The sequence below is a fragment of the Amphibalanus amphitrite genome, unplaced genomic scaffold, assembly GCF_019059575.1.
Source record: "Amphibalanus amphitrite isolate SeventyFive unplaced genomic scaffold, NRLGWU_Aamphi_draft 000407F_arrow, whole genome shotgun sequence".
NCBI classification, from domain to species: Eukaryota; Metazoa; Arthropoda; class Thecostraca; order Balanomorpha; family Balanidae; genus Amphibalanus; species Amphibalanus amphitrite.
Window position 1 is genome coordinate 126,336 of NW_024881901.1, and position 121,896 is coordinate 248,231.

General features: G+C 49.5%; 6 protein-coding genes and 1 pseudogene across 11 annotated transcripts; 3 read left to right on the top strand and 4 right to left on the bottom strand.

Annotated features, from left to right (window-relative positions):
- The first annotated feature begins 23,426 nt into the window (after nt 1-23,426).
- On the top strand, nt 23,427-41,053 carry LOC122390757. Its single transcript, XM_043384011.1, has 4 exons — nt 23,427-23,510; nt 33,519-38,411; nt 38,673-38,733; nt 40,212-41,053. The coding sequence occupies exons 2-3, from the start codon at nt 33,601-33,603 to the stop codon at nt 38,713-38,715; spliced, it is 4,854 nt and encodes a 1,617-aa protein (XP_043239946.1). The 5' UTR covers nt 23,427-23,510; nt 33,519-33,600; the 3' UTR covers nt 38,716-38,733; nt 40,212-41,053.
- Nucleotides 41,054-43,314: 2,261 nt separating this feature from the next.
- On the top strand, nt 43,315-45,189 carry LOC122390758. Its single transcript, XM_043384012.1, has 2 exons — nt 43,315-43,439; nt 44,364-45,189. Exon 2 carries the CDS (start codon nt 44,375-44,377, stop codon nt 44,843-44,845), a length of 471 nt encoding a protein of 156 aa, XP_043239947.1. The 5' UTR covers nt 43,315-43,439; nt 44,364-44,374; the 3' UTR covers nt 44,846-45,189.
- A 13,153-nt stretch (nt 45,190-58,342) lies between these two features.
- LOC122390755 lies at nt 58,343-75,217 on the bottom strand (annotated as a pseudogene).
- Nucleotides 75,218-76,122: 905 nt separating this feature from the next.
- LOC122390760 (max-like protein X) lies at nt 76,123-84,087 on the bottom strand. 4 transcript variants are annotated; one of them, XM_043384016.1, is made up of 2 exons: nt 83,944-84,087; nt 76,123-78,241 (listed from the first exon to the last, which is right to left on the bottom strand). In XM_043384016.1, exon 2 carries the CDS (start codon nt 78,225-78,227, stop codon nt 77,511-77,513), a length of 717 nt encoding a protein of 238 aa, XP_043239951.1. In that variant the 5' UTR covers nt 78,228-78,241; nt 83,944-84,087; the 3' UTR covers nt 76,123-77,510. The 4 variants fall into 4 exon arrangements, with proteins under 4 accessions (XP_043239951.1, XP_043239950.1, XP_043239949.1 ...); XM_043384015.1 differs by having other exon boundaries at nt 83,916-84,078; XM_043384014.1 differs by lacking the exon at nt 83,944-84,087 and adding an exon at nt 80,255-80,359.
- Nucleotides 84,088-84,756: 669 nt separating this feature from the next.
- On the bottom strand, nt 84,757-101,157 carry LOC122390731. 2 transcript variants are annotated; one of them, XM_043383947.1, is made up of 9 exons: nt 100,386-101,157; nt 99,876-100,062; nt 97,986-98,125; nt 97,543-97,731; nt 90,004-90,102; nt 86,842-86,943; nt 86,194-86,373; nt 85,668-85,850; nt 84,757-85,547 (listed from the first exon to the last, which is right to left on the bottom strand). In XM_043383947.1, the coding sequence occupies exons 1-9, from the start codon at nt 100,575-100,577 to the stop codon at nt 85,212-85,214; spliced, it is 1,608 nt and encodes a 535-aa protein (XP_043239882.1). In that variant the 5' UTR covers nt 100,578-101,157; the 3' UTR covers nt 84,757-85,211. The 2 variants fall into 2 exon arrangements, with proteins under 2 accessions (XP_043239882.1, XP_043239883.1); XM_043383948.1 differs by lacking the exon at nt 97,986-98,125 and having other exon boundaries at nt 84,758-85,547; nt 97,543-97,703.
- Nucleotides 100,640-105,562, top strand: LOC122390762 (protein RFT1 homolog). Its single transcript, XM_043384017.1, has 7 exons — nt 100,640-100,650; nt 102,515-102,692; nt 102,988-103,215; nt 103,577-103,816; nt 104,274-104,524; nt 104,764-104,892; nt 105,331-105,562. The coding sequence occupies exons 1-7, from the start codon at nt 100,640-100,642 to the stop codon at nt 105,419-105,421; spliced, it is 1,128 nt and encodes a 375-aa protein (XP_043239952.1). The 3' UTR covers nt 105,422-105,562.
- Nucleotides 105,563-112,324: 6,762 nt separating this feature from the next.
- Nucleotides 112,325-117,559, bottom strand: LOC122390734 (pantothenate kinase 3-like). Of its 2 annotated transcripts, none has more exons than XM_043383953.1 (2): nt 117,287-117,559; nt 112,325-115,350 (listed from the first exon to the last, which is right to left on the bottom strand). In XM_043383953.1, exon 2 carries the CDS (start codon nt 115,314-115,316, stop codon nt 113,817-113,819), a length of 1,500 nt encoding a protein of 499 aa, XP_043239888.1. In that variant the 5' UTR covers nt 115,317-115,350; nt 117,287-117,559; the 3' UTR covers nt 112,325-113,816. The 2 variants fall into 2 exon arrangements, with proteins under 2 accessions (XP_043239888.1, XP_043239887.1); XM_043383952.1 differs by lacking the exon at nt 117,287-117,559 and adding an exon at nt 117,144-117,269.
- Between the last annotated feature and the right edge of the window lie 4,337 nt (nt 117,560-121,896).

Here is a 121,896-nt window from a genome sequence, read left to right on the forward strand (position 1 = left end):
GTCATAAGCGGGCCCTCGTGACAAGCCGTTAACTTGTCTGGTATCAGGGTGGCTTAGCCTTCGTAAAATGGCCCCGAGCCACCGCAGAATGTCTGTCGATTTGCGACAAAGGTTTTAGCACGCGTCCAGCCCATACTTGCAAAAGACTAATGCACTTGGCACCTTGCAGAGCTGACCACCACGCGGACGGCTAGGCGCCAGAGGACGAGACTAAAAGCCTCCGAACATCTGACGAACATATGACAAGAATGGCCAAATTGGCTCTGCCGGGAGTCGGGCCTGCCAAAAAGCCGTTCGACTTGCAAATGTGCGACCACGCTCATTCTATGTGCAGCTGTGCGCCAGTCTCCAGGCGAGCTTTGGTTTCGAAGGGTCGTCGCCGAGTTTCCATATAAGAAAAGGGTGACGAACATTGGTTGAGGCGTCAGCAGCGCAATTTATATGCATGACCTGACGCACATACATCAGGTATCATAGGCGAATAGCTTGTAACTTATACGAAACTCGCCTCTTGAAACAAAGTGTTATGAAATAAAGACGATTGCTGCCCCTCAAATTGCAAATAACCTATCATTTTCTCGTGATTACTGAAGCAATAATAAAAATAAACATAATTTATAATCGAAATCGGAATAAAGCTCTACCAGATGAACAGAGGCTCAGACAGGCATCATCATTTAGATAAACATCACTTGTCCGGCTCGAGACACGTCGCTTTATGATCTTCGGCGTCTGTCACCCATGCACATCATCGATCAGACATCAGTGGTCGGCGGTCTAATGCCAGTGGTAACCGGCCTCATCTTGCTGCATCAGCAGGACTAAGCGGCGCGCGGCGGCTCGCGCGGCCGCCCAGGCCTCCGTCAGAGCGGCGCGAGCCATGTGCACCGCTGACCCGCGCGTCCGCGCGGCTCGCCCGGCCGGTAGCCGCCAGCGGTCTCCACTCATAAGCGCCGTGCAATTATCCTGTCGAACTAATCGCGCCGGTCGGTGATCAGACTGATCTGCACACGGCCATAAGGACCCGACCACTCAGGTATCCGCGGTGTGGTGAAACGGCAATCCGCCGAGCCGCTTACCGCCCGGCGCTATTAAAATCCATCGCAGAAATAATAAATAGCCGGGGTTTTCTGAAAGGCTATAAATTGCGTTTTTCTCTTTTGCGGAGTGAACGATAAAAATGATCTGACATTGCGATAAATCAATTTTAGATTGCTGTCAATCAAAACCTGTTCCGAGTTCTTATTGACTGATACGCTAAAACGGTTGACAATTTGTAGTTCAACGTAATTTAATGCATGCAACCAAAATTTGCCTTTACTAATAACTTTACAAAATTTGTTGCTTTTTACCTGTATTTTGACACTCATGTAATGCGACCATATTCGCTGCACGAGACTCTGGCGAGGGCCTATTACCTATAAGAAATCTTATAATTTGGTGAAGCCCCGTCTGACCCCGCGGACTCGGTCTAGCCATCAGGCAGCTCTTATCCTCGCAAGACTCCAGCTGATTTTAACCAGCTCCAGCTGGCTCCAGCTGGCTCCAGCTGGCTGGTCGGCTGACTTCGTTCAATGCCACCCGACTTCAGCAAACTCTCAGGTATATGAGATCCACCGAACGCATTTTAACTATAATTCCGTCAGTTTCGACTGAGTTCAGTTGACCAACTCTAGCCGATTCTGGCTTAACCCGCATAAACCGTTTGACTTCAGCCAACTCTGACCGAGTTAAACTGACTCTGACCAGTTGGTAACTACTCTGACCAACTACAACTAAATTTGGCCGATTCCAACTGACTTTGGCTGGCTCCATCTGACTCCAACCGACCCCCAACTGACTCCAGCTGTATCCATCGGACTCCATCTGACTCCACCTGACTCTGACTATCGGGTGACGTGCCGCTATCAGCCCTGACGTCCGTGACCGGCCGCCAGCGTCAGCGACACCTACGCACTGCCGACGTCCCGCTGCGGCAGCCGCTCGCCGCTCCGACGGCCTCTATCGAACACGGCATCAGATCGGCCCACGCCGCCAGAACCCAACGGAGGGACACCGGGCGTGGGACCGGACGGCCGAGCATGGGAGCATGGGGTATGGGGTAATGGGGTATGGGGGTATGGGACATGGGGTATGGGACATGGGGCATGACACATTGGCATCGGGACAATAATCATATAGTCATGGGATATGCAATTGGAACACATGAATGGAGTAAGAAAACGGGATACGGCAAAGAAAAGTAACTGTTTTATGAGCCTCATTAATAACAGGAATAAGAGGAAACAGAGGATTGGTCCTGATATCGGAACATCGTAGTTAACACGCACGCAAATCAGAACAGACACGCAGACATAGCATACGAGCATACGCGGACTGTCCAACCGGACAGTCAGACAGCCAGACGGATATGGGAACAAGAAGCGCAGGGGCGGACCGGTCTGACCGATAGTCCCGGACCGAGCTCAGGTGTCGCCGGCGCCGATTCCGGCCACGGCCGGCGCGCCCTGTCAGCCGGTCAGGCTGTGTCTCCGTGTAGAGGGCAGCACGGCCAGTCTGACCGCCTGTCTTCCGCCTCTCCGGACTCCGTGCCGTGCCAACCAGAAGCTTCAGTGAGGCGAGTTTGCTCTCTGCAGTGTACACAGTGTCGATGTGGGCTGGGCCCACCGCGCCGGTCGCGACAGCCGCTCCGCTCGCCGACTGCGGTGTCGGGTGTGCAGTTCGGTGCCGACTCGGTAAAACGGCCGCGCCCGACTCCGACGAGCGCCGTGGACGCTCTCCAAACAGTCGGCCGCGCTGCCGGCGGCACGCGGGCCGCGGGTCAATTATACGGTCTCACGCCAGCCGGCCGTCTCGGCGCGCGGGTCGCCGGGTTGAGAGGTTGGAAGTTAAGCTCTGCCGGCGGCGCTCTGCACGGTGTGAGCGGGGCCTTATCGGCAGCTGTGTGGAGACCGACAGCATCGCCGCCGCGGCTGCAGAGCTGCACGCGTCAGAGAGCTGCTGGTGAGAGCGGGACTGGAGCGTCACCGGGTGGAGACTGAGAAAGACACAGAGACTGAGAGAGACGAGACTGAGAGCGAGACTGAGAGCGTCACTGGGTGGACACTGAGCGAGACTGAGAGACTGAGAGAGACGAGAGTGAGAGCGTCACTGGGTGGAACCATCCCAGCCGACCGAGAGGGTCGCCGATATTCCTACAAGCGTTCCTTAGAATCCAGATCGTCCACTCGCATCATCCTTCGGCGACCGACTTCGGGGGACCCCGACGGGAGGCTTTAGCCTCAGAGGCATCCCCAGGTGTCAGCAGTGCCGTGTCGCTCCGGGCACCCAGCAATATCGACACCTGGCGCCCGCCAGCTGACCCGACCGGGCCCCGGAGAGACGACGCATCACCGGCGGCGCAGGGGGGCGCCGATAGCATCTCTTCATTGATTGTTACCCAGCGTGGCCAGTCAGTAGTGTTACACCCTGAATTTATCAGCGCCTATCAGCCTTTCATTAAATGGTCTATTACATGGAGACAATGGCTACGGGCGAGACGACAGAGAGGGATTGTTGGAGACGGAGGGTGGGAGATGGCGGATATGGTAGCTGCGGAGGAGGAGGAGGAGGAGGAGGAGGAGGAGGAGGAGGAGGAGGAGGAGGAGGAGGAGGAGGAGGAGGAGGAGGAGGAGGAGGAGGAGGAGGAGGAGGAGGAGGAGGAGGAGGAGGAGGAGGAGGAGGAGGAGGAGGAGGAGGAGGAGGAGGGGAGAGGAAGAGTAGGAAGAGGAAAACAAGAAGGAGCAAGAGCACTGAAGACAAGGATGATGGGAAGGGGGAGGTAGAGATAAGAGAAAACATATACAGGGTGACACAAAAAAGCGGTCATCACCAAAATTCGAATAACTTCGGAAGTTTTAATCAAATCATCACCAAACTTCGGCCACTTTAGGTCACACCTATGTAGCAGACATCCACCAAGTTTCAAGTCTTCACTACGAATACTTTTAGTACAGTGTGTGTTTTACGGACGCTCCACAGTGTGCTCCAGGTGAGCGCCCCGGCGCTGCAGGGCGTAGGCATACCTGCATCCGGCGGGCAAAGTTGCCGATAACAAGTGGCCGAAGTTTGGTGATGATCTGAATAAAACTTCCGAAGTTATTCGAAATTTGGTGATGACCGTTTTTTTTTGTGTCACCCTGTACGTAAGTGGATACAGATAAGAGACGCTAAAAAGGAAAGTCAGACCTGCAGACGATGGCCCGTCCACGGAGACAGAGTCGCTCCGTACCCCGTCACCCTGCGGTCGTCCGTCCACCAGGCGGCGCCACCGACCGGCCCGCTCTGTCACCCTGCACTTGAGTCACAGGAGCGGCCCCACGGCCGGTCACCCCGTATGTCTCTGCTGGGTGACCGGGAGCAGACTGAGCAGAGCGAGCAGCGCAAATCTGGGTCAGGGGAGGTGCGGGGGTGGTGAGGTATATCCAATCGAGCAGCACCTCTGTGGCCACCGCTCCTAGCCGCCGCTCGCCGCGGCTCTCCGCTCACATGCCGACTGCACTCGGCCGCGTGCCGTGTGCTCAACGATCGGACATTAATTTGGAGCCGCGGAGATCGCACTAACCTTTGGCCCCATGACCGAGCGGCATGAAAGTCGGCGCGTGCGGCGGGCGTGCCGACGCCGTCCGAGCGGCACCTGCCGGTCACGACGCGCGGTTCTCGCCTGAGGAGGCATTCACGGCGCACTGCGGCGCGCACCGATGGCCACCAGACCACGAGTAATGACCTAAAGTGGATGCATCGGAGCCGGGATAATGAACACTCCCTCACGTGTTATCCTCTTCTGAAAACGCCGTAAAGCCCGCAACGATTTGGCCCAAGACGATGCCGGCCCGGCGGTGCTGCTGAGACCCAATATCGGTGCATAGCGGCGCGTACGGGCCCGGTTTTTAGCGGGCCCAGCGGCGGGGGAGCGCCCCAGGTCGAGCCGGGGTGCCACCGGCCAAAAACGCCCTCCTCTCAATGGCACGGCGGCGCGCAGCGCCGGCACACGTCGATGCGAGAGTCGATAGCGAAATTAAACGTGGCAAGAGATGACAAACACTGGCGGGGTGCTGCGTGCTGCCGAGAGGCCGAGCTGCGAGCGGGCTCGGAGAAGGCTGTGAGAGGGCTGGGGAGGATGGGAGGATGAGAGAGGCTGGCTGCTGGTCGGGTAGGCACGTCGCTGTAGAGCTGCGGGGTCTCGCGGGCCTGCCGGCGGCTGTCGGACCCCCTACCTCCGTCACGACCGGCCCCTGTCTTCCACTGCTGCATATCCCAACAGCTTGACCTCCGAACGGTGACTCGAGGCTGTCAGGTCAGTATCTGCCAGAAGATCACCAGTGTGTCAGTGCAAATGCCAGTCTGTAACGGTCACGGACAGCAGCTGGGACGCTGCGCTGCGGTTCTTCCACCGACTGCGGCGCCCGGATGGCGACGGACCTCCGAGGCTGAGCGTGCTATTCGCAGCGCTCCGGTCGCACCCACTGGCGGCTGCGGTTTTCGCTGGCACGACACCTGACGTCAATCGCTATTCGGGCCCAGCGACAATATTTGGCCGTAAGTAACACTCCTTTGACGACGGACTGGCGGCAGCGGAGGCGAGGTCAGGTGAGGTTATCCCCTCCCGGCGATTTCCAGCCAAGGTCTGGTGCCGCTCGGCCGAGCTGGTTTCAACCGTCTGTGAGACTCGCGAGGAACGGAACACGACAGTTAACGTCATCGGGGGTGGTTGCCGCGACTGGTTTTTGTCCATCCTTACGATACAATTTAAGATCATTGCTAATTATGCTCAGTTCCCTGTCGATGCATGCTAGGTGTGAGGAACATGGTGCTTTTTATAACGAGTGGATCATAACAGATCGGTTTTGCATGGTTCGCAGCTCTAATTATGATCGTAATTACTATCCGTCTGTCCGAAGCCGTGTGCGGACAACACTGATTACGCGTGTACAGGTGTTAGGGATCATGTTCTATGCCCAGCTACATGCATTTTTGCCTGCTCCGAAGCCTGACTGGTTTGGTGGCGGTGGACGACGCGAGACGCGCGCGCATCGCCCTGCCGGCGCCGGCGCGGCCCGGAGCCGCTCCTCGCGTGGTCCGAGAGCCGCGATTTTTGAGCGCCGCGCCGCCGCGCCGCGTATCAGATGGAATGCACGCGGGCGTGGGGCGATGGGCAGAGGCGGGCCGAAAAATGGCCACGCCACCGGTGGCCGGCCGCGGACCAGTAGCCCCAGCAATGATGTCACCCTGTCTACAGTGTCAAATATATTCCGCGTATTCGGCAAAAATGACCGGACAATTGACAGGCGACAGTCGATTGCGGGCCGATTTACCCGTTTGCAGCCGGTTTTTGACGGCTGCTGACGAGTGGCCGTCAGAGCAGCCGACAGCCGGCATTCGGTCACCGGTCGGCGGCGGCGGTGGGGAGACGCGCCGCGACATGGCAGCGGCCCACACACCGGCCTCTCCGCCGCGCACGCTCTGCGAGACGATGTCAGGGGACGACGTTTCGTGCGCAACCGTGGCATCAGACAAATGGTCCACTTCAAAAAATATGGCTCACTTCCAGGGCTTGCCCAGACTTACTCGACAAGTACCTAGCGGCAGCGTTTTTAAATTAGACCAAAATTTTGATTTTTGATTTTTGTACACTTTGTTTCTCAAAAATCATGTAAGAGACCCATGGTTTGGTGGGTAAATATTCGTTTTATGGTTCGTTCTACACATAATTAGTTCACAACGAGCTAGATAACTCTACCACATTAACCTCCTTATCCATAAACATATCTTAATCTAAATATGCTTATCCGAGTGTATAGCTGCATGCATCCATTCGAGGGATATACATTCAATATACAGCCTGCTCAGTTGCCTCAGGCATCTGAGATCGCCCAGCAATGACGCCCCGATCCCACAACAGTAATCCCTAATGCTCCAGCTGCGTGCCGCGCCATTTCCGATGACACGGCGCTCGTCTGGCCATGTTCTGCCGGTCCGCACCACTCGAGATGACCCCGGGAGCCCGGCTAAGCAGGACGGACGATCGGGCGCACCCCGTCCACATAGCTCACACGCCGACAACAAACCCGCTCCGAATGCTCAGTGGCGGATCTACGTTGGGGCAAAATGGGCAATTGCCCCCCCTAAACGGAAAACCTCTGGGCAAACATATCTTTTTGCCCCCCCTAAAAAAAACTACAACTTGAATACTAAAAATATGGTGTTTAAAAAGAAAATGTGAAATAAATGGAGGTCTAGAAGGTTGTCATATTCGTGATATTAAGTTGTGAGCTGATAAAAAGTCCTCCGCCCCATGAATGTCACTTGTCAGTCCATCATCCATCAGCAGTGCTACTAGTGCTACTGCTACCAAAAAAAAAAAAAAATAACGCGATTTATTGAAACCTTGAACCAAGTAAACAAACCGTCAACAGCAGACCCAAGGCTATAGAACTCAGCAGACCGCCAGACGCCAGTGGGGTCAGGGGTCACCACACTGGTGAGCGGTTGGACAGTGGTGGGTTTGCATGGGTATATAAGAAGTGTTTGCATAATATTTTATTGCTAGATAGCATGGGTGTAGGAGCTGAAAAAATATTGGTGGGTCTAAATATCCATTAGTACCTAGCATTTCCACTGTGGCTACATTAGTGTAGCTGGTGGTAGCTGTAACATGGCAGGCGAGATAGAACTGGTTGAGTGAACGATATGGTTGAGCTACTGCCGCTGTGTCACTCAGTGATGGCCAGAAAGAACGGTGTACTGCGTGCCTTTGAGAACAAGTGCGAGATAGGTTTCTGAGAGGAATAACGTAAAGAAGATTACCAATCGCGGCTTTTTCATGAGCCATACCGTTATCTAACGGGGACAAATACAGGAAGGCTCAGTCAGAGCTTTTGGTTTGCGAGGTGTTGGAGAAGCTCAGTATGTTGTGGGAACTTAACGCTGTTCAGTGTGATTCCGTTGGCTGTTGCGCTGTGGTCTGGTCCTATGTAGTCTGTAGAAGCATCGTTTATCTCCTCTCGAAAGTCGAAAGTAACACTTATTGTATAATTTTGCTAGCTCGCGAACTTTAGTCCCAAAGTTAAGGAATGTTCATTGTAATTGCATCAATAAATGCAGGACCGAAAACAAATGCGCTGTTCTTCGTCTATTTCTTGTTGGGATTCTTAATCGACTGATCTCATTTTCTATTACCGGAAACAACTGTTAATACGTTTAACTACGTGGCAACCCTGACTGCGTAATGCGTATAGTATCGCAGGCATGGGCGTCGAAACCGGGGGGGGGACGGGGGGACGCGTCCCCCCAGTCGAGGAATCCAGGGGACCAGGGGGGACGTCCCCCACAAAAATATCCCCATGAATGATTTAAAAAGTGACCTACGACATTGGTGTATTGTCGTTTTGGGATGAAATTGCGGATACCTACTCGTATACAAATTGAATCTGCGAATTGCTGACACTGTACCCTTGCTTACAGGGCTGCGGAGTAGATGATTTTGGTAACTCCGACTCCGGCTTTAAAAAAAACGCTCGGAGTCCCCACTCCATCTCCGACCACGGCATCCCTCGGCCCGCATCGGAGTGAAAAAACATGTGATGTGATGTTTTTGTCTCTTTGAACGTTTCTTGGCACATTAAAAGATAACATTGCCTACGAGGTGCAGCTCTGGACTGTCCGTCCCAGGTCCTCGATAGGGAGCCAAAGCTCCAGTTGTAGGGGCGACCATATCCAACAAGGGCTGAAGATCTGTCCCAAAGTCTCAGAGTGCAGTAGGACAACAGCTTGCAGAGACCATGCATTTTACATAGGATATTCGTAATAGTCAAGACCTTCAGCTCACTCTCAAACGGCCCTCTTCCCGTTCGAGGCCATCCGATAGCAGAAGGTCTCACCATGGCCTTTGAACGCTTGATGCTTGAGGGTGAGAGGACCTCGTCCTGGTCTGAGAGAGCCCAGGAGGACGTAATGCTCAGTATGCCCCTACCTTGGTCTTACCATGACCCCTACAATCACCACAGCCAACAGAATCTCCAGCTCTTATTCGACCCATCCTCGGGGATGACGTTGACTCTGACTTCAGAGTTGACGTCTGTTACGATTTTGGTGACTCCAACTCCGTATCCGACCAAAACCGTCGACTACGACCGAAGTCGACTTCGACCCCGCAGTCTTGCAGCTACACTGCACAGAAGTTGGAAAAAGCTGTAATGGTTGACAGCAGTTTACAGAGGACCACACGATTTTTTAGAGGCAGGGCTGCTGGACTTGGTGACCAGACCCTAACTGTCCTGGTATCAAACTTATTACGCGGGATGCAAAATTTATGCGTTTTGGGACTGTTTTGCCAAGAGTTTTTGTGAATTTTCGCGGCGCTTCGCGCCGCCAATTCATGCACAGGTAGAAAAGAGTGTGACTAATAACGCCTCCACGCGAGAACATGAGAACATGTGTATTGTGTATGCATTACAAGTACCTAGTGCATAGGCCTGAAATTGTACGGTAAACTAACTAACTTTTGGGTTTTTAGTCAGCCAATCCGTCCCCCCCCCCCCCCAGTCAAAAATCCGTGGCGACGCCCCTGAATTCGCAGGTACGCTGATGTGGCCTTTGGTCGTGGGCATTTACACATGAACCTGCTGCTGCGACCCTTATCGGTCTCCGGATACAGAAGCCCTTGAGAACCGGCGCGGGCGGACCTTTCGGACGAGGTCTTGCCGAGGTGATGCGGGAGGTAGAGGACGGACCGTCCATAGCGCCGGTGAGCTATTCTCTAACTATCTCCCGGAGTCAGGGTGGCTGCAATTTTTTTGCGCTGCCCTGGCTTGGCCGGACTGACAAAAATGTAAAAAATCAAAAAAAAAATTCCCAAAATCCGAGGAGAAAAATAGGGGTAGCTCGTTTTTTTTTTTTTTGCTCCTTAGACTGGACGTTTGAAATTCTCGCCGACTTGCCTGGCGGCGCAATGTTTGCCCCCCCTAAACTCAAATCCTAGATCCGCCACTGCGAATGCTTGTAAGTTATTGTGGTCCGAGCGCGGTGTGAGTGGCGCCGACGCTGCGCCGATAATAGCTGCCGGTCGCCATAAACGTCGATGGCCCGCCGGGTTATTTGCCGCTGTTGATTACCGGACAGAGTGGTGGTGTCAGCCGGTGATGCGGCGCTCCGTGTCGCTCAGCAACGCTACACGAGCAGAGACGAAGTGCTGCCATCGTCACCAGAGTCTGTGCCGGCGGCTCGGCCGCTAATCCCCCACCCGGGCCGTGTAGCACCTCTATAAAGGCGCAACGAGCCGCAGTCGTCGAGGGCCGTAAACGCGAGGGGACATGGTGTCGGTGGCTGGTCCGCCCGCGCCCGGATTGAGAGCTCTCAGTCTCCGGGCAGCCGTCAGCAGCGGCGTCCGTCCGTCTGTCTGCCGGCCCGGCGCCCCCGCCGTAAATTACCGTCTTCATAAAGCCTCGGCCGCCGCTGGTCCCCACATGCTGTAAAGCGGACCCGTTTGTATATATCACTGTGGTTAGTGGTCGTTGGGCCCGTGCCCGATGGCCGAGCCGGGCAGGAGGCCGCCGCCGTGGGGCCGCCCGCGACCGAAAGTGTGAGCGCTGCTGTCCCGCCTGCTGAGAATGGTGCCCTAACGATGGTGTTTGTGGTACACCCCTAATTCATGCCGCAATAGTCAACTATAAACATGTCCTAAATTTGTACTGTGTAGAGATGTAGCAATAAAAACCTGCAAACAAACAAAATTGAATTCCTGAACTATGGACTCATCCACGGGTTAACCCGCGCCGTGCTGGGGGGGGGGGCGTTTTTACGCCCCCCCCCTCAGGTTTTTCGCGAATATCTCAAAAACGGCGGCGCGCAGCGCCGCCGTTTTTGGTACACGTGTTCCTACATCATTTCCGCACATGTTGTAAAAATTTCAGACCTAGGCCGTTCAAGGTCAGGTCACCAGGTCACGTCAAGTGACCTTACCTCAGAAAAAGTTCAAAGGCTCGCTATAGCTACACCGACTGAACGATCACTTTGAAACTTTCAGCGATTGATATGAGTAACAGTATGTATAAAATGTATATCTCGGATTTTTGATATCTGTGACCTAAGGTCAGGTCAATTTTGCGACCTCTCCATTATAAGTCAATGGGAGAAAATTGAAATGCGCCTCTTTTGGACGAATATCGTTCAAAACGCTCTCAAACATCGGTTCATAGGTAAACATGACACACTGAATAGGAAAAATGCACCTGTGACCCCTCTGTGTGCCCCTGAGGTCATCTCAGGTCATGAACGGTCGCCAGCAGTTTTTTGGCTATAACTTTTGATAGAGACGTGCTAGAGCGGTGAAAACACGTCAGATGTGTTCAGCTCGACGATACGGATCGACTGATATGCAACATGACCCTTTTCGGTCAGGTCATGACCTTGACCTGAGGTCAAATTTTCAAAATGACCTTTCAAGGTCAACAAATAGTTCATTCGACGCGTCTCGACGAGAGGAACACGATGCTGGCAAAAGTAATGTCATGGCGCTTATGAGTCAAAAGTTATTGACGAAAAAACGTTTTTCGTAAAAACGGCTATTTTTGGAGTTTTTGCCCTCTGGAGGCTAAACCGTTGACCTGAGGTCAAATCTGAGAACATTTTCCAGAAAGGTCTGTAAAAGGGCTATCGAATGCGCTTTTCCGCGGCGCTGTAGCTCTATCGGTTCCCGAGATAGCCGTTGGCAGTTTCCAAAATGTTGAAATAGTCAACATTTTACCTTTGGTGACCTCTGGTGACCTGACCTTTGACCTGACCCAAAAAATGACCGAAGTGTTTTCGTCCTTATTTTTGACACTCTTTCGATTGCCGCTTACCGCGTGTCGCTACGTGGCCCAGGAGCCGAGTTAGACGGGGGGGGCGTGAAAACGCCCCCCCCCCCCAGCACTCGGCGGAAAGTTCAGGCCACCAGCACGGCGCGGGTTAAGTGTGTGATGATCTGGAGCCAATATTCGCTGCTAGTTTTTCCTTATGTTGATACATATTTCAATTAAATTCATTTGTTAAGGTTTATTTGATTAACCCTCGCACGACCAGGCCATTTCTCATAACACGAACGACCAGGGGGGTTGTTGTTACGACCCCCTGGCGTTTCGAAACGGAAGGTCGTAGAGCTTAGCGGAAAAAACCAACGGATTGCTCTCAACGAGATCTCGCGATTGGTGGTATATTTTTTGGTCCTAGGTCAACATTTGACCTACTTATGACCGGTCAAAGGTCAAATTTTCCGAAAAAAAAAATCAAACTTTTTCAACTTTGCGCAACGATTGCGGCAAAACGGTGAGAGATATTAACCCGCGCACCGACGGGGGTCTGCGCCAACTTCGCACCGACGGGGGGGGGCGGATGACCGCCCCCCCCCCCTGAGATCTCGAGAACGAAGCAAGATAGCGACAAGCGGTAAACGGCATCGGATACGCACGGCCAAGATCTACAATTTTTACAAAGGTCATTTTCAGGTCAGGTCAAAGATGACGTCACAGGGGTCGAAAAAGTCAAAATGGCGGCGCTAGATATGGAGAGAGTTTTTTCTCGAATAACTTTCGAACTAGTCAAGATAGGAACAAACTAAGGGCATCATCGTGATCCTCTCGTCAATCCGCATCGAATGATATATATGTTGACCTCGAAAGGTCAAGGTCAAAGGTTGACCTCAGGTCACGTGACCTCGAGGTCAGCATGTATATCATTCGATGCGTCTTGACGAGCTGAACACAATGAGACCATCCACGCGTCTGTATCTTATTCCTGTACGGAGTTATTGGCCAAAAACCTTTGATGACCTTTGATGACGTCACATGACCTCACAGCTGCCCAACAGCAAAACAGACCTCAAGGTAGTGAAGGTTGATCGTATATGAAGTCATGTATGGTATATGGGGCCATTCCGACCCGTTTTAGTGGTAAAAACAGGGAGTTGATTTTTCCCCCATTGACTTATAATGGGGAGGTCGCGAAATTGACCTGACCTTAGGTCACCGATATCAAAATTCCGAGATATACAAATTGTAGCTACTAATGACCTAATAATATCCTGCGACTTTCAAAGGCCTCCGACATCTACTGTAGCTCTGGCACGGTGACAAAGTTGCAAAAAAGTGACTTGAGGTTGGGTCATTCAAAGTGACCTGGTGACCTGACCTTAAAAGGTAGGAGGTTCAAACTTGCACACCATGTGTAAAATTGATGAGGTTATAGTCATACCAAATTTCGCGGCGCTACGCGCCGCGGTTTTCCCGCTATTCGCGAAAAACCTCAGGGGGGCGGATATCCGCCCCCCCCGTCGGTGCGCGGGTTAACTTCAAACCTTCACAACGTATTCCCCACTCAATTCTGCATCATATATGGTGTTTTTGGTGTATTTACCCTATAAAAGTAAGAGGCCTATTGCTGATGAGTGATATGGTGTCACATCACCCTCCGGTGTTTGTCCCGATTCGTCGGATGTTGACCACTGCTCCGCTATAAATACTGTAGGTAACGACTCAGAAAAGTGTATTTCCAACTTCCAACAATCAATTCACAGCAAACGATGTATCAGATAGCATCAGCAGAAAACCTCGGGACTCGGTACACACTTCGTGAAAATCCGGCCGGAGGCTGTACCTCTTATGACGTCATAACTCCGTGACCTGACCTGACCCGGTCAATTTTCTTGCACCACACGATAGCCAATGCTTGCCCCAACATGCATGGGAAGTTTCATCATGATCCACCAAACAATGTGGGTATCACCGGCAGAAAACCTAGGGATTCGGCGCACACGTTTGGTAACTGTCGGCCGGAGGCTGTACCTCTTATGACGTCATAACTCCGTGACCTGACATGACCCGATCAATTTTTTTCGGCAAAAGATGCGCAAAGGTTGCCCCAGAGGGTATTGAAAATTTCAGCCCGCTACGACAAGCCGTTTAGCGTGCACTTCGAAAAAACCTCAGGGGGGGTTGATACAACGCCCCCCCCCCCAGGCGTTCTAGGGTTAAGTAACATTTTAAGTTCATGAAAGTTGTGCTAGATAACTTACTGCAACACTAAATCAGAATTCAAAATACCAGAAGAAAACTCGCTTAGACTTTTTTCAATTGCCACTTAATCTAAATTCGACAAGATATATATTTGAATAAGCATGTGATACCTTCTAGGCTATTGATAGTAATCAGCTATATGTGCCATGTATCTTCATGAAATTATCTCTGAAAAAAAAAATCAGCCCTCACTTCCTTCATATCTAGTCAAGAGACAAGCACCATTTTACGTCTATTACCTGTTAGTTAACTATACCTCTCGGTTGAAATAAAGACCACGTTAGGCCAAACCATTTGGGACTTTTTTATCAATGATCTTAAATTGCATAGGTACCGTTTTCTTCAAAACGACTCAACTAATAATGAGACATAACTGACAAACTGTATTCGCCGCAGAGGAAACGAAGTGTAGTTGAAGTTATTCCTCACTGCCCAGTAATAACATTTTGAAGTTCACTTCAGTGCATCTCTGCGTGAATTATTGATATGCCGATCGATGCTAGCACCTGATAAATGATGATCAGCACGATAGCTAGCAAAGCCACTGTGATCACTGCTCTAAATTTGACGATTAAATACAGCGTCTGACATTTACGAATAGGAATAGTGTCATTTAAACGCGTGAAATCCTTTCCAAGTGTGACATTTATTTCAAACGCGACCTGCGTTAAATAATTTTATCAGTCCTTAGCTGCGGTGGAGCGATAATATATCTGAGCAGACAAATTTGATCTACGTATATTCTTATTCGAACATATTTCCATACGGACATCAGCTACCTGACAGAGAGCATGAAGATGAAAATCAAATGTGTCGTAAAAGAAGAGAAATGGCATAATGGTCGAAAACAATCGCGTTTGATAATGCCGTAGAGCCGTAATACCGCTGGACAGTGATGTCTTATTCAAATACGATCATCTTCAGAAGCTGTATGTCAAAGTTATATACGAGGTAGAGCTCCTTGTGTCCTCTCCAGTAGTGCAAGACAAGGCAGAGCAAATTGACTTATTATTAATGCAGAACAACAAATCAAGATTATATGAAGATGTCTGACTTTTATGTGTCTTCCGTACTAGCATTGGCCTGGTTCCATTTGATTCATGTCGCACCCATGACACACGTGGTTTGTTACGTCACCGGAAGACAAAGTTGGTAAGCTGAAACAAAGTGCGCAGAACGCAGCTTCCAGGAATTGAGCGTGTGTTATTGGGCTTATTATTAGTTAATCTAATAGCTCTTGCTAGTGCTCAGTGCATGAGTATGACCTGAGCATATACTGAACACCTAATCATCGAGTTATATACTGTATTGCAAACCTTGCATAAAAACATACAATCCAATGTATTTCATTTCTTTCGACAAACATGGCAAGGACAACGTGCTGCTGAAAAAAAAAAACAGGCTGAAAAAACAATAATTTAGTGGAAAATAAGAACAACAGTATGCACGCAACGAATATGTGACGTAACCTCACCCTTTGACCAGCTTCTTAAATTGATTGCCATTGACTTGGCCTTGACTTGAACTCGACAAAAAGAAGATGACCTTTTAATTTTTATACAGACAAAATTTTCATTCTACGAAGCTGATCATAACAAAAGTGACGTTAAAAGGGTCCTGCTCTGCAACCACTTTTGTCTATGGCTGCGTACCCGAAACCGGAACCCTGGTTTTCGGGTGATTGACCTGACCTCATACATCAACGGTTGACCTTGGGGTCTGACACCGAGTTAGTATTCGCTGCATTTTGCGACGGCTAGCAAGTTTCTTTTCTGCGAAGCTCTAGCCCAACAAGAGGCAGAACGGCGACTGGCGAGGGGCGTCATATTCAGGACATTCCCTCCCATCTTTTACTGATGAAAAAAACACAGAAAGATGAATCACTGCGCTAAGACCTGAAAGCAGGACACGAAATCAAGGAAAACGGTGTACCTATGACCACTTTTCGACATGTTTTTAGGCAAAGCAGCGTGCAAGTGTTTTGAACGAACTTAAAAAAATATTTAGCATATAAAACTTAATCATTTCATTCAATGCCCTCAAATAACACATCTTCAATCCAGTGCCTATATATTTATTGTTACGACCAATACCAGCAAGTCCGCTCCATGCATGAGTCAACTTGCAGCGATGCGGCCTTACGCGCCGCCTGCTTTGGCTGCAGCGCCAGTGCAGGGTATGTTTGGCCAGAGCGGCGGCCGGGTCGTTACTGCAGAGTCAGTCACCGGTCAGCAGCCCATTCAATACCGGCCGAGTCGGAGTCGGAGTACGCTCGCCGAGTCATACATAGTCATGCCCGGCCGCCGGCCATTGATGCGCTAATTTCATTCCGGCGGCATGGAAGCTGTGTTTGAGACGGACTGCGGCTGACTGCGCGGCCGGCTCGGCCGTGGCTCTGACGACCCCTCGGAATACCAAACAGTGGCTGTGCGGCGCGCACGATGCAGTGCCGCGCCCTCGGCCGCCGGCCGAAACCACTGAATGGAGACGACGTTCATTCATAAACGTTGGCGGCGTCGCGAACGGTGCCGGCTTTTGTCCAACACCGCACATTTGTCGCTGCGTCCGGAGCAGGACATGATTGGTTACGGCGTGCAATGAGATGTATCAGGTCAGAGCATCTCGCGGAGATCTCTCTGCTGTGTATATCACCGTCCGTTGGAGCGGAGTCGGCCCCAGCCGGTACGAGTGACGGCCGTTGGAGGTTCGCTAATGCTATCAACAGCTCGGCATTCTGGAGCAGTCTCTGCGTGTCGGCTTTTTACCACTGCGCTCTGTGGCGCTCTCAGCAGCTCTCGCGGGGGCATTCTTTGTACGCAGAGCGCTGGAGTCGCGGAGACACGCCGGTTGATTTAACTGCAGACGGGCCAGCGCAGCTCACCGTGCAGAGGCACCGCGTGCAGAGCGGACCCGGCGCCGACAGGGTGCTCATAACGAGCATCGCTCACCACACTGCGCTCCGACTGTCCCATAATTATCGTCTGATTATTACGGAGGGGACAGCTGCCGGTAATCAGGTAATTAGTGACGCGTTGACAACAATCGAATCAGATGTCGGTGGCGTCGGGCCGCGCCACTGTCGGAGGTCAGACGACATGAATATGCAGCGGCGGCGGGACCGGGCAGAGGGGCAGGGGGCAGAGCGCCGCGCGGAGGAGGCAGCCGCGGCTCAGCTCAGCGCCGCACGCCGCACGTCCGCCGCTCAAGGCCTATGATATCATGTGGCGGGCTCGGCCGGCGCCGGCGGAACCGGCCACTTCTCGCCACCTGAATGAAAACGGCCAATATTTGAGCTGCCATGGCGCTGTCCACCGCCGGAAGTGACGCCGGCACGTGCAGCCGGCGCCAACATGGAGCCGGGCGGCCGGCCGGCCCGAGCGGCGCCAGCACCGTGCAGCAAACGCGACAAACGCGCTGAAAACGTTCGGCGACAGGGCATCCCATTAGCCGAGCGGCCAGGCGCTGTTAAACAGGTTCCGGGCCTATTACCGGCGAGAGATCACATAACTCACCCATTGCCACGTGAGCACTAAAAGAGTTTCGTGTTCTGGGGGTGGTTGACCAGATCTCTGGCGGCGACTGGCGCGGTCGTTATTTATTGAAACATCGTCTCGGATCCGATACCGGCTCATCTGCTTAGCAATGTACATCAGCCAATCAACGTCCCTTGTCCCGACCGACGCCGGCCGGCACTAGGGGAGGGAAGGAGACATTCAGTGACACGTGCCACGGCTCTGCAGTGTGCCCTGTCGCCTCTTTTGGCTCTCACCAGGTCCTAAACAGCCCACGATTTAGCTAAATTATATCCGGCTGGGTGATCGTTTAAGTTAATTTCCCATCCTAACTAGCCTTATCACAATACATGCACATCCGACGGCCGGTCGCCGATTTATGCAGCACTCAAACACGAATAATGAAGTGACAGCATTGCCAAATAGCCGTTCGTTTTGCCGCCATCCTACGCAAGTGAAATTAGTATTGAACGTATCAGCATAAATTTACGATAATAGGCACCACAAATGAGTTATCGCGACGAAACAGCGGCGACTCCGCCCGTGTAATGGATCGTTCTGCAGCATCTCCACAGCCATGGCCGAACTCTGCACTGTAATACGTCCGAGCCGCTTCACTAAGCACTGAACGAATGGGCCATAACAAAGGCAAATAGTTAAAAGTAGGCACTCGGCCCTGGAATGGTGACTTTAGAAAGTCATACACTGCACACTCACAGTACATAGTGCACAACATTTACAATCGAATCGGAGCGTACCGCACATCTAGAGCCAACTTAACTTAACCCTCGCATGTGTGCGGCGTTTTCCAGCTTCTAATGTGTAGGGGGGGGGGGTCGGTTGGACCCCCCCTTGCCGTTTGGCCCCTGATCGAGCTAGAGCTTCGCGGAAAAAAAACGAGCGTGTTGCCCGTGACAAGAGGAAGCCGATGATACCCAATTTTAAGGTCCTAGGTCATTGGTTGACCTTCCAGGTCAGGTCAATGACCCAAAGTCGGGAAAATCGGGACCTATTAGAAAGTCGTAAAGTGTTGCTGCTAATGGGTTTTTCGGGGTGCTGATCACGAATATCGTGTTAGTTTTGATCACAGATGATGTCTTTAAGCATTTAGACCAGGTCGGGTCAGGTCAGGTCAGGTCAATCAGTAGGCGTCGTGACGGGTATTCGTAGTACGTGTCAACCGCCTCTGACAGCTTCGTAACATGTTACGAAGGCACCAAAACTACTTCGTAAATGTTCAAATGGTTGCTAAATTCGAATTCAGCTCCAAAAACTAGCCTAGAAACATGTAAAACTCGAAAAAGTGAACCGAGGTCACCCGAGGTCACCAAAGGTCAATGACCTGACCTGACCTTCAGGTGACCTTGACACCCACCCTAATGCATGGGAGCAACATCAAATCACATGTTTGAACGTTTGAAACTACGAAAAGCTTGCAAACGCGCGGCTAATGCGAGCCGACGTACGCCGAATCGCGATTCCGGCCAAACATGGTCTCGGAAAAGAGGTCACAGGTCAAAGGTCATTTGGGTCAGGGTCATGAAATTTTCAGGGTAGGTGTCAAATTGATCAATGCGAGGGGGGTACTGAAAGTTTCGTCGCGATCGGCCGCTTTTTACGCGAGTTATTCGCGAAAAACCATGGGAGGGGTCCATCCGACCCCCCCCCCCCTACACATGCGAGGGTTAATAAAAGGTTATTTATATATTTAGAAGTTAAACATTTATTAGCACAACTGAACATGTTCAGATTTCATCAGCAAGTGGAAGCTAAGCGAGAAAAAATGGATAACGATAATGGGATGAAGTCACCACCTTAATGTATGTTTTCTCTGCGGATTGTGTCGGCTTACGCATGTTGTTTCAGCTTACTGAAGGCGATCTCATACTTGTGCTCCTTTTTAGTGTCTGATCTCCAGTTATATCTCATTGGTAAAAGTGACAGATTATGCTGAATGAGTCGATAGCGCTTGTACCCGCTTCGAGCGAACCATCAAACAAAATTATCTGACAGACTGACGCCTTTTAGCATCGAAATGATGACGTAACGTCATAATGATTCGTATCACTCGGATAACAAGGTAAAATGCTCATCCCGGACGTGTTACTGTTTATAAGATTCATTTAAGGTAGGTGCGAACAGGATACGAGCCTTCCCTCCAGGCCTCATGCGGGAGTTTTGGCATTAAAACACAGAAACAAAGCTAAACACTCCTACACCAACTCCATCAAAAACACTAATCACGCTTAGCACGTTATGTGACAAGGCTTTTAGGTCGGGTTCGGCAGGCTACCGTCAATTATCTGCAATCTACCACCACCGCCACAGCTTTCTCACCAGCACTGACCAACCACTACTCTCTGCGCACGGGTCTGATCACTGCGTCTTGTGTCTCCCAGCCCTGTCAGTTTCCTGAGCGGCGCGGCGCGGGAGGGAGGGGGGGGGGGTAAAAACGCCGGTCGTCGTGACGCCGCTGGCCGCTGCTGTCGATAGCGTCACCTCGTCAGAGCGCGCGCTGACACGCGTCGCGCAGCCAGCGATCAGGCGATACTGGGCGCTTGTTTAGCCAGCAGCGTTATCGCCCGCGTCAACACAGACATCATCAATCACCAGTTTCTCAATAAGCGTCGCCGAGTGGTGACAGGGAACGTCGCGACGGCCCCGTCACCTGCCGTCACCTCTACAGGTCGACGTTGGCTAGCTACCCGGCTCGACGCTAGTTAGCTGGACTTTACTTAAATTGTCGCTCTGTCCCAACGTTTGCTAGCTACCTGGTCCGGCGTTGGTTTCCTCGTCCGCTGGACTCCATTAAGCTCGCCGGTTCGACGCCAATCCGACGCCGTCACCCTACCTAGTCTGCCGTCGGTCAGCCGCTGCGATAATAGTGCAATCTTTTATGTATAAGTTTATCTTTTTTTGAAGTTATTTGTGACGGTAGTGCTCGTAATCACATTCAGCTTCTAAAAGCACAATAATTGTGGCGATAAGTGAAGGTGGCAAATGTTGCATGACTTCATGACGTAAGTCATCTTGCAAGATCATTCGATTCGCCTAAATGCATATCCTCGCCGCCAGGAACAGAACATTTTTGAGCCGCCTGGCACACAAAAGACACCCGCAGCTCATGTTTGATGTTACAACGAGCTGGAGTCCCGTAACCAAACTACTCGCCGCGATTCAAAGGAGCTTTTTACCGCCGAGCATTCCACCGGTCTATTTTGAATGTAACAACAGGCCCACGTGCGACATAGAGAACATCTGATTAAGTAATGCGCCTCAGGTACACCGTCGAGACCTGATTTTACATTTATCAAAATGTTGCCTGGATTTATTATCTTTTTTACTTCTCCTCACACGAACTTTGAGGCCGTGGATTCCGACACCTCTATTTTCAAAACGTGTGCTGCACGGATGGTGCAATTCTGTGCACGTGCACACTTGCGAGCGCCACTCCTGCCGTGCACAGGAAACAATATCTTACCGTCTGTCAGTGGCGATTAACAGAGCTGTCTCCCAACTGGCCCGCTCCCGGACGCTGGCAAAAGATAGACGCATTGACATGCCGTCCATGTTACGAATCGACAGACTCCGGTAGTCTCTGCTGTCAGTTTTGTGTAAAGAGCCGAGTGTCACACTTCTGCGACGCGCACACATCTGAAAAATTATGTCTGATAGTTCGCACCATTCTGTAGACCCTTGCTATTACAACTGATGAACAGGCCAAAGGCAGGCGCGCAAAAGCGTTAACCCTCGCCCGCACATGCCATTTTCCCATCCTAGAACGCACATGGGGGGGGTGGTTGCCACCCCCCCCCGCGCCATTTCGTTCCTGTTGGAGATAGAGCTTAGCAGTAAAGACCAAAAAGATTCTTTGGGAAGAGACGAATCCAATGATACCCAGTTTTACCTTCTCAGGTCAGTCATTGACCTTCCAGGTCAGGTCAAACTAAAAAATGTTGCTGTTTTGGGTCACCGTTGGATATCAAGTGCGCTGCTAATCAAATACCGATGACGATGCTGGATTCTGGTGCCAAGCCAGCTAGAACCTCTTTGTCACACTATCCGACCAGAATTTTGCTGCTGAGGTCATTTCAGGTCAAGTTAGGTCAAGGTCAATTATATGTGTTTGTATGTCTGTGTGTGTCTGTGTGTATACTGATGTGTGCACCGATCGTTTTTGGGTCCATATCACATGAAATCATGATCTGAGAAGCTTTTACCAAGAATGCAGTCAAAAAACTTCACAAAAAGTAAATTCAGCTTGCCTAAAACGCAATTATCTTAGGTGACCTAGGTTGACCTTGACCCTGACCTTGACCCCTGTACATCGTCGAACAACATGTTCCATGATAGGTGGGAGGTAAGACTGGCAAAAAAGGCCGAAATCAGGGTGTCAAAAGCTCACAAGGCCCATGGCAAACGCAAGATGTTGAGAATTGGCCATTTGGGTCATGACATGACCTGAAAAACAAGGTCATATCTCCGAAACCAAAAATCACAGAGACTTGAAATTTTCAGTGGACATCAAGAAAGGATAGACGAGCAGCTATACGAAAAATCAACCTTCTAGCTCTAAAAATGTTGAGTGCAGAGCAGAAAGACTGCCTGGGGGGGTGGCAACCCCCCCCCCCCATGTGCGGGCGAGGGTTAAGCGTAGCGGGCGTAGCCAACGAGTAGACAGACAGCATGAGCAAGTAAAAGGTGAACAGGCGCCAGGCGGGAAACTTTGGGTGAGCAAAAGGTGGGCAAACAGAGTAGGAGTCGACATGTGGTCAGCAGATAGAGGTGACCAGTGTAGTTGATCGACCCAATATCACTGTGGCCGGCTGTGGTGCAGAATGCGGACCGTGGGATGCGCGGCAGCGGGGTGCGGGGCAGCGGGGTGCGGGGGCAGCGGGGTGCGGGGGCCCGCTCAGCAGATGATGCTCGGCTGGGTGCGGGGCAGCGGGGTATGGGGGCAGCGGGGTGCGGGAGCCCGCTCAGCAGATGCTCGGCTGAGTGACAGTGTGCGGATGCCAATCACCCGACCCCAAGCAGCGGCGCCGTCAGGCGACCCCAACACCACCTGCTATCAGGGCGGAGCGCACCGCCACATGCTAATAGCACACAGACGGAGAGTATTGGCCGTGTCCACCGACTATATGTGGACGAATGTAATGGCTGTCATACATATGAAAGGACCCGGCTTTACCACGGGTAATCACTAATGGCTTACTCGGTATATGGCATTAGAAGATGCGACATGTGTTCCGGCGTCCAGGCTGATATCAAAGGCTTACCGTGTGACATGAGTTCTATGAAAATCAATTCATGAGACTCATTGCGCACAATGAACGTAGAAACAGGGAGCGCTACGTAGGTAAAGCAATTCGGAGGAATTGCTTAGTAGGTAATCATAGGATAACGCTAACCAGCTGTGCTTATGTAAAGTCTGTCAAAACCGCGCAAAGTAACGGTGTATCCATCAAGCCTAACCAAGGAAGGGCCTGCTATAATTTAAAAGTCACCGAACCAATTGACCTGGGGAATGGACGAGGATGTCAATTGCTTCGGTGACTCAAATTTAGCAGGCCCTTCCTCGGTCAGGCTTGATGGATCCACTGTTACTTGGCGCGGTACTTTTAGGACAGACTGTATACTAGATAAAATCAATTTATGAAACATGATACCAAAGCTGATGCTGAAAAAGCGCAGTCCTCTGCCGGTCGGTCCAAGGGCTGCCGCTGCGGCAGTGGCGTCCGAGCGCTCTGATTGGCTGAGCGGCCGACATCAGCTGGGCCGGGCCCCGAGGCGGTTCCAGCGGCCGGGGTCAGACGTCAGCTGACCCGCCCCGCCCAGTTGGAGCTCAGGCGCGAGTGAAGGGCGGCAGCGCTGCGGTGTTTTAGAGGTTGAGGAGGAATCATTTTAGCTGGTGAGTAGATTTGTATCGATTATATGTGGTTGTTTAACAAAACATGTTTGTAAAATACAGCTAAGTGCAAAATTGAAAGGACAGCGTTAGCTTTGTAACCAAAGGTAGCTCAATATTTAAAATACTTTTCGTAAAATGTTTATAAAAAGTGGTCATTTTTATAGGGATGCGGCATACGAGAAAAGCCTATACGGTTCAATATCCGATTGTTTTGATTATGTGATTTTGCTTTTTGTTTTTATGCATTAGGGCATGTTGCGCATTCCTATCGGTAAAAAAGCACCGATTTTATTTCATTATATCTATTTTCATTCATTTCTGGCTATAAAGGTATCGACAATGTATGCATATATAAAATACCAACCAGGCACTGGAAAGAGGTCAGATGACTCTCCCTCTTTCTTTTGAATTTTTACTCTGATGATTCATTAAAAAAAAAAAAACACTGACGAGCAGCCCTGCCATATTTAATGGACATTAATTTTGCATATGTACCGAAAATTATAACTCCATGCCTGAAAAATGTGCGTTCTTCCCATGAACTCCGTAGGTCAAACGACGGATATCGCCTTTCGATATATTTGGTAAGATCCTCGAGTTGCAGCGTTGTTTGAATGCCTACAGTGTTTTGCTTAAATATATTCGTGGATTTTCAGCTAATGCATTTATATGCTGCCCACATTCCGAAGAAAGCCTACTGCCCAGTGCTCATGTCCAGTGCCCAGTGTCCACTGCTCTGTGCCTAGTGCCCAGTGTCCAAAACGCCCATGTTCCGTGACGGCACAAGGGGTCCGTGCATCCTAGCGTTCGTCACATAATTCAGACAGAGTCGCCCGGATAAGACGACTATTCTTAGTCCAATCAACTGGTAACATCTTAAGTCAGGTCAGTGGCAAACAACGTTTGACTTTCGATTTTCGTCTAATTATTTCTGAGAAAACGTCAGTAGAACAAAAAAGAGAATGAAAGCAACCGTTTGCATTATAAAATGTGTCGACAGATGCACTTATTGCTTGAATAAGGAAGGATGGTAGCTGACTTTGAGTGACCTCTGATGCTCTTAGATGATCTTGATAATATCTTTTCAGAACCATACGCTAAAAGGCAGGAAACCTCCCCCAGATCGCAAGAAAACTATTTCCATGGCCAGACATGTGTCGTAATAGCTCAATGACATCAACTAATAAAAAATTAAAATTGTATGGTTAGCTGTTTGAAGGGTGGGTGCAAAGATAAATCAAATTTTTGTCTTAATGTGCTAACTTTTTATTAAAGTGCTTGTGGAAAATGTTAAATGTTGCATCAATTGCCCCTCAACCTCTGTGCCGATGATGTCTGGAAGGTAGATATTTAGTGTACACTGTACCGGCATATAATTATTATTGGCGCCATTCGTCTGAGAAGTGTAGAATTACAGTGTATTGAACTCCTAATTCCAAAACAACGAAGTACCCTGGGAATCATAATCACAGGCAGTCTATAATACTCGATGCGCCGCACGTATAACTCATATGCCTCATGCCTTCAGTGATTTCACAAAGAAAGCGCCTATGTATCTGACTCGCGCAACATGAGCGCAAAAATACTTTCAAAGAGACTGATCGTTGTTGCATCCATTTAGAGGCCTAATAAAGGCCGCCAAATGGCCGGTTGATGCTCCAGGGTGGCGTATTCAACACGAGCTCCGGATGACCTACCGCCGCGTGGGACGAATAAAGCGTGGACCCCGCCCCGGCGCCCCTGTCGAGGCTTTGTCGGCGCCGCCAAGTGTCTGTCGGCCACCCCTGAGCGGACGCCTCTGCCATCCTAACCGATGATTTCAGATCATAAATCGACACCGACGCCGCCGCGGCCCGTACCGTCCGAGCTGCGGTGTCAGATTCGAGCGGATCGCTCGTAAAGCGGTGTTCATAGCGAGTGACTGAGCAGGAGCGGAGGGCAGCGCGCGGAGCATCTGGGGTGGGCTGGATTGTGCGACATTGTATGAGACGGTACATGGAAAATTGATAAGTCCCACTTAAAAAAGATAAATGATTTAATCAAATAGAATACATATTCACGTTTTTTAAGGCCTTTCAACCATACGACATAAGCAAAGGCTTGTAATATTTATAATCTTATTTCAAGTACAATATTCAGGACAGCATTTCAACAAATCAGCCCGGAGGCTGCTTGATCGGTCACTGAAAGTGTAGAGCTCATAAATCTCACCACAATGGAACTCCATCCCTCATTGCTTAAATCCCCACCCATCGCTGCAACAAAAGACAAAACTCTGTATTTTTGCAAATATAAACTTTTCACCATTGCTGACAAACCGTTAAACATATTTATTCAATGATGGGCTCAATTTTAAGCTGGAGCATCGTGCGCCTGACATGATTTCCCCGACTGAGCGGTAATATGGCCCTCGAGTTGCCCTCGATCTACCACACAGCATGGTAGCATGGGCGAGGACTGTTCATGTACAGACATTTCATTTATTGTATTTCATTCATGTTAAAGTGAATACAGTTGTAAAGGAGTGCGGTGCAGACAGGCTTGCTCAGCAGTGAGCACGCTATTCTGCAAGAAAACATTTCTATCGTGTTGGGGTAGCTGCGAGGACAATTGCTCTGGTTTATCAACCACGTCCGGTCTATTTTTTCTAGACTGATCCACTAGTGTTATGGATTATGTTATTCAACAAGGAACATGCAATGGGATTTGCATATATAAGCGACTTACTGTCGGAAAATCTATGATATTAAACTGCATTAAATGTGAAACAGTCACATGCAACAATGCCTCTAGTGTAGCCACAATGGTCTCCCGGTCTTTTGTTTGTATGAATGGCCCACGGACCCAAGGCTTAGCAGCGTACAAACAATGAAATCACTATAACTAAAATGTCCGTACAACGACAGTGCTACTTGCAATGCTCTCACATCGCACAGTCCACCAAATAAGACGAAATACATGCAAAGTCTCAGTAGACTGCATCTATCCCCTAAACAGGTTGCGCTGCCGCACTGAGGCTAACTCAGCTGCGTGCTAACCCTCTCTGTCCGACGGCGTTATCGTTTAGTGCCACTAGCTCTCGATTTTCTATCATTAAATGCAGGGCGGCGGAGTTGATGGATTTTCGGCGACTCCAACTCCGACTCCGTATTTCAAAAACCGACTCCGACTCCGGGTAGAATTATCGACTCCGAACAAATCCAATTCCGACTTCGACTACGCAGACCTGGCAGGGCTGCGGAGTTTATGAATTTTCGGTGATTTCGACTCCGACTCCAGCTCCTAACGAAATCGCGGGGCACGGTCTGTCATATGAATTTACGCTAATGTATTGATAACATACGGCGGTCTTTCCCAATCAAAGTAGCATTGGAGCATGAGTGGAGCATGAGTAGCAAGTAGCATTGGAGCATGCATCGTCGATAAACGAAGCCTTTCTCGGAATTCACCACTACATATTTATGTAAATCGTATGGCATTTTAAAGCGTTGATGCATCCTTTATTTACACTTGAAAGAATCAAATTTATACCACCTGACTAAATATCGTGAATAATGATAACTTTTTAGCCAACGACTTGCTCAAGGAAGGGAGTTAAACGTTCTTAATTTATCGTTAATTTATCTCGGCAACGGTGCAATTAATTAAATGTGTCTGTGAAAAGTAATCAATGATTTCAGCCCTCGCCGGCCGAGAAGGGCGGATGTCACCCCTGACTGTTTTTTTTTTTCGCACTTTCTCAGAACACGCTAGTGATAGAGAGCTGGAAGCTGGCACGCCTGAACTTAAATTCAAGGAAAATCTTGTGATACCAACAGCAGTTTATAAAGGCATAAGCAAAGCTTCTCACGGTACTAAAATGTAGCAGCTTCGCAACCTCCTCAGTGCTAAAAGGGCCTTCGCAAAAAGATGAAATTTACAGGACGTAGCAGCCTCCCAGCCGGTCCTGAACACTTGAAAATCTCGAATGTTTACTAGTCACCTGAGGTCAGGTCACTCACGTTACCTCATCATAATAAGTCAATAGGGAAAATATGAAAACTGTTATTTTGGCCCAAGAAACGATTTAAGGCTATTTGAAGCACAATTATCGTAAGTCCATACACTCCTTGCAAGGTTCAGTGTTTAAGTTATGCATAGATGACCTTGCTTGAGGTCATTTGTGACGTTCCTAAGGTCGTAGGAATTTTTCGTCAATAACTCCCGATTAAATTGAGCTAGCGATTTGAAAAAGTCACCGTTGGATTCGGGAGACCTACTGATTCACATGATATGCAATGTGACCTCCTTCGACCAAATTCGTGACCTGAGGGGACTGACATGACCTTTACCTGAGGTCAAAATACTAAGTTAATTTCACCAAAACAAAAAGTATATTATTTGACGCGTCTGAGCATGATTCAACTCACAAGGTGGTGTCAATCGCGGCTCTGTGGCCATTTGAAGCGAAGCTATTCACACAAAAAAAAACGATCTACTACCTCGGGGCATTTGACCTGACCTCTGAGGTCAACGGTTGACCTGAGATCTTAAAATCATGTATCAGTCGTTGCGTTTCATAACGATGCACACACTCGTTTATCTTATGTTCTTATATTTTTATAATACATGAGGCTCTAGCTCAATTAGGGGCGAAACTGTGAGGGGCTACCTTCCTCATTCCCCTCTCGGCACCGGCGCATGTAGAAGACCGATAAGTCTGGCGATGTTTAATCGCATTACGTGATCTAGATATTGAAGATTTATTGATGCCATTTCTACATTTTCATTATTGCCTTGAGGTTTCATTTTTTTTTTTTGCATCATGCGTCCCACTTCAATCCGCGCCTTACTAGGGGGAGGTTGCGTTTTAATGCCTCCCCCTCAGGTTTTTCGTGAATATGCGCCGCCCGTTTTGATACACCTGTTCATACAACTTTTCCACACAAATTGTGGCAATTCCAGACCTGGGTCGTTCAAGATCAGGTCACCAGGTACCGTCAAGTGACCTTACCTCAGAAAAAGTTCAAAGGCCCGCTATAGCTACACCGACTGAACGATCACTTTAAAACATTCAGCGATTGATAAGAATAACAATATGTATAAAATGTATACTTTTGCATATACTTTTGGTATCTGTGACCTAAGGTCTGGTCAATTTGCGACCTCTCCATTATAAGTCAATGGGATAAAATTGAAATGCACCTCTTTTGGACGAGCGTCATTCAAAACCCTCTCAAACATCGGTTCTTAGGTAAAAATGACACAATGAATCGTAAAATGCACCTGTGACCCCTCTGTGTGCCACTGAAGTCATCGCTAACGTCATGAAAAGTCACCAGCAGTTTTTTTTTTTGCTCTTACTTTTGATAAAGACGTGCTAGAGCGGTGAAACCATGTCAGATGTGTTCAGCTTGACGATGCGGATCGACTGATACGCAACATGACCCTTTCCGGTCAGGTCATGACCTTGACCTGAGGTCAAATTTTCCAAATGACCTTTCAAGGTCAACGTATAGTTCATTCGACGCGTCTCGAAAAGAGGAACACGATGCTGGCAAAAGTAATGTCGTGGCTCTCTTGAGTCAAGTTATTACCGAAAACATTTTTCGTGAAAACGGCTAGTTTTAGTTTTTGCCCTCTGGAGGCTAAACCGTTGACCTGAGGTCAAATCTGAGAACAATATCAAGAAAGGTCAGTAAAAGGGCTATCGAAACCGCTTTTTCGTGGCGCTGCAGCTCTATTGGTTTCCGAGTTAGACGCTGGCAGTTTCCAAAATTGTTGAAATGGACTACATTTGACCTTTGATGACCTCTGGCGACCTGATCTTTGACCTGACCTAATAAATGACCGAACTGTTTCCATCATTATTTTTGACGCTCTTTCGATTGCCGTTTACTACGTGTCGCTACGTGGCCCAGAAGCCGAGTAAGATGGGGGCGTAATAGCGCCCTCCACCCCTCCCCCAGCACGAAACGGAAAACACAGGCCACCAGCACGGCGCGGATTTATCATCGGCTAGGGCGTTTAGCAGCGCAGCATAGATCCGGGCGGCAAAGTACCCCAGCAAAGACAGGGCTATGATTGTTCCTGTTAAGACTTCTATGAAATAAATGCGTTAAAGCACAACACCCTATTACGACCTGAAAGTTGCGTACTTTAAGCTCCTTGACGGATGAATATTGTTATCTATATGTAATTTCATGATGAATTAAATTTCCTCGTTAACGCATTTAATATAATTTTTAGCAATCACATTCCTCTTAGTTTCTTACGGTGAAAGAAAAAAGAGATCAGCGGTAACAAACATGTTTCCTACCATAATTTTAACTTGGTCGGATCGTAAAATAGCATAGCCGCTCCAACGGCATTTAATTAAGCATATGACTATATAGATAGGGAGAGCGGGGTCAAATGTAACACGGGGCAATTGTAACAGTGTTAATAATTCATAAACTTACCAATAGAATGAGCTGATATTCAGACCGAAAATGCGTAATTCTATATTACCTTTCCCAAATGAGTTTGAAGCGAAAGTGCCGGGTATGTCGATGGCTGTGCACAGTAATGTGTTTTTGAGAGCATTTTGTAAATTTTTATACCGTTATATTTGAGTAGCTCATTCCCACCATTGAAAAGATATCGACTTCAGACTTTGTGTAAGCGTTGGCAGGCTTGTTGTCGATAAATTGAAAGCATTAGATGCTGTACATGCAACATCCTTTTGCGCAAGTTTCGTCTAAAATATGTCAAGGCGCGACGGGAACAATTGTAACATTTTTGCAGGGGTCAAATGTAACAGGTTATAGGTCAGTGGCCAGTATGTCAAAGTCTTCAAATTTTCAAGGGAGATGAAACATTGCTAGAATTAAGAGAACTAAGTTTTGTCGCAATCGGCAGCTTTTTACGCGATTTATTTGCGAAAAACCAAGGGAGAGGAGGTCCATCCAACCCCTGTATAAGTGCGAGGTTTTAGGCCTTTTTTCCTGAGAAGAACCGTCCCTACCAAGTCTGAAAAGATGAACAAGTCTTCAATACTTTTGTTAAATCAAAGTTTTGGAAAAAACTGTGTTGCTGTAGCCTGTAAATTAACATGTTACAATTGTCCCCGGGTGGTGTTACTTTTGACCCCGTATCTGGGGTAAATTGTAACAGCTGAATTGACTTTTTCGAACAACAATTTTGACCCGAAAAAGAAGTTATTTCGGAAATGTTTTAACTGCATTTTAAAGACAAAACATCATAGTGTCTGAAAATAAAAGAAAGAGCTTTATAACTGCAAACGTGTTTGCACCAGATGATAAAATGCAAAAAAATGTTACAATTGACCCCGTTCTCCCCTACGTGAAACTTTTTTACTATAAAAGTACTGAATTATAGAAATCCCTCGCAAATGCGTTTCGAACTTTGTGTTCGTTAGTGCTAGCTTTCCATATTACAAAATCAAAAATCTTTTTGATTTTGTATCAAAAATATTCTTGCGTGTATCTTTCCATAATACAAAATCAAAAATCTTTTTGATTTCATATCAAAAAGATCTGTTTGCGTGTAGCATAAAACAAAATCAAAAATCTTTTTGATTTTGTATCAAAAATCTCTTTGCTTTTGTATTATGGAAAGCTAGCACTGACGAAGACGAAGTTCGAAACGCGTTTGCGAAGGCTTTCTAAGGGTTGACTATTGAATAATGGAAGCAGGGTATATAGAACAACGGGTACACCAACGACGCGGAAAGCGCCCATTTTACCTGGATGAGTTACATGGTAGGCGATATATTTTTTGAATATGGAAAAAATAGAATATTATATTCTGACGAGTAAAGCCAAATTCATAAAGCAGTTATTTTTAAATTATATGTAACAGAAATAACATACTGACCATAGTTTAAAACTTAGTCCAAAGTTAGTTGAAAAGCGTATAGTTGATACTAAGATGGAAGGAATCAATGGAAGGCGGAAATGACGCAGCTGTTTCATTCTTAAAATGTGTTCGTAAGCAGGATTGACGTGATACTAGCGACATCTATCAATGTAATCGGGGACGCTGATTGGCTGACCGACTCCGTGAGCAGTATCACTAATGTACGCCAGTACAGGGTTGAGGCAATGTGCGCATGCGCAGGAACTTGTGCTCTCATGGAGGGGCTTTTGGTACCTTGGGCAGCGCCCAATGCTTTTTGGACCTGTTATGGCCTCCGCATCGAAAAACGCTAGATAAAAAGGTTGTAGAGGAAGCTTGAGGCTACCTTTCCCCACAATAATATTAGCACTTTATTCTTTAGCTTACGTGTGAGGCTCGCTTGAAAAAGGTCGATTTAACATGGAAACCCTATGGGGTAGTAGTTTTTGAGCGCCCATTTGGCCTAATGCTACCAACTGTTACTGGCTACCCCTGAATGGAAGTGCCCTTAGCAATGATAGGTTTTTGCACGTGAATGCATTTCTTTAGTGCCAACACGTGCGTCGATGTTTTTTCTTTCCACTGGTGAAGACCAGATGTCTTTAGCTATATTCTGCTCTGAGCTATCGCCGTTTTCCAAAGGGACCACCTAAACCTGTGGCGCACCATAAAAGAGGAGCCGGGCAATGGCTAAAATGGCGCGCCATCGCCAGGTTTTCAGAACTCAGCAGCCTTGTTATGTCTCACAGGCTCATAGCTCATTGTCATAATATCGCGTATGCCTAAGCGCCTACCGCCAACGATCATTTTCCCCCACTTGGTCTCGCGCATGCGCCATATGCACTCTCTTAGGTGCAGTGGCGCGGGAACTTCTTCCAGACTGGGGGGGCTGAACCATCATAGAGATCAACCTAGGGTACCCCCAAATCTAGCTTTCTCATCGGTTTTAGGCCACTTATTTTTCAGGCCTTGGCCTTTTCAACGAAAAAAAGAAGAAAATATTTGCAAAAAAGTGAGGTATTCCGTCTCAGCTGAGTGAAGAAACTACCATTTGGCAGCCTGGAATAAAGGTTTTAAGCTGCCAAATGGGTTGCCGAGTCAGTAAAATAGGTAGATTTTTCACTCACATGCTTTCTTCCTTTGTGACTCACAACCCCTAATTTGGGGAGGACAAGCTGCCCCAACGGTTCCTGGACTCATGAAAAGTTGTGAGGCACCGCCCCCACGGCCCCAGAGTTGTGAGGGCAAGCTTCCCCCACTGCCCTCTCCCCCGGTTCCCGCGCCTATGTATGAATCTATGAAATTGTGTTGGTAGATTTCCGATTTCGATTCCTCCAGCTGGGGGGGGGCTCAAATACATTACGAGCCCCCCCAGCCGAAAAGTTGGAGGGGCTCAGCCCCCCCTTGCCCCCCCGGTTCCCGCGCCACTGCTTAGGTGTTCCCGCACGCTGCCTGTCCGCGATGTCGGCACCCCTCCCCTTTTGAAATCGGTGGCACCACCGACATATTGTCTGTAGAGAGGCTACAGTCACTCCATACACTTCCAAAATAAATGTCCTATCTCGGCAGAACTTATTCCTACCACAAACTGACCTCTGAGGACCTCGCTCCGCGCTGGCACGCGCTTTTCTCCATTTCCAGGCTCCTTTTTTTATGGTGCGCCACAGGTTTAGGTGGTCTCTTGGGAAAACGGTGATAGCTCAGAGCAGAATAAAGCTAGACATCGGGTCTTCACCATCGTAAAGAAAAAACATCTGTGTATGTGATGACATGAAACAAATGCGTGCACGTGTAAAAACCTGTCATTGCTAATGCTAGGGGCACTTCCATTATTTGATAGTCAACCCTTACAAGAACTTCATATTTTTTTGAAGTTTCACTTATCTAGTCATACTGGTCACAATGAACGTTCAACATAATTCAGCATATCACTTATTGTCGTGAATGAGTGGGCTATGTTATTAAGCGTTTTGGCATGATGTCAATAACAAGTAGAGATTGTTAAGTTGTGCGTGTATAGTGTAGTATTTTTTAAATGTATATTTGGTTTCATCGACGTTAATCCACCATTGTCCCCGTCGAATCGAGCATCTCCCCATCGTTTCGCTCAGACGCCTTCCTCTTTCACAGATTGACTGTGGGCAGCGCGGAGCCCTCCCAGTCTCGACGTGCGGAGCCCTCTCAGTCACGACCTACGGCCGACGGCAGCGGGATGGGTCTCACGCCGACGCCGCCCCCGTCGTCCCAGGGCGGGCGGCCCGAGCGGCAGGCACTGGTGGTGTTCGTCCCTGCGGAGAACCTGCGCCGCGTCTGCGTCGTGCCACTGGAGCTGCTGGCGGCCATGCTGCTGCTGCTGGGGATCGCGGTGCGCCCGCGGCCAATCGAGTCGCCCTCTGCTGGACAGGAGCAGCGGCGAACGGCAGCCTCCAGGGCTGCCGGTCATCGGTCAGAGAGCAGTCCAAGCAGGTCAGCGCAGAGCTCTCCAGCAGAATCTGCTGATCTCCAAGCTGTGGAGCGTCAACCAGAACTGGGAGCAAGAGACGAGAACTTCTCTGCAGCCACATTAGACACCACAGATATCAGTCTACACCAAAAGAACGACTCAGATTCTTCACATCGGAGCTCCGTAGCTGGATGTAGCGCTGGAATCACGGATGAAAAAGACTCCAGTGTCCCAGATGAGCGTGAGAATCAGGATCAAAGAGATGCAGCTTGCAGTCCACCACACACCCCAGACGGCTCAGAAACCGAAAAGGACAACTCTGATTGCAACGACGATGCCTCGAATGCGGAGGAGACACCCATCGAGTACGGTCCCTTCTGGCCTTGCTCCGTTCACCCACCGGACCAGCCGCTGCGCTTCTGTGACCTGACAGAGGAGGAGCAGGAGGAGATCATGGATGCCGACCTCGAGGCGTACCGGAAGGCCTGGAGACCAGGCGACATGAAATACGTCCGCTGGAACCCCGACCCTGACGTCGCAGACGAGGACCAAGGCAAGGAGGCCTTCCATGACGAGAACTACGAGTTCTTCTGGTGGACTCCGACGGCGTACCGCGCTACTGGGGCCAGGTTCGTGTTCTTCCCCGGAAACGTCACCAAGTATCCGGTCCATACCGCCGTGTACTGCCCTGCCTGCGACAGACATGTCTGGGAAGCACTTCCGAAGCGGTGGGAACGTCTGAGCTCGAAACTGCAGCCTGGTGCAGGACAAACTTCCCTTCGAGAGGCCGACGACCAGAGTACAACTGCTTCAGAGAGCTCGGCTGCTCTTTCTCCTCAGAGTAGGGATGCTGGCCAACAAAGCTGGAACGCTCAGTTCGTTGAGTCACCAGTCTCCTCTCTACCGGAAAAGCAGGGTATCGCCGAGGAAGGTCACCCCTCTGAACTGTCGGGGCAGGATGATTCGTTGCCGATCCTCCTGAAAACAAAGCACAAGGAGCGGCCAGCTATGTCGGGCTATGAGTTCCTGTACTACCCAAACACCAGTGATCATGGGGTGACACCGATTTTCAGGACCAGAGAAGTAGATCATAGCCAAACTGATCTCCACGGTGACCAAGATGTAGTCAGCGGACCCGTGTGTGGTGGTATATCGGCCACCCACGCTCGGGTGGTAGGATGCCTCGCGGATAAGGCCATGCAAACGGATCCTGACGAGAGTGGGGTTATCGAGTGTCAAAACGCAGTGGTCCAGCAGGTGACTGAAGCCCGAGAAACCTGTGATTTGGAGACTGTGGGGGCCGACGACATTCGTGTTAAGTCCGAGTCCTTGCGCGTGGCGAAAATGAGACCATGTGGGCCTTCAGAGATCGGTGAGGAGTTTGAGGAGCGTTCTGTGGATGCCGACTGCCTTGAGCACAGGCTACTGGAATTGCTCAAAAATGCCGGCGATGTAGAATCTTTCATCGGATTTGGTCAACAGGCGCCAATCGATGAATCGTCACACACCAACACGGATAGCGTGACGGCGCACTATGCTGGCCAAGAAAAGAATGTCTGTTCAGAGCAGCATTTCGATGACTTTGCAGTGGACATCAAAGATGGACAGGTAGAGTGGAGCAACGAAGCCGGAAGCAAGTCAAAGTTGTGCCAAGGTGACTTGCAGCCAGCGCTATGTGCGAATCCCAGCGCTGGAAATGCTGACTCAAGTGCTGGCATCTCAAGTCTGGCAAGTCACCAGGATGCTCAACAGGCAAAGAAATCTCAGAGTCAGAAAGGTTCATCACGGAAACGCAAAAACCGGAAGGCCCGGAGACTCAATCAGGCGAGACAGGATGCTCTTGTTAAATTGGATTCTGGACCAGGTCGGAATTGTGGGTGCAAGTGCATCTCTTGTAAAGGCTGTTCAAAAGACGAGCAACGAGGACCTGCTGGCGCTTCCCAGCAAACAGTGCCAGGCGAAGTCGCTGCCACTGTCGAACAACAGCCTTCAGTTTCCGTACCCCAGCCCTCTTCATATGATAACAAGACGTGTGACGCAACAGTAGATCCTGGAGAAGAGCTGCCGCGCTTCAGTAACCCGCAAGGTGTTGCAGCAGAAGCTGAAGGGGAAGAGACTCAAAATGCTTCCTACTCTGGTCCTAAAAGAGACTACATCGACATTTCTTTCGGTGCTTGTCAGCCCACCAGGGTATCCAGACAGATGCAAGTGGAGACACCTCTATCGAATCGACTTTCGTACGAGCCCCAGGAGAGGGTGAACATCATGGGCATGGACTTCATCCTTAGTGATGGCTGCATTGATCGCCTGGTCGCTAGTGGACTGACTTTTGACGACTTCGTCATCCCTGTAAAAGCTGGAAAACGCACTAAAAATCTGTTCGTGTGGCCGGGATCACCTACGAAGCCTTGTGTTGACCTTGTCCATAATCAGAGTCATCAGAACAGTTCGGGCATTGTTACGGCAGCAAACCCGGAAACGATTCGCGTGGCCGTAGATGACCAAATAACGAAGTCGAACAGAACTGAGGTCACTGTAGAAGAAAAAGGGCAGTCACCAAACGCGTCACAAGCGGTAATCAGTGGAGGATATTATGAGAGATCTGACAGTGTGGATTGTGAGAGTCTGAGAGGAGGGATGGAAGAGCTTGGCAACGGTCTCACCAAAACTGGAAAACGAAACCTTTCCGAAGATTCTAAGGCCGAAAATCACTATCCAAGAAAGGAATCGCAAGAAGAAACAACGGACATTGAACCCAATTCGACTGACTCAGCTGAAGAAAGGGGTAGACTCAGAAACAAGTCAAAGAAAAGACTTAGGGTGGCAAAAAAGATCCGGAAGAAGGAACTATCAAGTGACCCTTCGTCGCCCTTCTCTACCCTGGAGTCGGGATCGTTCAGCTCCGATGAAGACCAGGAGCGAGAACTTCACTTGATCGAGGCAGAGAGTCGTTGTTTGGCCACAAACGAACAGCAGGCAGCCACAGAAAGTGACAAAAATCAGCGAAAAGCATGCAACCCAGATAACATGCAGACACTCGCAAATGACGACGAAACAGGACATGTCGAACATCAGGCTCCAGTCCTTGATGTTCTGTCTCCAGAAGACCAGCTCATTCACAAAGCCAGAATAATGGAAACCCGGCGCCGTTTGAGGGAAGTGCGGCGGGCAAAAAGGACTGCTCAGCTTTTGCGTCAGGTGAGATGCAACTACCTGCACAAAGGTAAAGCAATGAGGGCGAGAGGAGTGCTGCGGCCATCCAGCACAAGCAGGATCCTGCGGGTAAATGGCATACGTAGAGCGTTTTCTACCAGCACAGAGCATCAGGATGTGCCAAAGGACGCCGTTACTACGTCCAGAGTGCGCTGTTCCTCTCAGCTGTCGAGCAGCTCCACGTTTGGCTCAACATTGGCGTCGGCCTCACCAGAACACCCCACGAGCTCTGCGTGCGATATGGAGAAGCACCACGCTAAGGTGCCAGTCAACAATGGGAACATCATAGAGGTGTACAACACCATGGCGCGCATCGCTGAGGACACCCTCGTCCGAGAAGTAGAAATAGAGCTGCATCCAAAAGCATCTCCTGCAACAGTTTCCCACGATGTCTGTGAAACAGAGACCTCTTGCGGACAGAGGACTGTTGGACGAAGAGAAGGAGCAAATCCTGAAACCAAGACAGCTCACCACGCCGCTAGCCGTGAAGAAGTCTTCAAAGACGTTCCACTGAGTCCTCATAGTAAGTCTGATGGTCTTTGGAATGGGCGTTGTCAAGGAGACACTTCAGAGCTGAGTGATTCGAGCGTGGACCTTGAGCCCTACGATCTCGTTGAAGCCACTGGTGAGCAGCACGACACGGCAAAACGTGTCGCATGTGAAAACTCTGGTATCTCAGATAGCCTATCCATTCAAAGTATATTGGAAGAGGAAGATTTCTCCCGCGAGTTCGAGAAGTCTGCCCTCGGCGAACTCATCAATCTGGGCGAGGAGTTAGAGGAGCTTGAACAAGAAGCCTCAGAAAATGTTCATTTGCAAACGCCTGAACTCGCTCATGTTTGTGTGGATCAGCATCAAAATACTGCCTCAACGTGTAATGTTCCCAATGCTCCGTCTGGCAAGGAAATTGAGTGCCGGTTGTCACCGCTAGTGACAAATCGGTCTCTGGAGGCCCTGGAATGGGATCCCATGTGGATGCGCCCGCCGCCTCTCTCCCCACGCAGTCGCCTGTACGTCATTTTCAGCAAGGCCCCCGGAGGTAAAGATTCTCCCGAGGCACAACCCGATCTGCTCCCTGGAGCTTCCGAGAATCCTCCCGCCGAGTGTCTACACGAGCACCGGGACTCCACCTCTCCTTCGTCGATTGGGTTCTTGCGCCCGAACGAGGGAAGACTGTCTCAGCTGGCGGGCCTGAACCCGAACCAGCTCATCACGTCAGCGTACCTGCAGCCCGAGGATGACCAGCTGGCACACGGTGACCCGGCGCGGCCCTGGGTGCGTCGTCACTCCAGCGTCGAGATCAAAACGCTGGCCGACGCCATCAAGATCCGTCGGATGCGACAGATGCCGGGCATCAGAGGCGTCAGGTGAGTCGGCCTGAACGGGATGCAAGTGATTTCGGGGTAGGCTCATTATGGCCAGGTTTGGCCGACTGACTGTCCTAAAATTAATATTTCTTTTCAACCTCTTATATCTGCTAAGTTCTAAGTGTTTCAGTCAGAGCATATTAAAGTCTCTGTATAAGAATATAAGAAATCATGTATAAGAATCGCAATGACTTAGACGTATGCAGAGTGATCGAGACTGTGGAGCTGACTATTTTAAGCACATGTTGTTTTGTGTTTCAGGCCACCGCTACCGCCTTTCACGCATGCCTCATACTCCATTTGACAGATCGGCGTGGACATGGTAAGTGGAAAGAAGTTTAAAGTTCGTAAATATAATTAGTTTGGGGGGGGGACAAAAGTCTAATTTTACGTACGGCAAAACTAAGCCACAGACTGCATAAATATTACCATGTTCCCATGTTTCCAGATAAGTATAGGATAAAATGATAAATATAGATAAACAAAGATGAACATTAACCCGCGCCCGACTGGGGGTCCTGGATTTCCACGCCCTGCTGGGGGGGGGGGGGTGTTTGAACACACCCCCCCCCCCTTGTAACTCGGCTCCTGGGCCACGTAGCGATACGCGGAAGGCGGCGTTCGAAAGAGCGTCAAAAATAATGACGAAATCACTTCGGTCAATTTTTTGGTCAGGTCAAAGGTCAGGTCACCAGAGGTCATTGAAGGCAAAATTTCGCCGATTTCCAGGTCGAATGACGAAAATTTCCAAGAAGCCAGCGCATAACTCGAGAACCAATAGAGCTACAGCGCCGCGGAAAAGCGCATTCGATAGCCCTATTAAAGTCCTTTCTGAGTAATTCTCTCAGATTTAACCTAACGTCAACGGTTTTGCCTGCAGGGGGCAAAAACTGCCAAAATAGCCGATTTTTTCGAAAACAGTTTTTCTGCAATAACTTTTGACCCAAGCCTTGTACGAGCTTACTTTTACCGGCATTGTGTTCCTCTTGTCAAGACGCATCGAATGAACTATAAGTTGACCTTGAAAGGTCAACTTGAAAATTTGACCTCAGGTCAAGGTCATGACCTGACCGGAAAGGGTCATGTTGCATATCAGTCGATCCGTATCGTCGAGCTGAACACATCTAAGGCGTTTTCATCGCTCTAGCATGCCTCTATCAAAAGTTATTTGCGAAAAACTGTTAGATACCATTCGTGACCTAAGATGACCTCAGGGCATAATTAAGGGTCACGGACACCATTTTCATGTTCAGTGTGTCTAAACCACTTGTAATGCGGTGTTTGGGAGTGTTTATAATGTCTTTTGTTCAAAAGAGGCGCATTTCAATTTTCTCCCATTGACTTATAATGGGGAGGTCGCAAAATTGACCTGACCTTAGGTCATCGATATCAAAATTCTGAGATATACATTTTGTACATGCTATTGCTCTTAGCAATCGCTGAAAGTTTCAAAGCGATCGGTCACTCGGTGTAGCTATGACAGACATTGAAACTTTTTATGAGGTGAGGTCACTTCAAGTGACCTGGTGACCTGACCTTTAATGACCTTGGTCTGAAATTTTCACAACATGTGTAGAATTGATGTATGATAAGGTATACGAAAAACGGCGGCGCTTTGCGCCGCCGTTTTTGAGATATTCGCGAAAAACCACAAGGGGGGGTGTTCAAACACCCCCCCCCCCAGCAGGGCGCGGGTTAATTACAAATAATAAATGTTTTTTTTCGAACTCACTGGTTGCTGAAAAAACACATTTATATATTTCCGTAAATAATTGTTACCCTCATTCATTGCGCTTACAGGGCCGATACATCAGCATCCAGACATCATCGAAGAGGCGGCAGCATCCGCACCACGTCAAAGGTTCAGATGATCGGCAATCGCAGTCTATGTAGCTGAAGCCGAGGCCAACTCTGTGGCTGCACCACAAACCTGCATGAGAGCTGCTCGCTGCCCAGCTGCGGATGTGAATACTGAATCCAGACACCTAACGCAGGAAGCAGACCATCTCTGCTGTCCACCGGATACACTCAGTGTCGCACATATAGTAGCTTGAACTGTGGAATTAGTGATTGTTCGAGGACTGTCATAGGTGCTGTCAGCTGCCAGCTGCCCGACAGCGTCGGTCCCCTGGTATCTCGACAATTGTCATGATAAAAAACTGACCGAAGACGACACCGACCGGAGAGCTGTTTTGCAAAGTTCGTGCATCAGGTGCAGAGTTTCGTAGAAGGAATCGACAGTTCCGAGTCTGTTCAAAAGAGGTACAAGCGCGGGTGAATGAGCTTTGTGCTATGATTGTGATAATGTTTTTCTGACCGACTTTTACCGCAAAACGAGAAAAGACAGGCGTTTCAGCGAATTCAGCTCAATACGTCTTTTACAAGACTTTTACACTCTGTCTTTTTCTAAAATGTTCTTAGTCTTTGTGATAACGCGTGTCATTTTGATAATGCGTGCATGTTGACTAGAACTAGCCGTGTCTTTTATTGCGCTTACTGGAAGCGCCATTTGTCCTGGCGTAGGTATAAACGAACTTGGCTGACATCTGTTTCGCACTCGATATGTGTAAAATCGAATGGCACGCTTCAATTTAGTCAGTCTTTAGTCCGGATCATTCAGACAATACATGCATTGATCTATACGCTGGTGACCTCGTGTTTGCTTGTATGTTGTTGAAAGGTGATGAACAAGAACAATTGAAACTCTGCAAAGGAGCACTAAACGTCATAATTTATACTTCGTAGACGCAAACAATTTTATTATGTACCTAGCCCACGCAAAACTGAGGCATATTCCATACCACCACTGACGGGGGGGGGGGGGGTCCACAAGCTCCCTACCATCTCCTAAGCTACTGGTCATAAATTCAAAATTCAGTGTTTGAACATTTAGGAATTTTCACTTTGGGCTCAGGCCCCAGCTTGGCCTACGAGCTTGGGGCTCCTGGATTTTCACGCCCTACTAAGGGGAGGGGTGTTTGACCCCCCCCCCCCCAAATCGGCTCCTGGGCCACGTAGTGACACGCAGTAAGCGGCGTTCAGAAGAGCGTCAGAAATAATTACTTTACACAGGTTATTTGTACGACACAGACAGCTCGGACCCGGCACTCCAGACTTACCTATGCCAACCTAAGGGTTCTTATGGATTCAGAAAATAATGCAGATCTGGCCAACTATTGTCGCCTCGTACTTGAGCAGACGCATGCTCTTAATGCTAATAGAGGAAGGTAGTTTTAGGAAGGTAGTTGTGTGTTTTTATATTGTCTTGTGTTTTAGACTTTGCGTGTCTGGCTTCGAATTTAACTAGACATTTAGTGCACGTGTATGTTACTTTTAATGGACACTGATTTACGTGCATTTTAAGGTTTGTGTTTTATCCGCGTTTATTTCTATTTAAAGTTACATCATTTGTACATGCACCTGGTGTCAATAAACTCTACTACTACTTCTACTACTACGTCTGGTTTAAGAGGCTAGCAGAAGTCATCAAAGGTAAAATTTCGCCTTCTACAGTAATTTTCGACAAGCTGGCGCACTACTCAGAAATAAATAGAGATAGAGCGCCGCAGAAAAACGCTTTTGGAGCCCCTTTTAACACTCTTCCTGAGCAGTTCTCTCAGATTTGAACCAAGGTTTACGGTTTAGCCTGCAGAAGACAAAAACTGCCGAAAGAGACGTTTTTATGGAAACGTTTTTTTTTTGCATTTACTTTTGAAGCAAAACTTGCACGAGCTTACTATTACCGGCATTATTATTATTACGGCATTATTACCGCTCTTCGATACGCGTCGAATGAACTATGATCTGACATCAGGTCAAGTTATGACCTGTCCGAAAATAGGTGATGTGGATATCAGTTGATCCGCATCGTCCAGTTCTTAGGTGTGAAACACATCTAAGATGCTTTCATCGTTCTATCATGCCTGAGATGCCTCTATCAAACGTTTTTAGCGAAAACTGCTCGATGTTTTTCGTGACCCGGGATGACCTCGGATAGAAAGAGGGGGTCACGAGTGCAATCATTCGATTCAATACTCTATACTTACCTGTAACCAGATTTTTGAGTGTTTGGCATGGCGTTCGTCCAAAAGGCGAATTCCAATGTTCTCCCATTGAATTATAATGGAGAGGTGACAAATTTGACGTGACCTTACGTCACGGATATCAAAATTCTAATAGATGCATTTTATGCATACCATTATCGATTGTTGAAAGTTTCAAAGTGATTCGTCCATCCGTTCCTTGGTGCAGCTATATGGGAAGCATCAGAACTTCCCTGAGGTGTGGTCACTTGACACGACCTTGTGACCTGACCTTTAGAGACCTGATTTAGAAATGTTCACAAGTGCAGAAAAGAGAGTATGATAAGATGTGCCAAAAACGGCGGGGTAAGATATTCGCCAAAAACCGCAAACGGGCATAGGTGGGACTTTGTGCCGACCTGGGGGTGCCCGGGTAACACTAATCCGCCGCCGCCCTAGCGGGGACCTTGACCTCTGCCGTCTGTTACGGCTCCAAAGCCAAACCGGCGTGGAATTGGGAGAGCTCGGGCACCCCAGCTCGGCACAAAGCTCCACCTATGCAAGGGGGTGTTAAACACCCTCCAGCAGCAAAACCGACCGGGTTTTCAAACGGGCCGTAAATTATGCGGCGTATGACCTACGAGGCCTTTGTCATAAAGGATTAAAGAATTAGGTGCAACAAAATAGCGAAAATCTGAAAGTATCTGATAAAGTTTTATTTCATGGGAGTCATGCACCTATCGAAGTGTACACATTTGAGCAGAGACTGAGCTTCCTTTCTATAAAACTGTTTCTTCTTTTTTATAGTTTCAGCAGCTATTTTTGTTTTCGTAGAATACAGTCATTCAGTTTATGAAGCAGCCCTCGGTGCGGAGGTCACCGGAGCAGACGCGGGGCCGGTCGGGTCACGGCGGGTCAGTCAGACGGTGACATCGGAGGGGTCGAGGGAGGGGCGGCAGCCAGCGGCGTTCTTCGCTCTCCGATCTTTGACGGGAAGAATCGTTTTGTAAGTATCTACGCTGAATTCTATCTATATGTATTTTACGGGGGATTAAACTGTTCAGACAATTGCCATTCTCTTAATGCTTAGCTTCCTATTGGTCGCTCAGTTGACCAATTTCTGCAACACGTTTGGTAATTAACTTTCATTACCATTTCCTTTAGACGTGAGTAGCACATCTAAACTATAATATAGTATATAGCACATCTAAATAATAATTATAATATAATAGTAATAATTATAGTAATAATCGATCGTAAAGTGATAGTTTGAGCACCATTATGAGCTTCCTTGAATGACAATATGCATACATTTTGCGGCATTACGTCATAATTTGGATTGCTGTTTGGGTTGGCACGCTGCAATCGCATGCCACCTACGTAACAAGAGTCGTGATGCTCGAAAATACCCGATAAAATCGCTAAATTGACGTGGAGCCAGTGAAGCATTCTGCTGACGGCCCACGCGCCAGACGGCTGCATGAGCGACCGGGTACCCACGCACGGTGCCGACTTACGGCGCCATTACGATCGTCACAGTCCAGTACGTCAGCGGGCAGCCGGGAGTCGGGATTACGCTCCGGGTACTGATTAACCTCGTGGGCGTACACATATGTGGCTTTTCATAAGAGGAGAATGTAAATGTGCACTGCGCAGGTATTCAGATGATGTGTTGCGCGCCCTCTGCGGTAGCACAAAGAGGTGCGATTTAATTGAGTTATTTTAGTAATCGACTTATGGTGCTTACATGGGTTTAAATTATGTCGTCCGAGCTTGCTCTGCACTTATATTGTTCCACCTACAATCTACATTACCGCAAAGTATAGGTCTGATAATTCCTCTGCGGAAATATTGTTGTCTCTGGGGGGTCCTTTGACCTGTAGTCGCTTTGTGGGACGCCTCTGACCTGTCTGTATCCCCGCCCATCCAGACTGGCCGGCGATGCGCCGTCCCCGGGTCAGCCAGCCGGCCCCCGCGGCTGCCAAGGGCCCGCCGGATCCCGAGTGGGGCCTGATCGACTCCAGTCTGGTGATGTTGGTCAGCATCAGCCTGGGCTTCAACTGGGCGCGCTGGTTCTGCGAGGGCGCCGAGGACGGCTGGCAGTTCAGCTGGCCGCTGCAGCTGGCGCTCTGCTGGTCGGCCTGGCCGCTGCGCAAACACCTGCCGCTGCCGGTGCTGGGCGTGCCGCTGGAGCGCGGCTACTCGCTGGCGGCGGCGCTGCTGCCGGCGCGCCCGCTCCGCTGGCTCTGTCCCGACCTGTGGCTGGCCCTGCTGCTGCTCTATCGACTCGGACTGGCCATGCCGCCTCTGATGGCCGCCCGCATCACCGAGCTGAGATCGGCCACCATGCAGTGCCTCCCAGAAAACTGGCAGCCCGACCAGCAAATAGTCACCACTGTCGTCAAAATTTAACGACCAACACCGGCGCTGGACCGACTAACACCGACAAGAGGCAGCTACTGTGCGCTTCGCCTGCCGCTCAGGAGCGGTGCAGCGATACGCATCTGATCTCGACACTCCTTCAAATGTCTTTCTCCGATCTCATCGTTTGATCTCACCCGTCGTTTGGTTTGGCATCAATGCGTTGGTTCGCTTATTTTACTCATCACTTTTATTAACATTGACTGCTTTTTATTCGTTTTAGACCACTGTTTTGGCGACTTTGTTATTTCTGGCTTGTTTTACCTATGCTTTTGGCACCGTTCCAGACAAATCGTCTGTGATCATTGACGAAGCTGAATAAAAAACTAAGCTTCTGAATGTGTTTTCATCAGTGTCTGCACAATTTGCACCTTACAGTGAAGAGATAACCTGAGATGAATATCCTACATCGTTGTTCTGCAGGAGGAATGTTTGAAGTCGAATTCCTTTACTAACGACATCCGACACATGGAATGGAGTCCATTATTTATCACGGCCAGCGACAGGCCAACACGCGACAAGAGTGTCTCCGGCACGATAAGATAATGTTAAATGATCACACTCCAGCTGAATGCATAATGCCGTGAGACGCACCTCGGCTCGGAATACTTATTCACTATTTCCTGGAGAAGCAGGCGGGCATTGCAGAGTCAAACACTATTGAGTTATTGTCTATCAGAGAACCATTAGAGTTTCGACAGGTTGATGGCCGGTATTTTATTCTCGCCCACCCTCCCGATGTAGTATGCAGGTCAACATACCAGTGCAGACGAAGCCAGAGAGGACCGAGAGCTGTCTCTCCATTAGCTTACGTCAACTGCATTTATATAAATCAGCCGGCCCTGTGTCGTGTCCAGAATGCACTTCCACACAGCCGCCAGGGACGACTCAATTGCATTGCGTGATAGCCGTCACTCAGAAACGTCATGGGGCCATCTCCCAGATAAATAACGCCGATATATTTCAAAGGCAGCGTTCACCAGATACAGCACTGGGCAGTAGGAACAGCTTTTAGCCTTTTAGGCATATTCCAAATATTTCAAATATTCAGCGATTCGGATCCGATGTCCTATTACAAATGACAACTGTCGAACCTGTAAAATCGATGTGTTTTACGGAGGTGATTAATGTGTTGCCAGTATTGCCTTTGAGAGCGCCGACTTCCTGTCGTTAGCTACCTGGTCATATTTTGCAGTCTCCATGCAGTTAGTTTTTAGGTGACAGTCTCGGTCTCCATGTTCATGTTGTTAGATTCTTCTTTCTTAGCTGCATGGTTGTAGTCTCAATCCTGCTAGCTTCCTAGCCATGATTGCAGTCTCCGACTTGTTAGCTTTCTGGTCATGACTGCATTCTCCGTCCTGTTAGCTTCCTGGTCATGGTTGCAGTCTCCACCCTGGTATCTTCCTAGCCATTTTTGCAGTCTCCAGCTATCGTCCAAGTCAGTGCTGCAGTCTAGGGTACTCTCCGAATCAGACATTCAGCCTCGCAAGGAATTTGGCTTTATGCATGAGTTCCAGGCATTTCCAAACATGTTCAATTGCCATTTATTCACTTGAGCTGTTTAGTGCCTGAGCACACCAAACAATACATAATCTATGCGAAAAGGTTTCAACAATCGAATTGCTTCCATTGTGACCAGAAATCATATTGCGCTGAAACAGCTCGATGCAGCTCTCAAGCAGCACCTCATGACCTCTAGATGGGAAAACTTCAGTAAAAAGTCCGCGAGTCATCAGTCAACCGAGGATGCCAGGCCACCCCTTCTATCACCACTCATGACCTCCGCAGTGACCCGGGACCGCGACTGCAGTGTCTGATAGATCGGTCGTCATCGGTCATATCGTCCTGTGTCGCGGGACAGAACAGACCGAGGGTGTTAGCTGTGGCCTCGCCGCGGGCGTACAAGGTCGAGTGCTCTGTACCCGCTCACCACTGTCCAAGTCACGTCAATCATCGCCAGATCGCTGGCAGGGAGTCGTGCTCTCCGGCGCTGATAGTTATGCATTAGACGAGCATACCGTCCGCATTTGTAGACCCATCTCAACATGACATGTAATGCCGGCTGCGCTGATAGATCGGCATCGACATGAAATGGGACAATGACCGGTCAATTGTGTTCTGCTTGAGTGCTGCGCTGAAGTCGTCTCATTGGAATAGGACTTCAGACCATCGTGGACGCTGCAGCTCAACAGAAATTTTTTTTTCAGATTGACTGAACAATGGACAAGTTCAGTGTATCACATGAAAAACGTTCAAACCTCTCCTGGCAACTATCGGGCAGTCGCGGAGCTCCTGAGGGATGGCCATTGACAGCCATATGGACACCAAGATTATCTTTGAAATCTAAATAGAGCAATATAATTACATAAGGGTTGGAAAGGAGATAGTTTATTGAAAGTGAGTAGCGTTTATATTTCACACCGTACGGAGCGATTTCGGCGACTGGACTACCAGGAACGTCTCCTCGGCTGCTCACGGATAGGTCACAGTGCCGGCGCGTTACCCGTGTCTCCAAGGTCCAGGGCACGCGACATCTCGGCACGCTCCACGCCGGGCGATGTCCCGCAATGCAAGGCACGTGTCGGATTCGGCCCCCGATACTGACTGCATTAGACCGGCGGCGAAATATCCACCGAACTGGAATGCATCGCGAGTGGTGGATCCGAGGCAGGGTAAAAGGCTTCTCCGGCCCCAGTCTCGCTGGGTGGTCCAGTATCGTTTGGAAATCCCAACGGTTGCCGCATTCATTATTCAGTCGATAAGTGAAATCCTCATCAGATATTAGTGCTGATGGTTTCTGCGCTCGCTGTGGTCATGTAAAAGCAAATCGGTGGTCAAGCTATTGAGGAAGGCATGGTAGGATTAAGACCAAAAAGCGTTCAAGTAGTTAAGATTCTTGACAAATTACAAAGATGACGAAATAAGAAAAAAAAACTTATTGGCATTGGCATGGTCGTTAGTCGGAGCCCGTTTCATTAATAGGCACCAGTCTCACGGAAATTGTGACGAAAATAGCATGACATTTGTTTGTTTATTGTAACATTTATTGTAATCATTTATGAAGCTCTTGACAATGAGCTATTTTTTTAATATGCTACGGAATCGTTATCGTAGAAACTCAACACACTGCTGAATAAGTGTTAACTGTATAGTGTATAGGTATGTAACGTTGGCTTCGCAACAGCCTGATGGATAATATCGTTTGCTTTCCATATCTCGCCAGCTTGGAAGGTAGAACTACCTGTAAGTTTGATCCGCTAATATGAAAATAGAACGTTTCTTTTGTCTATGAATTGGGTAATAAATTGAAATAACCGTTGAGGCTTCTCACATGACGCCTGGCCTGACGGAGCTAAAATGCGCTGCTCATCCTCATGAAACGGTTAGCTAAAGACGAAGCTTAGCCTTTCTTCGAGCCTTGTATTTTGTAATTTTACCCATTTCGCATAGCAGAACGTCTCCATATTTTCTCGGACTTGGAACCTCGCAGCTTCCAGCAGCCTGTCGCCATTCGATGGCATTCCGGCACCTCTGACGTCATCGGAGGCCACAATCCGGAGGACCGGGCGGCAGATGATGATTGGACGGTAAATCACCGGACTGGGGAGCGGCCGGACCCGGCGCCGGCCGGTCGTCTCTCTCAGACGGCGGCGCCACCAGCCGCCGGTCCGTCAGACCCACAGACGTCCCCCGTCTGACGTGAGCCTGACGTACTGACGTGACCTAGTGACCCGTCGCGGTAACGCCCGCCACAGAGGGCAGCCTCGCACCTGTTACTGTCAGCGCACGGGATGCAGACTGCAGACGACAGACATCTGCCCATTGTAACGTCATTTCAATGTAATGACGTCACATCCGGTGATGTCATCACGTCTGGCGTCGTTGTCGTATCCGGTGGCGTCGTTCAATGCGCACCAGCTACCTAAAATGTTTGTTGGAGGGCTTTGCCGGGAAATACTGGGTGCAGTTCGAGTTTCTTAAGTGGGTGGCTTTTATCTTGTTTTCCATAAACACGTTCGCAATTATCACTAATCTGGCTTTATAAGCTCACTAGCCATAAGCAAAGCTACCTTACACCATCATAAGCACACGAATCGTGTGGATACGTAAACAATTCAAGTGAAGATAAAGCATTTTTGCATAACGCTCAGGTCCGTCTTCGTAGCGAGTAAGTTACAAACATTTCTTCAAAAGAATGTTAATTGCTCTCTTGCGCCCTAGCAGCCAGTATAGCCTGTGACCTGCACTGGCTCAGGAACAAATTCTAGCACCGTCTGTTGTCCGTAGCTTTAGCAATACCTCTTCCCAGGCAGTTTTCTGCTAACCCTCGCCCGTATTGGTGTTTTTCCAGCCGAGAACGTATAAGGGGGGGGTCCGTTGGACCCCCCCCTTGCCGTTTCGCCCCTGATCGAGCTAGAGCTTCGCGGAAAAAACGAGCGTGTTGCCCGTGACGAGAGGAAGCCGATGATACCTAATTTTAAGGTCCTAGGTCATTGGTTGACCTTGCAGGTCAGGTCAATGACCCAAAAGTCGGGAAAATCGGGACCTGTTAGAACGTCGTAAAGTGTGGCTGCTACGGGGTTTTTCGGGGTGCTGATCACGAATATCATGTTAGTTTTGATCACAGATGATGTCTTCATGCATTTAGTCCGGGTCGGGTCAGGTCAGGTCAGGTCAACCAGTAGGGGTCCTGCCGGGTATTCCTAGTAGGTGTCAACCGCCTCTGATAGCTTCGTAACATGTTACGAAGGCACCAAAACTACTTCGTAAATGTTCAAATGGTTGCTAAATTCGAATTCAGCTGCAAAAACTGACCTAGAAACATGTAAAACTCGAAAAAGTGTACCGAGGTCATCAAAGGTCAATGACCTGACTTGACCTTCAGGTGACCTTGACACCCACTCTAACGCATGGGGGCAACATCATATCACATGTTTGAACGCTTGAAACCACGAAAAGACTGCAAACGCGCGGCTAATGCGAGCCGACATACGCCGAATCGCGATTCCGGCCAAACATGGTCTCGAAAAGTAGGTCACAGGTCAAAGGTCATTGGGGTCAGGGTCATGAAATTTTCAGAGTAGATGTAAAATTGATTAACGCGAGGGTACTGAAAGTTTCGTCGCGATCGGCCGCTTTTTACGCGAGTTATTCGCGAAAAACCATGGGGGGGTCCGTTCGACCCCCCCCCCCCCTATACGGGCGAGGGTTAATTTGGCAAACATTTATGCGTGACATCATGTCCAGTAGGGTGTGTCACTAGAAACAGATCAAGCGCTTCCGCTGATTTTCCTTGTCCCTGTGTCTATGGAAGCCCATTGGTGCAGTTCTTTTTTTCCATGCATCGAAAATTCGATCGGCGCCGGCTGAAAGAAGTTCGGGATTTAACGTGGCGCAAGGCGTTGCAGTCTCCATGTTTGGCGTAATGCGTTTGATGACACTAACACCAGCCGCGCGCGTCTTCGCCTGTTAGCGTCGACAGACGCTGTCAATACGGATGTAAGCAATGCAAACGAGACAGTATCCTCTGTTTAGACAACGGTTACACAGAAAAGATGCATCTTTGCCATTCAATAGCAAAATGTATTCAACTGAATTAGCATTTGCCTACCTTGCATGGTTCAGGGGACCGATTTTCTTGCAGGCCTCCTTTGCGGAGATGTTGCCCGTCCGCACGGCTCTGGTGAGCTGATACGGCAGGAGTTGGTCGCTGCTGAGGTCGGCGATGATGTTGTCCGACAGTTCCAGCTCTGGGCCGCTCACCGGTCGGAACTTCACGGGAGAAAGACGGTGCACGGAGCAGCCGGCTGTCTTGCCCAACGGCCCCGTGAATGATCCGGGTCCACTGGTTTTGCCGTCCAAGTTCTGGAACACTTCCCTGAGTACAAGCTCATTCGAGTGCAGCTGGCAAACAAAGCAATGGACCGTTTTCTCTTGAATAAGCTCCAAAAGTCGGCATATTCCACCAGATGTGCCCGTATTGACAGCCGCGCCATCGCAGCCTATTAGCCAGAGTGGCAACGTTTATCAGCTCATTGGCTTGATCAATGGCTTTACCCGAAATTGGCGTAAAGTTGGAGAGATATTCGTTTCCTGGTTCTGCTACATTAGCCACATGTTCCTCAGTTGCCCTGTAGCCGCCTCGGCCCGTGCTAGTTTGATCATACCTTCCATCAAAGTACATGGCCTTGAGCTCAGCATCGCTGTGTTGTTGGTTCCGCGCGGCCACTGTAATTTGTCTCACCCGGCATCTTTCTCTCCATACTTTTCGGATCGACCAGCAATTCTTTTTTGCCGCTCGCTACGCGACCAAGATCCATCTGAAAACCGTTGATGACGGCCGCTACAGCACGGTTGGATAAACCATACCTGTCAGTCAGCTGCCAGTGCAGTGTTTGTCATATCATCATCGTTTGAGTCTTTGATGCATTCCTTCATCTCAAATTCACTTGTGACGTCTTCATTGCTGTCGTTGGTGTCGGTCGTTGCCGATGAGTCTACCTGGCCCGTCTCGTCGATATTGACGCCGTTGGAATAGGTACGGAGGTGGGAAGGACCAGCTTGACCTACGTCGCCCCTCCCCTCGTTCCGCTCCCGTCTCATTCTAAGGCTCGCAGTCTTACGTCGTTTCCTCGTCTCCTCGTAGTCCACACCACCCAGTCTCATCTTCCGAACTCCTCTCTGGTCTCGAAGGAATGCTACTTCCGCTGGCGGTACCCGGTTTGAAAGTGGACAGGTATAGCTTCGCCGATCTTTACAGCGGCAGCGGGCGATGTCAAAAAGCTTACGATTTACGAAACAGACTCGCTTCAGAAAGACTTTGTTTCGTTTGTCCCTCCCGCATTCTTTTGGGCACCTTGTTCGATCGGCGAAATCTTTCGTAGAATTGCTTTACCTTCCGAACCACATTGTGCATTTGTATCGTTGGTATGCCCTCACTCGACCACATTGCAACCACCGCTTCCGCTGCTTCACGTAAACATGCAGTGACTGTCCGCTCACTTTTTCTATCCCCTGCCAAGAGTCTCACATAGTTCACTACATCTCTGTTTGTATAGGCAGCTGATTTACCGGCAGCACACTGGGAGACTCGATAACAAAATGTTTCGCCTTGCTTCGCGAAACATTTTGTTATCGTTTCAGCTGCTCACGCCGCAGCTGAAACCAGACTCACCCACGTTTTTCGCAAGCTCGTGTGCCTTGGAGAGACAGCACATGACTCGAAAGCCGACACATTGTGTTGCCGACGGAGAAAGATACCCGAGACCCCGCTCACGTTGCCCTCTGTCCATCCGTGCTCTCATTCTCCCTGCCCCACTCAAGATAGTCTTGCCAAGGCTGCAGATGATATGAATCATCTGTGGGTCCCTGAATGGCCTCAACACATTAAGATAACGGTATGTTTCGTCCGACGTCCATTTAAACAAGAAAGAGCAATCGAATTTTAACCGTCAAACGGTGTTGGCCGCTACAGGCCGAAGGCGAGTCATATGGCTGGTGTTAGCGCTACGGTACGCATTGTGTTCAGTATGGAGACTTCAACGCCGGGCGCCACGGGAAATGTCGAAATTGATTGGGCCCGCGCCGCCTGAATTTTCGGTGCAGCGAAAAAAGAACAGTGCCAATGGGCTTCAATGAACCCAGGGACAAGGAATATCCGCGGAAGCGCTTGATCTGAGACAAAAATATTAGATATGACACACCCTAATGTCCAGATATGCCGAGCAGTATGCTAAGTTTTCTTATAGCAGACCAACGTAATATTTCACACCGGGCCATAGCTGTCATTTCTATCAACAGTATACATGAAACGTCACACATTACTTCGCGATGTGTTCGGATGGAGCGATGCGCTTCAGTAAATATGATGATCGTCGATATGCCGAAGCTACTTACTGGTATACGGACCGTTTCTATGTGAACACAGCGGTTGGGTTGGGGTAACCAGCGGTACTGGGAGTAGGGGAGATCCGTGTAAGACGCCCAGGGTCGGTAAGAGGCCCCATCGCTTTTTTTACCAAACCAATTATGTTATTTATTTTTTAATGTTCTTGTAAAGCAGAAGCCCTCTTGAAACAATAACTCACGAAACCTGAGGTATCAGGTGCGTCGCAGCGACTTTTGGTAAGTCTGTTTCTGTTTTTGCCCCTTTACTTGCTAGATATATGCATCTTTATCACCCTTATATATCTGAAAAAACAATGGCTATCAAATACAATCTTATCTCACCGAAATTGTAACATGTTAGCTTCAGAATAGACCCTGTTCTGGTGCGCTGCAAAGGTCTCATAAACCGTAAATATTGTGACGTTAAAACACTGCATTTTTTTAAGAGGCCCTCCCTTCGAGGATGATAAAAAGCCCCCCGATAAAAAACGCCCCCGATGATAAAACGCATGCACCTGCGGCAGGCGTGGCATTCTTTTTTCAAGGAGTTTGTTTTTGTTTCTTTTTTTTCTGTTTCTTTTCTAAGAGGTAATAGGTACAATTTTCGTTGGTCATCAGCGTTTGGTTGTGCTAGTTTTCGCATTGTTCGAGCGCTTTGGAAGTGTTTTTGGTTTCGATAACACCGTATTTACTTAGCTTTTCGAAATAAAAGGCCTTGCAGCTGTGTTCGCAAAGCGTCTTTTACAAATCGACTTGACTTGTAAAACCCCGGGGGGGGGGGGCGTCTTACCATACCCATAGTGTAAGAGGCCCTTTTGCAACTTTTTCCAAAATGTTAAAGTTTACGGTTTGTGTACCCTCTAGATTCATTTTGAATGCAAATATGTATGGGAAAATGATGCATGCTCACAGCGCATGCGCACGTTAGCTCTTAAATATTATCAGTTGTCAAAAAATAGCAACTGAGCTTAAGGGGGGGCCTCCTGCACCACTCTCCCCTAAAGTGCGTCAAGAACGGCTGCTACACTGTGGTGAAGTTGGAGCTGTGAGGGTCCTTTATATAATATTCTATTTCAAGTAATTAATTGCAGCATGCAAAATGTATTATTTGGAGATTGTACAGGATCAGCGATGATTATGAGCGCGACTGAAGGGTTTCGGTGGTCGTAAACAGGACGAAAAGAAGCTTCTGTAAGTAGTCAAGGAGCTTCGCAATGCTTTAGATAATTTTGACAACTTTGCCTAAGACCCACCTTCAAACAAGTTTTCGGCTCAGCAGTTTTTACTCATAGAGAAACACACAGGTGCAAGGTGCAACTGCTTGGACGGTACTTACAGCCTGCCAAAGCTATAGGGAATTTCACCACATTTACGACATAATTACACTGTGGTTCATACAACCCATAATCGGTACTGGTTAGATAATGCTGTTTATCGCTAATATAATCTTATTTACGTTGATCTTACTTCACACCAAAGCGAACATAAATGAATAGGATAGCGAGCGATGCATTGCATTTAGCAGTTAGAATACTTATTTGTGAGTAGTTGAGGTTTCCCGAGACTTATCTCAGACCGAAAGTGCAACGATGTGATATAAAAACCCATATAGATATATCAGCTGAAGAGCCATATTCGCAGCTGAAAGCCTGACTGAGACTGACGGCTCGGGGACCCCACCGGAGCCGTTTGCTGTCCGTGATCATCATTACTGACAAATAAGCCAAATTTACGGCCGGATTTGAATTGAGTGCAAACTTCACTCCGCAACGGACCTCAATGTCTGTCACAAAGCTCAGCGGCCAAAGGAAACTCTTCCGACCGCAGGCCACAGGGCGGATGGGGACGCTCCATTCTGCCCTAACCAGGTGCGGAGAGGACCAGAGCCATAGACAGAAGGCTCTTAAACCGTGGAAAGTAGCAGTGAACTGGGGCTGTGAATAAGTGACCCAGCCGTAACTGTGGGCCGAAGAGAAGTGGTCAATGGATAGCCCCAGTGGCGACCCTAAACCGGGCGTTTGTGGCCAGTTTTGTGAGGACATCGGTGACGGGGCGGACCGTATGGCGGTGTGCCAGGGACGGACGGAGGGGGACCGCCCGCCCCCGCTCCACATCCCGCTGGGTCGTGTCACACCGCGCCGGCTAATCCCTGGGCCGGTGCCGGCGGCGGCGCCGGGTCGGCGCGGGTCACCGGCACTGCCTGTTTTGCGGCCGGGCGTCGGCGGCCGGCGGGCGCGTCCATTTGTTACCGGTAGACCGCCCGTGGCGCGCGCTGATCTCGGGTAATCCGGCGCCACGGCCCGCGCCATTGATAACGTGGCCAATGAATGGCCGCGTGGCCTTCGCCCCCCCCCCCCTTCCTCCCGCTCCTGACCTCCGGCGGACCTTGCAAATCAATATGTGCCCGGAGATAGGGCGGCGGGCCGGTGCAGCGCGGCGGTGAGGTAAGCGTGGCCCTCGGGACGCCACATGTTCCACATGGCAGTGACGGGCCGAGCAGACGCCACCTGCAGCGGAGCAGACGGCGTGCTCCAGCACAGACGGCGGTGCTCCGTACTGGAGCACCGCCCGGCCCGGCGTGCCCCGTCACAAGCCGTGTGCTCCGCACATACGGCCGTCGGGCGCTCCCGGCGGCGCTGAGGCGTTTCCGGTGCACTCATCAGCGCTCTGATCTGATCTGGTCTGACGTGCTCAGCAGGTCGTGAGCTCTGCCGCTGCACTGGTCGCCGAGGACGCTGGAGCGGCGCTGTGGAGCGCCGAGCGGGCCTCTGCTCTGTAACGACCACAGGAGGTATCGCGGCCGGCGATCGGGTCCCATGACGGCCGGCGGGCCACTTACCGAGCGCACTGGCCGCCGTATGACGGGCCGTTGCCGTCCAAGGCCCGCTGTCAGAGAGCTCTCAGTGCAGGTCAGGTGACGTGGCGGGTCGGCAGCGCTCCCACGGATTAAAAGTCGATTGGCCGGCCAGTAATCCGCGGGGCTGGACTCGAGTGCTCTCCGGTATGTCAAGTGAGGTCGTGTCCGATATGTCAGTGTGTGTCCAGGCGGTGTCAGGTGTCATGTGACACAGATGTGTCGCGGATGACGCTGCTGGCTGACACGGGTGCATTGGACGTCACCGCGCGTGACGAGCACTACACAATCTGTCCGCCGACGGGGCTAGCTAAGAGCAGACGACCAGGTGCGATGGCGGGCTCCCACCATCTGACCAGATTGGCACCGGAGTGACGTCATCTGTTCGTCCGAAATCCTCCTGCCCAAGTGGATGTGGCGCCAACAGAAGTCGGCTCTTAAATCTAAAACATTGTTTATTGGTGCTATTCAGCGCTTACCACTGCGGTTAAGTTGACGGCTCCGTCAGGCGGTAAACTGATACAATGACAGATTGGACTTTGCGGTTTACGAGTCATTGCATAATCCCATTTTCCTGAAGTGTAGTCAGGATCAGTCAGTCCCGCTGTGACGGCTCGGTTTAAGTGTTATTGCAAAAAGTGGGTGGCATTTACCGTTAGGATGAGGCTACTTTAAGCGCGTTATTAATCAGCCAGAGTCTGTATCGTGATTTGCACCATCAATGACACGGTAATATTGCGTGGTGCCGCCTTCGTCCTATGCCTTGTGCAGTACCGTCGATGCCTGAAGTGGCAGGAGTAGCGTTCGCCCACCCATTTAACATCTCAATTATAATTTCTGGTCGCTTGATTAACCCAGCTGGAGTTGATGAGTTCCACCCACTGAAATTAAACACGAGCCAATATGAAATTTATCGAGCTCTGTAACGACCCTAGCGCGATTCATCAGCTGCGGCCGTCGGCGGCGCCATGACAGCCGGCACACGAGCCAGCGGCGCCGTTTTTCTCCGGCCCCTGATTGCGTCATACAATTACCGGGGCGCCGGGGCCAGCCCGCGGTCAGTCTGACACCGGCGACCTCTGGCCGGTGCGCCGGGAGGCGGCGCCCACCTGTCCGCGGCTCCCCTGTCGAGGAAGCGTCGACAGCGCGCACGCTCCTCCGACGAATCAATTAACGCCGCCGATCGAGTCGTGACCGACGGCGGACGATAGGGCGCGTGCGCCGCCGCCCCTGCCGCGCGCGCCGCCTGCCAGCGAGTCCGAATGGAGCGCCGTCCGTCAGAGGCACAAACAGCTGACATCCGCCGCACGAACACTTCCATCATGAGGACCGGCGCCCGAACGGAGCCGAGAGGAGCCCAGCGAGGACGCTGAGGGATGAGTGCACGGTCCGTCTGTGTTGCCTAAACGGAAACGATTTCGGCACACGTGACGTCACGGTGAAAGGAGTGCAGGAGGACCCATGATGGCGCTTCCGCCGCGCTTGCAACACCATTGAATGGCGCGAGAGATAACAGCGCATTAGGCCACGGTGGAGTGCAGCCCAGCACCAGGGCGGCTCTGGCCACGGCACTGGTAACAGAAACACGTGGTGTTATAGCAGTACAGCACATGAGCTTGGCGTCCCAGGACAGCGCTGGCCACCGCGCCGGCAAGGGAAACCGTGGTGGCATAGCGGAACGTCATGGGGGTTCCTCCGGCAGGCAAAGCACGAGTCGCCGTGTCATGGCCGCCAGCTGGGAAGCACGGCGCGGCCGATCGCGGCAGGGTACTGCGGGCACCTCGCGGCGCAGCATGGGTGTACATCGCTGCGACGACGGGGAGTCGTCGGCGGCGGCGGCACGTGCCGACAGCGCCCGATGACAGCCGGCAGGGCGTGGCCGGGCACCCATGGCCACCGACAGGGCCCCACAGTCGGTGTGTGGGTGTCGCCGATCGAGGATGCACGCCCACCGCTCCCGTCGCCGGCTGATTGCTGGACCACGACGCCGTCCTGGCCTTGACGAGCTCAGGTTCCGGATAGGTTGATTGGTCACTCCTTGACTGGTTACAAGCCGGCCAGCTAGAGCGTTTCCTTATCTGGACTAAACAGAAAAGATATCTGTTGCTGAGTAATTAATAAGCTTGCTTGTCGAAGATTTATTGTTGCGGAATAACTCTTTCAGCATGGACAGATGATCGATCTAGCCGCCATTTACAAAGATCGATAGAGGCGGAGATCGATAAGGCGTAGAAGACGCTCGCTAGCTGCCGGATAAAACCAGAAATATCGCCGTTCGCCATCGCGCAGACATTGTCTCAAAGATGCATTACACGTGCAGGCGCCTGATACTCGATAGAATCGAAATTAGTGCTGTAAAATGGCTCATTACAAGGATTCCGTGACGCGGGGCGCGCTGCTGCAAGAAAAATGCCCCTCTTGACGGATTGTCCACCTGCGGTCACCGAACAGGCGCGATTGGCGGCCCAGATACGATTGAGCTGCAGCGGACGCCTGGAAACGCCTTTTAACAGCGTTCGGCGAAAACCGGCCGCATAAAATGGCGACTAAATGCAGCGAACAGAAGCGCGCTAAAAGCGCCATCGATTTCAATCTGTCGGTGGTCTACAATCGGCAGCGGACAAAAACTGCTCCCGTAACTCGCGGCGGACAGTAACGGCCGGCAGAGCGGTGTTCTGCACTGTCCCCCGCGGTGGCCGCGCGGCTCGACGGCAAGAACAAACCGTCTGCCCAACGAGCACGTAACGGCACCAAATCAATAAGGCAAACATTATCAATCACCGTACCCGCGCCGCACACGGAGGCAATTTTTCAACCCCATAACATCATGATTTATAACTATATTTATTGCAGCGTATAATGACGTCTGGGGGGCGGATTTTGTACCATCACGTTGTCCGGTCTTTGTTGCAGCGTGATCGGCCGGCGCGAGCGTTCACTATCGGGCCATCTGAGCACCCAATCAGACCGTATCACCATCCCGCCCCGGCCGATCGCCACGGCCGATACGGACGGACAGACGAGACGAGACGAAACGAGACGAACGGAGGGATAGACGAACGGACAGACGGACGGACGGGTAGATAGACCGAGAGGGCGTCGGATGTCTCCGGTGTCCACGGGTCTTCTCAATGTCCACGGTCCTTCAGCAACCGCTGAAGTGCAGAAAAATACGTGCAAGTAGAACCAGAGCGGAACTGAGAAAGCTGTATGGAGGAGGCCAATGGCCGGCCCACTTGACACAAAATCGAAGTGGAATAACAGCACAATTTTTTTGGCCTGTTTCACTAAAAACTTGTATTTACAAGTGTTTGTAGTTTACAATTCATAAGTATTTTTACCAACTACGTAAAAACCGATTTCACTAAGCTTCATCGCCAGTGGCACCTCCGATAAGAAAATGTTTGCAAATAAACTTGAAAACAGTAAAAATGTTTTTAATCAAGAACTATAGCATGTTAAAGATATTGCTTCTTTGTATTAAATATTGTCTAGTATTCATGTTAAAAGCTGCCTAATCAAATTATAAATAATGATGCTGTTGGAAAAAGATATAAATGATAGTTCACATTGTCCTATTACTGAAAGAAAATAACACAAAAAACATTTGACAGCAGAAGACTGATGAATGCAATTATGGCGCGCGAATGACAAAACATGACGATATTTTAACACCGATTATTTTGCTTCTTAGGGTGTGTGCTAAGTAGAAATTGAGCATGAAACGACTCAACAAAGCATACTTGTTCTAAGTATATGACTGTTTTGCATTATTGCACAAAAAGTATCAAAATTCCGAACGTCAGGACCACTGGAATTTCAGGTTTGTAATTACGATGTTTTCTTTCAAGTTTCTGGTCTTCGTGAAACAGAAAGTTTGCGATTCCCATGTTTTCTAGCAAACTTTTTCTTGTAAAAAAGTTTGCAAATTTTAAACTCAAAATTCATGTTCAAAGGTTTCGTGAAATCCAAATCTCAAATGTTGGTAATTATTTCTTGTAAACTCAAGCTTTTTCTTTGTAAATACAAGTTTTATTTGTTAGTGAAACAGGCCTCATTGTTTCAATAGGGTGACCGGTTTTGCAAAAAGTTTCGAAAAGTTTTGCTCCCCAGGTCTAATCTAACGTATTTGGGGGTGCTGATCACGATTCCGGCGGAAAAAATATAAAATTCGAATTTTTTTTTGACCGCCCCGGCTCTTTGAATATTTCCGGTTTTCTCAATTTTTGCATGTTTTTGAATAATATGATGAATGTAATGAAAATTTATTAACAATGTATCGCTAAATGCATGTACCAGTCGATTCGGCATACAGCGGCGTCGAAATCGGCACGCCGCCTGCTTCACCGGCCTCGCAGGAAAGCATAAGCATAAGCTCACACTTCCGGCGCGGCGGCCGGAAGTGTGAGCAGTCGTCGCTGAGCCCTGGCCGCGTGGGTTATATGGCCTTGAGCATAAGGCTCGGAAGGTTTGCGTTAGTTACCCGATTCTCTCCATAGATGGCGCTGGCGTAGCCGCCCGCTGGCCGGTCCAAGGCCCTAAATACAAGGTTGCACGGACTTATTTCTACTAAACCTACCAGAATATAGTTTCACGGTTGATTATTTAAATAATTATTCAATCAAAATTTCTTTATTATTATCTCGTAATCATTTATAAGCAATTTTATAAATCAACTTTCAATTTGCTTGCCTTTTACTAGCAAAATAACTTTTCTAGTATTGGGTCAACATAGTGGTGTAGCAGTAGGAACCACATCTGGCAAAACCCCAATGCCTACATACAGCAGAAAAGCAGCCACCAGGTGTCGCCACAGTCGCCACTTGGTCGCCACACAGATGTCGCGCGCGTCGCCAATCGCCACACTACCGATTTCCATAAGGACGCATATGTACGGATATGTATAGGAAAGTCGCCCTTAAGGATTACGCTTACATCCTTTGCTTATGAGGTCGGTGGTTGGAAATTGGGAGGGGCTCAGCTATTTTCGACCACGGATATGCCTTTATCACATGATGAGGAACATGCTGATAAGCGTTTTATGCGTCATAACAGCACAAAAGTATTTTTAATCATTTTTCAAAAATAGCCTTTCTGCCGTATCTTTCAGTACAAGGTGCCGTCGGTCATCCCCGACGTGACGTCACGCAGGGAATTTGCCAGATTTTCCTACTAGACTTCGACACCCCCTGGGCCGGTCGTTGCCGTGCCGTTCACAGCCCCGGCAGTCACTTGCGACCGTCGTGGTCGTTATGCTACGTCTATCAAAGCACGACAGAAATGTTCACTTCATTTTTATGTTACTTCAGACACATTTTAGACCTATTGTTGATTTGGATAAATGACTATCGTGAATTGGCGAAATAGTGGAGTGCGCTCGGGAGCCATTTACAATAGCGAGGAACGTAGGTGGATTGATCTGAGTAACATATGACACCAGGGGCGGATCCAGAAAATCTCCAAGGGAGGGGCCATTAGAAACCAGGAGGCCCCCCCCCATAATCCCACCTGTTGGAGGCCCCATCTTCCCACTTGTTGGGCCCCCCCCCTCCCCAAAAAAAAACTGCGTCTATTGAGCTTATCTAGCTGTTCAGGCAACATCTCAACATCTGTGCAGGCTTGGAGGCCCTCTGTGCAGGTTAGGAGGCCCTGTAAAAGTGGTCATCTCTGTGAGTATAAGAGACCTCCAAGCTATGAAAAGCTTTACCAATCTTCTAACAAAGAAGTCTTCTCAGCTAGTCTTCTAAGAAATAACTAAGTGGGTAGGTTAAAAAAAAACTCATCGGATTTCGGCCACTTTATTTTCAGGAGGCCCCCTTTTCAGCTTTTTAACTTTTTAACTTTTTATTTTATTTTTGAAAAAAAAAAATCGGCCAAGGGGGGGGGGCCATGGCCCCCATGGCCCCCCCCCCTTGTATCCGCGCCTGTATGACACTGCGTTCACGGTTGATATGAAGTTTATTCACACTATGTAGTCGGGTGACATGAGAACAAAGTGACTAACGGGTTCCGGACAAAAAGTCAAATGATAAAAGGTAAAAGGATGATTAGTCAACAGACATTACGTCAAAAGCACGAAGTCAAAAATCTTAAAAGTCAACAGGTAGAAGGTCAACAAAGAGGAAAGTCAAAAGTCAAAAAGTCAAAAAGGATAAAACGTCAAAAGATAAAAAGTGAAATTGCCAAAAAGTCAATGAACAAAAAGCCAACTAGCATAGAAGTCAAAAGACAAAAAGTCAAATGGACATAAGGTCAAAAGACAAAAAGTAAAAACGGCAAAAAGTCAAATTGCCAAAAAGTAAAAAGAACAAAAGTCGAAAGACAAAAAGTGAACAGGACATAAAGTCAAAATCCAAAAAACCAAAAGGACAGAAAGTCAAAAGGACAAAAAGTCAAAAAACAACAAGTCAACCGGGCATGAAGTCAAAATAAAAAGTCAAAAGTTCAAAAAGTCAAAAAGACATATAGTCAAAGTCCAAAAAGTCAAAAGGACAAAAAATCAAAGAGGCAAAAAGTCAAAAGGACAAAAAGTGAAGAGGACAAAGGTCAAAAGACGAAAAGTCAACAGAACATAAAGTAAATTACGAAAAAATCCAAAGGACAAAAAGCCAAAATCCAAAAACTCAAAAGGACAAGTCAAAGAGACAAAGTCAATGACACCTGGATCATCAGTCATTACATACATGAGATAACATTTACAAACAGCTGTACACAATTAAGCAGGATGCTGCACAATATAACCTGCATCATTGGACATTGAAGCGAGACTGCCTCCATTGCACGACTGATGGGGATTCCCATGGCCCGCAACCGCGACTCAGCTGGTCACACGGGCATGCTTGGCTGAAATCTGACACACATCCGTTGACACGTGCTAGGTGGGAGCTCGCTCGCATCGTAAGGTTGTCATGAGGCAGCGTTACATGATCCTTCGAGACAACTGACTGTCCCAGGCGCAGTTTACTGGAATTATTTCAACAAATATAGTAGCCCGGAATGTTATCGATACGAAAAGTTTCGCTTGTTCAAATTTCCTATATTGTGTAGGGAGACGTTTCTCATCAATTGATTCCGTCACGGGTTCTATTAGCGATTTCACACTTTTATTATAGTTCAAGCGTATTGTATGGTACAATTGGTACAATAGTAAAGCGCGTCGTTTCTTTTAAATCACCGTTCCATGCTTCTATCCTCAGGATACGGAAATCCTTCTCCTCCACGCCGCAACCCCCTCCGGGCTGGACAGGCAACTTTATCTCATGCGGGCTGCTGGAGCGGCACCGCTGCTCCCGAGGGAGCGCACCCCGTAGCCGGGTGCAGTGAGTACCTTGGGGCTGATCGGCCTGTCCTTCGGGATGGGCTCAGCCCCGGTGACTCACTAGGATGCCTGCCCAGACCAATGTCTCCCCCTAATTCCTATCATCCTTCCGGCTCTGAAATGGTCTAATTGGACCGAAAGGGCCTAACCCAACAAAACAAAACAAATTTCTTTTAAATAGGTGGAAGTTGGAACGAGAGGCAATGGTGTGATTGTCGGATTGTCCTGCCTTGAAAGGAACGCTCATATCAGCATCAACAGACAACAACCTGTTAATATTCACGGACTGCATACAATTAAGGTGACCAATTTTCATCGAAATGTATAGGTCAATTAAGTTATCGAGATGCGATTGCTAAAAACACAATTTTTTAGAACCTCGGAGCTGTGACGTCCAAAGAGAGGTGACAAGTATAGCGCATTGTGGCCACCAGTTACTGTCCCTCTCCTTCATCTTCGCCTCCGCCCTACGTCTCCTTATCGGAACTGCCCCCCCCCCCCGCCACCAGCAGGCACAGTACGCCAACTTTATATAGATAAGTTCACATTCCCAATATACTTTTTAAAGCAAAGTAAAAATAGGTAGGAGCGTTCTTATCGGTAGTGTCGGGGCACGCACGGGGACGCGCCGAGACTCTCTATGCGGTGCAGCCGGCGCCCAGCAGCGGGCGGCGGCCGGGGATCAGGTGGCCCGGCGCGGGTCAGTCGCCGACCGGAGACGCGGGCTGCGGCGTACTTGTACCGACTTAGTTAACGACTGCTGTTGAAGACTACTTTTTGCTGTTGACTGCATTTTGCGCATCAACTTTTCGCGCACCTATAAACTATTTGCTTGTTGACTTTTTGTGTGTTGACTTTTAGCGTGTTGACTTTTAAGCATGTTGACTTTTAGCGTGTTGACTTTTAGCATGCTGACCTTTCGCGTGTTGACTTTTAGCGTGTTGACTTTTAGCGTGTTGACTTTTAGGCGTGTTGACTTTTAGCGTCTTGACTTTTTGCGTGTTGACTTTATGCGTGTTGACTTTTAGCGTGTTGACTTTTAGCGCGTTGACTTTTTGACATGTCGGCTTTTTGTCTCTTTGACATTATGTCTTTTGACTTCTTGCGTGTTGACTTTTAGCTTGTTGACTTCTGGCGTGTTGACTTTTTTGCAGGTTGACTTTTTGTTCATTTGACATTTTGTCCTTTGACTTCTTGCGATGTTGACTTTCTGTCTGTTGACTTAATGTCCTTTGACTTTTTATCCGTTTACTTTTAACGTTTTGACTTTTCATCCGGGAATCGTGACTAACATACCTTGTGTACGACACATGGATGAAGCTAATGCTACTTTTTCATTTTGTTTCGGTAGGCCCGTTTGTTCAGAGCGTAGCCGTCCTGTCGGTCTAAGCCTGTTACAGCTGTGACTGATTCGGTGGTCAGCTTTACAGCCCTTCCGGTGGATTGGGTATGGCAGGGGAGCCCCGTTTTAAGGGGAGTCTGTAGAAGGTCGCGCAACTCATCCTCGCTCATGTGCCGTACACAACGGGGCTCAATGTCTCGGCCCTCGTCAACCGCTCGCTGCACGTTAACCAGTTCCATATAGTTGTTCGCTTGAACGTTAATTTCCGGCAGCCGGAAGTGCCGAATGGGCTGCTGCTGTGGCGGTGGGGCTGGCAGCTTTGGCGGCGGTCGTGGCGGCGGTGCCGGCGGCGGCGGTGGTGGTGGTGGTGGTGGTGGTGGTGGTGATGGCCGCCGCCGTTTCAGACGCCGCTGCTGCTGTTGTGGCTGTGGTATCCTGAGCCGTCCCCCCTCCGACCGCGGCTGGGACCGCCCGTGGCTAGGCCGGTGCGGCGGCCGGAGACGCGCATGCGTGGGCCGGCGCGGCGGCCGGAAGTGTGAGCAGTCGTCGCTGAGCCCTGGCCGCGTGGGCATGTGTCTGGACGGGGAGCCGGCACGGGGGAGTCCCGTGCCGGGTGTGTCGGACTAATACAGAAGTGTGCCATTCCGTACCGCTCTCTGGTCGACGCGAGGCGAGAACAGAACCACGACAGAACAACCTGGCGACGGAATGAGATGTCTCGCGTCTCGCGAGTGTTTAGTGCGCGGTGGCGGGCGAGAGCGGATGGGCACGGAGGACGAACGGTGAGATGCGGAGCGAATTGCTAATTGCTTAGTGCTTAGTTTTTTTTTTCGCTGCTGCATGTGTTCGGTTTGCCCGTCCCTCGGCGGTGACATGCGTGCGTGTTTTCACCGGACTTTGGCAGCGGCCATGTTGCGCGGTCGACGCGGTGGATGGCGTCGGCGGGCTGCGCTGTGATTGGGCCGGCCGGTGGTGACGTCAGACGGACACGGCGCGTGTGATTGGTCGGGACTCTCCGCTCGGTGACGTGATTGTGGCGTCACGGTCACGTGACTCCCCCGCCGGAGAAAGCGCGGGAAACGACGACAGCGGCTGCGCCAGGGACCGGCGGCCGGGCGGTGGGGGAGAGGAGAAGAGTGAGGAGTGACGGCCGGGAGAGGAGCGAAGTGCAGTGACGGCGGGGTGCGTCGAGAAGGCCGGGATAGCGACGACGGCCGGAGTTAGCGGCGGCGGTCGGGGTGTTGTGATCGGGGCAGGCAGCTCAGCCCGGGATCAGGATGAACAGCACGGGACTGTCGATTCCGGCGGTGGAGCCGTTTCGGCAGGGCGACGATTTCGGCCGGTGGTTGCGCGGTGTCGAGCGTTACCTGTGTGCGGTCGGGGTCCAAGAGGTCGACCGGAAATGTGCGGTGCTGTTGCACCTGGTCGGGCCGGATGTTGCCGACCTCAGCGAGACTCTGCCGGAGGAGACGAGCGAGACGGCCGACAGCTTCGAGCGGCTCAAGAGGAAGCTGACGACCTACCTGTCTCCAGTCAGGAACGCGGTGGCAGAGCGGTCTCTGTTCCACGGGATGCAGATGGAGCCTGAAGAAGACCTGGAGAGGTTCCTGGGACGCCTGCGAGCGCAGGTCGTGCGCTGCGGCTATGCTGCCACTGAACTGGACCGGGAGCTGCGCGATCGGTGCGTACTGGGGAGCCGAGCCGGTCTGCGGGCCAAGCTGGTAAAGCTGGCCGCCTCGAAGGGCGACGGTTTGACCCTGGCCGAGGTACGGCAGACGGCACGCGCGCACCGGGACATGGAGCAGCTCGGTGCTCAGCTGGGCGGCACGCGTTTGGCCGAGGCACCGGCAGCAGACGCTGAGGGAGCCGTCAATGCCGTGAGGTCGCCCCAGTCACGGCTCGGAACCTGTTTCCGGTGCGGCGCTGCGGGGCACTGGCAGCGAGACTGTCCTGCTGCGGGAGCTGTGCCGCGCGCCCGTGACAGCCGCTGTCCGACTGGCCAGTCGGCTAGCGGCGGACGCAGCGGAGCGGCCGGAGAACACGGTCGGGGCGCGCCGGGCAACAGCGGCAGCGATGGAGGGCCCAGGCAGCGGCGATGCTTCAAGTGCGGCTCCACCGGGCACCTGAAGGCGGCATGTCCGCAGCGGCGGGTGCGGCTGGTGGCTGCGGAGGAGGAACAGACGGACGGCGACGGCGACGCGTGGCTGGTGAGCTCAGTCGGCGGCGACGCGTGGCTGGTGAGCTCAGTCGAAGCCAGCGCCGCGGAGCCGGAAATGAAGACGGTGACGGTGAACGGCCAGCAGCTGGCCATGGTCGTGGACACGGGGAGCCCGGTGTCGCTGGTGAGCGCGGAGACAGCGCGGCAGCGGGGGCTTCTGCAGCTGCTGGACCCGTGTGACCTGCGCCTGACCTCGTTCACAGGTCAGGTCATTCCCTTGAGAGGGGAGGTGCGGGTCAGCGTCACGGCGTCGGGAAGACCCGCGACCCGTCTGCGGCTGGTGGTGACCGGGTTTGGACCCCACCGCTCGCTGATGGGACGCGAGTGGCTGCAGGCGCTTGGTCTGATGACGTCACAGGCTCGGGTATGCCGCGTGCAGCCGGCGCGAGCGCTCGAAGGCGTGCCGGAGAGACACTCAGCTGTCCGCAACGAGGAGCTGGGACGCATCCCGACTAAGGTGGGACTGCGGCTGAAGTCGGACGCCAAGCCGGTGTACCGGCGGGCGCGCCCAGTGCCGCTGGCGCTGCGAGACGCCGGTGGAGGAATCGGACGCCGGGACACCGGCGGGAGCAAGGAGCGCCGGGAAGACAGCGGGCGCCGGGACGCTGGTGGACGTCGGGAAGACAGCGGGCGCCGGGACGCTGGTGGACGTCGGGACGACAGCGGGCGCCGGGATGCTGGTGGACGTCGGGACGCTGGCGAGCGCCGAGACGCTGGTGGACGCCGGGGCGCTGGCGAAGCCGGCGGGCGCCGGTACGGCGGCGAGAGCAAGGGGCGCCGAGACGATGGCGGGCGCCGGGAGGCCGCTGTGCGCCGGTGCGCTGGCGGAGGTGACAGGCGCCGCGGCGATGGCAGGCGTCGGGGCTCTGAGGGAGCCGGAGGCCGCGCGGGTCACCTCAGGATCGGAGGTCGCGCTGGTGAACTCGAAGGTGTCAGCGGCGACAGGAGCCGGGTCCTTTGCGGCTGCGGCGGTGCCGGGAGCGGAGTGAGCGGAATGCGTCGTGACGGCGGCGGCGCCGGGAGGCAAGCCCGTCGGGACCGCGCAGCACTCCGAGGCAGCGCGGAGCGGCAATGGACGGCAGCCGGCAACCGAGGGAGAACGATCGGAGTCGGTGCGGAAGTGTGGGCTCGGTGCTACGGAGGGCCTCAGAAGTGGGTCCGCGGACGGGTCGTGACGCGGACCGGACCCGACTCGTTCGAGGTGGACATCGGCAGAGGCAGTCTGTGGTCGCGCCACTGTGACCAGCTCCTGTCGGTGGCGCCAGGCAGCACCGCTCCGGCCGGCGAAGGCCGTGAGGAGGCGGAGCTGGGAAGCCGGCGGACGGAGGTGAATCCGTGGAGCCGGCGGGCGGCGTCGGACCCGGGAAGCCGGCGGACGGAGGTGAATCTGTGGAGCCGGCGGACGGCGACGGATCCGGGGAGCCGGCGGAAGGCAGCGGATCCGGGGAGCTGGCGGACGGAGTCAGATCCGGGGAGCCGGCGGACGGAGTCAGATCCGGGGAGCCGGCGGACCGCAGCGGATCCGGGGAGCTGGCGGACCAATGGAGCCGGCGGACGGAGACGGACCAGCGGAGCCGGCGGACGGAGGCGGAAGACTGAGGGGCCGGAGCGGCCGAGTCGGCAGACGTCGACAGTGGCGAGCCGTCAGACGACAGAGGAGACGGAGCTGTCGAGTCGGCAGACGGCGGCGGAGACAGAGGAGCCGACAGAGGAGACGGGCCGGCGGACGACGGAGGAGCCGGTGCCGTCGTGTCAGCAGACGGAGGCAGAGGTGAGCCGTCAGACGACGGGAGAGTCGGACGGTCCGAGCGGGCGGACGGACGTGGAGGCGAGCACGGACGACGGAGGAGCCGGAGCCATCGGGCCGACGGCGGACGGCAGAGGCGAGCTGGCGGGAGGCGGAGGAGCCGGAACCGGAGAGCTTGCGGGCGGCGGGGGAGCCAGTGCTGGTGAGCCGGACCTCAACGGACTAGCGTCGGAGGCGGAGGCCGGACCGACCGGTCGGGCTGGCAGCCCACGGCGCCGCGCGCAGCCGGGCACTCCGCGCCGCTCGAAGCGCAGAGGTGGTGCTCGCAGTCGGAAGTGTCCGTGTGTGGCGGTGTGTAGTTTTTTATGCTGATGGGCACTGTTCGGCGCGCAGTGGCCTCGTTCGATTGAGTCGTGCGGCGGGATGAAGTTGTTTTCTCTGTGTGCAGTTTTCGTTTCATTGGTTCTTCTCCTGAGAGTGTCATTTGTGTTTATGTAAAGGGGGGTGAGGTGTGGTATCCTGAGCCGTCCCCCCTCCGACCGCGGCTGGGACCGCCCGTGGCTAGGCCGGTGCGGCGGCCGGAGACGCGCATGCGTGGGCCGGCGCGGCGGCCGGAAGTGTGAGCAGTCGTCGCTGAGCCCTGGCCGCGTGGGCATGTGTCTGGACGGGGAGCCGGCACGGGGGAGTCCCGTGCCGGGTGTGTCGGACTAATACAGAAGTGTGCCATTCCGTACCGCTCTCTGGTCGACGCGAGGCGAGAACAGAACCACGACAGAACAGTGGCGGTGGCGGCGGTGGCGGTGGTGGTGGTGGCCGCCGCCTCTGTCGCCGCTGCTTCTGCTGTGGCGGGGGCATGGCATTAGGGCAGATGCAGTCCGCATAATCCAGAGCATTCGTCAAAACAGGCAGCGACAGGAGCAGCCGCCGTTCCCGCCCCCGCCACAGCAGGAGCAGCGGCGACAGAGGCGGCGGCCATCGCCACCACCACCACCGCCACCGCCGCCGCCGCCGCCGGCGCCGCCGGCGCCGCCGCCACAGCAGCAGCAGCGGCGTCTGAAACGGCGGCGGCCATCACCACCCCCACCACCACCACCACCACCACCACCGCCGGCACCGCCGCCACGACCGCCGCCAAAGCTGCCACCCCCACCGCCACAGCAGCAGCCCATTCGGCACTTCCGGCTGCCGGAAATTAACGTTCAAGCAAACAACTATATGGAACTGGTTAACGTGCAGCCAGCGGCGTATTTAGAAAATCGCGAAGGGGGGGGCCAAGGGTTTGGAGGGCGCCACCTCACCCAAGGAGGGCGCCATACGGTCGCGAGATAAAAAATCACTCAACGGGGGGGGGGGGGGTTGGGAGGCGTTTTTTACCATGCCACCAGTTTTTTTTGCGTAACCTCGTATAGGTCGTGCTGCATTGATTTTGCATCGTGTGTATTCTTTATACTCCAGGTCACAAAAGGTCAAGTGGTCTTGAAATGCTGCGCCGAAGGCGCGCGAAATTTTTTAAAACAACCTTTTCCTCCGCTTTTTAGGCACGCCTTTTATACGATCAGTGTTCAAAGCTCCTCTCGCTCTTTTACCAAATTTGAAGGTATAAAAAATACCTAAGGTTTGGTCGGGCCGCTGCCACACAAACTGTATAGAAAGCTTGGCTCATGGGTGTCGATGTATAAAAGTTTATTGGCGGTGGCATATCTACGCACCAGATCACCGTATCGGATTGATACCGGAGCGCGAGATGCGTAAACATCATCCAAATTACCTCAGACCAGCCTTCATAGCCTTCTCACAGGTGCATACAGTGTACCCACATAACCAGTTTCAATCACCGAAACTTCAGATGCCTGCTGTTGCGGCCGAACCTGTTGACAATACTTAATCGTAATACATATAGATGCCATGATGCACGTAAAGTAGGATCAATCCGTTAACCCGCGCGGGGCTGGGGTCTCCAGCCGAACGCGCGGGGCTGGGGGGGGGGGGAATTTTACCCCCCCTGTTATCTCCCGAACTAATGGTCCGATTCGGAAAATTCAAACGCCAATCGAAAGATCTCATCACGAACGACTAAAAACATGTACTTAATTTTAAGTTCGAGGTCAAGGTCAAGGTCAGGTCAAGGGTACAAATTGCAAGTTCCTACAGTATCGGCCTTGCACCGTAGTTGCCGAAGAATGGAGTCATGGACTGAGACTGATCGCCCAAAACGTGCTCTTAGGCTACCAAGACAATATTCGTTGCATACAATATCATTCAGAGGTCAAGGTCAAGGTCAGGTCAGGTCAGGTCAGGTCACCAAAAACAAAATATAGAAAAGGGCATGTGCGACACATGTTTTATGGGTCATTTTACTCATAGAATTCAATAGGCACACTCAATAAGTGATATGGACCCCCTCTGGATGAATTTCAGTTCGAGGTCAGGTCAAGGTCAGGTCAAGTGAGGTCAAATTTTGAAGTTGGTTGTTAAGGCCTAAAAAGGTGTCTATCTGATGCAGTTTTTCACGGCGAATCGAATGGTGCTATTTTTGTTTCCGTACGAGGTCTAGAACTTCCAAAAAAGTCATTTTTCAAAATTTTTGTGTGTCGTGACGTCATACAATTTTGAATAACTCCCGCATTTTTGAACCGATTCTTTTAAAACTTGGTATGTAGGTGCACATAGACCACTTCTCTGACATATATTCCGGTTTTTTCGATACACTCAAAATTTTGGATTTTATAGCTATTTTCCCAAAAAAGTCAGTTTTTTGAAAAAATTTGGGCCAAAATCCAAAATTTTCAAAAAACCGAGATAGCCATTTTAAAGACAAAGTAGAATTACGTATATCCTTTTTTTGTTGCGTCTTGATTCCTTTAAAAATGAAGATGTTAGCGGCGTTTGAACTTTTGCCGATTTTGAGGCGAAAATGGCGAACATGACGTCACTAAAACGTCAATTTCTCAAAAATTTTCCGACGGATTTCGCTCAAATTTTCAGGGAACGTGTCAAATTGATGTAGGAAAAGGTACTGAAAGTTTGGCGGCGCTGCGCGCCGCCGTTTTTGAGATATTGCAAAAATTCGCGAGGGGGGGTAAAATTTACCCCCCCAGCCCCGCGCGGGTTAAGACCAAAGACGTGTTTTATGCATCGTAGAGCGTAGATAGTTTTGGTAGGTATAGGTACTTCATTCATTGTGCTGAATGCACGTTCATTTGTGGCAGTTTTCACAGGCAAGACATCAACTATGTGCAATAGAACGACTAAGTTGAAGAACATGCCAAAGGAGTAAATAAATGATAGGAGGGCAGCGATCAACGGATGTTGCCAATAGGCAGAAGGGCTGCGATCCACAGGAGGGCGCTAATAGGTAGAAGAGCCCCGATCAACATCCCGAGTTTCGACAGTAGGGCACCGATAGGTAGGAAGTTGGCGAGCAGCAGGAGGGCGCCAATGGATAGAAGGGCAGCGATCAACAGGAGGGCACCAATAGGTAGGAGGGCCCCGATCAACAATCAACAGGAGGGCGCCACCAGGTAAGAGGGTGGCGAGGAACAGGAGAGCACCAATAGGAGGGTGGCGATCAACAAGAGGTCGCCAATAGGTGGGAGGGCGGTCATCAACTGCAAGTCGCCAATGAGCGGAAGGGTGACGATTAAAATGGGGGTGGCAATGGTGAGGAGGGCGCCTTTGCTCAAGAGGATGACACGAACAGGACGGCGTCTGTGCGGAGGGCGCTGGTCAACAGGAAGGTGCCAGTAGATAGGAGGGCGGTGATCAACAGGAGGGTGCCAGTGGTTAGGAGGGCGGCGATCAACACGAGGGCGCCAATAGGAGAAGGGCCCCGATTAGCATTCAACAGGAAGGACTAGGGAACCAATAGGTAGGAGGGCGGCACTGAACAAGAGGGTTCCAAAAGGGAGAAAGGCGGCCTTCAAAATTTCACATGAGGGCGCAATAGGTAGAAGAGCGCCAATAATTATGAGGACGCCGATCAGCAGAAGGGCGGCAATGTGTAGCAGGGTGGCGACCTACAGGAGGGCGCCTTCGGGTGAGAGGGCGCTTATTTACAGGACAGCGGCTTACATAGGCGACCACCGTTACGCTTAGAGAGCTACAGCCTACAAATGTGGTTGGAGGGCGCCCGAGGGAGCCCTCCAACCGTATTTGGAGGGCGTATTTGGAATGGGCGTCCTCCGAGGGCGCCCTCCATCCGTATTTTCCCTGTAAACACATTCACGATTGGAGGGCGCCCTCCAGTCGCGATTGTTTTTCGATTCGATTATATCACAATTGCATTTGCGATTGGAGGGCGCCTTCGGCGCCCAAAGGGGGGGGGGGGGCCATGGCCCAGTGGCCCCCCCCTGCCTACGCCCCTGCGTGCAGCGAGCGGTTGACGAGGGCCGAGACATTGAGCCCCCTTGTGTACGACACATGAGCGAGGATGAGTTGCGCGACTTTCTACAGACTCCCCTTAAAAAGGGGGTCCCCTGCCATACCCAATCCACCGAAAGGGCTGTAAAGCTGACCACCGAATCAGTCACAGCTGTAACAGGCGCAGACCGACAGGACGGCTACGCTCTGAACAAACGGGCCTACCGAAACAAAATGAAAAAGTAGCATTAGCTTCATCCATGTGTCGCCTGTCGTACACAAGGTATGTTAGTCACTTTGTTGTCATGTCACCCGACTACATAGTGTGAATAAACTTCATATCAACAGTGAACGCAGTGTCATATGTTACTCAGATCAATCCACCTACGTTCCTCGCTATTGTAAATGGCTCCCGAGCGCACTCCACTATTTCGCCAATTCACGATAGTCATTTATCCAATTCAACATTAGGTCTAAAATATGTCTGAAGTAACATAAAAATGAAGTGAACATTTCTGTCGTGCTTTGATAGACGTAGCATAACGACCACGACGGTCGCAAGTGACCGCCGGGGCTGTGAACGGCACGGCAACGACCGGCCGGCGGGCGGCTACGCCAGCGCCATCTATGGAGAGAATCGGGTAACTAACGCAAACCTTCCGAGTCTTATGCTTTCCTGCGAGGCCGGTGAAGCAGGCGGCGTGCCGATTTCGACGCCGCTGTATGCCGAATCGACTGGTACATGCATTTAGCGATACATTGTTAATAAATTTTCATTACATTCATCATATTATTCAAAAACATGCAAAAATGGAGAAAACCGGAAATATTCAAAGAGCCGGGGCGGTCAAAAAAAAATCGAATTTTATATTTTTTCCGCCGGATTCGTGATCAGCACCCCCAAATACGTTAGATTAGGCCTGGGGAGCAAAACTTTTCGAAACTTTTTGCAAAACCGGTCACCCTATAATGTTTCAACTACATAGTTGTGCGATTGCACCGACTCGTTTTTTTTTTTTTTTTTACCTGAAGCCCTCCAAACACCAGATAACTTTTGAGTCAAATGGTGGACCACTTCTGCAGGGCCGAGCCATTGGCCGAATGCACCGTCAGTTCAGTCACATCCGGGCCCGGTGCGGCGCTGATAATGCTCTGATTTAGGCCGTCCCCCGCTGGTTGGTCGGTGAGCTGTCGCGCCGGCTCAGCCGACCTTTGGCCCAGGTTTACTGATGCAGTGAGACGTTTGGACCGCACCTGTGCAGCGACCCGCGCTGACCGGCGCCGGTCTCCTGCGGCAGCCCTGGGCGCCGTGCGTGTGGCGGTACCCTAGATCGGCACGCCGCTCCATCCCAGTAGCCGGCACACGCCCCTTTAATCCCGGTGAAGCAGCAGTATCGCGGCCGGCCCGGAGAGCGGCGGCACCGGCAGTAGTGCGATCCATCAGAGCGGCGCGCGCCCTGCCAAAAACACGCGCGACGCTCACGACGGCAGCGCACCGTGTAAAAACGGCGCGTGCCGCCACTGTGTCCTGCAGACCGCCGGCCCGACGGAGGGCGAGACCGTGCCGCGGACCAGTGGCCGGCACGTGGCGCGTCAGCCGGCCGAGAGGCGCCATAAAACACCGCGCGACAGAGCGCGACAGAGCGGTGCGCCGCGTCGGCCGCCGCCCCGCTCCAGTGTCCGGCGCGGCAGGGTACCAGCGCCCAGAACAGGGCTGCTCATCTTCCATCAGGGCGCCCCGCCCAGCCGGATGGAATATTGTGATCGCACTGAGCGCCGCTCATCATCGCAGGCGCCGTGTACGTCGGCAATATCAGACGCTGATCTGGCCAACACGACAGCGTCACCAGCTCTTTATGTGCGCTCCTTTTTGTTCTAGCACAATGCCTTCTCAGGTCGCTTGCACCCACAAAGAGCTCTTGACGTATCGTTCCCATCCTGATCCGACATATTCAAACTGAACGTCATTATACCTTTTAGGTCACGCACGATCGTGCGTCTAGCTGACTCCTGTTTCAAATTAGCCCCGCATCGATCACAGCTCACGAGACCAGCCAGTTATGGAATGAGAAAGCCATTTTCAGACTGACAAGGAAATCCTTTGGCTACATAATACATTAGAGGAATCATCACTGTACTTTTCTTATCAATAATAACTGGTTATCAGTCAGATATTATCCGTTCCTGAGCCCATATATTACCAAAGACCCTGATTAAGATTCCTTTTCACCAGCATAATCCGACTCCCAAACAAGATCTGACCCCTCAGTTTAATTCAGATCGTCTCAACATGATTCAGATCCGACTCCCTCAACCAGGTTCAGCTGCCCTCTGTCACATGACCCCGTGCTCTCCTCAATTCGTAGTCGGCTCGCCAGTGACTGTCCCCCAGGCCCCAGATGTTCCCCCCCCCCCCCTCTCAGCCCCTGCCGAGCGCCTCCCCGCGGCGTCGGGATGCCCGCCGCCCGAGGCACGTGATCCACTGTCGCTGGGACGGTGGCGACACAATGACATCGACGAGGCACAGCGCCGTAAACCCCGACCGATGATATCAGCGACGTGACATCGAACGGCCCGGCGTACTCTGACGACCGAACATGGACCGACGCAGGTCGAACTTGGACGGCAGGTAGTACATATAGGGGAACAGCTCGGCATTGGCAGAGTGAGCTAAGAAATGTGGGGGCAGATGAGAGCATATACATAATGGGAGTCCAATGACAAGCAACAGATCGTAAAATCAGGTATTCAAGTCCAGACTCGGGTTGAAAAGCTTTTTCAGCTTTAAATAAGTCCTGACGTGAGTCCAGCTCTCAGCGTTGCAACAGGCCGCTATTAGAAGTCACGGCGCGCGGTGGTCACAGAGGCGTCTCAATCGTCGCGTCGGCGCGGTGGCTCTGAGTCGGCACGGTCGGCCGCTGAGCGCCACAGTCGCTCAGACTTAACGACACAGATATGTCATCGCTCCCAGAGCGTGCCCCACGCCTCGGAGCCGAGCGTCAGCCGAATTATGAGACGCCTCTGACGTACGGTCGCTGCTGTCCGCGTTACTCCGACTTTGAGAGGGCGCCGACTCGGCGGCACGGGTCTCCCAGTGCGGAGATTACCCTCACCATGGCGGTGTGGAGGCATTGGAGATGATATATCGGAATGCAAACGCTCAAAGAATTGTAATGCGTAGGTAAAGTAGAACCTTTGATTAGTTTTCTGAGTAGACCGACTAAAAGGAATACACTATGGTCAGTGCAGCCAGTGCAGCCGAGTTCTGAAGCGCGTGACCAGATTTTGAAAATCCTCGGGTAGCTGGAAAGGGTAATGGATTTTTGCTTTCAACCATACACGCGGACTGCGCAGCCTTGATACCAGTAACCACTATACTCGTGGAACCAAGGTAGCTCCAATACATACAATACAGTATATAGATCCGACCCCATAATTGAGTTCCCGTACGCAGTGCATCAGAACCGTACGCGACTTGTTTCAGTGACCCTTCATCCATCCGCATTAGTGTTATGTGTTCCATTCGATTCATAAGAAACTAACTGAGGATAGCCATATATTTTTACCCACCACAGTACATCTAATGGACAATAATTCATACAACACACCTCTGCAACACCTAGCCGAGATAAGGCAGCGTTAGTGCTGTAATTAAAAAAAAACTCATTCAGAGAAATTGTCGAGAAAAGAGGAGAAAATAAGAAGTTTCCTGATACACACCACTCACAAAACACTGTACCATTGCACAAACTCGACAAACAGAATTACAAATACACTCACACTCCTCAGCTGGTAACAACTCCTGCACTTTATGAGCTACTGGTTGGCCATTGGACCGAGAATAAACAGCATAGCCACCATGGTTATAACAGCCAAAAAGGACGCTCGTAATACATAAGGTCGATATAGATTCCGAATCATTACCAAATAAGGCATAAGTCCTATATTTAGAAAATAATTAGGAAATGTTAACCTCATAATGGCCATATTTGTAGGCACTGCTGAAAACAGCCAATATAAAAAATCGCTGACCTATGCCAAGCAAAGGAAAAACTTAATTTTGTTGATAACAAGTGTCCACCCATTGTTCAGGTACACAAACCCACAATCGAAAAGCTGTGATTGTTACTCAACAGTCATACTTTGCAGCTACTTTTCGTCACTGACTAAAGCGTACACTTCTAATTAGTTATGTGCGATCTCTGGGACCCTGCATAAGATCAAAAATAGCCTCTATTCCTCAGACAGGTCATAATGTTAACTTGATTATCTAAACATACGAGCTGTAGCGTCTTGAAAAGCTGAGCCAAAGCTCGTCTGATGTCCTATGTATAACGGGTTTCGTTTAATTCCGGGTGAACGTAAAAACTTATTACGCACGTTAGAAATTCGGTGCTTTGGAAATTTAAAACATTTGGGACAGTAAAGTCCTGTTTACACTGACTTCATCCACTTTGGTCATTGCTAACCTTGTGGACTGCAGGATGAGCGAGCTTCGTATATGCACTTTTACAGAGAGGGAGGCAGTGATCTATTGCACAAACCTGAGCTGCTTTTATAGCCTACCGCACAAACCTTACTGCTTAGTGTATGGAGCTCACACAGGTGCTACATTGAGCGGTGCCTCAGACCACATTTAAATCATCGACGGCTGAAACAGGTGCCGCACACACGAGTGCGATAACATTTCCTGGCACGTACCGGGTTCGTGAAGGAAGGGCAGAGGGCGCTGCGGTGCCCGGCCTCCCGGGCCGAGGGCAGCACCTCTGCTCGCACCCGTATCATGGTGCACACGATATACCACAGCTAACTACCCACTCGCATGGCTTATCCATGATTCAAACAGCCTCCCACTAAAACTGAGAATACAACAGCAGACGCACCAGCGGTACTCACGCGTTATGCTGCTTACCGCCAAGGCACACTGGCCGCTAGAGGTTCGGCTTGATCTGTCTGAGCACGCGGACGCAGGTGTCGCGCAGCACCTGCGGTTTGACATCCTCCTCCATCCAGGCGATCATCGAGCCGGAGAGCTCGGCGAAGCTGTTGGTGGACACACTGGCCTCGAACGACTGGAAGAGGCTGTCAATGACTGCGCGGAACACCTGGAACTTGACCTCGTCCGAGACCTGGGCGTCCTGCGGGCCCGGCCGCGCCTGGTGCGCCTTCACCACCTGGTCGTAGTTAGCCTTGAGGATCTGCAGCGCCACCACCTCCTTCCGCAGGCTGGCCAGCTCCTCCTCCTGCCGGCGCTTCTGCTGGAGCAGGTACTGCGTGTACTCGATCGACTTCTGCAGCACGGCGGCCTTGCTCATCTTGTAGGGCGTGCCCGCGGCGCCCTCCTGCGCGTGACATGTGGGGACCAGCTCCTGTAGCATGTCGTAACCCTTCTTGATGGCGTCGCGCCGCTTCTGCTCGGCGAAGGTGTGCGCCTCTCGGCGCCTCTCCTTGTATGTCTGGGTGTGCGCGCGACTGTCGCTGTCCTCATCATCAGAGGCGGGCGCCGAGTGGCACGAGCCGGCGGCCGTCAGAGAGCCGGTCGACGAGCAGCGAGAGAACGGCGGCTGGGCCGGCGGCGACAGCGGCGGCTCGCGCTTCAGACACATGTCCGCCGGGTCACCGAGCTCGACAGATGTGCGCAGTGACATCACTGCCGCCGTGGCTGTGGAGACAGGCATCACAGTCAAACATGCTGAGACAGTGAGAGATGGAAAACACAACATCACCTGTAGTAAAACAAATATTGTCTCACCTATTACCACTTAACTTTATGCCGGTTGGCGGGTTGGGGGTTGGGGGTCGGGTACTCCTGGTTTTTGCTTTTTTAGGCATGGTAAATAAAACCATGGCGCAGCAAAACAAGGCATAGCTAAGCAATGCATACATTAACTTTATATGGTGTAAAATTGTTGACCCCAGGTCACCAGGTCAAGTTAAGAAATACTGTCTAAAAAATAGGTCACCTAGGGTCAGGTCACCAAGTCAAATTAAGAAGCAATGTCTCTAAAAACTTTGGGATTTTCTTACTCCTACAGCTTATCTTGTAAAACTTTGAAACTCAGTGAACTGCATGATGATATCAATTATCAATACGAACAACTTCTATCTCTCAGATTTTTTCATATCAATATCTGTGACTTGAAGTCAGTATTTTGTGACTTCACCATAGTAAGGAAAGGGGAAAAGTACAAATGCCTGCTAATTTGAACAAACACATCAAACCACAAAATATTTATAGAAACATAGCCATTCCACTCATATGCAATGGAGAGGGTGAAGCTGATGCCCAGCAGGCACTAAAAAGGTCATGTTAGGTTATAAAAGATCATCAGCAGGTTTTAACCCTCGCCCGTATAGGGGGGTCGAACGGACCCCCCCCCCCATGGTTTTTCGCGAATAACTCACGTAAAAACCGGCCGATCGCGACGAAACTTTCAGTACCCTCGCGTAAATCAATTTTACACATACCCTGAAAATTTCATGACCCTGACCCCAATGACCTTTGACCTGTGACTTACTTTTCGAGACCATGTTTGGCCGGAATCGCGATTCGGCGTATGTCGGCTCGCATTAGCCGCGCGTTTGCAGTCTTTTCGTGGTTTCAAGCGTTCAAACATGTGATATGATGTTGCCCCCATGCATTAGGGTGGGTGTCAAGGTCACCTGAAGGTCAGGTCAGGTCATTGACCTTTGGTGACCTCGGTTCACTTTTTCGAGTTTTACATGTTTCTAGGCCAGTTTTTGGAGCTGAATTCGAATTTAGCAACCATATGAACATTTACGAAGAAGTTTTGGTGCCTTCGTAACATGTTACGAAACTGTCAGAGGCGGTTGACACCTACTAGGAATACCCGGCAGGACCCCTACTGGTTGACCTGACCTGACCTGACCCGACCTAGACTAAATGCATAAAGACATCATCTGTGATCAAAACTAACATGATATTCGTGATCAGCGCCCCGAAAACCCCATAGCAGCCACACTTTACGACGTTCTAACAGGTCCCGATTTTCCGACTTTTGGGTCATTGACCTGACCTGCAAGGTCAACCAATGACCTAGGACCTTAAAATTAGGTATCATCGGCTTCCTCTCGTCACGGGCAGCACGCTTGTTTTTTTCCGCGAAGCTCTAGCTCGATCAGGAGCGAAACGGCAAGGGGGGTCCAACGGACCCCCCCCCCCCTTATACGTTCGCGGCTGGAAAAACACCAATACGGGCGAGGGTTAAGCCTCTTAGAACTGAAGCATTACAGTGTCCCAAAATTATATTTTGGCTTGGGTGTCTGAGGGGAATATTCGTCACTACAAAGAGGGCTGAAAGTGGACACTTCTCCGTCAGAATGGCACAGAAACGGAGCGGAAACAGGGATCAACAATTTATTTGTGAATTTCTGAGGATGTGTGAGCTAATTTATAAGATAGGCGAATCGAATATGGAGGGAGAAAAAAGGTACACGCAGATGCTCTTTATTGGTAAAATAGTGAGCGAAAAATTGCACTGAAAATTGGAGGTGAGAGTGGAAAATTATTTTGATTTGCATGTCACTTCCCACCCAAACTGGCAAAATTTGGGACACTGCATTAGGTACAGGCTAGCCGCTGGGATGGGACTAGGTACCTACTGCTCATACTGAGATTTTTCCATTTTAATGAGAAGCCTGACTTTATACTCACTCATACATCACTTTTGCAATGACGTAGAAACCACATAATCCTAAATCCATGTCATGGCGAGTCTTCATACATTATCTACATAGCTGAATGGGCATAGGAGCCTCACAAAAAGTGTGGGGGGAGAAAAACTTCAATGTCACTTTGTGGGAGCCCCAATACCCCTATGAAGAAAATTTCTTTGCAGTTTTATGCCCATCTCACCTTGCTGAACAACTTCCTGCTCTTAGTTTTGAATTTATATCAAAAATAAATATTTTACTTAAAAAATGGCTGAAAAGTGGGGGTCATGAGTATGACCCCCCCCCCCATTCCTATGCCTATGTACTCACTCATAATAAGTTATTATAATACACATTATGCTTGCACAATGGCTGTTAAGATTAATGGAATGTCAATATATGCATTACAATGGACTGCAGTGGGTAAAAAACATTTTCAATCATTTTAAATAAAATAGCCTTTTCATCTTTCTGCAGCTGCACTTATGCCAATACCGTAAAACGGGGTGTTAAATTACGTGTAATGCAGTTTACGCTTGTGGAAAATGTGCTCATTATGAGTTAAACAGAACCAAAAAGTAATCTTCTGTCATCAATAAAAACCCATGTTGAAGCTAGTCACTTGTCATTATGTTGCCCTCTTTGTTTTAGTCTTTTTATGATGACATCACATTTACCTACATCAGTCTCCATTGACCCATCATTGTAAAAGAGTGTTGAGATGTTTTGTTACATGACTTAAGATGTGTTAGAGATAAAAGCATGAACTTGCCAGCATTTTATGTGGAATTTGGTGTTTTCCATGCCTACTGAAAGAAAACTTGAGGAAATTATATTAAGATATTATTTTTTATTTTTTCTTCCCTGTGCCTTAGCACCCCAAATATGCATGTATCCGGAAAAGAGGAAGAGGATGATGAATGAATGTGTGGATTTGCACAAATTTTTCAGGAAACATGTGCAATACATGTGACAATACACCTATGCATTCATTTTCCCTGTACACCCACTCGTTTATGTGGTACACACAGAGTTTTGGAGATGTTTCAATTTTGTGAAAATGTAGCATGGTTTTCAAATCCATTTTTGAACCAAATCACTTGCATGAAAAACCATACCATTTTGTCCTATGGTCAAGAGCAAAACAGTGTCAACTACCACACTGAAGTTTTTATTGAACCTTCTCCAATTAGGAAGTTAATATGACTCAAAGTTTTTCCCATGCAACTGTCCCTTAAAGGAAACAGTTCACTTTCCTGAAATTAGTATTTTGCTATGGATTTACGATTTTTTATGCTCAAAATGATCAGAAAATAAAATAAAACCTTTTTGTAAAAACAATTACTTTCTATATTTTAATATAGGACGAACTATATTCTATGTAAAATAATGATTGACGCGGAAGCTTGTTACGCGTTGACCAATCATATTGCGTAGTTCAAACCTACGCATGCTGCATTAGCTGTAAGCAGCATGCTGATTGGCTGACGATGACGTGGCTGCATTCCTGTGCAAGGCACACATTCCTCTGCAAGGCACTCTTTTCGGAACGAGAAATGGAATATCTTCGTCTAGGGTGATCGTTGAGCCGTAAAAGCTCCTGATTTGTGCTAGTCTCAGCTCAAGCTACGAAACTGCTATTCCAGTTCAAAATCCCATGTTAAAAGTGGACTATTTCCTTTAACACCCCACTGTCCCTTAACACCCCATTTTACGGTACTCCAAAATCATTTCCATAGTGATTAAAAGATTGGGCCCAGGCCCCAGGGCACTGGGCAGGCACTGAAGCTCAACACAACACAACCATCCAAATCCTGCAAAAAGCAACCAGACTCAGATAATATAAAACGACCTATTGTATTGTATTATATATTGACCTGTATAATATATTGACCTAATGTATTGAGCCGGCGCATCTCTATCCGAAATGGGTTTCCCTTTCACTTCCATCCACCTGTCGAATTCATATGGCTGAGGCGGGAAACCTACTAGGTGAGTTGAGTTGACCTTACCTAAATTGACCAAAGTTACAAATACAATCAAACCTAAAATCAAATAAATGGAATAAAAGTCAATGCCAATGCAATTAAACGGATGAAATCAGTAGGCGGAACTATGGTCATGAGTACCCAAATATAGGAACGTTCCCATTTTTGGGAACGGAGTTCCCAAATATGGGAACGGGCGTTCCCATTTATGAGAACGGAAGACAATTTTTCGGCCGTTCGCCCACTAAAACTCAAAAGTGCATCACGTCTCAAAAAAGTGCACGCTGATTTAAGTATCTACTAAATCTCCATAAAGTTATCTTTAATCTGACCGTGGAACAAGGAAATTGACCGTGGAATGATATTTTTAATGATTTTTTAAAAATGACAGAATGGTGGAAATATGGGTTATACGACATTTAACATGCAATTTTAAGGAAAATGAAGCATTTTTTACAGTTTGAGGTCAAGTATAATAATTTTCGCCTGGTTATGAAGTTTCATTCTAGCGACACCAGATGCTGACATATGCAAGCGAACACGCGGACAGTCCAGAGGTAATATTGTTGACTTTTGGTGTCGGGGCGATCGACCGCGTGGAACGTCAGTGATTTTACCGAACTACTGTTGTAAACTCAGTTTCAGTGGTTTAAAATCATTCAGCTGTATTTTATCAGCCCTGAAAGACATATTTTATTTGGATGCTAGCTGTTTAGCGTTGTTTTATAAGCAGCGTTATGAGCGTGGTTTTTGTCTTCGGCGTTTCTAAGCATGATCGTTTGGGAGGAATTTCTCTGATATAGGTCGCTCTGTGTGACTTATTTATAATTTTTATGCTGATGTCGATCATTCCTCGTGCCCATCCTACCAGGCCTTTTGCCACTTACACCCATTAAGAAAGGAAAAAACTAGATTTTCATTGGGACTAGGTGTTTTGAGGGTGTAACATATTCAGCGTTCCCATTTTTGGATACTTCTTGTGCTCGTCAACTCTCGGTGATTAGCAGACAGGTGCTTGACATGTCTCCACCCTCGGCGCGGACGGTGGATATAGGTATGGAAGACCTTGTTGAACATCGCTGAGCGTTGTGGATTACGTAATCCTGCAGAGGGGGGCGTGTCCGCTGCGAGATCGACGGGAATAAAAGCGCAGAAGACCGGGCGAAACATGCAACGGTCTTGCCGGAAAGGTCATCTGATGATTGTTGCGTTAACAATAATTTGCGGCGTTGGACGTGATGCTTGTTAATGAAAAGAGCCCCTGAAAGGCGTCGGTGAAATCGTTCCCAATTTTGGGTACGCCGTTCCCATAATAAGGAACGCTTGCAGCGCCAGTGTACGAGAGCGTTCCCAAATTTGGGCTCGCGGCCCGGGTGATGGACTGCTTTAGAAATAGGGGAACGATTTGAAACTACGATGGGCCTTACAATATCAAACTCTTTCCCAACAATATTGAGACAACTATCAGGCGGTTCACAATCGTTTTATATTTTTTGGACGTCATTTAACGGTTCTTTTTCTTGTTTTAAATAATGCCTACATGGCGTTCCCATATTTGGGTTTATCGTTCCCAAACATGGGAACGAAAATGCGTTCCCGAAAATGGGTAGGTACGCTTGACCATAGTTCCGCCTACTGAAATAAAAATAGAAGCAAAATCTGAGGTCTACTCACAATGCAAACAATATCAAAGTAGGCTTACAGTGGGACCTTCTTGCTGTTAACAATCGATCTAGATCACATATGATATGATTTATATAAATATTATATTTGTCAAAGACCTAATTGACTTTTCTGATAAGTGTACGACTCTCGCATATCATATAGGTATTGCATGACATTGACAACCCAATGACAACTATGAAAGGAAAAAAAGCTGTTCAAAAAGAAGACCAGCCGCTCACTGTGCTCAAATTATGTAAGTTAAAATCGCTGATTGGTGAGCATAACTCCATTTTCGCTCCTTTACTCACTGAATGAACACAAGAGTAAATTCTTATAGGATTTACAATTATGACGAGGCTGTTTCATTATGTGCTTGAAATAAGACACCGCAACTAAACTATAGCGGCTACCGGCAATGATTTATTGCTGTTCCCGTTCTCAGAGTAATTGCAAGAGTCTGCATTTTTACTTGTGTGTATAATAAAAAATACTTTACAGTACAAGATTTTACTTTCTTCAGTTGTATATGCACATTTTAAAGGCTGAATAATTGACTTGTAGAGGTTGTCATCTAGCCGGCTTGTTTTGATCGTGATAAATGAAATCCAAATGATTATCGGTCCAGCGAGTAGCGACCAGCCGTTTTCGAGATGACAGCAAATCCTGAATGTGTGCACATGTAAAAGTAACTAATCCGTGACACATCGGAACACACATAGACCTAGTCTACTAAGCATAGGTTCATGTGTGGTTGTAGAACTATCTTTTGCTTTCGAGCGTTGGGCTCTGGAAATGATTATGAATAGCTGCGTTGAATCGGTAATGCCTGGTAATTATAAGCCAAATACATATGCAATAGCCAATATATGAATTTATAATAAATATATTTTAATAAGCACTGCTACAAACCACCTAAGATATTCAACAGTGACAACAGTCACAACGGCAATAATAACGGCAACAATAAACAAGACAAAAGAACAACAATAAAACGGCAATGACAACAATGAAAGACATGTTATAAAAGTATAACACTGTACGGCGAGCTGGTATCGATCGCCACACGCCGTCCCAGAATCGACCCGCACAGCGGTGCCAACACCCGAGTAAATGCATTTTACAGGACGGCGTGCGTAGGCACTTCCATGTGTCAGGACGAAGGGCAAGCTCGGGACCATGAGCGCCACGATTTCTACTAAATATAGTGTCTACGACAGTAACCGCTAGCGCTGACACTCATAAGCTTTGGATTTTTCATATAGATCTCATTAGATCATTACGACACATAAGATCATCACTACTTCATTACGACACATCAGACGGCGCCAGCAGTGTGGTGATCTCTGTGAGATCGTCTGTCGTCTCTCCATCTGCTGTCGTCTCCGTCTGGCCGTCTCCGGTCGTCTCCGTCGGGCCGTCTGCGGTCGTCTCGCTGGTCCCCTCTCCAGTCGTCTCGGTCGTCCCGTCTCCGTCTGAGGGCTCAGTGGTGCCGGAGGCGGCGGACCCGCTCTCCCCGTCTCCGTCGCTGGTCTCCGACGTGACCCCGTCCTCGTCCTCCTGTGAGTCCTCGTCAGACGGGGTCAGGTCGGAGATGATTTCGTCCGCCAGAAGGTGACGCTCCTCGTCCGAAGAGCCGGTGGCCTGAGGAAGGTGACGACAATAATTGAGTCAGGTGAAGAACCGGAGAGGTAGTTTTTGCATTAGGTACTTCCGGCCAGTTAGCGGTGCATTGACTGTGAGTATCACGCTACTCTGACTGACCCTAGCGCGTCGCGTGGTGAAGAGCCATCCGTGCGCCTCGGAGAGGTGGCGGCGGGCCAGCAGCGCATTAGAGGTGGACGTCTGCACCAGCCGGAGCATCAGCAGGTTCAGCACGCGCACCCCCATCAGCACCAGCAGCGCCACACCCACGCCAGAGAGGCGGCCGTTCAGGAACGCCTCCACCTGGCCGGCAACGAAACGGCAGCGGACGGCGCGGACTTACGTTGGACTCGTGGCTTACAACTGATTTACACTCGCTGACAAAATACTGCTAGGATAGCTCAAATGGAGTAATAGTACGAAATTGACATTGAAGCATTGCAAAAGCAGCGGTGTTCATCATCTCCCAAAACTATAAACATTTAAATGCGCATGGTTAGGCATACTAAACTAAGCTGAATCAGTGCTCTGTTTTGATTAGTCGGTGTAGGCTATACCTACTTGCTATCTACTCAGATTATGTGCAAGAACCGACACTGATTCTACAATCGACGAATGAATCGAGAACTGTAAGGCTTTGGCTAACCTGTTTGGGACAGCCCCGTTTGAATATTGTGGAGTTGGTCTTGAAGTCGTAGGCGTACAGCTTGAAGACGAGATACTGCCGCACACACCAGGTGGACGCGGCGTCCGGGCGACAGCAACTGAACGGTACCTCCGCGAACGACGTCGTCGCCACGTACTCGTCGATGAGGCCGTCACCGACCTATCGTAGAGCGATGGGACCGTCATCTACCCGTCAAGCAGCGCTCGGATGTTGTGCGCAGCATGCAGCGGGCCCTTGTTTCTAAAACAAGCAACAACACACATCGCATTCCGTGATCGGTGATAGCGAATATGCTGTCCATCAAGACATGTTGTTTGCGTGCTGACGCTGAGTGGTGACTAAAGGGTAGGGTGCCTGCTCCATAACCTTCATTTTGACATGCATGCTTTTCTGTTCTTAGATGTCTAAAATACGTTTAAACTGTAAATAATTAAAATGCAAATGCATTTTATGTGTTCGGGGATGCATGAAGTTATGATGATTAAGTACCGTAGCACAGATAACAGTAACAGTAGTACTAGTACTACTGTTATCTGTGACCGTAGGTATATACCCCATACCAGCATAGATGGTAATAACAATTTGACAATCGACATCGCTATGATATAAAATATAAATGCGACCTACCAGTTTCTTGACACGGTCCTGAAGGTAAGTCAGTCTGGTTTCCCACGACTTCTCGTAGTTGGACATAAGCGACATGTCCCTCCAATCCGGATACCGCTCGACCTGGCAGTCACGAGCAATTCAGTTTCTTAATTTTTGATACCTACCGGTCTACCTCAATCTATAACGAACGTCGTCAAAAGGCATCTGTTTGCCTAAAAAATACGGACGAGGACCAGCAGACCCACATACGAAGTGAATGCGTTATAATAGACTGACATTCACAATCAGGGTCATGTTTCTGAGCTGTGCTTAGGCATATTAAAATGGACAAGTATGTAGTAAAGAGCAAGTGGTCTACAAATATATTAAAGAAGCAATTACAAATCAACCGGACCGGTTTTGTCGTCTACAAAAGACTTTTTCAGCGCTTTTTCAAAAACGCTGGAGTTTCCTTTTTTTAAACGACGAGGTATTTTATAGACGTGCTATATATTGTTCACATAAACACAGGATAGAGACTTAACTCATGATAATGCAGTTGCACATTTCGACCTGCACGCAAGAGCGTCCGTCGCTGACCGGCGCTCCACCAGCTCTCCCCCGGCCGGGCCACGGCCAGTCGGCGTCACCTTGCCCACGTGACCGCCGCGGGGCAGGTCGGCCGCCGGCCTCCCCACGCGGCCGGCTCGACGCCGGCTGCCGGCCGCGTCGGCCCAGCGTCAGTTCATACGACACTACAAGACGTAACCGGTCCGCTTGATTTCTAATTGCTTCTTTAATATATTTGTAGACTACTTACTCTTTTCTACGAATTTGAACCGGTGCGAACGACTTTAGCGAGTGTCATTTGAGCGAACGTCATTGGAGCGAACTGTTTTCAGCAATTGGCAATTCAGCCATTATATCAATTTAAGCGATCATCAAAAGTAGCGGTATCATTGTGAGCGAAAACTTCGTTTCAGCGACACTTATTTCGCCGACTGCTATTTAACCCTCGCATGTGTAGGGGGGGGGGGGGGGTCGGATGGACCCCCCCCCATGGTTTTTCGCGAATAACTCGCGTAAAAAGCGGCCGATCGCGACGAAACTTTCAGTACCCTCACATTGATCAATTTTACACCTACCCTGAAAATTTCATGACCCTGACCCAAATGACCTTTGACCTGGCTGTGACCTCTTTTCCGAGACCATGTTTGGCCGGAATCGCGATTCTGCGTATGTCGGCTCGCATTAGCCGCGCGTTTGCAAGCTTTTCGTGGTTTCAAACGTTCAAACATGTGATTTGATGTTGCTTCCATGCATTAGGGTGGGTGTCAAGGTCACCTGAAGGTCAGGTCAGGTCATTGACCTTTGGTGACCTCGGGTGACCTCGGTTCACTTTTTCGAGCTGTACATGTTTCTAGGCTAGTTTTTGGAGCTGAATTCGAATTTAGCAAACATTTGAACATTTACGAAGTAGTTTTGGTGCCTTCGTAACATGTTACGAAGCTGTCAGAGGCGGTTGACACGTACTACTAATACCCGTCACGACGCCTACAGGTTGACCTGACCTGACCTGACCCGACCTGGTCTAAATGCTTAAAGACATCATCTGTGATCAAAACTAACACGATATTCGTGATCAGCACCCCGAAAAAACCCTTAGCAGCCACACTTTACGACTTTCTAACAGGTCCCGATTTTCCCGACTTTGGGTCATTGACCTGACCTGGAAGGTCAACCAATGACCTAGGACCTTAAAATTGGGTATCATCGGCTTCCTCTCGTCACGGGCAACACGCTCGTTTTTCCGCGAAGCTCTAGCTCCATCAGGGGCCAAACGGCAAGGGGGGGTCCAACCGACCCCCCCCCCCCCTACACATTAGAAGCTGGCAAACGCCGCACACATGCGAGGGTTAACCCTCGCCGGCCGAGGGGGGGGGCGGGTGCCGCCCCCCCCCCCATAGGGTTTTTTTGCGATAGCTCCGAACACGCTGGCGATAGAGAGCTGAAACTTGGCATACCTGACCTTTGATCTAAGCCGGATCTTTTGACACCAACCGCATTTTTGGGTCAGGTCAGGTCAGGTCACTGACCTATGACGTCATAAGTGAACCTCTGCACGGTCTTCAGATGTCGCAACTTCGCAACGCTCTCACTGCCAGAGGAGATGTCACAGGGAAATGAAACTTGCAGGATCTAGTATCCATTATGAGTCCCACAACTTTTATATCTCGGATTTTTCCTAAAGGTCATATGAGGTCAGGTCATTTTCGTGACCTCACCATTATAAGTCAATGGGGAAAAATGAAAACTGCTATTCTGGCGCCGGGAACGATCTCCAACTATCTCAAGCACACATAATCGTGATTTGATGCACTCTTTGCAAGGTTAGATGCGTCACTTTTGCAATGTTGACCTTGCGTGACGTCATTTATGACGTCATCAAGGTCATATTAGTTTTTCGTCAATAACTCTTGATCAAATTGAGCTAGCGAGTCGGGAAAGCCACCAATGGACTCAGGAAGACCTGCCGAATCGAATGATATGCGACATGACCTCTTTCGACCAGCTTCGTGACCTGGGGGTGCTGACCTGACCTTGACCTGAGGTCAACACCCCAAGTTGACCTGACCCGGACAAAAAGTATATCATTCGACGCACCTGAGCGAGACAAACACGATGCTGCCAAAATCGGCGCTCTGCGGCCGTTTTTTGCGAAGTTATTCACCAAAAACTGAACCGTACCTTGGGGCACTTGACCTGACCTCAGAGGTCACCGGTTGACCTAGGACCTTAAAATCGGGTACCAATCTCTGCGTCTCGTAACGGCGCACACGCTCGTTTTTTCCGCGACGCGCTAGCTCCACCAGGGGCGAAACGGCGAGGGGGGTCGTACCCGCCCCCCCCCCCCCTCGGCCGGCGCGTATGTAGAAAACCAATAGGTCCGGCGAGGGTTAAGTTGTCATGTTGAGCGAAACACTTCAGCCTCCCGTTACGAAGTGTTTGCTATTACGTTTGCGAATTATATATTCAAGGTGAGGTTTTACCACTTGTGGCTAAGCACACTGGTTCAAAGATAATCAAAATACTTTTAGCGACTACCTTGTGTTCGATCCATCACCAGAATATGCCACATTCTCCGCAGCGCTGTCGTGCAGTAGTCCGGGCCTATACCTTTTTTGCTGTGCGTAGGTATACCTTTTTGCCGGTGGCGTAGTAAGTGTCACGATAGTAGAGCACGGTGGGATAGCGGTTGGCCAGCCACTTCCGGGGTTGCCAGTCGGCGATAAACCAGTCCTGCGGAGGTGCAACAACTCAATATCAGATCCATACGAGAGGTAAGGTACGGACTGCCGTAGGTAAATGAGTCTCTGCATAGGTATATTTTGCACAACACATATAAAGAAGGATGCCAGGATGAGTGTATAATTACTTCAGAATTTATGCTCTCAAATTTAGGGTGTGATTTATACGTGCATACAGCTATCTTCATATATGCTATACAGCATTGAGTTTTTGGCGATGTATTGACGATGATGTAAAAATGATGCGTATTTGGTTGTCCTCTGACCGTAACTGACTGCTAATTAAACTTAAAGCACTTAAATCAGGCGGTGAGCACGTGATTCGGCGCTGTGAACCACGTGGACGGCGATGGCAGGCTACTCGCGTGACTGTACCCGGCTGACCAGTGCAAAACGCACGTGAGCCCAACGTGTAAATAAAAGCGGGTCCCGCCATGTGGCAGGGCCGGGTCCGGGTCGGTAGTCCGGCCTTAAGTCCGTCCAGCCGGGATAGACGAGCCGCCTACAAAAATTAAATTATGTTTTGTAAACATCAGCTCTGCTGTCATGCACTTTTCATACTTATTATGATATAAGAGCCTAGATTGCCATGACAAGCCCTCAGTGAAACCTATTGCACGCAAACCTTGAATTGTTGTGGAAACGTCTGAAGTAAGACTGTGCCGCATTACTGATGTTACCTTGTTAACTGAGCTCTCAGTGCAATATTGCCCGCAAACCCTGAATCGTTGTGGAAACGCCTGAAGTTAGACTGTACCGCAATACTGATGTTTAAAACGTCAGAAGTTAGACTGTGCCGCACTACTAATGCTTGGAACGCCTGAACCCTTAGACTGCACCGCATAACTGATATTGGGAACGCCTTAAGTTAGACTGTGCCGCATGACTGAGGTTGGGAGCGCTTGAAGTTAGACTGTGCCGCAATACTTATGTTAAAAACGCCTGAAGTTAGACTGTACCGCATGACTACTGTGGGAGACGCCTGACGATAGACTGCAGGGCGTATTTTAAGGGATTTTCACTGGGTCGGCAATCACATTTAGGGGCGGCATTTTGCACTCATAGGGGCGGCACTTGGCATCTGAGGGGGGCGCCATACCTACTGATATTTAATGACAAAAAGACACGTTCGACGGTTCTTGTATAACTCTTTCTAAGTAATGATTTCAGATTCAACCTACCTAAGCTCAGCGGTATTACGTCTATTTTTCCGGGATATAACTAGTATTTCTCGTGTCATAATGCGACAAATGAACTATAATTTGACTTTACGAAAAATTAATTTAAAAATTTTACCTGAGGTCAAGTTCATGACCTCACCATAAATAAAACATGTTGCATACCAGTCGATCCGTATCGTCAAGCTTAAAACATTCACGGTGTTTTATGGCTCTAAAACAGTGGTCGGCAGGTCGCACGAGTGGTGCCCACTTTATGGGCGCTGGACGGGGCCATTACCCCCACTTGTCATACCCCATTGCAAGCCCCATTGCTTACACAGCAAGGGTCGCTGATATTCGGCCATATCCTTTGACGCCTCTATTTTTCTGCATCTAAATAAAATGCATTACAATTAACTCTCTTTTTATGGAGAGGGAGAGCGGGTGGAGTAAGGATGAAGTTATACATTTTTTATTCATTAGTTACTCGCGTAATGAACAGCGTATTGATTTGTAACGATACGTTCATCCCCCCCCAAGTTAATGAATGGTATACATACCTACTCAAATATTTTCGTGACCCCAGTGACATTTTCATTGAGTTTTTGAAATTTGAATGACCTTCACTCGGTAACTTTCTCTCCGGATCGGCCGGCGGACAAAACGCAAGCGAAGACAATGCGGGGAGTCCGGTGCTCTACCAACTGAGCTACGGAACAGGCAAATGCTCACCATAGATACACCGACTGAACGATCCCTTTATAACTTCAGCGATTGATAAGACAAACAGTGTGTAACTGTATATATAAAATGTAAGTCTCGAAATTGCTATGTCTTTGACCACAGGTAAGGAAAATTTTGCGACCCTTCCATTAGGTATAAGGAAATGGGAGAAAATCAGGGCATGTATGCCTCTTTTTATAGGTAGACAAATGTCAAAGTTAACGAATTTAAACATCATACAACAATTAAAAATGAAACACTTAATAGGAAAATTGCCACCCACGACCCCTCGTTATGTCCTTGAGGTCATGTCAGGTCATGGAAGGCCTCCAGCAGTTTTTTCAATAACTTCTGATAGAGACATGCGACATGCCTGAGCGATGAAAACACCTTAGATGATTTCAGTTTGACGATACAAATCGACTGATATGCAACGTGACCTTTACCAGTCAGGTCATGACCTGGACCTGAGCTCAAATTTCCCAAATGACATTTGAATGTCAAATTATAGTTCATTCGATGCATCTCGACGAGAGGAGCACAGTACTGAAAAAACAATGTCATAACTTTCGTGAGTCAATAATTATTACAGTAAAAAGGTTCTTCATTAAAACAGCTCAGTAGAGGGGCGGAGGGGGTCCACTGTCCACTCCAACCCTCCCCGGCCCGGCACGGGTTAAACTAGTTGTGCTCTGGAGGTTAAGCCGTTGATGTTAGGTCAAGTCTGAGGACTTTATAGGAACGTTGAAGAGCAATCGAATGCGCTTTTTTCGCGGTGCTGTAGTTCTATTCTTCCCCGAGTTATGCGCCAGTTTGTCAATAAATGTTGAAACAGACAACATTTCACCCACATATCACCTTTGATGACCTCTGGTCACCTGATATTTGACATTTGACTTGACCTAACCAAAGTACGGTTAACCAACTAACCCAAGTAGTTTTTGACACTCTTTCGAATGCCGCTTACCACGTGTCGCTACATGGCCCAGTAGCCAAGTTATAGGGGTCGGGAGGGGGGTTCAAACCTCAGCCCGGCGCCGGTTAAGGGAAGGCACTATCATTTTGGAGGCGCTGCAGATATGCTAAGGGACGACAGCATCATTTTGAGGCGCGCCACCAACTTCTTTAGGGCACTTAAACCACTTTGAGGGGCACCACCGACACTGTGAGAAGCGCAGTTATCTCTTTGAGCGTTGGGGGTGGCACCATGTCATTGAAGGGCGCCATGTGCGCAGTGATGTGGGGCAAAATGACAATGAGGAGCGCCTCCGATACTTAGAAGAGACGCCAACATTACTCGGGGGGGGGGGGGCAACATCACTTTTATTTTGAGGACGCCACCCCCACTGGCGGTCGCAGCCGTTAGCTAAAGGGGGGGGGGCAAAGTCAAACCCGCGGAACATAACATTTATCCGTCGACCGGGGGGGGGGGGGTGATCGGCTAAGTTTTTACGTGTGTAGCAAAGTCGACGCCACAAAGTGCCGCGCAGTTGGCATTTCTTAGGCTACATCCATCTCATTCTTGCGTACAATTTTTGAACTCAGTTTAAGCGAAATAACCACTTCCATTTACCGTCCCAAGGTGTGCTCACCGGTCGGGCCGCCGCACCGTGGTGACAGATCGGAGCAGCATATAAAACCAAGAGAGCATTTTTAGACTATGGCATTTACCCATGACATAGTTGTGTGGCTGCGGGAGAGAGTAGGTACACCGACCCCTAGAGACCCCCCACAGGTTCCTGGCTTTCAAATTTGGCATTGGGGGCCGCGCGCAGACTCCTGCGGGGCTTTGCAACGACTCTTTTGGGGCTCACTCAACCTGCCTAATCCTCAACTGCCAAAAAGACTGTCCCTGGGCCCTGGAGACTTCATCGGTCTCTGTCAGCCAAGGACCCACGCCGGCTCATGGGGCCCCGGCGCCGAAATATGAGGGAATCTGCTCGGAACCATCGGGACACGTTAGGCTCTGCAGGAGTTTGCGTGCGTTCTCAGAACTTCAGAAGTCCATCCCTGATGTTTTCAATTAGAGACCAGTTTAGGGCCCTCAGAGACTAGTACAGGGCCTGCAAAGGCCATGACACAAAGGCCGACATGGGGCCCTCAGAGGTCAGCGTAAGGTCCTAAAAGACCGGCATGGGCCGGCGTTGGACCCAGAGGCCAGCAAAGGGCCCTCAAAGGCCAAGATGGGCCATCAGAGGCCGGTACGGGCCCTTAGAGGCCGGCATCGGGTCTTCAACAACCAGTGCGGGCCCTCATAGGCGCTTAAGGTTAGCTTTGGGACCCCAGAGACAGAAATAAGGCCACCAGAGACCGGTGTGAGGCCCTCAGACGCCGGTTTAGGGGCCCTCAAAGGCCAGTGGAGGGCCATCAGAGGTCGATCTGGGCTCTTAGCGGTCAGTGTGGGCGCTTGACCGCCACTGAAGGGCCCTCAGAGTTCAGTGTAGGACGCTCAAAGACCGGTGTGGGAGCTATTAGGTAACAGCTGGGCGTGGGTTTCTTGAGCCTCGTCACAATCGGATAACGGCCAGGGCCCCATACGCTCATGGGGGCCCAACGGCTGTTTGGGAGGGGGGCAAAATGATATGATGCCCCCTTATTTGGCCTTAGGGGATGGCCCTGATGCCTCCCCCCCCCCCCCTCCGACCGCCACTGTGTACTGTGTACACAGGCCTCTGAGATCACATACTAGTTCATGCAATCTCTAATACGCAGGCCCCGGAGATCCCACGCTAATCCTTAAGGAACCAAGCCGGCATACACCGGGCTTCTGAGTTGCACAGCACCAACCCATGAGGTCATACTTTAGTGTCGTAGAACCACGCTCATTTGGCAGGAGGATCTCTGCCAGCCAATGCTGTGCCTATGAGAGCCTCAAGTTAACCCAACCCGATATTCCACATAAGTTAGAATACCTATATCTCACATCCGGCCATACTTGTGAACCGGTGCCAGCGACACTGACCGCCAAATTGACAGAATGTGAAACTGAGCCCACTCATGAGTGAAATTTACTTCCTTTGCTGGTGCAAGAAAGACCTTTCACTAAACAAGAAAATGAAACATACAAAAAGTTTTTGTAGGACTTTTGTTCGATCTGAAAAGGTGCGGGCCAAAAGATAGTATGGCTCCACCTTTCAGCACCAAAGGGGGGCCATGGTATGGCCCCCGTGGCCCCCCTGGGACCGCCTATGGCCACCCCATTGTAAGGGGCGGCACTGCAACTTTAAGGACCGCCGCGGATACTTAAAGGGGAGGCTCCATCATATGGAGGGGCGCTACAGATCGTTAATGGGCGGCAATAGGTATGATATTTAGGGACTCCGATGCTTCGGAGGGCGCCACCGTTTGTTTGAGGGTGACATCATCACTTTGAGGGGCACCACCGATAATGTTCGGGCGCCACCAACACTATAAGAGGCGCCACCGACACTGCCAGGAGCACAGTCATCACTTTGACCGGCGCTTCTATGACATTTAAGGGCGCCGTGAGCACATTGGGGGGGGGGGGGCGGCACCATGACGTTGAGGGGTGTTACGGAAGGTTTGAGGGGCGGCAACATGACATTGAGGAGCGCCTCCGACACTTCGAGGGACACCAGCATTTCTTTGAGAGGCGGCACCTTGACTTTTGAGGAGACACCACCGACACTGTAAGGGGCGGCACCATCACTTTGAGGGGCGCCACGGATGGTTTGAGAAGCGGCACCATTATGTATATGGAAGGACGCTACAGAAAGTTAGAGGGCGGCAACATTGTATTGATGAGTTCCTCCAAAACTTTGAAGGGCGCCACTGACACTGTAAGGGGCGGCACCAGCACTTTTAGGGGCGGCAGCATCATTTTGAAGGCCGCCACCGACTCGTTGACAGGAGACACCATCACATTTAGGGGCGTCACTGGCACTTTGAGGGAGGCACCATCACATTGAGGGGCGCCACCGGTGCTGAAAGGGGCGGCATCATCTTCTTGAGGGGCGGCATCATCTGCTTGAGGGGCAGCTCCATCACAATGAGGGGCGATGTGGATACCTAGAGGGGCGGCACCATTATATTGGTGGGTTCCTCTGACACTCCGAAGAGCGTCACTGACACTATGAGGGGCGGCACTAACATTTTAAGGGGCGGCAGCATCATTTTGAGGCGCGCCACCGACTCGTTGGCGGGCAGCACCATCACATTCAGGGGCGGCATCATCTTCTTGAGGGGCGGCATCGTCTGCTTGAGGGGCGGCTCCATCACAATGAGGGGCTATGTGGATACCTAGAGGGGCGGCACCATTATATTGGTGGGTTCCTCCGACACTTCGAAAGGCGTCACTGACACTATAAGGGGCGGCGCCAACACTTTAAGGGGCGGCAGCATCATTTTGAGGGGCGCCACCGACTCGTTGGCGGGCAGCACCATCACATTCAGGGGCGCCACCGGAATTTTGAGGGCGGCACCATCACATTGAGGGGCGCCACTGATACTGAAAGGGGCGGCATTATCTTCTTGAGGGGCGGTATCATCACATTGCGGGGCTCCACAGATGCTTAGAAGGGCGGCACCATTAGGTACATTGAGTGGGGCTACTAACAGATTTAGGGGCGGCACTGTCACATTGAGTTGCGGGATCATCACTTTCTATAGACGGCTGCTTCACTTTAAGAGGCGGCATTATCATTTCGGAGGGCAGCAGCCTCACTATGAATGACGGCACCTAGCCTGCATGTGCGTGCTGCATCCTAGAGGGGGCGGCAACTGGGTCGGCAAACGTCTGTCACTGGGTCGGCATTCTCCGTGACTGGGTCGGCAATTGCCGACCCAGTTAACATGTTAAAATACGCCCTGATAGACTGTGCCGCAGTACTGAGGCTGGTAACGCCTGAAGTTAGACTGTACCGCATGGTACATAGCTTGGAACGCCCGAATTACAACTGCATACAATATTCAGAAGGCTATGTTCGTAACCTGAACAGCCGTTTAAAAAAAAAAAAAACGTCGTGGGCTGAGCGTGTGGTTTACATAAAAAGCGCAATTAATTTGCTCACAACTGACAATTTGAAGTCTTCATCAATCATCATGTTCCAGAACATGACATTGAGCAAACGCTTACATAAATCGGAGGTGAGTAATGTAAGGAGCTTTACAGTCTTTAAAAAAATCTTAAGAATGCTCTATTTTATCTGTTTTCATTAGGCACCAGTAATCTATTTCTATGATTTAATTAGCTGTCTCATTATGATAGAGTATAATATTTGTTATGACCTTTTCCTCGAATTAAGAAATGTAAAAAGTCGAAAGTGGTGTATTCTAATGGGTGAATTTTCGCCCACAGGGCATCGTCAGACAAGCAAAATAGACGTCGTCATTTGCAAAAATGGCGTCGTCATTTTTGCTTGTCTGACGATGCCCTGTGGGCGAAAATTCACCCATTAGAATACATCACTTTCGACTTTTTACATTTCTTAATTCGAGGAAAAGGTCATAACAAATATTATACCTTTGTCATAAAAGATGTTCCACGCGAGAGCACTCAACAACTATCATCTAACGGTCTTTTTCCTTGCCTTGAAGTCGGTGACTCCGCAGCACTGGAAGCGGTACTGCAGCCAGTTGACATAGGCGGTGATGGTGGTGTTCTGTAGGTATCCCTTGACGAGGGCCCGCGGCAGCGTGTCACGGTACGTCTCGTGAAATTGACGCAGCCAGAAGAAAAACAGAGCGGCGACTATGCAGACAAAAACGATTACCAACAGCTGCGGGTGACATGTAGACGTCTGTCAAAACTCACGAAACAATGCGTAGGCACTTCGTAGGCCCATAGCTGAGCATTATTAGTTGCGTTATCTCGTTTATCGCATTAAAATACGGTAGTTTTTACTGCAAAAAATTGCTGAAATGTGCGTACATATTTCGTTCAATTGCTTCACTTGCGATAAGTCGCTGTATATACAGTTGCGGTAGGTATATAGGTACTGCCTTGGTTGCGGTTATGCGACTCGCGACTAACCTCAAAGAGGACACATCCAAAAGCAAATTTGACGGCGCACCGGCGGCGTGATTTGCGCTTCTGTCGAGCCAGGAGCGCGGCGACCAGTTGGAACGCTGATCCCTTCACCATCATCAGACCCACGACCACGATCAGGCTGCCTGCACAGGTCGCAAATACACCTTCTACATGCCTTTGATGCTCAACTTTGATGTGACAAAGCAATTTCAAGAAAAATGTGAGGGTGCTTATGACCCTATAACCTGTATTTGTCGAATGAAATGCGCATGGGTTTGTTTGGTTGCTTAGTGTTTAATGCTCTAAAAAATAAGTGTATTGTATGTGTGTTTTGTCGTCCAGTAGGATCAGCACTCAAAATAATTTCATTTAACCCGCGCCCCACTGGGGGGGGCTATTTATAGCCCCCCCTCCCGTTTTTCTGCAATAACTTCCGAACCGCTTGACGTATCGACGCCAAACTTTCAGTACCTTCGGCTGCATCAATTTGACACCTTGTGTCAAAATTTGAACTTCGTACCTACCATAGGTCGGCCGGAAATGACGTCAGAGTGACGTCATGTTCGGCCGATTTCGACGCAAAACATTGAACCACGGCAATCGCTCCCAAGAGCTCAGTTTTTAAGCTAGATCCATTTTCTTTGCATGAGAGGACTCAGAATAGACTGCGCTATCAAACTGCTATCTCGGATTTTCAAAATTTTGGAAATTTCAAAAATTTCATATAATAAAATTCAAAACTTATATTTTTACATTTTTTTCAAAAAAATTTTGACTTTTCGAAAAAAACCGGAATATATGTGATAGAACGCATTATTATGACTAACTCTAGCAAGTTTTAGCTAAATATCTTCAAAAATGGTCAAGTTATACGCATTATTGCAAAAAATTAACTATTATTAATTTTTCAAATCAATTTTTCAGCACGAATTTGACATCGTACGTCACTATAAATAGCACTATCGTGTTCCTGAGCTCAAACTGCATCCAATAGACACCTTTTTTGTTGAAAAATTTTAACTTCAAAATTTGACCTTTTTTGACCTGAAAGTGACCTGACCTAAGCTAAATTTGACTCAAAATGACCTCGAATGACACAGACGACATCAAATTCGAAATGTTTGGCCTAAATGGACCATAAAACATGTGTCACGTGACCGACGGATGATATAATATTTTCGTGACCTGTGATGACCTGACCTTGACCTGAAAATCAAAGTACAAGTTTGGTACCCTCAGAGTATCTAGAGCATCTGTTCACGAGTGTGTGAACCAAAAATGAGCCTGTTCTGACTTGTAAGACGGCGGCCAGAGCCCAAAACGTGAAGAAGCCAAAATGCTAATAATTTTTACTTTGACCTGACTTGTGACGTCATCGGTGACCTCAAGGTCAATAAAATTAGGTTTCGCTCGACAGTTTTTCCGGGGCTATCAGACGCTGTTTGAATTTTGACGATCGGCCCAGTAGTTTTGGAGTTAGGAGGGGGGGCTATGAATAGCCCCCCCCCCCCAGTAGGGCGTGTTATACGCAGACCCCAGTGGGGCGCGGGTTAATATCTCAACGTTGGGTTTGTTTGGTTGCTTAGTGTTTAATGCTCTAAAAAATAAGTGTATTGTATGTGTATCTTGTCGTCCAGTAGGATCAGCACTCAAAACAATTTCATTTAATATCTCAACGTTTGTAGACTATGGTTCACATGACCTATAGCCTTATAACACTGTGGTGGCAGTTGAGTTGAGCCAGCTAAATGGCATCAAATAGTAGCCAGCTTCCCAGACCTCCGCTGCAAACCTGGGAGCCGTGAGAAATTTTGCACAGTTTTTAATCAGAGTGCAACCACCGTAGCCCACTAGCGCCCGAAGTGCGCTACATACGGCGACGCGAGTATTCACCGGCTTTGCCGACATTGAGGATGGCCTGGTTCTGTCCGAAGTGGTCGAGCAGGACGTGGTGGTTGTCCAGCGCCGGACGCAGTGTGGCACCCAGGAAGCTGAAGGCCAGGCCGGCCTGGCACGACACCAGCGAGATCAGCATGATCAGGAACCAGAACGCCTGACGGCCTGGCTCGCTCATCATCAGCTGTCGGCAGCGGGACAGTCGGCGACGGACGACATGAGTTCTGGGATAGTTGGAGGTAGATGAATATGATCTGACTCTGAGTCAGCAGACGGCTACCGACTGGGGTTCGCTGGGAGTATGCCGTTGATTTAATATTGGTTATAATGCTCTGTTATATCCCACTTCAAGCTGGCATTTGAACGTGCATCAGCAATAGACATGACGGTTCGATGAACCGTATTTGCATCATGCTTGACCATGCTTGACCAAATTAACTAAAGCAGTTATGTATATAACTAAAATAAAAGCTAGCTCTGTCTAATTATTAGCTCCCGACTGTTTACCTTAGGAACGCCGTTTCCCTTTTTCACCAACTTCCCTAGTTCGCCTTCTGCCTTATCTTCTTTTCTTTCTGCTATTGATTCTTCGTCGTCTTTTGTTTCAATCCCAGCAATTGCTGCTGCGCCCTCTTTCAACTTGGATTTTACTTTTTTGAGCTCCTTCACTCTTGCTTTTGCCTTTGATTTGATACCCATGGTGCTTTATAATAAACATCAAATAAAGATGCGGTCGGAAAGTAAGCGTTTTATAGTACGCTATGGCTCCAGCGTCGGGAAAACGCGTTATTTTAGAAGATCAAATCAACACGTACACATTATTCCCAATATTTTTTTCTTTGATTGATCGGTTAGACAGAGCCTTATAGTCGCTATTCCTTATTTGTGTCAATGTATGCAATCTCTGTATCAATCTCTCCTCGTCTTGAGGCCTTGCTTTACAGGTTTCAACACTTTATCTAGTCCGATACGTAAAGAAAAACAATTGCGATGCAAGTTGGATGTTAGTGGATATTCCGCAATAGGACATGTGAACACCATGCCCGTTCCACGTTCTACTTCTTTCACTTTGATTTGATTTTTGTCATTCTAGAAAAGGTCGTGGCGTGGCTTTCTCTTCAGGAAGCTCCTTTTGTCAAGATAATGTTTGCTGCTTAGTTACACTATTTTGTCGCTTGAGTTGTCAGTCACAGCCCGTGCCACTACTTGTTACACTAAAACGGATGCGCACTCCTTCTTCCCCTCTGCCGAATTCGGTCTGGTACCAATATTCAGTAGCCCTTATGGTCTTCCTTTCACTTCAGTGGCGCGGGAACTTCTTCCAGACTGGGGGGGGGGGCTGAACCATCATAGATATCAACCTAGGGTACCCCCAAATCTAGCTTTCTCATCGGTTTTAGGCCACTTATTTTTCAGACCTTGGCCTTTTCAACGAAAAAAAAGAAGAAAATATTTGCATAAAAAGTGAGGTATTCCGTCTCAGCTGAGTGAAGAGCGTATATATCTTTCCCGAGCGAAAAAAAACAAACATTCCAGTTTTTTGGCGCTTTTGTTTCAAATGTGGTGTTTCTGTTCGAAGGCCCATACAGATGGTGTTTGCGCAAAATTTCTAACGGAAAATCACCGACTATTTAGTGTCGACAGCTACATATTAACTTTTTGAACACGCCTCCATCACTGCTTGTTTATTGGCTGTCTGGTGATCTGTGGTATAGGGCTGTGTTGCTGTATATACCGTGTGTTGCTGGGTGATTGTGAAAATATTTTGATGATTAACCCTTTTATTCAGCGGTAGAGACCCACAAGTTGACTCCATTATAAATACTGTCTCTTTATCATGAAACAGACTCAGAAACCTTGGCATGAATGCTCTCAGGCTCTCAAGAGAATGTTGAAATTCAGGTCTCAAAAGATTAAAATTGCAATAATGAAATGTTTCACCTACCTTCCAAGCCATAAACACTCATACTGGTACTGGATGGAACTTAAAATAAAAAACAGGGGTGGATATTTAGGGGTTTGTAGCACCCCCTGGGATTTTCCACCAATGAAGTACCTATATGCTGCAGAGACCAGGGCCCTGTTTCACCGTTGATAGCAGCACGCTTCTATCAAATTGCGCGAGCTGACGTAATGTGATGAGGTCACACTAATGATGTTTCATGTAATCCGTGAGCTGTGTTTGGAACAGAGTTGCTGTTTCGTTGAATGCGATGTGTTTGATCGTACGGCCGTGAAGCTGTTGGCAGCAATATTTGATGACATCACACAGATTGACGGCGTCATGGTTTGCTGATGTTTCCATGGAAACCCAATTTGACACGTGTGATAGCAGCGTGCTGCTATCACCGGTGAAACAGGGCCCAGAATAGCATGGTCTGTGTTGCACATATTGATGCTGAAGCTATACCTATCAAATGTCTTTCAGATAACCTACCGAGTGTACTGTTCACATTCATCACAAATGCAGTCATTCTCCGGTATATTACATCTGATGTCCTGGGCATCATCAGTGTCAGGTATGCACCCTTTACTTTTTTCCATAAGTATGTAATGTTTTATTGCCAGTGAATTGAGTGTATTACAAAAGAGCAGTGTTGTAATTGCCTCTGACTGACGCCCCGCTCCCCTGTTAGCGTGCCCGTGTCAGCGGCGCTGGCCGGCCTCTGGCTGCACGCGCTCAGCCGGCCGGCGCCTGAGGTCACCTCAGAGTACCGTCTGGGCGTGTGGGTCACCGCGGCCATGGTCGTACTGGAGACGGCCGCCCAGCCGCTGGTCATCCTGGCGCAGGCCATGCTCTTTGTCAAATTGAAGGTGAATGACGGCGGTGGGGTGACGCAGAGGAGAGGAACAGGGTGTCAGGGGAAAATATTTGAGGCGCGTCGGTTCCCCGATGACTCTGCTATATCAGTGAAATTATATCCGAAGCTCAAATCGCCTGCTGTGACAGTCGTTTGCGGATCGTCGATCGTTCACACCGCGTTGAAGTACTGTATTCTCCCTACCTTGCTGGCATATGTGGATTATCTCTGACTCTCTAATCGTCTTCTCGCCCCTCCCCATCTCCTCTCACCACTCTCTCACCCACCCGCTCTCCCTCTCTCCCAAGGTGGTAGCCGACATGGTCAGTCTGTGCAGTCGGGTGGCGCTCAAAGCCTGGCTGATCGCCCTGTACCCGTCCCACGCCATCTGGGCCTACTGTGTGGGCCACGCGGTCAGCTCCGCTCGCCTCGTGGTCATGTATTACGGCACCCTGCTCTGGCACGTCCGCTCACCGGATAACTGTCTACCGGTGAAGTCGGCGAGTGAGCTGGGACCCAGACTGGTGCCGGGACAGGTGAGGCCAGTGAACTATTTGTAAAGGGGCGGGGTTTCAAATGTAGTCAAGCGTTTTCGCGGTCATAGTGGTTTCTTTTGGCCAAGTCGTCGCATGCGGCATTCTTCGTTTCATTTAGCTAGAACTTTAGGTCTAAGGCCTCTTAGATTGCAGTCAAACGGTATTAAGACCTACCTGTGTTACAGACAGCTCACGGCAGCGCTGGATCGAGTATCCTCAGAAATAGAGCCAAAGTTGTGCTGCCACGTTTTCCCAGCAACCGCGTCTGCCTCTAACATTTCCTGTCGCGACGGTGGCGATGTGACCCTTGCTGCCATCTCTCTTCACTGAACAGTAATACCTCTCTTCCCCTCCCCGTCAGCCGGCGCTGGACCGTGACCAGCTGGCCCTCACCTGGAGCTTCTTCAAACAAGGCCTGCTGAAGCAGTTGCTGACGGAGGGCGAGCGCTACCTGATGACCGCCTTCCACCTGCTCGACTTCTCCGAGCAGGGCCTGTACGACGTGGTGGCCAACCTGGTCAGCCTGGCGGCCCGATTCCTCTTTCAGCCAGTCGAGGAGAACGCCTACGTCTACTTCTCGCGCACAGTGGAACGGGGAAAGGTAGGTGGCAACGTGGCTGATTGTGTGGTAGGAGGTGTTTGATGTTAGTTTTTTTTTTTTTACTGAGGAGTAGTGGCATTTGGTGAAAATATCAGTAACGTTGACCACAGTGTGTCGATGCCCGGTGAGGCGCCGAAAAAGCTGTAAGCACACACTCTGCTATTAGCCAATAATACTCGTAGCTACTCTTCATCTCCGCTATAAGTCCTTACTGCCAGTCGTTGTGATCTTCATCTTGGTGTCTTTTTTGTCATTCGGTTTGTTTTGTTGCCCAGCTTCTATCCTTCTGGCCATCTCTCCCCTTCTCGCCAGTCACTGGAAGGGGACAGTTTGGCACCTCTCCTCCAGCCGGTGCCTGACAGCTCACTCCCCCTCCAGCCGGTGTCTGCGGTGGCGGGCCGGGTGCTACACGACCTACTCCGCGCTATGAGTCTGACCCTACCTCCTCTCCCTGCAGCCGGTGTCTGCCGCGGCGGGCCGGGTTCTGCACGACCTGCTGCGCGCCATAAGCCTGCTCGGTCTGATTGCCGTCACGTTCGGCTGGAGCTACTCCCACCTGCTGCTGCGGCTGTACGGAGGCGCCCTGCTGACCGCCGGTCCGGCCGTCAGTCTGCTGCGCGCCCAGTGCGCCTACGTGCTCCTACTGGCGGTGAACGGAGTGCTGGAGTGCTACACGTTCGCGGTGATGCGCCAGGAACAGATCAATGGGTAAGTGCCGTGGAGGGTTTATGGAAAGCAGTCGGGAAATGGTCGGTGGCTTAGTAAGGAGTGTCGGTAGAGGCTGAGCGGATTAGGAAATGACGTTCTCATGTTGGTTTTTGTTGTTAGACTGCCTTTTGCGGCTAAAGGCGAAGTGGAAAGGCCGGCCAGTCGTGTCGATAAAGTGAAGCTAGGAACGTTACTATCGGGCGCTTTGACAGGTGTTGTGACGTTTTCCGGTGTTTCAGGTATAACCGGAAGATGGTGCTGCTATCTGTGATATTCGTCATCTCGACAGGGATCTTTACTAGGCTATTCGGCGGGGTTGGATTTATCCTCGCCAACTGCGTCAATATGCTGACCAGGATATACGTTTGGTGAGTTTTTGTGTTTTTGAATAGATTTGATTTGTCCTAATTGGTCTAATTATTTACATCATTATCCAATCTGTCATGGATAGTCAATATCACGCTTTATTCGCCGATCTCGATATACTTGGATCTCGTTACTTCACCCGTCCATCGACTGATACGAATGTCTGCTGTCCCCAATAGTGTCCTGTAGCCCTCTCAATTCTCATCCCGTCCCCTCCCCGTATGCTGCTGGTTCCCGATACAGTGTCCCGTGCCACTCTCAACCATCATGTCTTCGTCCCATTTTCTGCTGCTGCTGCCCGCTCGCCCCGTCCAGTGTGTTGCTGGCGCTTGATGCAGTGTCCCGTACCCCTTTCACCCTGTCCCCACCCGGTGTGTCGCTGATGCCCGATACAGTGTCCCGTACCTCTCTCACCCTGTCCCCGCCCCGTGTGTCGCCAGTTACCGGTTCGTGGCCGGTCTGCCGCTGGAGCCGGCGGTGTCCGTGCCGCCGCTGCTCGGTCTCCGCCCGCCGTGGCTGCCGCGCTGGTGACCGCCGGCCTGCTGGCAGCCGGCTCCGAGAGCTGGCTGTACCCCAGCTCCGCCGCCGCCCATGTGGCTGTGGGCGCGCTCTGTGGGGCCGCCGTGGTGGCCGCGGCGGTGTACAGCGAGCCCCGCCTCCTCCAGGCGGTCAGGGAGCGGGTCGGGGATAAACTGAAGCGCAGCTAGCGGGGAGTGCTACTCACATGGTCACGCAGGGAATAGGGGTTGTTTTGTTGTGATATTTATGTGCATTTTGGGTTGAATATACACCGTGCCTGTCAGTAGAGTGGATCTATCAATTTTAAGACTGGTGCGACTGCAGGGGGCGTTGTGGCTATCGCCCATTTGAGAGCTGGACAGTGCTTGAAAGCAACTTCCTACCGATGAATTTTGGCATTCAGATCCTAATTATAGCCATTTGTGATGAACGATGGCGATGCAGGGGACGGCAGGGGAGGTGTGGGGATGGCACCTCCCTGGAGCTTATGGTAATCGCGGAAGCCCATTACCGTTTACCACCACTGCATAGCCAAAGTGGTAAGACCGGAGAGACGCGATCAGGCCGGATTGCCAGTTGTCGATTCCTCTATCGTTGTAGAGGTCGCCTGCAAAGTGAGATTATTGCTTTTCGTAGAGGGCGGTAAAATCATGGCCGGTTAGCGTCTGGTGGGGCTTGTAGGCTAATGATGGGCACGACCGGGTGCTGTATGCTATATGTGGTGACAGCGGCGTTCCTGAGCGTAGGGTGTATCTCTTGCTCTGAAGTCCAGAAGTCCTTATCGTTCTTGTGCATTCACTTTGTCAGTGCCTGATGTCAGTGTCAGTGTTTGTCAGTGTTTCATTCTGTAGCAGACATGCAGTCATATTTGGTTAAATAGAACCTGGCAGTGACCAGTCTGAGGCAGTCTTTTCATTACAGTACCTCATTACAGCGTCTCATTCATTACAGTTCAATATTTAGAAATGCAAGACATTACACATAAGGGACGATCGGGCATAGAAATACAAAACAACAGTATACGCTCGCTGGCTATTATTCTGAGACTCAGCATTGAACCTGCCATCACTACAATACAGGAGGCGACAGGTGTAGAGGTGATGTCATACTCATTTATCAAGTTCTGCTGACTTGACCCACAAGTTGACTCCATTATAAATATTGTCTCTTTATCATGAAACAGACTCAGAAACCTTGGCATGAATGCTCTCAGGCTCTCAAGAGAATGTTGAAATTCAGGTCTCAAAAGATTAAAATTACAATAATGAAATGTTTCACCTACCTTCCATTGCCATAAACACTCATACCTACTGGTACTGGATGGAACTTAAAATAAAAAACAGGGGCGGGTGGATAATTAGGGGTTTGCAGCACCTCCTGGGATTTTCAGAATTCTCTACCGCTGAATAAAAAGGTTTATCATGAAAATATTATCACAATCACCCAGCAACACACGGTATATACAGCCAGCAACACAGCCCAATACCACAGACAGCCAATAAACAAGCAGTGATGGAGGCGTGTTCAAAAACTTAATATGCAGCTGTCGACACTAAATAGTAGGCGATTTTCCGTTAGAAATTTTGCGCAAACACCATCTGTATGGGACTTCGAACAGAACCACCACAATTGAAACAAAAGCGCCAAAAAACTGGAATGTTTGCTTTTTTCGCTCGGGAAAGATATATACGCGAGTGAAGAAACGCATATTTACGTCTGGACAACGAGTTGCGGGGAAAAGTGCTGATTTTGCCGCAGTTTTAGGAGTCGGTTATTAGGCTGGATTTTTGGGTTACTTTTTCGTTCCGATTCCTGTATTTCATAGTGTTTGGGTCTTGAATATTTTAGTTCTTTCAGAAAAATATTAATTGCCATACAGATTTTGTAAAAATGTTTCATTTTTTATAAGCCGACCGCTAGAGTCCTAAAACAATACATCAGCACTACAATTATTGTAAACAAACAAATGGAGCAGCACCACTTGGCTCCGTTCTGCTCCGTTCCAAGGCATTTTTCAAGTTTATCTGGTGGTTTTCGAACTCTAGTATGTCGTTTTGTTGGAAGTTTTGAATCCCTTGTGACTGAATTATGTCATATTAAAGAAGCATGTTGACTGAAAACAATCCCAAGTTGAAGTATAGGTACAGGAGACTGAAGAGTCCTGAGTCCTGAGTAATATCAGGTTGAAGCTAGGAAATGTTGGTTGATAAACGCAAGTTGATCTGGCTCACTTATCAGCAAGAAAAAAAGTAAAATTAAAAGAGCTTATTGGCCGAAAACAAGCTATAATAGGTATTGCAGGAGATCAATACTGAAGAGCACGCGCAGTATGAAGCCAGTAAATGTTGGCTGATGAACGCGTATTGATGTATTGGTATGAATATTGAAATATAACTTACAGCAGCAAGATCAATGAGTGCTAACTATCAAGTGAAAAATTCTAGAATGAACGAACCCAGGCAGCTTTACTTTGCATATGCAGATGGTGATGTGCATTAGGTACTCAGTGTCTGGCAAATGAAACATGCGATCATTCTATTGCTACTGGAGAAGAAAGCTTGGATCACTAAATCAGCTTAATGTTTAATTTGATGTTCATCATTACTTTGCATTTCTTGAAAAAAGGATTTAAGTAAAATTGTCAATGTGAAAATCCATGCAACGATGTGATCATGTCATGTGTTCAGTCATTCGTGATGGTGATTATTGGTCTAATATACACAAGCAAAGCTGTCAGCATTTCTTTCTGTGGATGGCCAGAAGGGACTCAGAACTTAGAAGTATTAGGTTTTCACAGGGCTGGGATAAAAAGTACTGAGGGACTGAGGGATCTTCCAGAAAGGAACTTTATTTTGACTTGGTATGAGATGTAGGCACAATTTCGGTAGGTGCTCAGTAGTTTAGTAGTTATGTAGGCATAGTTGGGTTAGCTAAGATTAGGTCATGCTAGTTTTTTCTAATTTGCCAAGTGTCCATAAAAATGTGACCTGATCAATTCATACCTGACTAACCTGACCTAACCTCAATCATCACACTTATTTGCAACTTACCCAAGACCATAGCATTAGCACCCAGTTACAGGTACTAGGTACTCACCCTAACTCAATCTTACCTCCTAACCTTCAACTTGACAACAGTTAGCTCACCTTGCCAAACCACATCCAGGGTAACAGCAGCCAAATGAGGAACTGGCTCATTGGGTGGCTGGTGCGAGTCTGTGCATTTTAAGTGTTTCTTCTCTGAAGCTGCTCTGCACTGCTGTATGCCATGTTTGACGCTCAGAAAAATGTGGGAAATGATAACTAAGCTAGTTTAGTGCTTTGTTCCTGCTCGAGACATCAATAAGTACAAATCCTGCGGGGTACAGCTATGAGATGAGCTAGGTGAGTAAATTATTTGAATATGCTGTTTGACTGTAGTAAATATACAAACAATCACAGGGTCACAGTTAGGTATATTCAATTTCCGCATAAACATTCAACAAAACGCCCATAGCCTCACTCCGAGCACACAACAAATAACTTAAGCCTTTGCAGGCACAAAAAACTTTGATTTACAGGATGGGTATACAATATATCATCTGTCCTTGGGGATCTTGCTGCAAAGTTTGAGTTGAAGTAAGATGACTGAACTTCAGGACAAGGTATGATTAACTTTTTCTTCTTAGCCACTGCTTATGTACGAGAAAGACTAAATCCCTGGTTAATCAACGCCTTGAAAATTTAATGATCCATCTTCAATTCGACATGAAGCCGCAAAGAAAATAGTTCCCACTTCTCTCTCCTCTTGGAATACACAAACCAAAATATGTAATAACTTCTTCTTAGTGTGAGTGGAGGGACATGGACAAGAGCAATTATCATAGCTTCCCTTCAAGTTAACCTCTGGCAGTTGGCACTGATAACAAGGACACCTCTGATTGATCCAAGATAAAATTGAAATGTGTTAAACTGTCTAGTCAATCATGGAAGGAACGGATGAACTTGAGGTCAATATGATATTTTGCGATATACATCAACGTTACTTGGAACTTTTTTGCAGGTTCGCTTCATATTTTGTAACAAACGCGCAAAAACTGCAATAAAACAGCACTATATGCTTCTGGACAAAATACAGTGACAGTAAAAAATAAGCCCTGATGGTATTCATTCTCGGCCAAAATCCAATTACAAAATATTTTGTAGTAAGAACTAAATTTCGGCTAAAAACCGTGCACGTTTAAAAAAAGAATCACTCCAATGACGGTCCATTATTGCGGTCCTGAAATCGCCACTATTTCCGGCCTCTCCAACGCAACTCGTTGTCCAGACGTAAATATGCTGAAGAAACTACCGTTTTGGCAACCTGGAATAAAGGTTTTAAGCTGCCAAATGAGTTGCCGAGTCAGTAAAATAGGTAGATTTTTCACTCACATGCTTTCTTCCTTTGTGACTCACAACCCCTAATTTGGGGAGGACAAGCTGCCCCAACGGTTCCTGGCCTCATGAAAAGTTGTGAGGCACCGCCCCCACGGCCCCAGAGTTGTGAGGGCAAGCTTCCCCCACTGCCCTCTCCCCCGGTTCCCGCGCCTATGAATCTATGAAATTGTGTTGGTAGATTTCCGATATCGATTCCTCCAGCTGGGGGGGGGGGGGGGCTCAAATACATTACGAGCCCCCCAGCCGAAAAGTTGGAGGGGCTCAGCCCCCCTAGCCCCCCCGGTTCCCGCGCCACTGCTTCCTTTCATAGGACCTTGTTAGGTATTATTCAAAAAGTCGTTGGGCAATATTCACTAAACTTGAACGACCGTAAATCTAAACACAAATAAATAGACTTCTGTGCCATTAGAACGTATCACTCAGGAGTCGTTTTATGCAAAATGAAGTGAATGTTAAAACACCTGTCCACAACATAGAGATCAGTCCACTTAAACATTACAGGTCCTATAGAACAGAAGGGATTTAGAATCGCGAAGCAGGCCATTGGCGCTGCAGCTCATTCGACGGAGAATATACACGCTCGTATGTCTAAGCATTTAGCGACTTTTGTTGACATTCTTCCGGTTTGACCCTTTAAGACCTTCTCAATGACTTGGCGATTCTTCGAAAATCTTAAGACACGTGGCAGTTGCTAGTGGTGTGAAAGCTAATAGTACCTAATATGTCGGTTGCTATCGTGTCATCGGCTTGCAGCGTAAAAACCCTTGCTAAGGCGACGAAAAAATGCATTGTTTTAAACTTGCCAGCAAGTGCGTTACCGTATAAGACGCAGGGACGTCACCAGCGAAAATAGTTCGGTACACACAGGCGATCTCTACTTCTCTTGTGAGTTTGTCTCCTCTTAACAAAAATTAAAACGCTTCCAACTGTATTTACTTATAGGGTAGGCACTGATATGTGATATTACTTTCGTAGTTAGGCAAATCGATCAAGTGCTGATATATGCAAGCCAGTGGCGTTAGTTACTCGTTGATTTGCAGTCGTGATTACCCATCGGTAAGATAAAAGCAAGCATAAAACAAATCGATGAACGGATGGAGCCTTTTCAAGATGAAGAAAATCACAGTTATCAAAGGAATAAGCTTCTGCATAACTAGTATTTATCAGAGAGATAAACAGCATTGGCATCTGGCATTGGCAAGAGCCGTCGATAGGACCGAACGCTCGGGCCTCTGCCGATGTTGGTCCCCCAGCTGGTGCCCGTTGGTGCGCCTCTGTGACCTCACAGATGGTCGGCTGGCAAGTGGCCGATAATCACTGGTGATCGCTTGGCGAACACGCGCAGCGCCCGACCGGTGACACCAACTGTGTCAACTGGCGGCGACAGGAACATTTCCACCACGGAGCGAGAACACCTGCGATACGGATCGAGCGGAAATCAGAGCGTGAAATGATGTGAGTAAAACGGGTTCACTGAGCGGAGATTGTGGACAATGTGGCACGTGTGAAACCGGCCACCCGGAACCGGTAATGGCTGGGGGATACACTTGCACATCGTGCTCGGCATGGTGGTTGAGCGTTGAATCCCAAATCCAATATGCGCAAAAATGATACGCAGGTCACCTCATTTTTTTTTCTGTTGAGACGATTTGACTTAAACGCAAAATTAATTACAGGCTAGTCATGATCACTAAGAGTCGATTTTTATTCAATCTGATTATTTTGGGCATGTTTCGAAGCGTTTCCACCTAATCACGCCAATAAAATTCGCTTATAATTAATAATTATGCACAGCTAAATTGAATTACGAAAACTAACTCCGTTTTTATAGCATTGTAGCCCGTAAAATGTAGATATATTGGACAATTATGTAGCACAGAGCAAGTAGTCTACGAATATATTAAGAAAGCAATTACATGTGTCGGAAAAAGGAACGGTGTCGTCCATAAGACTTTTTCAACGCTTTTTAGAAACGTGTAACAGGAAAACTAGCAGTGACAATCGTTGAAATAAAACCATGGACGTTGCTAATACCATATATGGTTAAGCACGATCATTTTTGCCTTCAAATTTAGTAACCCTCGGTAACTTCAGACTCAGTGCTTTACGACGCACGAATGGCTATGCTTCAGCAATGGTAAAACAATTTTGTTCGCCCTTGCCAACGACGTGGGGTTTCAGATAACCTACGGGAAGCAGACGTATAGGTGAGCTACGATTTAAGTACGTTTAATTTTGATCCTTGCGATGCATTTATTTCAATGATGTGGATATTTTTGCAAATTAAATGAAACCATCAAAATGAACAGTCTTAACTTATAATCTCTCTTACTCGAATGGGACATCTGTTCCAGGATGGATCCCGGCCCGAAGTGACCTGCTCCGCGGCGCGTGACAGTGCCATAGGACGTGGATGCCTCCATCTGCCGATTCGCTTCATGAGTTGACCTCTCCACCGACGATTCTCCGGCGCCAATATTCTTTTATACAAGTCATGTGAGTGTCCTACGTTGTATTCCGATGACATATGCACCCGATGGTCCCGCAACGCATAAATAACGGTTAAATCAACAGAGTAATGCCGTCATATGAAACGAACAGTGGTATCGCCACAAAACGTAGGTACTCGAATATCCCTGCGTGGTACAATTCAACCGTAATACTTGTACACACTGTTCGCACGATTGAAATAAATTATAATGCCGGATATTTGATTGATGCATTGATGCAAGAGGATATTTGATTGATGAGTATCCCTACGCACCCTTGGTACGAACAAAATGCACTCTCCTCCGCTGTGCCCGTTGCCGATTTGAAAGAAATGCCTGTGCTACGAACACGACATATCAGGCGAGTGGGCCTATGAGCGTCCGCGCTCCCACATTCATCGACACGCACATCCTAGCACCTGCTCAAGGTTACTACAATATACATACGGAGATGCAATATTTTCCTACAAATCCCCATACCATCACCGTGCCACGCGACTGGATAACCAAATGCGCCAACAATGTACCGCCGCTATTAGCGCACGCACACGCCGCAAAAATACTGCAAATATCTAAAAATGACCTGCGTTGCGCGATAAAACGGCATAGAAATATTGCACCTCTCACTACAAAGACGCCGTGAACCAGATTCGTGTTCAGGGCATATCGTCGCAAATTACGGACCAGAGCAACCACGGAAGTCACACACGAGAAATGAGCAAATAGCCTCACGGCGTTAACGGATACTCCCCGGTGCGTCGCGATCGATTATATCCGATATTGGTGCCCATCACCATCACTGATTGCCGACAAAACACCGTCAGGCCTCGGCGCAATCTGGCAAGGAAGGTAACTAATGGTGTTGTCACTTTCTCACAAAGCAAGGTCGCCATAGTGTCGCTGTTACAGCCAATGGCTTCCATTGTACAAATCTATATGTATGCAAGACTGCCTTATGAAAACCAACCCACTGACACTGTAACACAGTTTAACTTATATGTATAGCTGAAATTATTCATTATAAATACGCAACACTGATGGGATTGGTTGACACGTTTCTGGAGTAATAGGATGCTGGGCTTGTAGCGTAGCGTATGCGGCTTCATTTGTCGAAATGTCACAGCAAATTAACACGTTTACACAAGCGATGTGCCGCTCTTTTCCGAAATTGACATGAAGGCCGTGCCGCCAAGGTCTGTTTGCCGCTGACTTGGCAGTCATTCGTCCCATTCACCGTGGTAAAAACTCTCGATCTGACTGGATTCCTGAGTCAGCAGTGGACAGAGCCCTGTTTTTCACGAAGCACTGCGTAGCAGACCCGACCTCGTCCGACGCCGAGTAAATGGTCACATCACCGCCCTGATATGCAGGCACGAGATAGCCCGGGCGGAGGCCGTCCCGTCCCTCCCGCCTCCGCCGCCGCGGGGCGGACCGGCGGGTCGGCGGACCGGTCCCCGCTCGGGCTCCGACGCCGCCCGAACCCCCATCTCGCCCGCCCGGTCACTCCTGGCGCGTCTTCATGAGCTCCAGCAGGCAGCCCACCGCCCCGAAGTACCCCTCGTGTTCCAGGAAGAGCGCCTTCATCTGGCCAGACGACCAGAAGTTCATGGCGAACGAGAGCAGCTTCATAGATATCTCGTTGACGCGCAGGAAGTTACCCATGAAGATGACCCTCTCGATCTGCTCGTTGACCGCGCACAGACGCGCGATGGAGCCGATGTTGTTGGTGATTGTGGCCAGCGTGGCGCGTGCCAGGTCACACCGGTTGACCGCCTTCCGGCGCTGCAGCACGTGCATGTGCCCGAAGCTGGAGGCGACCGTGTCGCCGCTGAGGCCGAACCGGCCGTAGTCGCCGCCGTAGATGTCTCGCACGAGCTTGTCGACGCGCGTGTGGTCGCCGCGCGCCGCCAGCTCGATGGCCTCTTCGAACGTGGAGCAGCCGGTGAGCAGGCAGCAGAGGCCGAGGAAGGTGCCGCCGCCCAGACTGGTGCCCGAGACGCGCTTGTACTCGTCCGGTCCGTACACGGCCAGGATGCTCACCCCGGAGCCAATGTTCACCACTAGGTACGGGTACGGCTGGCTGAAGTCGAACGGTACCTTCCTGCAGAGCCGGTCGTCGCACGGCTCCTCCCAGTAGTAGAGCTCGTGGCTGTTGTTGTTCTCGATGTAGTGTAGGCCGTTCAACAGGGAGTCAAGCTCGTCAAACTTGTGCAGCTGCATGTTGACTTCACGCTGGAACTCTTCCTCAAACTTGTAGGCGCCTCCACCGGTCGCACAGATGGTGGAAGCGAGCGTGGCCATGCCCTTCGACTTGGCCAGCTCGAGGAAGTTGCCCATCTCGCAGGTGGGGAAGCGGATGTAGTGCAGCGTGCCCTGGCGACCGCAGATCTGCACGTTGTTCATCTGCAGGTGCGAGTCGCGGTGGCCGGTCGAGCCGTAGGCCGAGTTGCTGGTCAGGTAGCGGCGGATGTTTTTTAGCGTCTCCACTTCCTCGGCCTCCTCGTCTGGTGACGTGTCGGTCGGCTCAAAGTAGACGATCTTGGTGAGCGTGCCGCCGATGTCCATGCCGAACCAGGGCATCGACGGCAGGTGCTCGGTCGGCCAGTGCGGGTGCTTGCCGTTGCCGTTGAGCACACCGTTCACGCGCGGCTCAACGGTTCCGTTCTCACCACCACCAGCGGCGCCCACAGTCGCGCAGAGTGCAGCCGCCGGCTCGCCGGCCGCGCCGCAGATGAGCTGATCGCCATCGACACCATGCAGCGTCCGATCGCCATCGGCGCCCAGAGCCAGCCGCTCACCGTCCCCGCTGTGCAGAATCTCACCGACCGTGTCGTGCATGGTGTCCGCAGCGCAGCCGTTCTCCCGTCGTACCGCCGCCGTCTCAGTCGTGCGACTACAGTCCTCGGCAGAGCTGGAGCGACTGGCCGGTCGGTCGGCGCTGTGACGCAGCCGCTTTCTGGGGCTGGCCGGCTCCGAGGAGCCCAGCCGCCGCGGAAGCATGGCGCCCGCCGCACCGCCTGTGCCGGAGCACCACCTGTCGGAGGACGCGCGCATCTGTCGTAACACAGGCCAGAGATCACAGCGACGATTAGTGCTCGCTGTCAGCACAGGTGAACAGATTGCGTCGCTTCGTCGGCGGTCAAACTTTAAAAAAGAGCACAGGTTTGGCGAATGGATGTGGATGTGGGTTGTAATTGTCGCCCCGAAGAACGGATCGTCATCGTTTGAACATGAGGATGAAAAATGCTGTAACAACCAGAGAAAGGCTAGGCAAACTATTTCAGTACTTATCTACGTTATCGTTGAAAGTCGCTAACCTTAGTTACTCTAGATGCTACTTTCTTATTTCATCTAGTTTGACCGCAACGCAGCTCGACTATTCGACAAGTCACATACAGAACCTAAAAGGGCCTCTGGAGTCTCTCTTCCAATCCATAGACCATAACAAACGTATTTATCAACAAGCACTTCTAACGCACAGTTCATCCGTTTCGGGAGAAAGAATCTGCATCTATGTCAGAAAACCAAAGATCCATCCCGATACCTACCAAACACAAATTGCCATGCCATCCCCTCAGGTCCCAAGAAAACGCCAGAGCCCAGATAGCACTTATAGTTGGCCCCAAGTCCAAACTTTCTACCGAAGTCGGCAGCATCGTTCGGTGACAGATCATTGCTCATTTGGTGCCAGACTGCCCAACAGGTAGACAACCCAGCATGACAGCAACATTGATCGCGCATTTCGGGTACCCGGTGATGCCTCCGCGCTGATTTGCCGTGTAACCGTTACTTCCGTGCTAATTCAACGTGTCACCGTTACGTTACCTTTGTGCTAATTTGTCGCTAGAAACCGCGGCATCGTTTGGCCACATTTTCGAGCTTATAACGGAGTTATGCTGACTCAAGGGAAGAAACTGAACTGTTAACACTTATCTTTAGGGCCGCTTAGGCCTTTTAACGGTCCTGTCTAAAATGCATAGTGTCATAATCACGTAATGTGCTTAAATGGATCGTCCTTTAGTGTTTTAAATTCCTACATTCACTATCGTGTAATCCATCGCCAAAACATCACAAAATGTGAAGCTAAGACGGCCGCGCTAAATTGGGTCAAAACAGCTAGACATCGCCGAGATTTGGCATGAGATGGCGGTTCTAGACCGCATTTGGCACGATTCATGCGATGCCATAACTATCTGGCAGACGGACAGCCAGACTGTCTGACAGGTAGGCAAACCCAGGGTATATTGAATTAGGCAAACCCGCATGACACCGTTTGGCAGCGAGGTGACGCACACGTCAGCCAGTGGTCACGGTCCGGTCCGGTTGGCGCACTTTGTGCCCGCCCCCGCCCCCAGTCCAATTCCTGGGCTGGACTGCGCCGTAGACCGATGGCTGGAACGGTCGGATCACGGATGATAACATAACAATTTGAAACTCTACATCTATGCGAAGATATAATACCTAGTAATCGTAGCTATTTATAGAAGGACAAGGTCCGAAATAAGGTGGATATTTAGGTCAAGGGCGTTAAATATCTGGGGAAACCCGTACAAAATCCCAAAGATACGCGACAGTTTTTTAACATTATGAAAAAAATGTCATGACCAAACCTTTATATCTTGCCTCGATATGGTTGCATATGGAAGCGATACACCTCAACCAATATGACGCGTTAGTTACACAATTCACAATTCCCAGGCGTCTTCACGGGTATAAACTATATTTAAAAAGAATAAAACATCCAGGCAGTTGATAAGGAGCAAAACGAAAAAGCAACAAAAAGCAAATCAAAATGAAAAGCTCTATCTCAATAACCATATCACAAACCTCAATACCAATAACTGCAGGGGCCAGGGCATTTGACGTTCTTCAAACCCGCCTGCATAACACTTGGGGTTGACCGGATCGGGCAAAATGTGTATAAAAGCAAAGAAGGCCACTGTTCAAAGGTTCTTATATTCAAGACTTACCGGTCTAGAATCTTCCAACTTCCATGACTCGCATCGACTCATCTGTATGCAGGCTTGCGGGCTGAGGAAGTAGAGCATAAAGTTCTTCTGCCAGTTTTGTCTCTTTAGCGCAATTATTGTATTTGTGTCCAGCTGAGAAAAAAGTATTACTCTTAAGTTACGTTTAAATCATTTTATATTAGTAACACAGCATAACTTATAAATTTTAATCAAATATTCACATTTTTTGCCGGAAGTACGTAAAGCAAACATTTCATGAAAGAAAAAAGGAGTGATAACAAAAAATAAATAGACTGTGACGTCATTTTCTCCAACAAAATAGTTTAGTCAAAACAAACATTTCTTCAAAGCCTGACCCAGGGGGGTACGCTCCGGCTGTTTAGCATTACGAAAAGTGGTGACAGACGTTTGTGGAGGATTGTCGACGAACTCTTGTTCCGCGAGCAGTACTCACGCGCTAGCGGAAAATCCACCAATCAGCGCTCGGCAGTGCTCGACGCTGATTGGCCCGACGCTCGTGACGAAATTGCGGGGGACCGCAGTTATTCTCTATGGACCCGAATAGGCTTTTGGATTTCGGAGGGGTTTCTTTAAGATTATATGCTGTTTCGAGCTGTTTTCGAGTTGAAATATATTTCTTGTGACTGTTAGCTATATAATGGCACCATAAAATCATGATTTTAATTAATATTGCCGATGTAATATCGGCCGAAAAGACATGCTGTCTTGGCACGGACTGCCCTGCGGCTGATGTGGGGCCTCTAGTGCCAGCGTATGGTAATAATGGGCTGAAGAAGGGTTATTGGAGACTCCTAGAGCCCCCACCAGGATTCAGTATAGGGTCATCAGAGGCCGGGAACGTCCATCAGGGGTCTGAGTAGGCCTGCCATAGGGGCATACATGACACATCATGGAACATGGGTCAATCTAGATCCATTAGGGGCCGTTGAAGGGCCATCATTGTTCAGCGTGGGCCCGCAATTACCTCTGATGGGCATATGCCGTGACCCGATGGACTAACGCTGACCCCCGATAAACCATCACCAGCCCCTGATAGGTCTACAAAGCCCCCTGCTGGGTCTAAATTGGTCACTGATATGCCCAAATGGGCCACTGAGAAACCCGTACAACATCCCCTGACTGCACCTGATGGACCAATGCCGTCCCCTCATGGGCCCACCACGGCTCTTGAATGGCCTCTTCAAGTCCCTGAAGCGCCTTTATTGGCCTAAATGGACCCCTGATTGGCTTATGTGGTCCCTAATGGTCCTATATGGCCCCCATGAGCCCTCAACGTCCCGAGACAGCCTTACATTATATGCCACCGGCCCCTGGTAGGCCTGCACTGGGCCCACTGGGCCTATACCGACCCACAAAGGGCCCATGTCGAGCCCTCATGGGCCTCCGATGACCACACGCCGGCATGTGTGGCCCCATCAGCAGTGGTCCGTCTATCCCATGTACTTACGGTCTTTTTGGCCGATGTGACACCGGTAGTATATAGAAATGTCATGATTAAATGTCGTTATTATATAGTCAAATGTCACGGAAAGAATATCCAAGCTCAAAAATGGCCTCAAACCCAACAAAAACTGATACAAATCCCCTTCAAAAGTCATAAGTCAGTGGCGGCGGAAGCAGGGGGGCAAGGGGGGCAGCTGCACCCTAAAGCTATGGAAAGGGGCGCCTCGAAAATCTGTAGAGGAGGCAGGAAGTTAAGAGGTGCGGCAGCCATAAAGCTGAGCAGTGCGACACCGCAACTGATAAAGGCACTTGTGACACGAAGAGGGTGGCAATGACGTGGGAAAAGTATCTTTTGATATGCTGAAGAGTGGAGGGCATCATCTGAAACAAAGGCAGATGCTGCCGACCCTGTCGAATATAATCTTGCCAGGCGATAAAGATTAAAGGCTAGGAGGGCGCAGCCACTCGAGAAGCGCGCCATGCGGAAGAGGGGCGCCTGCATGCGAAAGAGGGGCGCCTGTGTGTGGGACGAAAAAGAAACATTTATGGAGACGTCTTTGAAGGCGATAGCCTCCGAACGCCAATGCACGAACATATGAGGGCTTATAGCGTTGCAGGCTCCATGCGACAAAAAGGGGCGCCTGATGGCCGATATGCGAGAGGAAATTAGTTTGTGTAACATTTATCGGGGGCGGTTTGCCGTTTACAACATATGAATGTTAAGGGAGGTCCGAGATTGGGGCCTGTAAAATTGCACTCTCCGTATGGGCGGTTACACCCCTAGTGCTAGGGCGTATTTTGCGTTTTTTTTTTTTACTGGGGAGATGATTATGACCAGGAATAGCACTTTGCAAACTTCTATGGGCGCCTGTATAGGGGCGAAAATGATTTTCCAGTGCACGGACGGCCATCGGCATTGTGGGGCGGCATTCATTCCACTGGGGCGTCTGCCAGTGTTGAAGGGCGGTATTCATTTCAATGGGGCGCCCGTTGGTGTTGATGGGCGACATGTATCACCTGGGGCGCCTATCGGAGATTGGGGCGGCATTAATTTCACTGAGGCGCCTATCGGCGTTGACGGGTGATATTTATTCATCCGGGGCGCTTATCGGTGGTATAGGCCGGCATTCGCTTCACTGAGGTGCCTATCGGTGTTTTAAGGCGGCAGTAAATCCACTGGTGTCTGGGGCGCCTACCGGCGTCGAAAGGCGACATTCATAATTCATTTCACTGGGAGGCATATTGGTGTTGATGTGTAACATTCATTCTCCTGGGGCGCCCGGCAATGAGGGGGCGGCATTTATTCCGTTCCCCTGGGATGGGCCCCTATCGGTGTGGAGGCGTCGCCGTCGCACTAGTTTGAAATGGGGGCACCTCTGGGTGGTAATAGATGCATTCATTTCGATGGGACACCTACCAGCGTTGATTGCCTGTATTCATTCATTTCGGGCTCCTATCGGTGTTGAAAGGCGGCATTTATTTCACTGGGGCGTCACAAACCTGCTACTCCCACCATAAACCTGATGACATTGAGCCAGGATGTCCGTTACGAAGGGCTGACGTGATACTGATGACACCACTGAATGCAATAGTGCAGTGCAGCCCAGGCGGCATGCTGCTTACCGGCCTGCAGTTGTCTGTCACCGAGTTAGTGTTATGGATTCGGCGCCTTATTCACTAGTCCACACGAAGGTATTGGAACCGTGGAACTCTTTTCGATATGCCTTATTCGGAGAATCTTATGATATGGTGATGAGGTTGTTCCTAAACGAACATTATGAAGGTTACATTTACGCTATGGAATGTACCTAACTATTTCTCATTACATAAAAACTGTAATTCTGAACGTGTTAACAGGTACAACACATTGTCAAACGTCTCTTCACTGTTTGTGTTACTACAACCGTGTATATGGTAAGGGGCGCCCAGTGGGAAGGGGCGCTTCAATATCGTTTGCACCCCTATCCTAGAATACCTTCCGCCGCCACTGTCATAAGTCAATGAAACGCCATAGGGGAATGGCTGCAGTCCCCCGCAATTTCGTCACGAGCATCGGGCCAATCAGCGTTGAGTATTGCCGAACGCCGATTGGTCGATTTCCGCTAGCTTGTAAATGCTGCTTGCGGATATAGTCTTGAACAAGTGAGGGTCGCGGCAACTAAATATTGCTTGTCACCACTTTTTCTTCGGGAGCGTTCTACCTGGTTTATATAGCCTTGGCCTGACCCATGCAAGTTTATGGGATGTATGGTGTTCGGTGTATTTTCATTTCAATACAAGCTTTATACATATTATACAATTTCCCTTATATAAAGGTGCATTTTAATGTGCATGCATACATTATCTCTATTACATACTGCCGATCTTTGATAATGTTAAATGGATTAAATGCAAATCAGTTTTATGTTAATCTTGTTGATCGTTTTCAGATAATGTTTAAATGTTCAATTTGATTTCATGCTTAAGTTGCTGCGTAATGTAAAAATAGTACTATTGACTTAATATTACAGCTGCTTATGAATCCTTTTCAGTGCTTTCACACACTTTGAAATGGCTGCTCCTTACATACAAATTGGACTCTGTGGCCGAAGCATAGTGAAGCTCTGCAATGCAAGCTCAACAGTTTTTGTGGGTAAGTGCTCTGTTGTACCTACTAGTTGAATTTGTTTATTAAAGATTTTTGCTGAGCAGTCAGTATGTTCTGGCAATCATAATGCTGATTGACTTGGTCTAATGATTTAAATTTGTGCCTACTGAATTTGCATCGGCTTGAAGTAAACCTTCCTATATTTATTTCGTTCATACTTGCAGCCCCCAGCTCAGATTTTTGAGATTTAATTTGTAACAGAGAATATGATACATGCAGAAGGAAGCCCAGCCCAAGACAATATGGCCGTGGCAGTTTCAGATGGAGAAAGTCATTAAAAAGTAACATTCATCTTGTTTAGTTCAAGTCAAAGGTCAGTTCTTCAAAGATTATCAATACAAAGTTTCACCTATTAAAATAATTTTGACCGATTGGTATAAAACTCAACAGCCAATAGTGTTACAGTGTGACAGAAAAGTGTGTTGGAACTTGGGTAGCTCTCTAAATTCTTCCCCTATGATGTCCTCGACTCAACCTTTGTAATCACCAAAAATTGTAG

Bases quoted from the DNA above. Each gene is read 5' to 3' on its own strand.
- LOC122390757 (XM_043384011.1), top strand. From the start codon at position 33,601: ATGGGTCTCACGCCGACGCCGCCCCCGTCGTCCCAGGGCGGGCGGCCC. The intron at 38,412-38,672 runs GTGAGTCGGCCT...TTTGTGTTTCAG, and splicing joins CCGGGCATCAGAGGCGTCAG to GCCACCGCTACCGCCTTTCA.
- LOC122390758 (XM_043384012.1), top strand. From the start codon at position 44,375: ATGCGCCGTCCCCGGGTCAGCCAGCCGGCCCCCGCGGCTGCCAAGGGC.
- LOC122390731 (XM_043383947.1), bottom strand. From the start codon at position 100,577: ATGGGTATCAAATCAAAGGCAAAAGCAAGAGTGAAGGAGCTCAAAAAA. The intron at 100,063-100,385 runs GTAAACAGTCGG...CGCTGCCGACAG, and splicing joins AGGGAAACGGCGTTCCTAAG to CTGATGATGAGCGAGCCAGG. The intron at 86,374-86,841 runs GTAGGTCGCATT...GCTCTACGATAG, and splicing joins AGGACCGTGTCAAGAAACTG to GTCGGTGACGGCCTCATCGA.
- LOC122390762 (XM_043384017.1), top strand. The intron at 102,693-102,987 runs GTGAATGACGGC...CTCTCTCCCAAG, and splicing joins TGCTCTTTGTCAAATTGAAG to GTGGTAGCCGACATGGTCAG. The intron at 104,893-105,330 runs GTGAGTTTTTGT...GTGTGTCGCCAG, and splicing joins CTGACCAGGATATACGTTTG to TTACCGGTTCGTGGCCGGTC.
- LOC122390734 (XM_043383952.1), bottom strand. From the start codon at position 117,175: ATGCCCTGGCCCCTGCAGTTATTGGTATTGAG. The intron at 115,351-117,143 runs GTTTGTGATATG...GTCCTCCGACAG, and splicing joins CTGCAGTTATTGGTATTGAG to GTGGTGCTCCGGCACAGGCG.